This window comes from Triturus cristatus, chromosome 11, assembly GCF_964204655.1.
Source record: "Triturus cristatus chromosome 11, aTriCri1.1, whole genome shotgun sequence".
Classification (NCBI taxonomy): Eukaryota; Metazoa; Chordata; class Amphibia; order Caudata; family Salamandridae; genus Triturus; species Triturus cristatus.
In genome coordinates, this window is record NC_140594.1 from 385,308,481 (window position 1) to 385,452,659 (window position 144,179).

At 49.4% G+C, this 144,179-nt stretch overlaps 1 protein-coding gene across 1 annotated transcript; it reads right to left on the reverse strand.

The window, feature by feature from the left end:
* Positions 1-36,035: 36,035 nt before the first annotated feature.
* On the reverse strand, positions 36,036-100,176 carry SEMA4C (semaphorin 4C). The gene is made up of 15 exons (XM_085634606.1): positions 99,678-100,176; positions 83,062-83,690; positions 66,421-66,575; positions 66,044-66,106; positions 65,098-65,196; positions 63,602-63,698; positions 63,348-63,464; positions 62,114-62,265; positions 60,762-60,946; positions 52,468-52,612; positions 52,144-52,366; positions 42,484-42,599; positions 41,386-41,543; positions 40,051-40,118; positions 36,036-39,784 (listed from the first exon to the last, which is right to left on the reverse strand). The coding sequence occupies exons 2-15, from the start codon at positions 83,174-83,176 to the stop codon at positions 38,946-38,948; spliced, it is 2,532 nt and encodes an 843-aa protein (XP_085490732.1). The 5' UTR covers positions 83,177-83,690; positions 99,678-100,176; the 3' UTR covers positions 36,036-38,945.
* Between the last annotated feature and the right edge of the window lie 44,003 nt (positions 100,177-144,179).

Here is a 144,179-nt window from a genome sequence, read left to right on the forward strand (position 1 = left end):
GTTTACCTTGCTTTAAAATCTTTCTTTCCAGTGATAACAACCAATTCCACCCTTGTTCAGACTAACAAGACACCTATGCATTACCCGAACAAACAAGGAGGAACCTATTCTCGTTCTTGGTCCATTTGGAAATGGTTACTAGCCAGGACCTTAACAATAACAGACAATCACCTACCAGGCATTCAAAATATATACGCAGATTCTTTCAGTCACTCTTTCCAAGAAAATCACGATTGGTTGTTAAACTACATTATTTTGCAAGACATTTTTGACAATTGGGGATTTCCTCTAATAGACCTGTTCACAGACGCAAATAACAGAAAACGCCACAAATACATGTGCAGATTTGACCAACCAGGGTCATAGGGAAATGCACTTTTGATAAGTTGGTTAGGGAAATTTCTTTACGCATTTCCACCAACTCCTCTCATTCCAATGGTAATTCTCAAACTACACCAATCCAAGACCAGAATGATACTAATAGCACCAGAATGGCCTCGCCAAAGGTGGTTCACGGACCTTCTACATCTGTTAAAAAGGCCTCACAAGAGGTGCCGGGCAGACAAGATCTGCTCAAGTTCAGATTGCAGATACTACATCCCAACCTTCCATAACTGAACTTGACAGCGTGGCCCCTGAATTCCTCCAATATGGACATTTAGGCCTTTCTAAAGAATGGAGGGACCTTCTAAGAGAGACTAAAAGACCTTCCACTAGAAGATCATATGCTTTCAAATGGGAAAGGTTTTATTTATAGTGTGCACAAAATGATCACAGTCCTATCTTGTGCCAAGAAGATGTAGTCATCTCGTATCTTCTCCATTTGGCTAAATCAGGGCTGCAATTTTCTTCCATTAAGGTACACATTGCGGCCGGCACGGTCTATTGGAAATCTTCTTCACACACATGTCTTTAGAATTCCAGAGGTGAAAGATTTTTTTAGAAGGACTGAGAAAGATGAACCCTCCAGTTAGGGCACGCTCTACTCCATGGGAACTTAATATTGTCTTTTCGAAATTGATGGGCTCCCAATTGAACCAATACATAAAGCCTCGTGGCAACATCTTGAATGGAAAGCGGCTTTTCTTGTTGCCATCACTTCAGCTCGTAGGGTAAGTGAAATTCAAGCTCTATGTTCTGAAGAATGGTAGTATGTTTTTCATGCCAATAGAGTGGTGATGAGAACTCATTCAAGTTTTCTCACAGAGGTAGTTTCAGACTTCCATTTTAGAATATTTCACTACCCACCTATTTTCCAAATCCTTACAACCCAACTGAAGGGTTGTTACAATCGCTTTATAATAAAAGAGTGCTAAAGTTCTATTTGGATCAAACCAAATTTATTAGACAATTGGATCACTTTTTTGGTAATTATGGTCCAGTGAGAACAGGTTTCGCATCTTCTAAAGAAACTATTTCTAGATGTATTGTGTTGTGCATACTCCTTTCTTACCAGCGATCTAAAAAATCCTTGCCAGCTAGGTGTAAGGCACACTCCACAAGGGGAAAAGCTGAGTTACAGTTATGTTAAAAAATTTACCTGTTTCGGAAATTTGTAAAGCTGCTATATAGAAATCTGCTCATACCTTTACTAGGCATTATTGTCTGGATTCAGATGCTAAAGCAGATATGCAAGTAGGACAGGCTTCTTTGAGGAATCTTTTTGGTTAAGTGTTGGAGCTGCTCTTGTTTACAAGTCAATGCTTTGTGGGATGAGCTTGCTATTCTATTCAGTGCTTAGGACTATTGATGAGGATCCACTTAAAGAGAAGGATACATTGCTTACCTGTAATCCTGGTTCTCTTCCAGGGGATCCTCATCAGTCATTAGCAGTCCCCCCACATCACCGACAGAAAGCTCTCAACTAATTCTGTACCCAGGATTCTTTTGATTTCCGTAACAATGACCTGACTTCACTGTCACTTGTGAGGCATGGTGTGATAGAGGGTGTGCTGTGTGTTTCTTAAAGGCTAAGTGAAAGTTTTATGTATTACTATTTTAATGGCAGCCTATTGGTTAACAGTGTCTCATATTCCCTTTCCTTTTAAATAAAGGTTTATGGGAGACTTCCTATAGTCATTTTTTATTATTAAGGACATCAATTTATTGTTTGTGTAACTTTTATAATTAAAAGTAAATGTAATCTGGCCCTTTTTTACCCTCTATATTGGTTGTAGATGTAAAGTACTAAGTATAGGGTTGGTATATACATAGATCTATACAGGAATACACCACATCATGTTAGGCATGTCCGGGATGATTTTTTAATAATTATGCACCGATATCTCAGAGTTGAATGCCTTCTTATGCTTTTGACATTGTCCTTCCTAAAAGATCTTTAGAGTTTGACAACGGTTGATGTATTTTATTGAAGTTTCTTTTTCTGAAGCCAATTTTTGATCTTAATCGATCAAGTGTACCATCTGACTTGCAGTAGAATCTTGTGTCTTTTGCTTTCTCGCCCTAAGTGCAATGGGTATGCGCAAATGTGGGTACATTGCTCACTTTGCCACTAAATTCAAGCTAGCCTGGCTGATGAGTCAAACTCCGAAACTGGTCCCAGGATGCTTGTTTACGGCACAGGGAGGACCTCGCTTGGCAGTTCGGGCTGGACTGTTCCCATGAGGCACAGGGTCAAGACTGATTTGCATATGGCTGGGTCCAAACTGGGGTGGATTAGTGAGCAAAAGAATGATGGATTAAACCTAGATCTGTGACTGGGGGCGAGTGTTTCAGCACTCCGTCCATCATCTTGTTGTGTTTGCTATTCTACCAGAATGCCCATTGATATTAGTACTGGTGTATGGCCCACAACATGGATGATCCCTGTGTTTTTTGCAGAGGTCTGACGCTTAATGCCGTGAATGGGCTCGGGGGCTATACTGTGGGGTGGAGACTTTAATGTGGTGCTGGACGCCAGAGTGGATAGATCTAGCAATACATGCCACCCGCACCTACAAGCCGCTGCGCAATTATATGCCATTATTGCTGACAATAGCCTTACAGATATCCTGCGTGCCCACCACATACGCACCTTTGAGGGAACATGCATAACATCCACTCACAACGCTTGGTCAAGAATCAACTTCTTGCTGGCCACCAGAGACGTCTCCTGGACCACTGATGTTCAGCATCTCCCACGAACACTGTCCTACCATGCCCCAGTCCTTTTGGAACAGCATCTGCTTGACACTGCCTTGCATGAATTCACTTGGACTGGAGACTTCCCTCATCCGTGCACTGGGAGACCAAGTGTTCTGGAGTGTGGTTCGGGAGGCATTATAGAATATTTCTAACGTAATACACAGACTGTAGACTTCCCGTCTACCTGGTGGGAGGCTTTTAAGGTGGTTATACATGTGGTTTGCACTGCCAAACCGGCTGGGGTGCTTACAATGATTCAGGTGGATCTGGCCCAATTAAATACAAATTTTTGATTTATATAGCGCGGCTTAGCACCCAGGCACTGTTTATGGGCCCAGGGAGATGAAGTGATTTGCCCAGATTCACAGGATGTTGAACCGAAGACGAAACTCTAACCTGGATTCCCAGCTCCCTGGTCAGTAGCTTTGACTGCTGCGCCACATCCTCTCCCTAGAGGCAGAAATTCACATTTTAGAATCCGTTATTTCAACTATTGCAGAAGAGGGAGCTGCTTGCGTCCATTTGTAGCAAACTTGTGAAATATGAGAATGAGACGCTTCGAGAGACTCATTCCTGGGAGGGAGGCTCGTACCCTGCATTATGGGGAGGGTGACATGGCCGGTAAAACCTTAGCTGGGCTACTGCGCAAACCCTGGGCAAGTGATTATGTGGTCGGACCGAATGGACGACCACTAAATTAATCAGGCTGGCAGTGGTGCTGTACACCATACAATGGTCAACTTCTACACTAATCTGTACTTCTCCTTCCATCATTCACACCTCCCCCATACCTGGCCTTAGTGCAGCTCCTCTTGCTGGAGGAGAGCCACTGCCTCTTCCTAAACCAGCCTTTCACAGCAGAAGAAATGGTTAATTGTGGGATTGCGTGGGGATAAAGCTCCAGGCCTTGATGGCCTGGCTGCTTCCTTTTACAAGGAATTTGCACCCCTGCCGGCCCTACACCTTCTTGATATGTATGAGGAGTCTGAGTGGACTGATGCCTGTAAGAGACCCTTATCGTAATTATCTTGAAATCTGATAAGCACTCTAGGTGCTGGGATTCATTTAGGCACCTTTGCATGATAAACCTGGATAATAAAATCCTGGCGAAGCTAATTGTGAATTGTGGCTCTTTACCCTCCGGCTGCTTGTGGTCCAACCGGACCAGTCTGGCTTTGTGCCGGATAGCTCATAACCTGTGTAAGTTCTTTGCCCACCTTCACACGATTGATGCCCCGATTACTTACCGGTAATCTTCATTACTCCGAGTTAGTCTTCCTCGCCACATGACTAACGAAGTGAGCTTCAGCTCCAACACAGAACCCTCCAAAGCAAAAGTTAGCCTCCCATGCCTCCCATCCCTTCCCAATATGGCCGACCCCTACCCCTATGACACTATAAGAGAAGGGCCAGCCCAACCCCAAAGCCTGAAACTACCAAGCAAAACATGAAGCCGATAGCCAGACAGGGAGGGAGGGACGGGAACTCATGTGGCGAGGAAGACTAACTCGGAGTAATGAAGATTACCGGTAAGTAATCAGGGCATTACCTCCTCGTTAGTCATCCTCGCCACATGACTAACGAAGTGAGCACATACCCAAGCCAAACGGCTTCATGGTACACACAAAACACCACCAAGGCGATAAAAGGTTGACAAAACAACTTTAATACAACGTGTAATGAAAACCACACCATAAAAACAGTCCAACAAGGACAAATCAAGAAGGGGAAGAACCCGCTGACAGGACCGCCCCCGCAAAATCCCCAGGAACCGAGCCCCCCAGGACCACCCGGTAATGCTCCATGAACATGTGGGGAGAGGACCACGTGGCCGCCCGACAAATCTCCTCAGTGGACACACCCCTGAACGAGGCCCAAGACACCGATACACCCCGGGTGGAACGCCCCTGGATAGACCCCGGGAGGTCAGACCCCTGGGCCCCGTAAGCCAGCACGATAGCCTGCTTCAGCCAGCGACTGAGAGTGGAAACAGAAGGCTTGTGCCCCAACCGAACCGGGCCAAAGGTCACAAACAAGCTATCACACTGACACACGGAGGCGGTGCGCTCCAAGTAGATCTCCACCGCCCGCCGGACATCCAACAATGACAGGGGAACGCCCACCGAGGGGGAGAAGGAAGGCAAGGAAACCTCACGCGAGCGGTTAGCCAAGGAAGGAATCTTTGGCAGAAACCGGGGATCATGGCGCAGGACCAGCCGGTCCGGCAGGATCCTCAAGAAGGGGGGAGACCGAAGAAAGGACCCCAGTTCGCCCATGCGTCCGGCCAAGACAATGGCGACCAAAAAAACCACCTTGAAGGTGAGGAATTTCGGGTCCACCGACAGCAGAGGCTCAAACGGAGGACCTTGCAGAGCCCGCAGGACCAAGGGAAGGTCCCAGGGAGGAGAAAGGCAAACAGCCACAGGACGACGCAGAGAAAAGCTGCGCAGCAAGCGGGCCACCAAGGCCTCTAGGAGGTCCAGATCCGGACTGCGGAAGACTGCGGAAGACTCGCAACGCAGCCCACTGAGCCCTAAGAGTGGAGGTAGCCAACCCCAGGGAAAAACCCTCCGCCAAGAAATCCAGAACCCTCATGGGATCCACCGAAACCGGGTCAGAACCCAGCAACCCGCACCAACGGGAGAAAGAGGACCAGTGCCGGGAATAGGACAACAAGGTAGAAGACCGCCTGGACCCCTGCAAGAAAGCAACCACCCCCGGGGAGCACCCCTGGGCCAACAAGGTCACCCTCTCAACAGCCAAGCCTGCAGATGGAGCCGGCGCAACACCTCCCCGGGCAGAGGAGGGCCCCTCAAGGGGAACGGGTGATCCGGAATCGGCCAGCAAGCCCGAACCGCCAGCTCGCCCAGGAGAGGATACCAGGCGCGGCGCACCCAACCGGGAACCACCAAGAGCACCAGAGCACGGTCCAAACGGATCTTGCAAAGGACCCGAGGAATCAAGGGGAACGGAGGGAAGGCATAAAGAAGACCCCGAGGCCACCGGAAGGACAGAGCCTCAACCCTCCACACCCCCGGACACGGATGGAGAGCGCAGAAGCAGGGCAGGAGGGCATTCCCCGACTCCGCGAACAAGTCCACCCGAGGAAGACCAAACAGGCCCACCAGGAGGCGAAAGACCGACGGCGACAGGGAGAGGGCACTCAAGGGCGTGAAGACCCGACTGAGGTGGTCCGCCACCACATTCTCCAACCCCGGGAGATAGACCGCCCTGATTGACAAGACCGCACCCTCCGCCCAGGACAGCAGTTCCCGGGACAGCAACCACAGGGAGCGCACCCGGCAACCCCCCTGGTGGTTGATGTAACACCGAACCACCTGGTTGTCGGTCCGCACCAAAACATGATGACCCTGGAGAGAGGGAGCAAAGTCCCGGCAAGCCAACCGAACCGCCATCAACTCGCAGTAGTTGGAGGAGCAGCGCGACAGCAGAGGACCCCACTGACCCTGCACCGACCGGGACCCCAAGGTCGCCCCCCAGCCCAGGTGGCTGGCATCGGTCGTGACAATCCGGGACGGGGAGACCAGAAAAGGAAGACCCTCCGACAGATGGGAAGCCACAAGCCACCAGCCCAGGTCGGACCGGATCAGGGGAGACACCGGAACCAGAGCCACGTAGTCCTCTGAGCGAGGGTCCCAATGAGAAAGGAGGTGATTCACCAAGGGGTACAGGTGAAGGCGAGCCCAGGGGAGGAGATTGATGGTAGCAGACATCAACCCCTGAACCCGCAACCACAGACACACAGGAGCACAATCCCTCCCCAGAAGAGCCCCCAGATCCCTACACAAGACATCGCGGCGAGCCAGTGGCAAGAACACCTTGCCCTGAAGCATGTCCAAACGGCCCCCAATGAAGATCAAGTCCTGGGCAGGTTCGAGGTGGGATTTCCGGTGATTGATCAGGAAGCCGTGGGCAGACAGGACCTCGCAGACCCTCCGGACGTGAAGCCTCCCCTTCGAAAAAGAAGAAGCAGAGATTAGCCAGTGATCCAAGTAGGGAAAGACCCTGATCCCCTCCCGGTGAAGAATGCCTTCCAAGGGCGCCAGGACCTTGGTGAATACCCTCGGGGCCGAAGACAACCCAAAAGGAAGTACCTGGAATTGGAAGTGGCAAGAACCCACACAGAACCGGAGGAAGGGCTGAGAAGACAGGTGGACCGGCACATGGAGGTAGGCATCCAAAAGATCCAGGGACGCCACCACCTCCCCCTGGACCAGCAGCGGCAGGATCTCCTGCAGAGAAATCATTTTGAACTTAGTGTGTGGAATGAAAGAATTCACCTGCTTCAAGTCCAAAACCGGCCGAAAATCCCCAGACACCTTTCTTACCAGGAACAGAATGGAGTAAACGCCGAGGCCCCGCTGAGACGGTGGAACAGGCCGGATGGCCCCCTTCACGAGTAGGTCCTGGATGCCAGCGAGCAACGCCGCCCTCTTGACCGGCGAAGAAGGCAGAGGGGTAGCGCGGAAGGCGCCCGGAGGAGGGGAACTGAAGGAGATGGTGAGACCCTCCCTCACGATCCGAACAACCCAAAGGTCCGAGACTGAGGACTCCCAAGCCGGAAGGAAGTGGCGAAGACGGCCGCCCACTGGAGGGCCACCCGGCGGGGCCAGGAGATAGTCAGGACTTGGGAGTGGAGGTGGAAGCAGCAGGCTGAGACCGGGACTTGGAGAAGAAGGGGGCGCCCCGGCCGCGACCCCGAAAGGGCACACCCCACCTGGGCGTGGAAGATGTGGAGAACGCCCTCTTGGGACCCGGAAAGCGGGCCCTGGAAGAACGAAGAGGAGCCAGCAGTTTTCTGTCCTCAGCCGACTTTTTGACCAAATCCTCCAGAGGAGCACCGAAGAGCTTCGGGCCGGAGAAGGGAATTCTCATCAATAAGGCCTTTTGGGCAGCCTCCGCCCTCCAATTGCGCAACCAAATCTGCCGCCTGGCCTGAATGGTAGCACCTCCAGCCGCAGCAGAAGCCCCCAATGTGTCAAAGGAAATGTCTGACAGCAGCCGTGTTTGCTGCTCCATAAGCGCCAGGGTAGGAACCACATCCGCCCCCTGATCAAGCAACTCCGCCAAGGACTGAACTGTGTAGGACAGGTAGGCCGAGGCGCGAATGGAGAAGTTGGCCGCCGAGTAAGCCCGTTTGGCCGCAGCCTCCACCCGCCTGTCAACAGGGTCCGAGGGAGAGGCGTCCTCGGAAATGATGGAACCCTGCGAGGCCAGCCCCGCCAGCAGAGAGTCAACCTTGACAGAAGAAGGGAAATCCTTGGCAACGTCCTGGATGGAATAGCGTTTCGCCAGGTATCGCGGAAAGGCCTGCTTGTCGATGTCCAACCACTCCCCTTCCAACACCCTCCTGACGGAGGAATGAAGAGGCAGCGACTCCGGCTCCTTACGCTGATATTGTAAGAAGAAGTCTTCAGACAGGTCCGAAGCCGTCGGATCAGTGAATGCCATGTTCTGCTTAATGTGAAGCAGGACCTCCCGCAACTCTTGACCCTGCACATAGCGCCCCCGTAGATCCTCCTCCTCCCCCTCAGTGTCAGAGACCAAGGAGGGATCCAAGCGTGGACGCTTCGGGGAGGAGGGTCCTGGCAACGAGCGTTGCGCAAAAGCAGCAGAAACAGCGGACTGAATCATGTCCTGGATGGACTGCAGGGTAATCGCCCCCGAAGGAGCCTGGGAGGGCAGGACATCCCCCACAGGGACATCCTCACCGTCCATCCTGGAGGAAGCGCAAGAATCAGCAAGGCAAACACACGTATCAGGGTAGAGAGACACGGAAGGAACACGAAAAACCCAGCACCTAAAAGGAAATGAAGGCGGGAAAAACACGGAACGCAGCCCCGCCCCCTGGCAGTGAGCCGGCCCACAGCCGCGAGCATCAAACAGCGCTCCGTAACGCCGCCGACCCCGTAGGGCACCCAAACCGGAAGAGAACAACCGGACGCAGGGAAACAAGCGCTGACCCTTCCCACACCATGGCCGCTCCGGCGCCGAATCGCCGCGCCGGAGCTGAAGAGGCCGGACCAAACTCCGCAGAGCCGTTGCGTCCCCCAACGCCCGAGGGGCAGGAGGGCAGTGAAGGGAAACCTGCAAAATGAAGGACGAGGCGGAAACGAAGATGCACCCGTCCGTAACAGGTGAGAGCCAAGGCGCACAGCAGCCGCCCGCCAAATACAAATAAAGGCGGGCGGCGAAGGGGAACGAAAATAGCATAACAAGGCCATACACATTGAAAGACTGGTCCCCACGCATTCCCCCCCCCCTCCCTGAACACCCACGGCTCGCTGAAGCAGAGCCTGACCGGAACAAGAAAGCAGCAACCGCCACAGACACCGGGGGCAACAGGCAGGGGGAATAAACAAAGTCCAAGCCCCAAGGGTCCGCTATAGCAGGACCTCCAACCCTGGACCCACGCACCTGCTACAGCAGGCACCACTCACCTGAAGCGCTCCGGAGAGAGTGCAGAACAAAAAAAACAGGCTTTGGGGTTGGGCCGGCCCTTCTCTTATAGTGTCATAGGGGTAGGGGTCGGCCATATTAGGAAGGGATGGGAGGCATGGGAGGCTAACTTTTGCTTTGGAGGGTTCTGTGTTGGAGCTGAAGCTCACTTCGTTAGTCATGTGGCGAGGATGACTAACGAGGAGGTAATGCGAACCTGCGGGCTGCAGTCTGCTTCATTTCTGGATGTCACTAATGACTTGACGGAAAACATGGTTTACAACGCTGTCTCCACAACGCAGTAACTTTACAACACGGTTGTTACAATGACCGCGTGGTTACCACGCGTGCCATTACATCGCAAGTCGCCTCAACAATTTGCTGTAGGGGGCGTGCAATACCGGGGAATGTATTGGATCTTAGATCCAACACCTTCCCTGCTGCTGCACAAACTGAAGTAGGAATAGTAATTAATACTATTTCCAAGTCCAGCGCGCCCCCTACCGCAAGTCGTTGATATGACTTGTGACGGCATCTTCTAGAATGTCTCTGGGCCGGTACTTTATTCATACATCTGATCCGCATGCTTTACACCCAGCCCATTGCACGGCTGCAGATTACTGGAACAAATTCAGCCCCTTATAATATCTCGTGGCACGCACCCAAGGTGCCCGCTATCGCCTATTTTATTTGCCAGCGCAATCGATCCTCTTGCGGCTTGGTTGCGACAAAAACATTCGCACCTGGCCCAGACAGATACTGGTCTCCATGTACAGGAATGTTACTCTGTATGTCAGAAACCCTTTCTGATCATCTGGACCCTCTTCTCTGGTAGTTCATTCACTTCTGTGGAATGGCGGGTATTACTATTAAGTGGCTGAAGCCTATCTTATTCCCGCTTAAAGCGGGCACCCAGACCTTCAACTCAGACTTTCCACTGACGTGGACCCAGGACCCTGTCCAGTATTTCGGCATTTGGCTCAGCTGGGATATAAAAGAACTGTGATGGGAAAACTACGGCAGACTGAGGACGTGGCTTTAAGACCGGGAGGCCATCTGATCAAAACTATCACTATCCCTCAATGGGAAATTAGTTTAAGCAAAACTGTTCATATGCCTCAAATTTTTATACTTATCAATCTGTCTCTACCAGTCTGCTTTTGACAGAAATTCGATCCCACCTGGTCTAATTGGCATGGGCCATAAAACAATCATGTGTGGTGTGGAAGATCCTGAAGCTCCCTTTTGAGCAGGGTGGCTGGGGCACCAGACATGGACTTGTACTTTCTCACTACTAGCTACACCCTACACAATTTCAGCCGCATACTGCACCTGAAGCTGATCATGTGGCCCCATGCCCGCTTCAGACTGTTTATATGGCCCTTCCCATCATTTGCGACACCAGGTGCATACCGTGGCATGCACCTTATGGGCGTGGAAAGAACTGCGGGACTATAGGTTTGCCCCCTCTGTTCCTTTCTCGGGACACCCGCAACTCACCATGGCTGCTGATGCTGGGTCACGAGTGCATCTGCTCCATGACTTAGTATCAACTCCGGGCATTATTGCAAGGTCTCCATGACACATTTCTGGCAGCAGCCCCACACGAGTGCCCATGGCTGCTGATGCTGGGTCACGAGTGCATCTGCTCCATGACTTAGTATCAACTCCGGGCATTATTGCAAGGTCTCCATGACACATTTCTGGCAGCAGCCCCACACGAGTGCATCTGCTCCAGATGCAGCGGACCTCCTTTGGGGCGGTGTACCGAGATGGTAGCTTTGCTGCCCATCAGCAGGTGTTTCAGAATCCTGCTGCTTCCTTTCTGGACACCATGACTTAGCATCAGCACCGGGCATCATTGTAAGGTCTCCATGACACATTTCCTGCAATCACCCCCCCGGTTCATAGTACTAGAGGAGATGCTTACCAACCCTTCACCCCGTAAGCTGATCCCACAAATCTATACTTTGAGGAGTTGCCTGCCTGATCTATCTTGTTGACAATATAATGCCTGTGTGCTGTCCTTATTTTGTAGTGATATGCACCTAGTATTAATTTATATGTTTGTTTGTAGGAGCTATTTTTGGCACCCTCTATTTACGCTCTAGTCTTTTACAACTTGACAGTTTTCAAGTCAGCGGTATGCCATGGAGCATTAGGTCTGCAAATTTTAGATGGAAGTGGTTTGTGGTGGACAACAATATCAAGTGCATGGGAGAAGGTGTCGTGGAACACAGCTAAAGTGGAGCTCATGTCCTACGAGTGGTTAAGAGAGCGGATTAGAAGGACTCCAGAGTAATCGTTTTCCATTGCCCTGATACAGGGCGCTTCTGGGCTACAGGTTTTTCAGAGATCGTCAAGATGGGAATCTGAAAGCAGATCAGAAAATCATCAGTCCAGGTTGTGGGATGTGAACTTGAAACCTGGAGGTGGAAACAATGAAGTCTTGTGTGGCCTGTGGAATGTGTGGGGCCGGTCTTGGTCTAGCATTTCGAAAAACAGGATAGGTAGGTCAGGATCAGTGCCTTTTCAATGTGATAATTGAAGTCCTCTAACAGGAGGACATTTTGAGTGGATACTATATGAGGTGCTAGCCCTTCTACTAGTTTGTGACTAAACTCTTTTTTGGCCTGGAGGGCAGTAGATTAGAGCACATTTCCAGGTGTCGCCGTGAGGAGTTCCTATTTTGAATATTATTATCTCTGCCCAGACAGTGAGTAGAGTGTCAAGGATTTCTACACTGAAGGAGCCCTGGAAGGCAACAGGTACTCTGCCACCTATGTTTGATTGCCTGTCCTGCCTAGCAAGTTTATAATTACCAGGAACTGCAATGTGGATGCAAGACAACGTTAAAGCATGTAGCTAGGTTTCTGTGATAAAGCAAAGATCCGGTTGTACAGAAGTAAGTCCCAGATTTCTATTGTGTGCTTGATGATTGATCAGGGTGAGCCTTAGCGAGCTCATACCGCCAAGGTGTTGTTTTTTTTATCTAAGGTCCTGAAGAAAGCTTTGTTAATAAACAGTTATAAGCTGAAACATGTCGACCAAATATTAAATAGGATGTACCTTTTATTCAGTGCCTGATCCGTCACCATTAAAATTGTTTTGTGGACGAATCATTCGCATTTTTTAATCTTCACTATTTTTTCTCTTTTCATTCACGAGAATCTCGTTGATTCGACACTTACGCTCCGCCTTAAACAAAGCGTTGAAGCATACCAGAGGCGCAGTAGGCACCCCTGGTAGAACCCTATGATGAAGCATGTCACCGACTAGGTCGGTGAGTGAGGGTTCTATATACCCATCTGATTGATCGGTCTTGTGACATTTTTATTGATACGTCTTGGTATCAATATAACCCTTTTTTCTTTCCTTTATTGCTATTGGGATTTGAGATTCCCTTTTCACACTTTTGTTGTTTAAATCTATGAATCAGGGGGAATAAGAGTATGACTTAACCCTCTCTCTCGTTGTTTTGTTACTTGATGATTGATCTACCATTGAAATAAAGGTATTTGAGCGTGTGTGTGTGTGGGGGGGGGGGGGGGGGGGGTTGGTGAATTGCAGTTTGATGGGTAGGTCAAGAATGTTTGAGGTAGAAGTTGTAAAGGTATTTGGCTGGAGTTGACCTGGGGAACGGCTCTCCCAATTGTCATTCAGTGAAGTGGTTTCGGCAATTGAGCAGGAGAACCTACATGTGTAGCATGAGAAAGGTCTTCAGGACATACTGGGAGGTGGGGAGCACATAGTAAGCAACCCTAAGGTCATTGCTATTAAGCACTTTCTAAGTTAGGGAGCTGCTGCTGAGGGGAGTACATGCAGCGTTCCTGGGGCCTGGCAGCCTGGCGATGTTCGGGTGTTGACGGGCGCTGACAGGCCAAGTTCTTGTCCTTTGTGAGTTTTTTATTTGGCTTTAGTTCTGGTGGTGTGTCCTCTACTTCTCTGCAATATCCATGTTTGACTAGGTTTAGCACTTATTTGTCAGAGGATATCCTCTATGTTTTTATAGGAAACCTCACAGTCTGCCCCCTGCAAGTGTCTAGTGTTGAGGGCATCCTTGTGCATGGTCACTTTGTTGAGGAGACTGTCCCTTTGCCTGTAGCTCTGCCATGAATGGGCTGTGTTTGGTACTGCTGTGGATGCCACTGTATACCTGTGGTCTGGGGGATGCTTGAATGTGGAGCTTGGATTTATTGTGCAGCTGTTTGAATACTTCCTCTGTTCACAGATTTCGCTGTCGATGTCTTGCACCTCCTGAATATGCCACTGTACTATTACAGCCTTATTGTCTTAACGGTTTCATTCTTTTTCTTCATCTGCTGCAAGGACTCATCCACAACAGTTCAAAATAGGCTCTACTTTGTGAGTGGCATGTTGATAATCGACACCTGGATGTCTTGTTTAAAGCCTCAGACTCCCTGTCATGAGTGCCTTCTGACCTGTCAGCTGGCTGTGTCTAGGACTGACTTTAAAGCATGTGCTTGCTATTGTTTTATCTTATATTACTCTTTTTGCATTCTGCTTATATTGGTCAGGGAGGTGTTGCATCAGATCCTCCATCATTCCCATTGTTTGCGTCCATACCTGTTCAGGATAGTATTCAAATTGGCTACATGCCATTCTGCATCAGCAGATGTTTCCATCTTCCTTCAAACCATCTCAATTTTCTTGCGGCAAATCTGTTGATGTTTCAAGGATGGACAACTCCATATGCTCCTTCTCCAAACGTAGTCCATAAGTAGCTGCTACTCTTTTGATGACCGCATTGTACATCAATTTGGTAGGAATGATCTTGGTGGACACGAGTCTATGCCTTCTTCTGGGAAGTAGGCAGCCAGGATTTGCCAACAATTCGGCAGCGCTGTCCAACTGCACCAGTTGTTCATACTGCTCGTCCTGGTCACAAAAGTGCTCTTGTTCGTTTTGAGATTCTGTAGTAGTGAGTGGTTCTAAGTCCACAGGATTGTCCTCCAGTGTTCCACTTTCCTGTGGTTTGAAAGGATCCTAAAAATGTTATGGAGAGGAGGGAGATAGGGCTCTGCTGCAAAAGAAGTTTGACCTATTTTAGCTTCAAGTTACTGCTTCTTGTTTTCAACTTAAAACACTTGTTTAGCGTCGAAGGATGTTTCTTTTCGGAGATAACTGTACTTCCTCCTCGCCGATCTGATCCCTAAGAATAGGAATAGAGTTGGGCTTCAAAGCTTGTCCCCAGAAGTGTCTTTATATTTTGACCCATTCTGTTCTTTGGACATGTGAATCCCTTCAGCTGCCGGTTGTTTGTGTCATGGGTAACTTTGTAGACACCAAAGGTTTCAAACGAGTCCAAGTGTTTCAGAACTGTGCCTGATCGGCCCAGTGACATTGAATTGAGAGGTTCTTAGTGTGTTATGTCCTTCAATGCCCTTTTTAGTTTTTACCCGTCTTCAAGGTCAATGTAGGTTTTGTCAACATAATTCGCCTCTCCCTTTTACCACCATCTCCTTGTTGCTAGACAGTCCAAACTCTTTATAGGAGAATTACTTGGTCTGTGAGGCAACTTCCTGCACAAAAACAATCCTGAGCCATATTACTCTCTTTCTGTGATGCAGAAAGGCTAGTGAGAACAAAGTTCTTAACACAGTTTGGCTAGCCTGTTGACAGGCTTAGATGTCCGCACAGTACTGTTTTGTGTACATGTCTAAAGATGACCAAGTGGCAGCTTTGTAGATGTCTGCTAAATAGAGGTTACTTAGACATTCCATCTTGGCTACTTTTATGTGTGTGGAATGTCCTCTAGGAGGCACAGCGATTATGCACTTGGCCTTGGCATAACAGTTTCTATGCATTTAACGACCGAGTGTCCCATGTGAAGCTATGCCAAAGCTACAAAGAGTTAAGTTTTACATAAGACTTGGTCTTGTCAATGTAACACAAGAGTGCCCTTTTAAAATCTAATGTGGGTAACGCCATTTTCACCTCATAGACAGAGTGCGAGAAGAAGACTGATAACTCTTTGAGTTTGATGACTTTAAAAAGGTGAGACTTCCTTTGGCAGGAATTTGGGAGTCACTTGACAAAAGCCTGTAACTTCGATATATATGAGGGAGGGGATTGCTATTAGGAAGGCCATTCTTCTGGACAAAAAGAACAAGTTACTTTTATTCGGTAACAATGTATCTGTAAGAAACATTAGTTAGTTAGATTCCTCACCTTAGAATATCCCCAGGCGTCAGTCTGGATCCGGAAAGATTTTTGTAGCAATACCCCTTGCGCGTCGCTAGGCGTCATCTGCGGCTCCGCGTCCGTCGTCGGCATGACGTCGGTGTACTTAGACGCCACCCTCGCGCGCTGACATCAGTTCTTATACATCGCTTTCCGCGCCAGGGACGCTGAGCCATGCAAGAGACCGACACTGGTGCCAAAAAAATCTAGGGCCCTGAAAGGGATAACCTTCACCCTAGATGTCGGTTCGCAGAACGGGGAGGCTGGGTGGGTCGCTGAGGAATCTAACTAACTAATGTTTCTTACAGATACATAGTTACCGAAGGTAAGTAACTTGTTCATCTGAAAGAAACACGTTAGTTAGATTCCTCACCTTAGAATAGATACCCCAGCAATACCAACCCCGGAGGTGGGCCTGCGAACCAAGATCACACCAGAAAGTCCTGGAGAACAGAACGGCCAAAGTGGCCATCTCTCCGGACTTGGCTGTCCAGGCAATAGTGCTTGGCGAACGTGTGCAGTGAAGCCCACGTCGCCACCCGACAGATGTCCTGCAAGGAGACTCCCCGTCCCAGGGCAGTTGTCGCCGCTTTGGCCCAGGTGGAATGGGCTCTCAGCCCAACAGGAGGGACCTTTTTTGCCAAGAAATAGCAGAGTTTAATACACAACACGACCCATCGCGAGATGGTCCGCTTGTGCACAGCTTTACCCTTCTTCGCACCTACATATCCAACAAAGAGTTGGTCGTCCACCCGGAACGGTTTTGTGCGGTCCAAATAAAATGACAGCGCACCTTTTGGGTCCAGACGGTGGAGCCTCTCTTCATCTTTTGAAGGATGCGGAAAGAAGGTGGGCAGCGTGACAGATTGCCCGATGTGAAAGGGAGTCACGACTTTAGGAAGAAAAGGACGTGTCCGGAGGACAACCGTATCCGGATGAACCGAAAGGAAGGGAGGCTTAGCTGACAGAGCCTGGAGCTCACTCACGGAGGTGATAGCCACCAGGAAGGCAGTTTTCAGAGTCAGTAGAAAAATGGGACAGTTGTGAAGGGGCTCAAAGGGAGCGCACATCAGAAAAGTGATAACAAGGTTCAAGTCCCACTGAGGCATTACGAATGGAACAGGAGGGAACATATAGAGTAATGCCCTTGAGAAAACGTGAGACAACAGGGGACTTGAAAAGAGAAGGCTGATCAGGAAGCCATAAGAAAGAAGAGATTGCAGCAAGACACCCTTTCAAGGTGCCCAAAGCAGAGCCCTGCTGGGCCAAAGAAAGAAGAAAGAGGAGAACATCAGAAAGAGGGGCAGAAAGGGGATCCACAGCCTTTGCTGTGCACCATGCCACAAATTTGTTCCACCGGCAGGCGTATACCGTCTTTGTGGAGGGACGCCTGGCTGCCAGAATGACATCACAGACTTCAGGAGGAAAGTCAAATGGCATCAACTGTCACCGCTCAATCTCCACACATGGAGGTGGAGGCTGGACAGGTTTGGGTGGAGGACCGTCCCCTGCTGCTGCGACAGAAGGTCCTCCTGAACAGGCAGTCGTATCGGGGGATCGATGGACATACTGAGTAGCTCGGGATACCAGTACCTTCGTGCCCAATCCGGAGCCACCCAGATGACTTGGGCCCGGTCACGCCTGATCTTCTTCAGCACTCTGGGCAGAAGTGGTATAGGCGGAAAGGCGTAAAACAGACCGCAACTCCACCCGCGACGAAAAGCGTCTCCGAGCAAGTGCCGCCTTGGAAATTCCAACGCGCAGAACTGCTGACATTGCGCGTTCTCTTTGGTGGCGAATAGATCTAACCAAGGCTCTCCCCACTGAAGAAAGAGACCTTGCGCCACGTCCGAGTTCAGACGCCATTCGTGATCCATCATGCACCGGCGGCCGAGTTCGTTTGCTCTGGCATCCAGAGAGCCCGCCAGATGTTGAACCACCAGGGTGATGCCCTGATGTTCCAGCCATGTCCAGAGGCACAGAGCCTTGTGACAAAGGGTCCACGACCCCACCAAGCACAACACTTCCCCGGACAGAGGGAAGGAAGGCTTTTAGTGCAAGACGGATCGCCCTCAGCTCCAATGGGTTGATATGGAGCCGAGTCTCAGCCGGAGACCAGAGTCCTCTGATCTCCGCCTCTCCCATATGGCCCCCCCCCATCCAAGGAGGGACGCATCCGTCACTACGACATGCTCCGGTTGGGGTAGGGAGAGGGATCTGCCGCTGACCCAATCGCGATTCGTGAGCCACCACTTCAGCTGGTTCGCAGTGCCCTCCGAGATCAAGACTTGGTCGGACAGGTTGCCTCGATGCTGGGCCCACTGAAACTTCAGGTCCCACTGCAGAGCCCGCATCCGCCACCTGGCGTGAGGTACCAACAGGATGCAGGAGGCCATCAGCCCCAGAAGCCGCAGCACCAACCTGACCGAAACCCAGGACAGAGGCCGGAAGATGGAAATCCGGGCCTGAATGTCCCAGACCCGCTGTTCCGGCAGATTGACCCGGAACTGCGCCGAATCGAGAACCGCCCCAATGAAAAGGAGCTTCTGGGAGGGACTCGGGTGCGACTTCGGCACATTGATGGAGAACCTCAGCGAGTGCAGGAGGTCGGCCGTAGTCTGGAGGTGGGAGACGACTTGCTGGGGCAAGCCCGCCTTCAACAGCCAGTCGTCGAGATAGGGGAAGACTGGAACCCCTGATCGGCGCAGATGAGCTGCGACCACCGCCATCACTTTCGTGAACACCCGAGGGGCACTGGTGAGGCCGAAGGGGAGCACGGTGAACTGAAAATGCTCCTGAGCCACCGTGAACTGCAGGTAACGCCGGTGGGCTGGCAGGACGGGGATGTGGAAATAAGCGTCCTGCAAGTCCAACGCTACCATCAAGTCTCCAGGGTCTAGGGCAGCCAGAACCTGAGCATCTTGAAACGGTCCTTCTGGAGGAAGGAGTTCACGCTCCTGAGGTCCAAGATCGGGCGTAGGCCCCCTTTGCCCTTCTTGGGAACCAGAAAGTAGTGGGAATAACAACCACGAACTACTTCTGGACCAGGAACGCGCTCGACGGCCTCTTTGGCCAAGAGGGCCGAAATTTCCTCACGTAGAAGATGCAAATGATCCCCCGACATACGGTGGTTCAGCGGTGGCATGGCTGGAGGGGTCGTCTCGAAGGGGAGGGAGTAGCCCCTTCGGACTATTTGCAGCACCCACCTGTCCGACGTGATGGATCGCCAGTGGAGCAGGTGATGGCGAACCCTGCCGCCCACTGGCGTGGAATGGGCCTGAAAGCTCGGACTAAGAAGGCTCTGAGGCGGATGCTGCCGGGGTGGATGTGGACTAACCGGCACATTGACCTCCAGTACCGCCTCGGCGCAATCCACATTGGCGACCGCATGCAGGTTGGTTCTGCGGCCGGTGGCTGGGCGGACGTGAGGAGGCTCCCCTTCCTTGGCCACGAAAGGCGGAAGTTTGCGGCCACAAAAGGGACGAAAGACCCAAGGACTTGGCCGTGGCCCGGGAGTCCTTAAACCGAGCCAGCGCACTGTCCGCCTTCTCACCAAAAAGGCGAGTGCCATCAAAGGGCATGTCCATGAGGGAACTCTGGACATCCCCCAAAAATCACGTGGGCCTCAGCCAGGCGTGACGCCGAAGCGCCACCGTGGTCGAAATCGCCCGACCCAGCGAGTCCATGGTGTCAAGTCCACACCGTATGGCGTGCCGTGCTGCATCTCGACCGTCAGTAAGTGCTTGAGTGAGTCGTGTCCGGGCCTCCACCGGACACAAGAGCAGCACGTCCTCCACCGTATCCCACAGAGTTGGAATAACGGTCCAAAAGGCAAGCGGTATTTAAAGACCGCAGCCCCACACTCAGGGACGAGAACAGTTTCTTGCCAAACTGTTCCAACCTCTTGGATTCCCGATCCGGAGGAGCAGACAGGAAGGAGGATTGGGAGGTTGAGGCCTGGATAACCAGACTCTCAGGGGTGGGGTGTTGGGAGAGGAAACTGGGGTCACCCGGAGCAGGGCGGTGGCACCGGGCAACGTTCCGGTCCACAGGAGGGACTGTGGAGGGCTTGGACCAAGTGCCCTGCAGAACGTCAATGAGGGCCTCATTAAACTGCAGCAGAGGCTCAGTGGAGCTTGCTGTCGGTTGAAGGACCTCTGTGAGGACGTTAGTCCACACGGCCACAGCAGGCAACTCCAGCCCTAGGGCTTCGGCCGCCTTGCGCAGCACCACTGAAAAGGCTGCACCCTCCTCCGAGGCCACAGTCGGAGGAGAGATGAAACCAGCGTCCGGGGAGGTATCCAGACCGCTGGCATCCCCCAATTCCTCTGCCCAGTCCTGAGAAAGTTGGACCTGAGCGGCCATAGGGTCTTCAGACCCCTCCCAGTCACCCTCGTCATCAGATTCCCGATAAACAGGAGGAATGATCGGAGCCGGGCAGTAGATGAAGTGTTCACCAATCGGCGCCGCGCCGGCGTCGGGCCCGGACTAAACTGGGGAACGACGTCGTCCGGGGACGGCGTCGGGGGTGGAACCGGTGTCGGCGGAGGAGGCGTCGTGAGGTCGACCGGCACCGACTGAGATCCAGGCCTGGATCCCTCGGGGACCTGCGGCGTCGGGGCCGGAGCCGTCGATAGCACCGGAGCCGCCGGCACGCGAGGTCACCCAGTCGAACCTGCGGGGCCCGAAGGCGCGCCTACAGGTGTCTACGGCGGAGCCAGGCCCCTCATGGCTGAGAAGAAGGCACTGACTGCCGCCGGAGTCACGCCAGTCCCAGGGACCGGCGGGTATGGGGACGGACGCGGCTCCTGCGGCTCAGACGGAGCCGCGGGGGTGGGACCACCCTGACCCTCAGCCGAGTCACGCGACCGGCAAGGGGAGTCCTAAGAGCGATGTCGTCTCTTGGACTTCTTGGAGTGCTTCGACTTACCCGAAGACCCCGACGAGCGATGACGATGGCTGCGGGCCCGGGACCGAGAGCGGCGCGGAGCAGAGTGCCGAAGCTCACGGGACCGCTCCCGCCTAGCTTTCGACATCAAGGCCTGGCAATCGAGGCACGACTCCGCGTCATTGTCGGCCCCCAGGCAATAAAGGCATCGGCGATGGTGATCCGTCACCGACATCAGGCGATGACAGGCGTCACAGGCTTTGAAACCAGGCATCCTACCGGCACCAGAGTCGAGTCGATAGACCAAAAAAGTAATAAAAGTTAGTCAAAAAATGACTAGGGGTAAGCTCTTCCTGGATCGGCGCTTACTGGCACGGAAAAAAAGAAAAACTGACGTCGGCGCGCGAGGGCGTCGTCTAAGTACTCAGACGACGTCATTCCGGTGCACGACGCCGATGACGGACGCGGAGCCGCAGACGACGCCTAGCGGCACGCAAGGGGTATTGCTACAAAAATCTTTCCGGATCCAGCCGGACGCCTGGGGATATTCTAAGGTGAGGAATCTAACTAACGCGTTTCTTTCAGATATGTAGACCACTAGAGTGGAGTGGTTCAAAGGATGCACCCATGAGCTGTGTGAGAATTCCTTTCAGGTTCCAAACTAGGTCTGCAGGAATTTTGGGAGGTATAACCCTTTAACTACAGGGATTTTGAAAAGCGATGTATGTTCCCTGTTCTGTATGTTGTAACCGCAGTCAAATTTAGACAGAAAGAAGCATATCCTATCCTAGCTTTTAGCAGATTGCAAATTAGATCCTATACTGATACCTGATGGGGGTCTATGTATATACTGATATAGTGGACAAACCTTTTCAATTTTGCCACATAACAGGCACGTGTCACGGGCTTGCACGCCTCCTGCAGAATAACCTTGCACTCCTCTGGAAGTTTGAGGTACACGAACTCAAGGTATTGTAGATTAAGCTATTTGTGGTCTGGGTATTTGAGCTGGCCTGGGTGCTGAGTGAGAAGGTCCGGCTTTAGGGTGGAGTCCGTGTGGGCAGGCCCATCACCACCAGGACCATTGAATACCAAGGTTATCTAGTCCAGAATGGCATCACTGGGATGAGAGTCATGGATGCCAATTTCGTTTTCCTGACAATGTATGGCACTAGTGGGAGGAGAGGAAAAACAATATCCCGGACCAATACATCCGTAGTGCATTGCCCTTGAGCTATGGGGCACCTGCAAGGTGAAACCTTGACATTTTGCATTTTTGCCGATGGTAGGTGTGCCATACTGATAGAAGTACTTGTGGGTTCAGTTCCCATTCATGGACTTGTGGTGGAGTCCTGCTTAGGTCTGCAAAGTTGTTGTCCGCCCCTGCTCCTCCAACAGTTGTTATTGTAAATTGGTCAATGCCAGATGTCCTGTGTTAGTGCAAACAGATGGGGCCAGTGGGTGCCCATTCCATCTGGATGTAATACATGGTTGTCATTTTATCAGTCTTTATGATAACTGTTTTGCCCTGTATCTGCTTGAAGAATGTGATTAGGGTTAGATGGATGGCCAAGCATTGTGAGGTCCAGGTTCCCTGAACAGTCAATTTGGTGCAGTTGAGCTCTACAACCCATGAGTGAGATTTCAGTGGTAATGGTCACTTGTGGAAGGAGGGCGATGTACCGCCCTAAGTCGAAAATGTATGCTTGGACATGGCCCCATGCTCACTATGCCACTGGAACTAAGCTACACTAGGCTGGGTGCCTGTACCTGCTCTCTCCAGCCCCAGCAATGCAGCTGGGGCTGGAGAGAGCTTAACCGCGTTTGAGGGTTTGGCCGGCCAAACCTTCAGGCGCAGTGAAGGCAGTGCACTACCACTCCCTCACCAGCAGTGTCATCCCCTGGTCCCACCCCCAAGACTCATCAGTCCTGGGCGCGGATCCAGGGGATTAAAACAAATTTAAAAGGGTTAAAACCAGTTTTATTATCATTTTGAGGTTGGTGGTGGCGCTCCTCCGCACTAACGGAGGGGCCGCCGCTGAGCCATTGTCCTGGTATTGTTATGTTAAATTAATTTATAGAGCACAACAGTTACCTGAAGGTAACTTAACAACAATGGACAGAAAGAAGACTAAGACAATGCTGGGCCTAACTGTTAAACAGCCATGTTTTCAAATCCTTCCTAAAAGTCATCAGGTTGGGGGAGGAACAGATATAAAAGGAGAGCAGATTCCAGGCTTGGATGTGTAGGTAATGAAGCTTCTGCCACCTCAGTTGGTTCTCTTAAATTTGTGACCACCAAACCCTTGTGTACCAAGGGATGGATCAGAAGTGACTCAAAAGTGCTTAAAAGAAAAACAAATTGCAAACATCCGGGTCCAACACTAAATGGCATAAATATGCAGAGCAGGTGTATCTACAACTGTATGCTAGGAACACTTGCTATTTGGTGGTGTTTCCAAGTATTTTTTTGGTCTCTCTCAATGTCCACTGTTGACATTGAAGTAGAACCTCTCAAATTTGCTCTTCAAGATTTTTGGACAATGCGAAGAAGGGGGGGGGGGGGGGGGGTGGAAGCAAGAGTTAATTCTGGACCACAATAGCCTGTGGATAGGCTAAGATGACCACACATTAGTGCTTAGTAAAGGTATGTGTTGATCAGGTGGCTGCCTTCCAAATATCTGATACATGCCATGGATGCCCCTTTCTTGCGGTGGATAGTGCCCTACGTGGAGCAGGGAGGACTCCATTTGCTTTATGATGGCAGATTTTAATAAGTTCTCTACTTACCTACCTAGCTATACTTGCCTTGGAGCTGGGATGCCCTCTGAGGCTTTATAAAGCAGCCAAAAAGCAGGGCCGATTTACCCTGTCAGTGTAGTACAAGAGACTTGATGACACCCACTGTGTACTGTGCTCCATCTGCAACAGAATCTGGCAATGTGAAAAACTGAACTCTATATTGAGATTTAAATGGAAGGGAGATACTACTTAGGAGAGGAACTTGGGGTTGGTTTTAAGAAAAACCCTTTCATTCTGGAACTGGATGAGGGGCTGCAGAGTAAGCACCTGGAGTTCACTAATGCGTCTAAGAGAGCTAATGAGTGTAGAGATTCAAATTATGGTCCAATGACTCTAGTGAGGACTACTTCAAGATTCCACACAGTAGAGGGTAGTGCCATTGAGGCGATTATATCTTGAGGCCCAACGAGACTGCCTTAATCACTGGAAATCCAAAGTGGGATAATTGTTCCCTATTCTGCATGTAGTTTGCAAATTCAACTAAGTGTAAGCAGCTTAAGGTGTAGTGGAGATCTGCTTTTTGCCAATGCTGTACTGTAGGCTTTAAATAGTCCAGGTTATGAGAGATGCTGTAGTGACTAAACATTTTCTATTTTGCTGCGTAAGGAAGAAGTTGGTGTTGTGGGCCATCATGCTTCTCTTAAGATGGACATACATTCCTGGGGAAGGTTGAGGTACCTGAATTCCATGACCTCTGGTGCCAAATTGCAATGTTGAGCTGTCTAGATCCGGATACCTCACTCATTTCTTGCTTCTGTGGGAGAAAGCCCAGCCTAAGTAGGTGTCTCTCATTATGGCTAATGGACATCTCTAACAGTGTGGAGTACCTGGGTTAGCTGACCCAGGTTGGGGAAACCAGAATGAGCATAAAGAGGTTTACCTGCGTTTTCTTACCATGTAGGGAGGCAGTGGGAGAGGTGGAAAAGCATAAGTAAATATTAAGGACCTATTCACCCATAGTGAATTGCTCCTACTATGTGGGTAGCTGCAGACAAATTTAGGAAAGAAATTTTTCTGGGGTCGCGAACCGGTCTTTCCATTTGGTGCCTCAGCCTTCGAAGTACCTGTGTAGGACCTAAAGGTGGAGTTTCCACTCATGAGCGTGTTGAAGCATTCTGCTGAGCAGGCCAGCAAAGTCATTGTCCACTTCTGGAGAAACTCCGCCATGAGGTGGAATGTTGCAGGGGGGGGGGGGGGGGTGCCCAATGCCAAATTGCCTTGGGCTAACAGACAGATGAGGGGAGTGTGTGCTGTTCTGACGTTGTATATAGTACTTGGCAGTCATGTCCATCTTAAAGAGGACTGCTTTTTCCAGAGCAACTTTTAAGAAAGCTTTGAGAGGTAAGTGAAGGGCTAGCAACTACAGGCAGTTGATGTGGCAATGGACAGCCATGTTGTTGAGAAGGGAGGAGTCTGTGGTGATGGTCGTTTGCAGTACTGAGTCTCTAAAAGGCCTGCCTTACAACAAGTTGTCGCTGTTCCATCACTGCAGATAGAGATGCACCTTGGGTTGTACCAATACTAGCTCTTCGCAACAACTCTCCGCTTGGAACCAGTGAACCACAAGGAACTCTTGGAGGGTGTGGATACGTGTGGAACAATGGTGAAACAGGAGGATGTTATCCCTAGAAAGTGTACGACAAAGCAGTGAGCCGACGAGTTGGCTGAAAAAAGAGGTATCAGGTGCTAAAAGGCTGCGAGTCTCTGCTGGTTGGGGTGGGTTTTACCCATGGCTGCAACCAGTGATGACCCTAGGATAGGTTGGACCTGTACAGGCTGTAGGAGGGACTTCATGGTATTTCTTGTAAGCCCTATGCTGTGGAGCAGGGACAACAATGTATGTGTGCATTATACACTTCAGCTTGTTGCTGCGGTTGATCAGCCATTAGCCTAAGTAGGGAAAGTTGTGAAAGTTTTCCTTACACAAACATGCAGCAACCATTGCTAGGCACTTTGCAAACAGCCTCAGAGCTGTGGTGACCCCCCCCCAAAAAAAACCCAGAAGTACTTTGAATTAGTAGTGTTGACTACTTACCACAAGGTAAAGAAAGTCTAGGATGTAGGGACCTCAAGTCAAGAATGGCACTGCCTGGATCCGCAATGATGTTGCCATTCGTGGACTGCAATGGGCACCGGGATGGGAAGACAGGATATTCTTGTACGCGGATGACGTTCTTCCCTACCTCGCCTCCCCTAAGAGATCCCTTACTGTCCTACTTGATATCCTGGACATCTTTGGGAGATACTCAAGCTTCCGAGTTACCTGGCAGAAGTCACTCATATGTCCTCAGCGGTGACAACCCGCAACTACCCCGAAACTGCCCAATAATCGATAGCCTCAGACGGCTTCAAATACCTAGGCATTTTTATCTCTAGGGATCAGACCCTTCGATATGCGCGCAACTTAACCTCACCCCTGCAACGCCTCAAAAGCGACATTCTGCACTGGCAATCGCTCCCCATCTCCTTACTGGGTAGAGCGGCATTATTCAAAATGATGTCACTGCCGCGCTTCCTCTATGCATTGCAAAATGCCGCAGATCCCGTTCCTAACTCATACTTTGGGGAGATAGAGAGCCTTCAGAGGGCTCTCCTCTGGGGAGGCAGGCCTCGCATAGCACTATCGAAGCTCACGCTTGGCTGGTATGATGGCGGAATTGGACTGCCTGACATTAAAAGATATTATTGGGCAGCTCATCTAATCGCGATCAATCATGGCACCTATGGACCCCCCGATGCCCCGGGATTCCGCATGGACCGCTGGCTCCTCCCCAACGGGGGGTACGGTCAAGCGTTGTACTCCACTCCTGGTAAGCTCCCCCTGACAGGACCTACCAAACACACGACCAAGATATGGCACACTGCTACACAGTCACTGGGTTGGGCCAACAGATTAACGCTTGCTACCCCGCTTTGGGATTCACAAAAACTAGGGTACCTGGGAGACTCAAAGGGGTTTGACAAGTGGGATTTGATCGGTATCTCCACCATTGGTGACCTTTGGGAGGCGGGGGGAATAAAACCGTTTAGTGCTTTGCAGACCCAATACTCACTTGCCGACACCGAGCTATTCCGATACCTCCAGGTCCGACACGCACTGCAGACCGCACTGCCAAGGGACGTCCCACCACCTGCTAGCACCCCCCTGGAAGATAGACTCCTGGATGGATACCTGCCCGAGCGGGCCATATCTCTGACTTACAAAAAGCTGATCAACAACATGCATGACCCCCTAACCCTACTGAGAGAACGATGGACGGGGGACGGTATAGAACTAGATGAGGGGTGGCAGACAGCGATCTCATCCCCTAAAACAGTCGCAATATCAGCAAGGCTCCGCCTAGTGCAACTTAAAATATTGCACAGAATATATCTTACTGGGCCGCAACTGGTACACATGGGGACACAAACTGATGGGTCCTGCAGACGGGGGTGCACCCAACCGGGTATTTTTATACACCACATATGGCACTGTGGGATAATTCAGGAGTACTGGCATAAGATACATTCGATTCTTAGTGAAGTCCTGGAGGTTGAACTCCGACCTGAGGCTCCCAGGTGTCTCCTTAATATCTGGGAGCCCACGGACCTAAACGCCTATGCCATACAATGGGTCACGCTTGCCTGTATGATCGCTAAAGGCAATATTGCACAGCACTGGGGGGCCCCGCAGGCACCCAAAATCGCAGAATGGAAAAAGGACCTTGATTGGTGCATGCAACAAGAAAAATCTGTTTACATTGCGAGGGGATGCCCCCGGAAGTGGTCTAAGGTATGGACCCCTTGGAACTTGTACCGAGGCGAAATTTGTGCCCCCCCCAGACTGAGTGATCCGGATATCTCCCCTTCCCCGTAACTCCAACGACAAAAGTATATTGTGTTCTGATGCCACCTTGTGTATGCCACTACCTATTTTGTATCTCTGTGAACCTATGCCTTGTTGTCGGAAGTTTTTATAATAAAAAGTTTAAAAAAAAAAAAAAAAGAATGGGCCGAAGAGATCCATCCATTTTGAGGGCGAGAAAGCACAGAGAAAGACACTGCTCCATTGGTTTTATGGGGCAGGCACGTCTTACTGAAGGAGGACGAGGTGTTCTTGCTGGTTTCGGATAGGACCAGTGAGGCTCAGCACCCTTGGATCTGCTCAGACTTAATGGCTAATGCGAGGTTGACTCTTTTCGGTAGAGGCTTGCTCCGTTCTAAAGCTTTGTGCCGGCACAGACTGGAGTCCAGAGGCAGCAAGGGATCTTGCCATACCTCTTCTTGGCATCCATGCTCAGGGTCTAACTACCTCAGGAATGGTACTTAACTTTGGGAATGGGACTTCTTTTAGAGCCTTGACTTAGTAATATGAACCTCAGTCATGCTTCTGACCTGGGGTGCTGACTTCGTGCAAGGGCCCGTCCTCAGCGTCGGATTGATGTCCTCCAGCTCCTTGTGGTCTCACTCAAGGAAACTGTCTCTGGGTGGTCAGGCTAGATGGGCCAGCCTCTTCCAGCTCTTCGAGACCTAGAGAATCTTCTTCCCTATAGACATCCAGGATATCAAAGGTTCGCTGCTGGTATATCCTCTAGTGTGCTCAGTGCTGTTCCCTTCAAAATCAGAGGGTCTTTTGGGATCTAAAGGAGAGGCATGACGGGCAAGAGGCATCCTCATGGTTGGGCACAAGTTGCACACCTTTTGGTGGTCTGCCCCAAGATATTTCAGAATGGTAAAAAGGGCAATTTTGAAAGAATGTCTGTTACATCACCCAATCAGCATTCTCCAGTGAAGGACTAAAGGCCCTTGTGAGGAGCTTGGTGATGATTTTCGGTGTTGGCAAAGGTGTTCACGCTTCTGGTAGACGAAAGTACCTGGGCTTGCTTAAATAAGTTCGCAACAGGGTTGAAAAGTCACTAAATGAGGCAGACTAAAACATTTTCATGACTTGACAAAGCTAGAGCACATTCTATGCACTTCTGAACCCAATCAAGGAAAAAACAATCTAACATTGAGTTGGTGTCATTCCAGTGTACACCGAGAGGAAGAGTCAAACCATATCTTTTGACATGGGAGACTGCTTAGAGGAAAACTAGCTTCCAAACAGCTGATCCAACATTAGATGGCAGGAGTATGCTAACAAAATGGTTACTTACCAGTAGTAGTAGTTTTGCAGCTTCAAGAATTTTCTGGATTCCCATGCTGTGCATTATTCTGCCATCTGGTGGTTGGGTCCGGAATTGTCTTTTTCTTTCTCGTTTTGGTCGCTGTTGACCACCATTTGGTACCAGGTACGTCCCCTGAGTGACGTCAGACGGTATCCTGGAGGTAGACGTGCGTGGTGGCCATCTTCGGATACTTTTTTCTGCGCTTATTCTTGAGATGGTTATTAAATAACTGCTGTCATCCTTTGCTTCCCCACCTGTTTGTTTTCCTTATGGGGGGCCGGGGTGGTGGGGGGGCGCATATAAATCAAAAAAATTCTTGAAGCGGCAAAACTACTCCTACTGGTAAGTAACCATTTCATTTTGCAGCGTGAATCCTTTTCGGGACTCACATGCTGTACATTAGATTATGTTGTGGCTTCTCTCGTGGCTGGGAGTCTGTGGTTAAAGGAAGACCTTTCAAACAGGTGTTGAAGCACTTTGTCCAATTTGAGCTTCCTTGTTCATTTGTATAGCCACACAGTAATGTTTTGTAAAAATGTGGGGAGATGGCCATGTTGCTGCTGCACAAATTGCATCAATGGGTACATTGGCCATAAAAGCTAGAGTTGCTTCTTTCTTTCTAGTGGAGTGAGCAGTTGGTTGAATTGTTAGTTCTTTTCTGGCATTAGCATAACATGATTGGATGGCTTGTACTATCCATCTTGCAATAGTTGCCTTTGTGACAGGTGATCCTGTGTTGGTATGTGCATAGGCGATAACATTTCTAATCTGTTCTGTTTCCTGTAAATAATACAATAATGCCCTCTTACATCCAGGGTATGGAGGTTTCTCTCTCTCTCCTTTGGGGTTTTAAAGAAAAGTGGCAGGAAAAGGTTTTGATTTAAGTGATATTTAGATATCAATTTTAGTAAGAAATGTGGGTTTGTCTTTTAAATGACTTTATCCTTGTGGATTTGTAAGTATGGTTCTTGTATTGTTAACAACCGCAACTCACTTACTCTTCATAGTGATGTTATAACAGTGAGAAAGGCTGTCTTTAGAGTAATGTGTTTGAGGTCCGCTGTATGCATGGGCTCAAAGGGTTTTGCCATTAGTTGAGAATGTACTGTATTTAATCTCCATGCGGGAACTGGAGCTGCTCTTGGAGGGGCAATTATTTTTGCTCCTAAAAACCTTTTGATTACAGGTCTTGTAAAAAAAAAAAAACTTTGAATGATTTTCCTCTTATGTATGCTACTATGGCAGCAAGGTGCGCCTTTATGCCCGAGTAGTTGATGTTGCTGTCTAAGAGGCAAGTAAGGTATGTAATAACTGTGTGTTGATTAAACTGCTTTTGTTAGCGGTGCACCATGTGGATATATCGCTTCCATTTTGCTGTATAGCATCTTCTTGTTGACTGTTTTCTTGCCTCTTTTAGAATCTCCATTGTTCGCAGAGGCAGATTGAGGAGGCCAAATTCTATGTACTCCGGCGCCTATCTGCCAGATGTAGCGTTGCTGGTTCTGGGTGAAAGATTTGGCCCTGTTGCATTGTTAACAGGTCCTTCCCCGATTTGATTCTAATAATTTCCCACCTGGATAGTTCTTGGGAGGGTTGAGTACCATGTTTGCCTTGGCCATTGAGGGGCAATGAGGATCATTTGTTCTTGGTTTTTTTTCTTTTTGTAACACTCTTTGCAACAGGGGTATGGGTGGAAAGGCGTAAGCAAATGTCTGTGACCAGTTGAGTGAAAGTACATTCCCCTTTGACAGGTGATGTGGGCACCGAGGCAAAGGACTGGCATTTTATGTTCTGAATTTTTGCAAACAGGTCTAGCACTGGTGTTCCCCAGATGTTGAATAGGTAAAGTACTGTTTGTTGTTTCAACTCCTATTTGTGTGAGACGTTCTGTCTGCTCAACCGGTCCGCTGTAATGTTGTCTACTCCTGGTAGATGTACTGACTGTGTGTTGATTCTGTGAGCTATTGCCCATTGCCAGATTTCCTGTGCAAGTTTGCTCAGGGGAAAGGACTTTGTCCCTCTGTTTGTTTAGATAGAACATTGTTGTTGTATTGTCTGTATTAGGATAGTCTTCCCCTGAATGTGTTTTTAGAATGCCTTTATTGCCAGAAAGAGTTTAAATTTCCAAGAAGTTGGTATGCTTTGTTGAATCCCGTTTGTTCCACTGACCATGTACTTTCAGCTGGTTGAAGTGTGCTTCCCAACCGTTGAGGGATGCGTCCGTGGTGACTGTCACAGAAGGAGTTGAGTTCCTGAAAGGTCTCCCCTGTGCTATGTTGCTGGATGCCCACCATTGTATCTCTACTTGAACCCTTTGTGTCACAACCACTAGATCCTCCAAACTTCCTGTGGCTTGAGACCAGCTGTTGGTAAGCCATTCTTGGAATGGGCACATGTAGTCGGGCGTGAGGGAGGAGTGGAATGCATTATGCCATCATGCCTATTAGTTTCATGACCTTCCTCACGGTCAGAGATTGACCCCTCTGGTAAAGGGTCGTTTCATAATGGATCGCATGTAACCTGTTTAGTGTGGGGTGTGCTTTTGCTCTCGTATTGAACATTACTCCCAGGAAGGTTTTTTTTAATTCTGGTGTTGAAGATTTTTTGTGGTTTATTGAGAATCCCAGCATCTGGATAGCTGTTTGAACAGGATTGTGGCATGTATGTTTTGAATGTCCCCTTATGAGCCAGTAGTCCAAATAGGGGTAGACGTGGATTCCTTCTCTTCTCAGGTGTGCGCAACTGCAGCTAGACACTTTGTGAACACACGTGGAGCTGATTTAATTCCGAAAAAAAAAGTACTTTGAATCGGCAATGTGTTCCGTTGTGCCGGAATCTTAGGTACTTTCTGTGTCACTTGTTCATAGGGATATGTAAGTAGGCGTCTTTGAGGTCTATTGTTGCCATGTAATCTTCCTTATGAATTTGGGGGGGGGGGATTATCTCTTGGAGGGTACACATTTTGAAGCGTTGTGTTAGTATGAATCGGTTTATGAACCTTAAATCCATGATTGGTCCAAGTACCCGATTCGGTTTGGGTATTAAGCAATATGGTGAGTAGTTTCCTTTGAACCACTCTTGTCTTGGTACTTTTTCTATTGCCTGCTTTAGGCTGAGTTTAACAGAGTGTGTTCTGCTTTCAAGAATGTTCTAGTTTTTGGTGGGTTTGCAGGTGGGATTTTTGTTAGCTCTTTGCAATACTCATACTTTCCCAAATGTAATATCCAATTGTCTGTTGTGATTTTTTTTTCCATTCTTTGTGGAAAAAAAGAAATCCCCCCCCCCCCCCCCCTGGTGTTTTGTGTGGGTCCTTCTTTGTGACTGAGTCAGTTGGATCCATTTCCTCTCCCTCGAAATGGCTGCTTCTGTTGTTGTTACCAAATTTGAGAGCTTGACTGTTCACCCATTTGTTGAGTTGGGTTCTGCCCTTGAGTTTGCTGTGACATTTGTTGTCCTTGTCCAAAGGTTCCTCTGCCTGTGGGCTTTTGTTTATTGAATCCCCCCCTCTTTTAAAGGAACCTCTCTGCTGCAGGGACCCCATTGCCCTTGCTGTTTCATTGCCATTTTTTATCTGTTGAAGGGATTCATCTACCTCTTTACCAAACCGTGCTTCTCCATTAAATGGTCGATTAATGATGGAGGTTTGAACTTCCTGCTTAAATCCCGAGAATCTGAGCCAGCCATGTCTTCTCAGGATGGTTCCTATGCACAACTGCCTACAAGCAGTATCTGCTGCATCCAACGCCGACTTCAAACAAGTGTTTGCCGTGTTTTTACCCTCTTGGACAATAGCTTTTGCCCTCTTTTTATCCTCCTCAGGGAGGATGTTCAAAATCTCCTCTAGCTCATCCCGCGGTTGGTGTCCATATCTATTTAGTAGGGCATTTGAGTTAGCAATACGCCACTGCATTGCTGCCTCTTTTTCTATTCTTCTCCCAACTATATCCATCCTCTTATTTTCTTTCTCTGGTGGAGGTCCAGTGTTGGAGACTGCATTCGCTCTCCTTCTGTCTGTGGTGACAATAATTGTGTCAGGTACTGTATTTCGCTGAATATATTTAGGGTCTTTTAAAGGAAGCTTTATACTTCTTTTTCACTCTGGGGGTTATCCCCTTGTTTGAGGCTGGTTCCTTGAAGGCTTATTTGCCTTTGTCCAGAATACCGGACAGCATAGTAAGGTATTGTGTTCATTTTGTAGTTGGTGCCATGGTTTCTAGTAAGAAACGTGTCCCCTTTTTCTTCCTCTAAGAGTACTCCAAATTGATTTGCTGCCCTTTTTGCTCATTGTAGAAAGCAATGTCATCTGGAGGCGAAGCTTTTGAAGGGTAATGGCAAATCTCTTCTTCCGGGTTCTGGGTGTCGAGATCGTTCCACACATCTTTGAAAGTTTCAGAGTTTTCCTCTTCTTAAGGTACGTCTCTGTATTCCTCTGGTTCTTCGCTCGAGGTTCAGGAATTAGAGGGGAGTCAAAGATACCTGCTTCTCCCTCGGCGTCTTCTGTCTCTTAGGTGTCGACGTTCTCCTGTTCGGCAACCGGTGTCGAAGTCCTTTTTCTTCTGTAGGAGCGTCACCATCTCTTCCCCGCGTCTTCTCCTTCATCTTTCGACTTTGAGGGCCCTCTCGGTGTCGGAGACCGGAGATTTTCGCTTCTTCCCGACGTCGACGTTAGTCTTTGATGGTGTTGTGCTCTTTTTCGCGGGTTCGATGTCGACCCTTGTTTTCTGCGTTTTTCCCTCCTCAGTAAACTTGAGTTGGGTTCCGTGGGGTTCTTTTTAATCGTGGCTGACCCTCAGTCGCCTTCTTGCTTGGCGTGGTGGCTGCCTTGGGCACCCTATGTTCGTGGCCCTTCTGTGCCGACAGATTTTTATGGTGACTTACCTTCTCCGTCTTTGGCTCACTTGCCTTTTTCTCAGCGTGGATTTTCTCGGAGTCCTGTTCTGGGATCTCGACGTCCTATCCCTCGTGCATCTATTCCACTGGTGCTCCATGTTCTTCCTCATTGTTAGAGAAACCCAGATCTCAGAGAAGTTTTTTGTTGTCTGTGACATTGTGGCGTAGTGGGCTTGTCTTTGCTTTCGGCGTGTTCAGTGTCTTCGACAGGAACGCCACGCAGGACTCACAGTCCTTGTCCTGATGATCTTAGGGCAGGCAGAGCTTGCAGAGGTTGTGTGGGTCGCATTGAGCATACTTGTGGTGGCAGTGGGGGAAGAACTTGAAGGGGGTATTCTCCATGACCCCTACCTCACCATTTGTAGACCGAAGTGGTCCTCTTGTGGTGTTAACACCGAAGCTCTGCTCAGGTCTCAGGTTACGACGTTGATGATCGATATCACTGCAATCTTCATCTTTTCAAAGTTTTAGGGGAAAAACGAAAAATTTCTTTGGAGCTTCCCGTCTTGCTTCCAGACCCAACTGTGGAAAAAAGAATCTGAAAATGGCCACCACGCACGTCGACCTCCAGGATACCACCTGACGTCACACAGGGGACGTACCTGGCACAAAATGGTGGTCGATAGCGACCAAAACAAGAGAAAAAAAAAAAAAAAAAAAAAGTAATTTCCAGACCTAACCACTAGATGGCAGAATAATGTACACCATGTGAATCCAGAAAAGGATTCACGCTGCAAAACAATGTGTATCTACAGTCACACATCCTACGAAATGTGCTTTTCTCCATTCATATTTTCAATATAGTACTCTTCTGGTGCATTTTACTATTCCTTTTCCTTGTTCAGCTGTATAAATAATGACCAATGTTAGTTATTTAACTTCATTCCAAGCACCACGTTGCTTTATAACACTTGAAACAAAGTTGTTTTTGCGATTTAGGTGTATTACAATTGAGTAGCTTGCTATGGTATGTAGTGTTTACACTTTGATTTCTGTTAGTGATAAACCGCAGACAGAGTAATCGTTTTGAGAACATTTGGGAAACAAGCATAGACAAAAGCAATAGGTGTCAAAGTTGTGACCTACTGGCTTTGTGAATGGTTTTTCGACATGCACAGTATCCTCAATGCTGTGCCGCATGGCTAAAGTAAAAAAACAACAAAACAAAAAAAACAAAAAATTGAACGACCACCTGCGTCATTTTGTAGGCACACATGCATGCGCCTACAAATAGACGCACTCTTTTTCCCCCAGTAATTGATACGGGTTAAATCAGTAACAAAAACAAAACATAAAAAAGTGCGATTTCTTTTTTTTTTTTTAATTGAGGAGGGGTGTGGAAGCAAACAGGGTGAGGAAATGGATGTGGGTTGAAGCAATACGGGGGGAGGATGGGAGACACTGAAGCAACACAGTGAGGGCAGGGGGACAAGGAAACTACATGGAGGGCACTGGGACACAGCAGCAGCATGGGAGGGCTGAGGTGAATGCAATACAGAGGCACATGGTAAGTACAACAGGGAGGGGGATGGGGAGAACCATACAGGGTCAGGCAGCAGCAAGTGGGAGTGGGGGAAATAAGTATGAGAGATACAGCTCTAAACCACACGCACTCTATGATTGCTTTCACAAAAAGAAAAAAGTCATTCTTTTTAAGCCACAAAATACCTCGCAACAGCAGTGGCGGCCGGCACCGAACGGGGCGTGGTTGAGAAGGTGATTGCCGCGTCTCTCCTACGCCGTCTCTCCCAGCCAGAACAGGCAGCACCAAGCTCTCCGTAGCCATTGTGATTGGTAGGAGTGCCCTGGTTCGGCGCCGAGACAGGCATCTGGAGCCTAGGCATGTTCTCCACCCAGGCTGTATTGCAGACTGGGTTGGGAACATGCAAAGTGCGCATGACTGTTTGGCCAGCCCAATGCTGCCGGCCAAACATTAATGCGCACTTGGAGTAGACAAACCACCCCTCGTGTGTGAGCAACCCCGCCCGCAAAGCTGCAACAGCAGGAAAACATAAAATGATAGTAACATCAAGTTATCATTTTATGTTTCCTGTATTTCACTGTTGCAAAGCAGTGGGGCGATGCTACTCTGCCTTAGCGGAGCCACCACTGCGCAACAGACAGTGCATATATCTAATAGGCATGAGCGAATAAATCATCAAACCAATTTGTACATCACTGAAGAGAGTCTGTGATTGCTAAACATGCCTCAGTGTTGAAAAGAGTCAAGAGTCTTATTGCTGGAGAATTTTTTCTTCAGGCATTGGCAACATTACAAGGTACTAAGGAGTTTAGAGACTAATGGTCCTGTTGAAGAGATGGTACTAATCCATGAAAAATGACGTGTGCTTATGTGGCATTGCAGTATTCATTTGGGACTCATATCTGTAGGTTGTTCCCGACAGGGATTTGAAACTTCACAAGTAACAATTCCTTGATTATGTTTTTTTAGCCGTTCACCAATATTTCAACCTTTAAGTATCATATGTCGTAGAAAGGATCAAACTGCAACTTTCAAATTCATTCTTTTTATTTTCTTAATATAAAAATATTCAAAATATTTACAGCAAATAAATATTATTTCCACAAAGACAAATAAATTACACTCAATGTTTGAAAAACGGGACCCGGAAGAGGCTTGCAACAGCACAAAAGCTGTTAGTGTTATACACTGTGGAAAAAAAGGTGAGAACACTGACGCGGCATGTGAAACCAGGCTGCGCATTTTGGCTAGAAAGATGCACCTGTGGGAAATATATACTACAAGTCCTCTCACGGAGGTCTTTGTCCTCAGAAAAATATCAATAATTTCATAAAAAGCTGAAACATTCAGAGCGCTGCCTGAAGGCGGCCTCCTCGTGTGAAAGTCTATGGCGATCTGCTTCCAAAGAAGATATGGGGATGCGCACTTTAAAGTGAGGCGATTGAGAGTTAAAACAAATGAATTGGATGTATAGGGTTGGGTCGGAAGAGTGTTAACAATTCCTTTGTTACAAAATAGATACACGTGTTCTTAAAAACAATACATGAGGTGCACACACTGCAGATGTTCATACATTCGTGATCTGAAGAAAAGGACTCCCTTTGTCACAGATACCACAGTTGTACTTTAGGTCACCAATGTATCTCTAGGCTGTTAAATGTAGAGTTGGATAAAGGAGCAAAGCAGCACAGCTGCTGCGTAGAAAGTGGCAATGCACGAATTTCACTCAAGTGTAAGCTGAAGACACTACAGGACCGTGGGACAGTGGAGCTTCCCACTACCTCATTACACCCCTTTACACATAGGCACTTAGTTTCAACGTAAAAGCTGGGTCACAGGAAGAAAAAAAAAAAACTTTTTTTTACATTATAGCAAATTGATAACAGAGCCATATACCACCACCAGCACTTTGCCCATAACCTGTGCCAGTACGAGCCAATCCAAGCGTTTAGCGATGTAACCCAGCAAAACCTTAAAGATTGGCCCCTTTTTCTAAAAATCTAATTATATCTCAGGGAAAATTTAACATTTTAAAGGACCGGTCTAGTGCGATCCCGAGTATTCACCATTTAAAGAACATCCCCTTTATAACTGCATTTGTGGTTATCGCTGCTCAACATTCTCTTGAATCATCCCGTATATTGGCATGTAAGTGGGGATTTCAGCACTGCACAGATTATTCTGCCTGTCTGAGGAGGTCAGGCAAGGAATCCCTTTTCACTTTTTGACCCGTCTCACGTTTAGCCCTTCTTATTATTACAGATACTACAAATAAAGAGGTGGGATCGGAACGCTTGGAAAACTGTCTAAAAACATTCTGCGTAAATCAGGTAAAGTTGGCTGAAGAACCCTTGAGGATTAGCAGATTAAAAACCAAAGGGCCCAAAGGAAATACCTGATAAATGACTAAAGACCATTTACAGAACAAAGAAGGCTTGACAAACACATCAGGAAGAACCGTGGAATACAAGAGGAACCCACCAGGAATGCCTTGGATATGGCCAGTTAACACGATCATAGCCACAGAAACTTTAGAGAAAGCCGCACTAACATTAAGGGAGTGCCAGAGGAACACGCGTGCAACACTTAAAGAGCTCCAGTGGCAAGCCTTAAGATCTGCTAGTAAAACACCCATGGCACCAAAGAAAGCAAGCCTGAGGTACGCCAAATGGGTGCAGGAGGAATACCTGCACTTGCAGTCTGCAAACACTGGCTCTGTGAAGAACATTGCAAAAAACGGGAAAAAAGGACCCATGCCATTAGCATAGAAGGCAGGAGCATTTCATGATTGAACTCTTTCCAGCAGTGGAACTTCTGGAAGGTGCTACTATTTTTAGTTTGCCTCCATTAGTTTCCAACAACAAAAATCTACACCCTTCCGAAAACCACCAAACCATACTCAAGACACTGTTGTTGGAAGTCATTGTGAAGGTAGAGAATCAGGTGTCCGTGTGAAAGTCTAGGAATATCAGTCCCATCCCCCAAATATTCATGGAGGTGCCTGCATCAGCACCATTGATACACGCTGGGGTGACAACCACCAGGCTCAGAGATAATCAGACGCACCCTGTTAAATAACTGATCACGTCTGCCCCCCTCACCTACCTGCCGCGCCCAGCCCTGACGGGGAAGGAGGGGCAGGCCCCCAGCTTGGAGCTCCAGGAACAGGAGCACAAATAATGGAAGCCGAAGAGCCAGCCAGCACAGCAGATGGATTACTCGGTCTCCGTCTCTGCAGAGCCACACCCATATTCATACCTTTGGAAGGTGCTATGTGGGAAAAGGAACTGCTGTCTTTCGGCCTCCTTCCCAGAATATTCCAAGATGCACACTAATCGCAAAGCTGATTCGCAGGCTGCCCAGCCGTGGTCAGTTGAGGATGGCCACGGTGCTGAGATGGCAAACCGCAGCAAAGCATCCAAGGGTTATGCAGTGGCCTCAGGAGCAAAAGGCAAGGCAGCCATGCGCGAGCTCACTCAAGTGCGCAGCACAGCAGGGGAGCAGGCCCTCCCTGCTGCATCTCTCCACCCCAGCAAAACACTAGTCACACCCGTTTGGTCACGAGGCCCCACAGCCCACCTCTTCACTAAGAATGCATCAAACAAAGGTCCACGTAGCCTCTCTACTTAAATCTCCAAGATCCCATGTGTCCCGTCCAACCAGACAAAAGCAATGCCGCAGCACAGGCTCACTGGATTGTTCACTGGCTCGAACCGAGCGCTGCAGAGTCTGGAAATGTACATATAAAAAGGCGGGGTTTCATGTCCCGCCTGCTTTGGCCCTCGGGTAGCCCCTCCAACAAGCCCTCGAGGGGGCGCGGGAGTAGCGGTGTCTTCGCAAGAGTCCAACACTGCTGCAAACGCCTGAGGTAGCTGTATTCGTGCACGTCTCCGGTACCACGCCACCGGAAGCTGTCTGCGTGAGGGTGTCAGACGGAGGACTCTTCCGGGTTGGAATCCGGCAGCGCCTGGCGCTGTTTGAGCTTCCACCGCAGCTCCTCTGCCAGGTCGGTGTAGTCAGGGCGCTCCTCGGGGGCGCCCAGATTCAGCCGAATGTACCCGTTGCTGGAGGAACCTCGGATGTGGCCCAGGCTCATGCGGTTGGGGGAGGGAAGGGCCGCCGTGGGCATGGGTTGGTTAGGGATGCCGTTGGCAGTTGGAGAGGGGGAGCCACCCCCGTTCTGGCACACCGCGTGCCCAGGCACAATCTTCAGAGAGCCATCCGAGTAGTAGTAGCTGGCTGGATCCCAGAGCTTCTCATCAGAGTCGGATGTGGTGCTGGGGATGAACTTTGGGCTCTTTGGTTCCTTGGGTAGCTCGATGGGATACACCAGAGTACTCTCCATGGCCTTGGGGCCTCTGGACATCTCAGCCTTCAGCCTGTGCCGTAGGTATACCACAAGCAGAAGCAGCAGCAGGCAGAGGGCTCCCAGGGCGATCACGAGCATCCAGACGAAGCCCATGCTGTCCAGAGGTGCCCTAGCAGGAAGAGTTAGAGCGGGCCCAGCCACCACATGCAGGTCGTAACTTCCGCCCGGTAGCCGCGTGTTCTGCTCCTCAGAAATACACCAGTACAAGCCACTGTGCATGGTGTCGGCACTGCGGATAACCAAAGCGTGCAGTGTGGCATCATACCACATCACCTCGGGGTCCAGCACCAGCTCCTTGCCGTTGAAGGTCCACTGTGCATGTGCCAGATTGGAAGTGAGCTCGCATGGCATGGCTACGATGCTGCCGCTCATCGCAGTCAGGTTCTTGGTGAGTTTAGCTGTTGGATTGGAAAGAAAAGCACAGAGTGAGAACAGCTAGTTGTAATGCCCAGCTCCCAAACACAGTAAAACACGATGCCAGCTAGTACACCCAGTAAGCTTGGTATCAACTACACCACCTGGCCTACTACAGAATGGGACCTATTGCTGCTATACATTGGTGCAGTAGACCTTCCAAACGAGTGCAGCACCTCACCTACTGCCTTACTGTCTGTCACTCATGGTGCATACTAGTGCCTAATCAGACATGCCATAGCATACTCACCTGGTTTGGTGGAGTGTATGTTGCAACGTGCAGTGTCAGAATTATGGATATCTTGGACCAGCCGAATCCTACAGTAGAAATGAAGAGACAAAGATGAGGATGTGAGCTTGGCAAAATACCTTCCATAACACACAAACTCGCAGCACTGGCAATGGAAACATTAGCCTCTCACTGCAGCCAGGTCAACCCCAGTTAACAGTGCAGGAAAAGGACAACAAGGAGTTACACTGCAACCAAAGGCTACCTTCCCAGCCAATGAAATTCATCTTCACACCAGCCACAGTGCATCCAAAAACGAATGTTGTACACCCTCATCCCATTAACAGTGCATCTGAAGACCAAACCCCATCCCCACCTCCATGCCTACTGCAGCCAGACAGCCCACTGAGACTAGTGACAGAGCAGCCACGAAAGCCACACAGCTAGCTTACCCTTTAAACCAGATCCTCCCTCCCTCTTTGCCTAGTCACACGGCAACAAATCCCTCTAACTGGTTAGTCAGTGCTTAATCTGTAAAAAACGTAAGTGCCAGGGCCCTCACCAGGAGCCCACTGCAACTTGCACAACCCACTACCCCTGCCAGCACTGCCAATGACAGTACCAACACAACTACAAAGCATCATAGTCCTACAAGTGTGACAATTCAGACTATTCCAGGCCCCCAAAGCTACAAGAATGGGTTGGATGGCAGGTATTAGCCATTTAGAATGTATACTGAATTAATATACAACGGTTGTTGTGCTCTTTTGTAAATTAGACAGACCGCGCCACCATGTGGCTGACTGTTATAAGCGCCGGTGTTAACAATTAAGTTCAGTGCCGAGCACCGGAAACCAGCTAAAATTAAGCACTGAATTATAGTATCTGACCCTCTTTCACCGAGCTACACTGCAGCCAGAGACAGACCCGCAGCCCCATTACCTGAGCCAGAAACCCTCCTGTTTACAATGCAAGTGTCCCCTGTATCAAGAGAACACCCAGAAGCAACTGTCGTCAAATTTGCAGCCAGAGGACCTCTTCTCCACTGGTATTTATAAGCGCTCTTCTTCACCAAGTCATACTCCAGCCAGAAAGCATTTCATCATCATCATGGCCCATTGCAGCCATTTAACAGCATCTACCCTTCTACTGACCACGTCAACCTGCAGCCAGTCTCTCACCGTTACACTGCAGCCAGACTCCCTTCTGTCCAGCCTACTGTAGCAAGATGAGCAATCTCCATCTGACCACACAGCAGTTCGACCCGGAGCCCAGCTTGTAACTTGCCCAGGATCGGAGTTTGCCCCCAGCAACCATTTAAATGTCAGTCGTACCCCACAAGTAATCTCGACTTACCCATCATGCTCCTGGACCCGCAGGCAACCGCTGAGGTCCTGGTTCCATCCGCAGTATGGGTCTTTGGATAGGATGCAGTCAGTGCATGTACGGTACTTACTGCAGTCAGCAAGAGGCATCTGGACCACCTCAGAGTGAGAGCCCGCAAAGAGCAGCTTCTGCGGAATGAGGAAGAGACCATGAGCAAAATGAAGGTGTGCACGCCAATAGGGAGGGTGAGCCAATCAATACAAGAAGGGTGGCATGGGGGAGAGCAGGAAACTGACAACAGAAGAATGAGCATGGGACCATAAATACATGAGAGAGCAAGAGGGAAAACCTATGGGAGAGAAGGCGATCCACTAGACCAAGGGGAGGAATTATCACAGACCTGGGAGAAGAGCAAACTCTCAGTATAGGACCAGAAGGAAACTTAATGGAGGCGTAAGAGGGGAGAAAGCAGTGAAAGGGTAAGGTTAGAGCGCCAAACCATCAACAAGGAGTAAAGGGAGAGGAGGGGATAGGAGGAGGAGACCACAGAAATCAGTTCAAGAGGTGAAACCCATTAATACAAGTAATACTGGACCCAGATATACCTCAGTTAAAAAAATATGTTATCCAGAGATTTCCATTTTTGATTTGTGTTTTTGGATCATTAGAGAAGTAATTTAGCTTGGGTAGACATCACTGATCCGGGGAAAGTTTTCTGGATGACATTTTTAAAAATGACAGCTGTGTTGCAGTGATGATATAATATTTCAGGAACCACAAGACCTATATATGGAGTACATTCTTAATACCAGGGTACAACCCAAGAATTTCATTAAATCGCCTGATAAAATTCCTTCGGGCATCTCAAGAACTCTGAGGCTTACATAAGAATTCAATCACAGTATGCCAAGAATTCTTCAAGGATCCCATAAAATGCAATCAGGGCACATCACATATTCCACCAGAACAGCATTATTTAGACTAGGGAACTCCCATTAATGCAATCAAATGCCACTGAATTTCCTCACGTCACCCAATTAATTCTATCTGGTTACCCTATTAATTCCATTGACACAGCACAAACTTTAAACAGGAATCCACGCCACACGGCTCTCATAAATCCAATACCTTAGAGTGGGAGATGACAAGACTCTGCACAGGCTGTGATCGGTCAAACACCTGTACATCCTCAATTACGTGAACATGCGTGCCCAGATTCACCGCCTTGCTCACCCAGCCATTGTCTGCAAGAAAAAGTGAAGAGGTTCAGCAACCAAAACAAGGAGTAGAAAATAGAGAACTAACTGCAGATGAAAGACAGAACATATCTTTGATAAGCAAAGTACAGAACATCCAGACTGCAGAAGAGGCACAGATAACAATGACAACAGATGAGGCAAAGAAACTATAGAAAGTCAGGCACACAGCACTTAAATGTGGAAAGCAAAACACGTCTGTCAGACCTCATTTGGCCCCGGGATAAGGAGGGGCTACTTGTCCTAAAACGTGCGGGTTCAGGTGGTTTGCTCTTGATGTCCTGGGGACTACAAAGGCTCTGCAAAATTAGCCAAATACAAACCCTTCTGCACTCAACTCTCAGGGTAGCAAGGGCTAGCAGTCACAGACTGCTCAGTGAGAGAGAGAGGGGGGTATGTGTGTGTGTGTGTCTGTGTGGGTGCTAAAGCAACAGAGCCAATAATGGGAATGTCTCGTCAAATGCTTATCTTTGCAAGAAAGTACTAAAACCACACAATTTCACTCACTACTACTATACTTAAAACAGGTTAGAGTCTGAGCACTAGTGTGGTAGGTGCTGTGTTCGCCCGCTCACTCTCTGGCCCTAGTGTCCCCAGGTTCGCTCCCCAACTGCTAGATAACCCCCTCTTTCTCTAGATGTAAACAGGAGTAACGTGAATATAGTACAGATGAAGTTCAATCATCTGCAACGCGTAGGTGTGCTCCTCAAGTCTTTTACTCCTTTCATGGGATCAGCCAGTACTCTCAAATTTGCTTTCAGACCCCCATGAAAGTGGGTTAGGGTCTGGGACAAGTGGAATGTTCAAAGAGGAAGCCCCTGTAATGCCCCCACTGCAGTCGCTACTGAAGCCACTATTCCATGGGCGGCACCCCTGAAACATGGAGGGTTGGGGGAGGGGGGGGGGAGCAGGAGGTGGGAAGGGAGATCATTAACGGCAGGACTGCAATTTGTTCACTCTTTATCTGCATGCACGACTATTTGTGGTGTACTTATTCACTTATTGCTTGCTGTAAGCGTAATAAAAAAAAAGAGGCTTAAAAAAAAAAAACAGGAAAAAAAAAAAAGTTTGCTTTCAGACCGCCTGGTGCTCAGAAGGCATGTCTGCTCACTTGTAAGAACAACGGCACACTGGCCAGCTTTTATGGAGTTGCTTTGACCAGGACGCAGGGATGCATACTCCGGCGCACCCACTCTGCTTCTTTGCAGTTCCACAAGATCAGCAGTCCTGAGATGTGTCAGTCCTGCCTGGTATATGTAGATCCTTAGGGCCCTCACAGGTGCAACTGAAGCCACTGCTTTCAGGACCACGTGTCGACCCCGACAAGGCATTTAACACTTGGATAGTTGAAGCCCTGCACACGCCAGTCATGCATTCAGAAGATGTAGCCCAACACTGATGGATCGGAAATTTGGTAGGTGCAACCCCGCAAGGGCAGGTCAGAGTTCATAGATGTAGCCCCACACAGGCACCTCAGGAATTCAGCAGATGTAGCCCTACATGGGCTGATAAGCCACACGGAATCACAGCCACGACTAGGCCTCAGGAGTCACATTGTTGCAGTCACAGTTCTTGACTGGAATCACTGTAAGAATCATAAGGGGCCCTCAGACACCTGGGCCCTCCTGGATCACCCATCGGCAGTCTGCTTCGTGTCTGCGCGACCCCAAAGTTACCAGGGACACATTGGACCTCACTCAATCCTAGAGAAGATCTCTTGGAGGGTGGGCAGCATCCTTCCTTCTCTACGCAGGCAGGCATCTATGCAGGTCAGGACTTATATACAGCTTCTCCAGCAAGAGATCTAGACTGGAGGTGGAATCCCCTTAGGGAGGATGGCTGTCAGCCAGACACCACCACTAGCTGCTCAGCAGCCCTCAGAATACTCTGCGGAGCACTCCCTTCTTTATTCATGCAGGACTTGGAACTGGAACAAAGGTGGTAGCTGGAATCCCACTTTTATACACAACTGGCAGACAGAATATGTAGGTCCCACGTTTCAACCTTTTAAAAATGGTTTGAGGTGGTTCTTCTTTCAAGTGTTCTTTCCAGGCACATATACAGACAGCCTTTGTGCAGACTGATGCTGGTCTGCTTCTCACAGCAGGATCATCTTAATTCTGGAGCACCCACATCAGAGGCACTAGGAGGTGTTGGGTTTCTGCACCTTGATGGTGACATACCAGCCCAACTGAATCTGGGGAGATTCAAAAGGGCAGGCCTCACCTAAAGCTACCCTCACATTTCACATCAGTCTGCAGTCCCACCCTCCCACCTTTCCTCCCTACCATCAACCAAATTGCAGTGTTCAGGAAGACTAACCAGCAGCTCCTTGCTAACCAAAAGGCCTCAAAGAATATCTATAGGAACAATGAGTTGGCTTGGTGTGCCCCTTCAGGTCACAGGACCGGCTACGGACCTCTCATAGACAGAGACAGGACTAGGCCTCTGTAAAAACTAGCGTGACATTATTGTAAAAAAATAAGAAGTAAAGATACCAGATACAAGGGGTCGGGCAGTTGAGGCAGGGGAATACACCCTTTTACCATGCATGAGATATTCCTGTCCCAGCAACATCAACAGATGAAGACTGAAAACTGGAGGAAAAATGCAAAAAGTGACCTTGTTACTCAGCTTGATATATGAAACCAGTTACCAGCAATAATGATTTTTCAGATTGAAGATATTCTAGTTTCACATGCTGTGCACAATTCTATCTAGTGGCGGTCTTCCAAGTGTATGGAGTACAAAACATTTTCTTCTTTTTGAGTGTTCACATTAGTAGATCAAGTGTAAGACGTTTAGACTAAGCCCACAATGCCCACTCACAAGACCACTATTTTAGAATTTTTTGTCTCTTAACCAGGAGGATCGTATGCGGCTCTACACCATCAAAATGCAAAGCCATTATTACAGGTAGATAACCAGTCTCTTTTGCAGCGCATTACCTCCCCAGTGGCGGGAGGTTTGCAGAAGTGGATGATAAGAAAGGTTGTACTCTTGATTACTCTACCTCCAGCTCTTTACGGGTGTGGATATCTACACAATGGTGTATTCTGAAAGTGTGTAGCTCCTTTCGTCCTAGTGGAGTGAGCTTTTGGTAATATTTCTAATATTTTGTTAATCCCTGCATTACAGTATTCAACTGTTTTCACTATCCATCTTTCAATTGTAGCACTGTGGTGCTAATGCTTGTGATGAATGTGCCACAAGGAACAGTGCAGGCTTTCTAATATTTTGTGTTTGAAGCACGTAATACATCACTGGCCTCCCAACATCTAATGTGTGTGTAATGCACTTTCTGCTTATTTGTAGCGTTATGGTTTGAATGAAAAGGTAACACGACTTTAGGTAAGAAATTTGGATGTGTTCTCATAATAACCATGTCCTTGCAGATAATAAACTATGGTTCTTGTACTGATTGTGCTTGTAACTCGCTCTGAGAGATGAGATTTTGACAAGGAATGCTTTCTACAAAATATGATACTTAAGTAGAGCTTTATGCACGCGTTCAAAGGGTGACCTCACCAGTCCTGCTAGTGCTAAAGTTAAGTTCCGTTGCAGTGCTGGAGCGGTCTTTGACGGGTAAAGCCTTAAGTTCCGCTCATTAAAATGGAAAGAGCGCCAAAAATCTGTTTTGAAAGTATGCTACAACTGCTGACAGATGAACCCTTTGAGGGCTATGATAATTTGCAGTCCATTAAATGTGTGAAGTATCGAACTATCACGGTTAGCTTAGAAGAGCAAGATAAGAGAATAGTTCTTCTTGCACCATATTACGCCATCTCATCCATTTTGCAGTGTCGCACTGCCTTGTGGGTGCTCTCTGGGCATCTGTAATGATTAAGTGTTCTTTCGGGTAACCGGAGATCAAATTCGACCATCTCATGAGCCAGGATGTCAATTGTAGTCGTTCTGGATTTGTGTGTAACACGTCCTCCTCCCTTTCATTGCAAGTGTCTGTGTATTGGAACCTTTGTGGTAAAAAGAGCTGGACTCTCTGATTAAATAAAAGAAACATGGTTTACGTGACCACAAGAATGAGATCATGTGGGATGACCTGAAATTTCACCTTTCAGTTGTAGCTCAAAGACCACCCGGAGTATAGAAGGAAAGAGCAGTGCCCCTTCCCAGAGCTGCTGCCGTACGAGACGGGTTTGACCAGTAAATCATCCACGCAATCAGTAGGATTACTAGTGTTGTATTAGTGTTTATTTTTCTTGGGTGTATTATTTGTCACTTTCACATTTTGTTAAGCAGTAGCAAAACTAGGTCCCGACGCAAGTTGCAATACTGTTCTCTGTCTAATAGGCTGAAACATGTAGACCTGCCTTCGTCCCTTACCTGCAGTTATAAATTGCCACTGCTGGTGCTAGGTTTTTAATCCTGGCCTCAGGAACTTGTCAATAAAGTAATTTCTTTCGCAACTGGTATCTAGTTTTCAACACCCCTATCCCAACATTTTATATATTTTTTTGCACTGCACCCTCTACCCAACTGACATCTTTCTTCTCAATGCAGGATTTAGTATATCCTGGAAACTAGGAACAAGAAACCCCTGAGCTCCTCCATCTCAGAGGGGGTTATAGCCCGTGGGAGGGCTAGGTTCTCATAACGAGGAGAATCCCAATGATGAAGCATGCCACCTATGGTGGGTGAGGGATTTTGTCCTAATAAAGGGATCTCCCCACAAGCGTCTTGAGATAATCTGTTTTCTTCCTTTGTTTGGTAATTTAGACCCAAGTGGTTTTCAGTGTTTATTAGTAATTGTTTGGGGAACCAACCCTTGCCGGTCTTTAAATTTCCATTGGACCCCCCCCCCCCCTCATATTTCTTTGTGTGTACAAGGTAGGGTGACCAGACGTCCCGGTTTTGCCCGGACGGTCCCTGTTTTTTGTGAAATGTCCCCGTGTCCCGACACTGTACTCCAATGGAGTCAAATGTCCCTGTTTTAGAACAGTGTCCGGGTTGAACAAAGAAATGTCCCGGTTTTTCACTGTTCCGGTTGCGCGCATGCTCTGTGTGCACAGCTTGGTGACGTCACTGAGGTGAGCGCTGTAGCAGGAAGGGAAATCCTTTGAAGAGAGACATGTTCTCTCGGGATTTCCCTTCTCTTTGTCTACACAGCGCCACCTACGTCATCATGCAGCTGGTTAGAACCACCTGTGACCGGCATGACCCTGATTTTACAGCCTGCAGCAATCCACCATGACCCTGCTCTGCCTTAAAGCGAGCGAGGGTCGGACAGTCTCAAACTAGAGCAGAATCCAGCAGCAGCTTCGTGACGCCTTCGTGACGCCTCCCCAGCCCTACCAGCACCGTCGGGACACTGCCTTGCATCAGATCTGCATCATCCAGGAATCCTTGCCCTCCCATCCTGCAAGCCCGCAACGTAAGTATTTTAACCCTGAGAGTTTTAGATCTTATATCAGGGCCGGCTTTAGGGCAGTGCGACCGGTGCCACCACACCAGTGCTGGCTTCCTGGGGGCGCCGTGTTTGAAAGTTTATTAAGCTTTTGAAGCACCTGCTGCAGCGTTTCTTTCCCCAGCAATTACCAGGCCTCACATAAATGTCAAGAGTGTGATTAATTATCTTTCTGGAGAGAGATCAGCATTTTGTATAGTTGAGGTTTTGACTTGGCTGAAGTTAGTGCAGAGGGTTAATATGCCTGCTGCAAAGAACGTGTACCAAGTAGATTACAGAGTACGTATGATGTAAACAGATCAGCAGGGTTACTGCTTTCAAAAGAGACATTTTTTTGCTACTTGCAATTTATAACTTAAAGTCCTAATATAGAATAGTGAGCTATTAACTTTCATCCTAGAACTGCATACACACTGCAAAGTATACATTATTAGAACATTGATTAATGTTTCAAAAAGGGTTAATCTGGCTAGAAATCGATTCTTAATATTAAAGAAAACTCCCAACTATGCTGTTTCTTTTTCGACTCTGCGTTTGTGCTTCTCCACACCAAGCACTCTTAAACTATACTGCCTACCAGTATGGATGACATGTGACTCCTACACTTTCAGTCCTTTGGCTTATGTAACATTTCCTATACACTGATTTACACACGTATGATGGATTGTCTCTGTGTAATGTGTGTGTGATGCAAAGTGCTTGGACACCCTACGCTGGTATGAGTGGCGCTATATAACTAATTCAATGCACCTGATAGAGTGTGGTTATGGTGACTTGGTCACTGTTAAAGGGTGCTAGTGAGAGAATCCGTGGTGGAGGTGGTCATGGGGGGGGGGCGCCAACAAACATTGTCGCACAGGGCGCCACCAGCACTAAAGCCAGCCCTGTCTTATATGTTCTAAACTATTTACTATGCTAATGTGCGTAAATGTTTCCACGTAAACGTGAGCCCCATTGACAATATCGTTTTAAACGTTGCATTTCTGATTCGGATACACTGCATATATTTTTGTACACTATGTAAGTATAAACCCTCGAGCCAGAAGCAAAGCAAACAGCAAAAAATAACGGAAAATAACTTCTTTATATATATATCTCTATCAAACTCGCTAGCGATGCACTCGTTCACTTCCTCGTGGCAAAAACAAGAGCACAAACTCCTCTTCGATTGTGCAATTTTCTTTATTGTTCAGTTAACAATCCCAATATATATACTTATCTAATAAGAAAACAAACTTGGACTAAAGCAAATGTTGAGGCAAAGTCTGTTTAAATGGAATTAATGGTTACTGCCGATAAAAGACCTCTGATTTGTCATCTGTAATGCTTCATCTCGGTCTTGGAGGGAGCTGTCGTAGTCCTTTTTCTATGTTTATCACAGCTGTCAAATAGTCCTACTTTTATGTCGATGGTTACTGCAACCCTTAGTCCTACTTCTATGTCTATGACCTGTCCCCGTTTTTTGTTTTGAGAATCTGGTCACCCTAGTACAAGGACCCTACATTTTCCAAGACTATGGGAATCAATTGTACTAGTGGAAAAGCAATTGGTGATGGTAGTACCTAGATGTGAAAGACTGACACCTCATGTTTTCTGCTGTTGCAAATTGGTCTACTTGTGGTGCTCCCCACTGCTGGTATATTTAGTTTGCCAGGTCTTATTTTAGTTCTCAATCATGGGAAGTGTTTGCCCGTTTGCTGAGCTGATCCGCTCAGGTGGTTTCTACTCCTGAAAGGTGATTTACTATCAGCTTTATGTTTCTTGCAATTGCCCACTTGCAAATTGACTGTGCTGGAATTTATATTGGGTAGAAGATTGTCCCCTTCTAATTCATTTAAACATGGCAGTCATGTTGTGTGCTGAAAATCAACACTTCTGTACTCTCTTCCCTTAAATTTGGCTCTAGGACTCTTTCTGTGCTACAAAAATGGTTTTCAACTCCAAGTAATTAATGTGCCTTCTGAGCAGACCACGGTCCTTCAGTTGTTCTCCCAAGCCCACATGTAAAGTGTCTGTTATGATGGCCTTGGGTAAAGGAGTAGTTAAATTCCCCTTAAACCCATTCAGCATATTCTCCCTCTTGCACGATTTCATCTTCTTGTTGAACTGGCTTGTACCACAGCCTAGATCCTCCCATTTTCCAATGTTTGTGAAGACTTGCTGTTCATCTATTACTAAATAGGTCTCATGTATAAACTTTTCTTTGCAATCAAATGAATCCAAGATACCACCAGACCCCATAGTGTCATCACTGTCCTCACTCTCGGAGATTGAAACTGAACTGCCTTTAAAGTAAAGTATGCCTCTGCTTTCCAGGTATCTAGATCTGCCCCCAGGAGAGTCGTTTCTGGAGTAGGGGAATTTTTTTTTAATTTTATGGTTAGCCCAAGTTGGTGAAAAAAAACTCACCACAATCTGGATATCAACTTTGCATGGTTTGAAATTGCTTGCCTTTACCAGCCAGTCACCCTTGTAAGGATACACATAAATCGACTGTCTTCTGAAGTGACCTACTACCACAGTCAATGTTTTGGTGAACACTCTTGGCAAAGACTGTATGCTTTAAAGCAACACTTTTAATTGATAAGGTATTCCCATAATCATATACCAGAGGTATCTTCTGTGCAAAGGGTGTTTCTAGACACGCCCCTGCTAGTGCATGCACAAGCAGTAAGAGAATCGAGTTGTTTTTAGTCCTATTCTTATTTGGCCACTAGATGGCAGGGCTTGCAAAGCATATGAACACCGAACAGCTGGCGGCAAAAACATTAACTGTGATGGTAATAAGTAGAGGATGAGGGTTCGGCAGTGCTTTCGAGGTATCCGAGAGGGAGGGGAAGAAAAAGCGAGGGAAGGAGAGAAAAAGAGGGAGAGGGAAACACGCACATAATTCTCTCTCGCAACACGCCCTTTCAACTCCCACCCAGATATTATTACAAGGTTACATTCCTCCAATATCTGTGCAGACACAAATGGCCTGATTTAAATACCCAAACACTCATGTCCTCCAAGAGATCTGAGCTGCCAGAATCCTGCTCAGACATTGCATGCTTCCGGCTAAGCCAGACTAGCTGTACCGGGCATCGGGCGTTTCCCCAGGAGGCTGGAAGGGTGGGGGACGGTTTTGTAGCAGTGCAGCAGATTTAAAAGCACTGCAAATGTCTTCCTATATTCAGCAGTTTTCAGGCAATAATGAAAGTGTCAAGTTAACTCCGCTGATTAACGTACCTGCTGGAGAGAGATGGGAGTGCTGTCTAGTGGCAGTTTTTCCTCCTCTAAGGTAGTGCAGTGGGTTAAAATGCAGCGGGTTACTGCTCCTGTCACAGGTATTCTTTTGTTACTGTGCAGTTCATAAGTTACAATCATAATCTAGCAGAGCGAGATATGAACCGCCGTCAAAGAGCTGCATACAAGCAGTACAGGCTATTAAGTTGTGTTTTTTACAGCCATTCATGATCGCGATGGTGCTAAAAATAAAGGTTTTATATGGGTAGAAATAAATTCTTATTATTAAAGTCGACCCTAACCACTGTTATGTTCTGAATCCTGAGTTTGTGCTTCCCCAGGCCAAACAATGTCAAAAAAATGACTACTACTATGGATGGCATGTGAATCCTTCCCCTTCTAGACCCCTTTACCTTATGTAACCTTTTCTATACACCGATTTACACATGCATGATTCATTGTCCGTGATGTAGTGCTCAGACACCCTACACTGGTAAGAGATGCTATAAAACAAATAAAATACATGTGACAGAGGGCTATGGAGAGATGAGAGGCACTGTTGAAGAGTGATGGCAAGGAAATCATGAAAGAGCCCCAACAAAGATGGTCATATCCTGGTATAAGTAAGGTCGTCATATTATGCTTTAAAAGCATACACAACTGAATATACAATGACAAATGTGTTATAGAATGCGCCATCTTTTCCCAAATTTTCTTGGGGATAAAACCCTCAAACCCTGCCTTGTAGAGGTCAGGCACGCTTACTGTGCTTGCTTGCTATGCACCGTATGTTGCTGGTCTGACAACATTTGCCAGGGCTACTTTGGGTTCCCAGACAGACCCTGGCTACCAGACCCCCCCCTTGTGAAGAGGCAACCTTACCTGAGCCAATGAACAGGACCTCGAAGAGCTCGCCATCCTGCGCCCGCACGCGCTGCACAGCCAGCTGGGTGAAGTTGGCCTCCTTGCGCACCAACAGGGGTCGGTTGTGCTGTGGCAGCACAAGGCCGTCCATCAGAGGGTGCTTCTTGACGAAGTTCAGGGTGACGTCGGGCAGGTCCTGCGAACTGTTCATCAGGTTTCGCCGGTGCTCGGCCGTTATGCACTGCCAAGGCAAAAGGTAGGCAATCAGTTGGCGCCGAGCAGCTAGAGAAGCTTTTTTTGCACAAGCCACCCTTCAGTGCTGGGCGCAGGATCTAGACTTACCGCTCCGGGCCGGGGATTGGGCACCTGGTCGGAATAGCGCAGCCACTTCTGGGCCTGCTCCCTGTACTCCTTGTACGGGCCGTCGAAGACCTTATGTACATCCTCCAGCCGGTAGCGGCACACTGCCGACACGCTGACACCGCCCCTGAGGGAGAGAGAGAGAGGGAAGGATTAGAGGGCGAGGGGAACGAGTGGCTGCTGTGGAGGATCCCTGCAGAAGGAAGGTGGGCAACAGGGGGGGGGGGGGGGCATGCCCACCCAAACATGAGCCTTGTCCCTTGCAGTGAGGACATGAAGGCCAGTGGAAAATGGGCAGTGATGTAAAACGGTCCTCCAAGCGTTGTTTTCCTTTCAATTCTGGGAGTTGCGTGACATGCGCTGTATACACACAGAATCGATCCGTTGTTATGGTGACTATTTGCAAATAGATATGATGTAATCTAGGGTTTGTAGGCTACCAGAAGAAGCGACAAAATGGGCCCGCAGCGGCCCACCCAAATACAAATTCCTGGAACCGGTCCTGGTGGGCACACCCCAGGAAATCAGCCCTTTCCTTGACATTAGGCAAAATGGGCCTTGGGGGTACACACTCATCTACCAACGGATAAACACAAACCTTACTCAATGCATACTGTTAGAAGGAAGAAAAAAAAAAAAACATGTTCATGTGCTGCAGGCTATTTAAATGAAGTGACAGGATGCAAAACGAGGTTTCAGTTTTCCACATAAATACAGATGGAAAGTGGTGTTTCCAGAGTCCTGATTATGTAAATGAAAAAAACGTAGAAAGTAGGTGGTCTTCTGAGTGACATTCCCTTCCGTCTGAAATTAAGTGCCTGTCCAACAATTCTAAAGGCTGAATGATTAAATTAAAAAAAAAAAAAAAAAATTATAAAGCACTGGCAAAACCAATATGTTCGACGTTCCCACCATTAACCCCATTGCACTAACGCAGATACGAAAGCATCTGAATAATAGAGCCTTTTTTCATATGGTTTGGTTAGAAGTGCTCCCCATTGCTACCAGGCCTCGTCAATACCGGGTAACTTTTCTCAGATGGAGAATAGTCCATCACAATGGAGGCAGAAGGACACATCCAAACAGCCAACAGAAAACAGTAAGAACAAAATACTCCTGTGAGCAGATCCAAGATGTGATTGACAACATCTCATGCCAATGGCTAAAGGTTCTTGACCAAAATAAGCCAGTGGCAGAAGGAGCCCCTTAACGAAAGTACAAAATACAATATGTTCGCCATCAGTGGTAAAAGCAACAAACGTCATAGCTATAAAAAAAAACCCGAGACAAGATTTCCTTCAACAGCTACAAAGCCGCACGTCATTGTAATACAATGATAACGTTTTCAGGCAAGTGCATAACATGCCTCCCTGTAATGTGCGGTTTGACAGATGTTCGTGCACTTATGCAGTCATTTGCTTCAGGGAGCTCCTTATGACCCGCTTTTTAAATTCAGTTTTAAAGGATATTGTTTAAGTTGGTAACCGCTGATCCGTGAGCAAGCCTGTACTATAATGCCAGAGTGAATATGCTACTTACCAGTATGCATCTGTTCTTGGCATGTAGGGCTGCTGACATTCATATCTGTGCATAGATCGCCGCCTAGTGTTGGGTCCGGATGTTTGCACGTTGTTGTCCTGGAAGAGTCTTCGAAGTATCCTTGGATAGGTGACTCCTCCCCTGGACTACAGTGCGCATGGGCATCCTCTCCATCCTCAGATTGTTTTTCGCCATTGTGGCAGTGATGGAGTAGATACAGAAAGTGATGACCATGCTTGCAGTAATTCTGAGAGCTGCAGCTGCGACAGGCGCCGGGGAGGAGGGAGGGCGATATGAATGTCAGCAGCCCTACATGCCAAGAACAGATGCATACTGGTAAGTAGCATATTCAGTTCGAGGCATGTGGGCTGCTGAATTCATATCTGTGCATAGAATACATAGCAGTGCCCTCTATTAGCGGCGGCTACCCGTGCCAGCTGCAGCGGTCTGAAAAAGTGTTTTGAGAACAGCCTGTCCTACAGCTGCCTGCTGTTTTGACTGCACATCTACGCAATAGTGTTTTGTAAATGTGTGTGTAGTGGACCATGTGGCTGCTCTGCATATATCATGCAGGGGAATATTTCCTAGGAAGGCCATGGAAGCCCCCAACTTACGTGTTGAGTGGGCTCGTGGTGGAATAGTTAATGTGCGTTTTGCCTTTTGATAACAGATTTGAATACACTTAACTATCCATCTGGCTATCCCTGCTTTGGAGATGGCGTTACCTTTGTGGTGTGGGGCAAAGGCAACGAACAGTTGTTTTGTCTTCCTGAATGGTTTAGTCCTGTCGATGTAGTACATGAGGGCCCTCCGTACATCTAGTGTATGTAGTGCCCTTTCTGCAACAGTTCGTGGGTTTTGGAAGGAAACGGGCAGTTCAATAGTCTGGTTCATGTGGAACTGCGATATTACCTTGGGCATGAACTTGGGGTTGGTACGTAGTACGACCCTGTTAGCGTGAACCTGAATGAATGGCTCTTGAACGGTTAGTGCCTGGAGTTCACTAACTCTTCTGAGGGAAGTGATCGCCACTAGGAAGGCCACTTTCCAGGTAAGGAATTGAATCTCGCATGAGTGTAGAGGTTCAAAGGGTGGACCCATCAGGCGTGTGAGGACCAAGTTGAGGTTCCACATTGGAGCCGGTGGGTGACTAGGTGGAATGACTCGTTTGAGCCCTTCCAAGAATGCTTTGATGGCAGGCACTCTGAATAGAGAGAGGTGCTGCCTGGTTTGCAGATAGGCTGATATTGCGGTCAAATGGACACGTATAGAGGTGTACGCCAGATTGCATCTATATAGGTGTAAGAGATAACAGATGATGTTTTGGATGGATGCGTCCAGCGGGTTGATGTCATTATTACCGCAATAAATGACGAACCTTTTCCATTTGGCTGCATAGCAAGCTCTGGTAGTGGGTCTCCTGGCCTCCTTGATGATGTCCATACAGTCAGGTGGCAGGTTGAGATAGCCAAACTCTAGGACTTCAGGAGCCAGATCGCCAGATTCAGCTGTTGCGGATCTGGGTGCTGAACCTCTCCATGGTTCTGCGTCAAATGCGCGGGTTTGATCCGCAGCCTTTGATGCGGCACCACGGAAAGTTCGAGGAAGGTGGTGTACCACGGCTGGCGTGCCCACGTGGGAGCAACTAGGACGAGTGTCAGGGAGTGTTGTCGGAGTTTGCGGGCCACTAGCGGTATCAATGGCGCTGGGGGAAAAGCGTACGCAAATCTGCCGGACCAGTTCATCCATATCGCATTGCCCTGCGACTGCGGATGTGGGAATCTGGCGGCGAAGCTTGGGCATTTTGCGTTTTCGCTTGTCGCGAATAGGTCTATCTCCGGATGACCCCACTGCTGAAAGTACGGTTGGAGTACTGATGGGTGTAACTCCCACTCGTGCATTTGGTGGCTGTGTCTGCTGAGCAGATCCGCCATCTGGTTGTCCTTGCCAGGGAGGTGTTCCGCCATGAGGAACATGTTCCTTTGAATGGCCCACTTCCACATGCTCTGAGCCAGATGAGACAACTGTGGAGAGTGTGTGCCTCCCTGTTTCTGTATGTAGTACATTGCGGTCATGTTGTCCGTCCGGATCAACACGACCTTGTTGCATAGATGTACTTTGAATGCCTTCATGGCTAGGAAGATTGCCATCAATTCCAGAAGGTTGATGTGCAACTTCTTTTGTTGTGTTGTCCATAGTCCTTGCACTGTGTAGTGGAGTACATGAGCTCCCCATCCCTGGAGAGACGCGTCCGCTGTCAGTACTATTTGTGGGACAGGCTCTTGGAACGGTCGGCCCTTGCAAAGGTTTTGTGGATTCCACCAATGCAGAGAGTTGTATGCCCGACCGCTCACCAACACTAGGTCCTTTAACTGTCCTTGAGCCTGATTCCACTGACGTGCTAGGCACTCCTGAAGTGGGCGCATATGTAATCTCGCGTGCGGGACTATGAAGATGCAGGAGGCCATCATGCCTATCAACTGCATGAACACTCGCGCTGGAAGTGAGTGATTGGGTTTGAATTTGGAGATCAGCAGTTGTATGCTGTCGATCCTCACTAAATTTGGCTGAGCTGTGGCCGCCAGAGTGTCTATAGTCGCACCTAGGTACTGTTGTACGTGTGCGGGCTGGAGATGGGACTTTGGATAATTCAGTGAGAATCCCAGACTGTGAAGAAGGTGAATGGTGCGGGACATGTGGCTTGCACATTGCTGGGCTGACTTCGCTTGAACGAGCCAGTCGTCTAGGTAGGGGTAGACGTGTATATGCTGCCTCCGTAGATGTGCTGCCACCGTAGCTAGGCACTTCGTGAAAACCCTGGGCGCTGTTGTCACGCCGAAGGGAAGGACTTTGAACTGATAGTGCTGCCCCTGAACAGTGAACCTGAGGTATTTTTTGTGTGAGGGGTGGATGGGTATGTGAAAGTACGCATCCTTGAGGTCCAGTGTGGCTAGAAGTCTCCCTGCTTGAGAAGCGGAAGGACTTGCTGTAGAGTGAGCATATGAAAGTGCTCTGAAAGAATGTACTGGTTCAGGGGTCTCAGGTCCAATATAGGTCTGAGCGACCCGTCCTTTTTTTGGAATTAAGAAGTAGAGGGAGTACACTCCCGCACCCTGCTCGTGGATGGGTACGACCTCTATAGCGCCTTTTAGAAGCATACTTTGCACTTCTTGCTGTAAGAGCGTTAAGTGCTCTGAGGACATAGGACGGCTTCTTGGTGGTATTGTGGGTGGAGTGGAGGTTAACTCCAGACAGTAACCGTATTTTATAATATCTTTGACCCACCTGTCCGTGGTGATGGAATTCCACGTGGACAGGAACCTTTGTAGCCTTCCCCCGACAGGTGTTATGTGGTCGGGAGGAAGGGAGAGGGCGTCACTGCTTGTTCTTGGGGGAGGACCTGGTGTTGCCGTAGCCGCGTCCTCTGCCCTTTGTGCTGGAGCCACGATATCCACCTCGGGTGTTTTTATCATAGGTGGTCTGTGTATTGCCTTTGTTATATGTTTGTTGTGACCCCTGTCCTCTACCTGCTCCCTTGTTTCCGGGGCGACGAAAGGAGCCGCTCCGAAAGGACTGAGTTTGTAGTGCGCCCATGGACTTTGCAGTGTCCGTATCCTTTTTTATCTTTTCGAGGGTGGTGTCAACCTCTGGCCCGAATAAATAGTCGGGGTTGACGGGCTGGTTCAGTATATTGTTTTGTACCTCAGGCTTGAATCCTGAGATCCGTAGCCAGGCATGTCGTCGCAACATGACGCTTGTGTTTATGGCTCTGGCAGCCGTGTCTGCAACATCTAGTGCGCATTTGATGGAAGCGTTCGTTAGTAGCTGTCCTTCTCTGATGAGCATTTCTGCGCCTTCCTTGAACTGGTCAGGGAGATGTTGGAATATTTGCTCAAGTGTGTCATAGTGCGCTCTATCATAGCGAGCAAGGAGCGCCTGAGTGTTGGCTATGCGCCATATGTTGGCAGCTTGGGCGGCAACTCGCTTGCCAGAGGTTTCTAACACCTTGGACTCTTTGTCCGGGGGAGGAGCGTCACCTGTTGTTTGCGAGTGTGCCCTCTTGCGTGCATTCGCTACGACGATGGAGTCGAGTGGTAATTGTCCTCTGATGTAAGTAGGATCCCCAGGTGCTGATCTGTATTTTTTATCAATCCTGGGGTTTATCACTCGTGCCCTGGTGGGTTCTTTGAAAATGTCCTTGGCTGGTTTGAGGACCCCCTTCAACATTGGCAGAGTCTTTACATGTCTTTCTGAGGATGCAAAGGTGTCCATTAGAAAGTCATCTTCGATGGTATCAGAGTGAAGCTGCACCCCATGGTTATTGGCAGCACGTTCGATAAGAGCATTGAACGCTGCAGTATCCTCCGTAGGAGATGTCTTTGCCCCATAGAGTTGTGGATCCTGTGCATCGAGAGGTGCACTGGGGTCTGCAGGGTCGCCCCAAGTTTGATCAGGGTCCTGCTGGTCATCAGGGTCCGTGTCTACATGGTAGGGGACTTGGTCAGCCATGTAGTCCTCCAATGCGTCTGTATCGGAGCGTGTGGGGGAGAACCGGTGTGGATCCTGGTAGGATGAATGGAAGGGTTCATAAAGGAGAGGTTCCGATTCTGCAGGCAACTTCCTTTTTAGTGGGATCCTGAAAGGGTCCAATGGCGGCTCCGAAGTTATCCTTCGGTCCTGGAGAATCATTCTGCCAGTGCCGGCGTCGATGATACGTGCTGGAGACGTCTCAGCAGGTGTGACCGTAGGTTGGGTGACCCGTGTCCTGAGTTGGAACATTTTTGGGATTGTTGACGGAGGCAAGCCGAAGGTAATGTTGGTCGGCACCGAAGAGGCTGCGGGAGCTCCGACCGAACCGGAGCCCGATGTGTCCTGGAGGACAGGTGTGGTTTTGCTGCCTTGCGTCACACCAGGTCGTACTTGGGGCGCCTTCGAGGCTTTGGCACCGGCCAGGCTCGTAGAGGCGGCCGTAGATTTTTTCGGTGCCGGCTGGTCATCGAGTCGGGGTGAAGAGATCACCGTCGAAGTCTTCGATGCCTGAGGCTTAGGTGTCGTCGAGGGAGCGATGTGAGACACAGCAGGCGGTACGGCCCTTGGTGTCGTCGGTGCCGGTAGCCGAGCAGGTTTGTCGGTGCCGATGGCTTTTTTCCGTTTGTCGACTCCAACGTCGCCCGCCTCAAGTTCGGCACCGAAGTCCCTCTTGGTGCGGTCGGTGCCGACGCGGTGCGCTGGCGTCGAAGGCCTCGATCCGACCAGCGCTACTTTCAGTTTCGGTTTCGGTGGAACCTGAGCAGCTTTCGGTTTCGGTTTTGTGATAGGGAAACCAGCCTGTTTATGTAGTAATGGCTGCCGCTGAACGTCCGAGGCCGGGCCCGAGGGCGGGGCCGAAGAACTGCGGGATGGGTCTCGGGTAAGGCCCGAAGGCGATCCCTCGACCGGAGCCATAGGCTGTGGCACTGGTGTTTGAACGGTTTGAACAGGTAGGCCTTGTTCATCATTGGAGCTACTTTCTTCGGCCCCGAAGGCCTCCTCGTCGTCTCCTACCTCGGTGTCGTCTTCACCTCTGTGGAAGAGTGACTCGTCTTCCTCGTCCGATCCGGGTTCGTGTTCGGAAACGGGACTGGAGGGCAAGACTTCCAATTCCTCGACGTCCTCGGCCTCGCCGAAGATGTCTGTCGGGGCCGGTGCCGCGTGCTGCGCCTCGAGTCTCGCCGCTCGTCGATTCCGCAGAGTCTTCTTCGAGCGGAACCGGGCACAGGCCATGCATGTTGATTCGTCGTGGTCCGGCGAAAGGCATTTGTTGCACACCGGATGGACGTCGATGTGTGGGTACTTCGCATTGCATACCGGACACCTTTTGAATGGCGTCCTGGATTCCATCGTCGAAGTAGTCGATGGACAGGTAAATGCGAAAGCAGTCGGTGCTGAAAGTTAGTAAACTAACAAATTCTATCGAAACCCGATCGATAAACAGTACCGACGCGAACTAAAGGCCTTTTGGCCTTGAAAAAATATTTTCCTAACTTGAGCTAAGATAGCACATCCGAACCCAATGGCGGAAAAAAACAATCTGAGGATGGAGAGGATGCCCATGCGCACTGTAGTCCAGGGGAGGAGACACCTATCCAAGGATACTTCGAAGACTCTTCCAGGACAACAACGTGCAAACATCCGGACCCAACACTAGGCGGCGATCTATGCACAGATATGAATTCAGCAGCCCACATGCCTCGAACTTTCCAAGTTACGCCTTTAAGTTGTTCAAGTGTCAGTGCAAATCGCTGTCTTCATGCCTGCACTGGGCAGCATCCTGCATTTCAGAGTCTTCTCCCTGACGGTCAGTGCTCTGGCAGTGTTTGGCCTTTGTAGTGTTTTGGGGACAAGATAGAACAGCTTTGTTTCGCTTTTAGACTACACGTTAAATTGTTCAAGGCACCCAACAAAATAAAGACATGCAGAACGAATTCTGAAACCTTACAAATGGAAAAAACAAAGCATAGCATCAACATTTTACACTCCAGGCAGTTTTGACCTCAAGCCAATTGCCATGTCCATGATGTACTCATTATGTAAAGGTAGGAGTAGGTCTGAAAACACAGGCAGGGAATCTCGAGCCTCTTGGAGAAGCAGAGTACGGTCTGAGGAAGGGGTGGCGTGGTACTCATTAGGTCTGAAAATGGCACGAAGGTGTAGGCGACAGCCGCTTCACTCCGGGGCGAGGATGGTGTATGCCTTACCAACGAGCCTGGAAGGCTCCGTAGAAGCTAGTGCCGTTGGCGCCACTGCCGCCATCCTCGCTTAGGGTGAACACCGCCTGGATCTGGTTGAAGTGAAGTAGCAGCTCTGGGTCCGCGCAGACGAGGCGGGCCTTCAGGAAGGTGGTCCACTTCTTCTGCAGAATGCGGGCGCCACCCACATCACCCTGTGAGGAGACATAGGGAGAGAGATAGGCAGTGAGACCCAGGGAACATGGAGAGAGCGACAGTGAGACACATGGAATAAAATTAAAAATAGAAGAACAGACAATGATGTACAAGGAGAAACGCTCCTTTCACAATTTCTTCAAGGCCGATATTTTACACTGATGAATGTCATTTAATTCCCCTTTCATTTATTTAGCTTTCTTAGGTCTCGCCTAGGCAGAGCTTGAGAGGTCTCTTTGAGGAATGCTTTATTCAGGATATGGGCATGAAGCTCTGCCCACTTTTCACCCATTTTTTTTTTATTGGCTCCCGTCATTGTCCTATGTAAATGGTGGCTTTTCATTGGTCAATCGGCTTATTAGTACCTACTTAGTACCGCCTTTTCTCTTCTTGTAACCTCCCATGAGGACACTCCCTGTTACATGTGGTGTTCCTCTAAATGTTTTAAATTACAGCCTCAAGCACTCTTTTCTTAAATGGTTTGGGAAAATAGTAGTCAAGGCAGTAATTAATTTACAAGCGTGGCACGCCTCGGCTCCAATAATGGCACCCGTGCTTTTATTTTGTTGCTCCGAACGCTCATGCCTTTTTTTTCGGTTTATGCGCTTTGATTATAATGGTGGCACCTGCGCTTTAGCTTTAAACATCTCCAGCTAAAGTGCAGGTGCCACGATTGCTTAAAAAAGTAAAGCACTAGAAAAGCATTTTTTTTTCTATTTCTATACATTTGAAGCAATCGCGGCACCCGCACTTTAGCTTAAAATGTTTAAAGCGCGAGTGCCCAGATTGCTTTGTAATGTAATAGCTCTCGCATTACTGCAAGTGTGAGCTATTGGCGTTGCATTATTATTGAAAGCCAATAGTACAAAGTTTCAGTAATGCGAGATCTATTGTATTGCAAAGGCTTGTTCTTGGTTGCTACTAGCAGCTTTACAGCAACTTGAAAGCCACAACAATATAGTCCTAAATTGTTACAAATCAGGATGCCATAACTGAACTTGTCAACTGTGCACGATTACACCGATTGGCTAGAAGGAGTTCCAAAATACCCTACTATATTCCCAAGGTGGACCCCAAAAACTCCAATATGACTCCCAGCTCCAAGATGCCCACCCACTCAACCGAGGCCACAAAAAAGACCAAGGCCAACAGCATTCCTGCATTACCTTGCAAACTCGGGCCACACGGGCTACCACTTTTTCAGAGTAGCAGTCATACTCCACAGCTCTCTCACTGAAGAAGAAATAAACCTTATCGTCATCGCCGGTCCAGCTGCCCACGCTCTCCGAAACATAAGCAGAACCCACAAAGTTTGGCTCTGGAAAGAAAGAGGAAGAAAAGACTATGACATTCCAATAGGCAGACCATAAAAACAACTCTGTCCATGTCAAGAAGTGCTTTGAACAGTGGCAGCCGCTGCATGTCAGGCCAGACGTTCACTGGTTGAACTGTGTGAGGTATCTCTACACATAAGCAAGGGGTGCTGCAAGTCAGTACGGAGGTGCTTTGACTGACGTGTTTAGACCCGGTCATGGAACTGCCGATGCTTTGTGGGTAAATCTGGAGGTGCATTGGCAGAACGGTGTCTCGAGTCAAAGGCAGTGGCCTAATTTAGGACCGAAGCATACTGGGAGAAGTGTATCCTGGGTCTCAGTTCTGGAATAGCTAGGGTGCTGCATGTCAGCTCTGTAGTGGACTGGGATAACTGTATCCTGGATCTTAGTCCTGGAATACCTAGGTGCTGCAAGGCAGATCCAGTGTGGATCCTCTATCCTAGTTCCAGTGCAGCGGGTTGGGATCTAGGGTGGGATTATGGCACTCTGGAAGGCCTGTTTCCTGCCTGAATATCAGTCCTGGAATAGGGAGGGTGCTGCTTATCATCTCTGTAGTACATTGAGAGATGTGTATCCTGGATCTTAATCCTAGAGTAGCAGTTTGTGCTCCAGGGTAAGATTTAGGAACAGTGGGAAAGCTCTATCCTGGATCTCAGTCCTGGAGTAGCAAGGGTACTGCATGTCTGGATTGTAATGGATTGAAAGAACTGTATTCTGATCTTGCTCTTGCAGTAGCAGAATGTGCTCCAGGTAGGATTGAGGCACACAGGGAGAGCGGTGTCCTGGATTTCACTGTTGGAATAATGAGGGTGCACGAGGTTGGGATTATTGTGGATAAGGACAGCTATAAGCCGGATCTCAGTGCTGGAATAAGCGTGGGCTGCATGTCAGGACTGTAATAAACCTGGAGCTGAAGGGGATGCTAAACAACTGGATAGGCTCTGGTGGCCTGCATATATCCCAATTATGCAATGCACAAACTATTCGACACAGAGCAAGTGTTGAGGGGGCATGGAATCCAACATTCCTAGTTCCGTGGCCTCTTTCGGAGGACAGTCACACTCACCGTTGAGCCAGGAGGTCAGGTGTTCGGTCTTCATGGAATGGCGCTGGCCGAGGTTCCGCAGAATGACTGGCTCCGTTCCCAAGAAGTTATTGAGTGTTGCTGAATATAGAGCTCCGTCTACAAAGCACAAGAAAGAGGAGAGGTTGAGCCAGGACCAAAAAGGGAGCACTAAAACAAAGCTGTCCCTGACCCAGTTACCCCACCGACCAAACCCATGCATTCCATACCCAGCACCAAGGACACTCGATACATACCCACAATCAGTCCAGTGTGGCCTTTTGAGGGATCATAAGGACACTTCCCCTTCCCATCCTCCAAACCAGACCGATCCAGTGAGAACCCGGGGATCTCCTGCAAAGTAACACAGCAGAAATGGACCAGGTTCAGAACACAGAGCACCAGGCGGGATATTCAACAGTGCAAGGAATGTAACGGGAGCCGGAATGCCAGAAATGCTCATGAGGAGGACATGGAAGAGAGCGAGTGAATTTGCACCAGAAAGGAGATGTGCAGGAGATGCTGGAAGGGAGCAGATGCAAGAGTGCCAGGAACTGAACGAACAAGAGCACTGGGAAGGGAGCAGGACAGGTGCAGCAGGGCCAGGAAACAAACATGCACAAGTGCCTGGAAGGGGACACGCAGGGGCATGGGTGCCAGGTAGAGAACAAGCAGGAGCAAAGGGAACGGGAATGGTCCAGGAGTACTGGGAAGGCAGCAGGAGCGCCAGGAAGGGAACATACCAGAGTAGCAGGAACAGAACAAGCAGAAGCAGCAAGAAGGGGTCATAGAGGTGCACTGGAAATAGCAGGTACAAAAGCCCCAGGAAGGGAATGTGCAGGTTGAGCACTAAGAAAACATGTGGGTACAGGCATGCCAAGGGGCCCTGGGAAGGGAGCAGGTGCATGGGCACCAGGAAGGAACATGCAGGGGCACCGGTCAGGGCACGAGCCCTGTATAGCCAGGAAGGGGACGTGCTGGAGCACCGGGAAGGGAACATGTGCAGCACAGGAGTCTGGATGGGGGATGGTACTGGAGAGCCAGCTGCACTGGGGGTACATGAGCATCGAATGGTGCTCGAGCAGGAAATGGTACTTGAGAGCTGGCTGCACAGGGTGAGGGGTACAGGAGCAGAAAATGGTACTGGAGAGCCACATGCACTGAGTGGTGCAGGAGCACCCCCTCAAGTGATGAATGCTACCAGGAGTGATGGTTGTAGGCCCTGATAAAGACAGGTTAGCTGTTAATACAAACAGTAGAAACCTTTACTGCAGATATTTGTGTGTGGAGATGGTCATGGGTGCTGGGGTGGGGGGGGGGGGGGGGGAGCTCAGCTCAGATTGCTGAGTTAGGTCATCCGCGCAAGGTGACGAATGCCAGGGTACAGGGCATGTTTACAGAGAACCGATTAGGAGTGCAGAGGGACTGATTCACAAGTTTGGACTTAGAGAACGGGCTACTTACCTTGGATAAGCCTAAATCTGGGGCACTGGGCCAATGAGTGGGAGTTGTGGGATGAACGAGCCCCAGGGTGTAGGTCACAAGTTAGTGAAGAGGTCACGGGCTTGGAAGAAGGGTCATGAAGTTGGTATAGGGGCCAATGAGTGCGACAGCATAGCTCGTGGGTCTGGATGAGGAGGACGGACGATGAGTGGCGCGGAATCGGTCGTGAATTGGTCCAGGAATTGATTGCGAGTGCCGGTGATAGGATAGCTAGGCGCTGACACTACAGGGAGGATGTATCCATACTCACAATGTAGGCACACTTCGGCTGGAAGGCATATGTCCCACAGGTGTACAGATGTGACGAGTTGTAGGGTTGTAGGAAGCGGATGTAGTTGAAACAGTCAGTCTGCAAAGAGGGACATGAAGAGTTAATGCAACAGGAATTGAGCCAAGCTCCCTTACCGCCTCCCGTCTCCACTCCACCCTATACTTATTTCTCACGCCATCAGTTCAGAAGAGCCAGTCTTCTGCATCAGTAAATGGGAAAATCACAAAACATTTAACAATGAACTTTCCAAAAAGTTGAAGCGAAAACAAACAACTAGGCCGCCCTCATCCCCACCTTGCCAATTCCTCAATGTATACAAGGACCCGGGATCAAACATTATCGATATGTTCTGACTTCGTGAGGGGAAAGGGAATAAATGATTCAGTGCACTCCCTTGATTGCTAATGCATACAAGAAAACTTGGATGCAATCGATACAAGTAGAATATAGCGTGGTTCTAAATGCTTGGTGGGTTTCCATCCCATTACTGTTATGCTTTTGTTAACGTTTCCTTCCGGAAGTGGCAAGTTCATCTGGAGGGCTGACTACATCAGCGCTTCAAGTCCATTTGGTATTTCCCATCTCGGATGAGTCACATCGGGCTGTGAGCCCAGGAGCCTACTGGTAAAAATCAGCCTCAGTTCTCAAGTCAACACACACCTACTCCTAAAGCACTGAAGGCCGTGGGTGAATAGCGCCCCCAGGTGGAACCAGGGCAAATCTCTGCTATGGTTTAAAGAGGCATTTCGGCTATAACAGTGAGCGAACAGGGCATGGTAACAAAATGGTCGTTACCCATGAGGGAAGCATCTCTCTTTTGTAGGTGAAAAGGGCTCCGTTTACTACAGGGTATTTACGGTTCAACAACTTAAAGAATAAAAATAAAGGGCGACATGCTCAACCATCACCCCACCTTCAGTCGTACCTGGTTATTTTTTCCCTTTTGGACACACTGCTCTTTCTTGTCCTGCGGCGCTTCCCAGAGGATCTAGAGGGAAAAAACAGATGGATCAGAATCGATCACGCCACTCCCCTTCCATGCCTATCCAACCTCATGAGGCAACTCAGATCCAGGATTAAACACTTCCTCTACTCCTTTCTGAATGATAATTCATTAACACCAATGTAAGGACAACGAATTCGAAAATCTAGGTCCCTTTTCCTACCATGCAAACACCAAGTAAAATACATTGAACTTTGCTAATGAAACCCGGAGCACAAGGCTTTGCTTGCTCACACCGCATATTTTTTTTACATCACAGCTACAACACCCAGTGCTCCCGTCTGTTTACTAATCGTTACCGTTGGCTTCAGCTCCTTGACAATGTCATTTGCGCTCAGAGCGAATATGGCCTCGCGGGCCCCGACGTACAGTACGTCCCCGCTCTCATTCAACGTCAGCGTCGAGTAGTTGGAGATGCCAGGCTTCGAAAACCGCCGCACTTCATACGTTAACTCTGAAATGTAAAATTCAAGACGTCACACACGATTACATACCATGCGAATTAACTTTCATGTGGCATGATTCTACCAAAACAATGCCTTGAAAAAGCACCCAGCATACTGGGAGTCCAAGCAAAACATGTGTCAGCTAATATCCGCCATGAAATAAAAGGATACATCAGTTACCTATTCACCCTCGATCAGTATACCTCGGAAAGTGCTGCAAACAACCGATCAACGGAAGAATGCCTGTCAACTCACCAACATTTAAAGGCTGTCGCACTCTTTTCAATAATATACACTCCCTCACAAGTAAAATGCATCCATATGCTTCCATAGGGCCATGTTCTGCAAACCACCACTCCTACAAAAACCTTTTCCTCAAATTACTTTATGGTTACCACTCATACACGCGAGACGTCTCACGCATTAGTTAATATGTTGACATGTACGACAGGGACCTTGGTCAATGCACGCCCTCCTTGGTTGACAATTGTTGCAGGCAGTAATCCTCGTTGGTTCTGTGAAATTCTTAAATGCAATCCTATTGGGAGCGGTTGTCCTGTGGGTCCTTAGCTCTCGTGGAGGCTGCTTATAAACCCTCTGGCCCCAGTATCGGTATCCCATTTAGAGTCTTTGACCCCATTGGACATGGCTGCCTACTGCCTCTCGATAAAAACTTTACTATTCCCCGAAACCCCCACACCGGAGATACCCTCGAAATTAAACATCCACCTCGCTTAAATAAGCCGCTGTGCTGGCCTCAGGGTCCTGGGATTTCCCCATCTCGTCTATTTGTGGGGTGGGGGTTGTCGTTGGGCTAATGGAATCGTTTAAGCCTCCTTCCTTCTTCGTCCACTACACCAGTGCCCGCGATGCACATGCCCTGATCCCGTCCCTGTAGCAGGTCGATTGAGGGACGTGCCATCTCAAACATCTGGAAAGCATCAGAGCCCTCTTACCCCCTCCCTTCAACGCCACATGAAATGGCGGGGAGGGGCCTCGCAGGCAGAGCTAGCCAAGCCTCCGGCCGCAACCACATGAAGGGCAAGGAGGGGTCTGACAGAGGTGCCTGTCAGAGGAGCGCTTCGGGTTACAAACAAGAAGGAGCTCATATGTGCACGTCGAAGGGCAGAGACAGTAACACAACACCAACTGCCACACAATTCCTGAGAGCGAGGACATTTTACACCACGGGGACTGATCATACAACAGCACCCCCTCTCACCCCGATGAGGGCTTGCAAGTCACTGCTCAGTCATCAAGGAACAGAACCATGGTGAAAAGAATAACTTAACCCCCCCCCCCCCCCAAAAAAAAGCGTGCAAGCCTGTGTCACAACAGCAGCATCATCAATGAACTTAAACCCTTCAGTACAAATACATAAAAAAAAAAAATATATATATATATATATATATATATATATATAACACGTTAGCAATGCCAGCATCTACATATGGCCAGGTATCGCCGAGGGCCAGCCCTTCCCATGGAGTGACTCGGACCCCCCTCCCCGCCACCTGCCCTCCATCATCCCCCTACTGCGACAGACAGCACAAAACATCGCTTTGAACTTTTGGGTTAGGGGTCGTAAACCCCGGCTGTATTTACTATAACAAACTACAAACAAAATTTAAAAAATTCACTCAAATCATTTCACAAAATTATATGCACAAACACCATAAACCAGGAAACCTGTTTATTTACACTTTTGATTGACGGCTAACCTGATCGTAGACTCCCAATACACAGCCCTTCCTAACCATTTCTAATATTGTCCCTGCGTATCCAGCGTTGCGCCTACGAGTGAGATCATGATTGGTCAACCTGTGAGGGCCCCACCATAAAGAAGGGGGGGAGGGGGGGGGGGGGGGGGGAGGAGAGAAAGAGTTCCACCCCTGCGAATACCTCCATAGTGCAGGAGGCCCGTCTGCCTGCCAGGTTACCTACCTCGAGCACCCCCATACACTAATTATTCCTCCAAGGGCCTGTACTAGCTTGGCACCCGTGCAGGCCGGTTGGCAGCGTGCACTCTCACACCCATGCACCCTCTAGCCGACTTGCTGCAATCACACCTTGAAGGCCCGCTTAAGACCGCTGCCCCACCTATCCCAAGTAAAAGGATGCCTTCCATGGACCTGAAGTGCCCCACCAATTATGACCTCACCCGCGACCAGCAGCGTCCTCTCGGCGGAACGGGAGTGTAAAAGAGACTGCGCCACCGATCTGACATCTGACACCCCCATTTATGTACGGGACCCGGCGCAGACTGGATCGGCAGGGACCCGAAGTGTTAAACCGCGTCTGGGTTTAGTGGCGGCTGCTATTTACCAGGGGTGGGGGGTGGTTTATAATGAAGATAAATAATCAAATAAAATACCTTCAGACCAGCACCCGCCTCTCAGTCCGCTCTCCACCGCCTCTCGCTCCACAGAAGGAGGAACCAGGACCCAGGCTCCCGACTCCCACCAATCAGCGTTTTGATTGGTCTGAGCACTGTGGTTCAGCGCTCAGACGTGGAATGGGCGACTGGGCATGTTCTGCACCCAGGCTGTAATGCAAAGTGCGCATGACTGTTTGGTCGGTCCAAGAGGACCGACAAAAACAGTTATGCACACTTTAGAATGGAGCAACCACTCCTCCTCCAGGCCCCTGCTCTGGCAGTCCAGCCCCACCCTGCACCAGGAAACGGAAAACTAAAATGATAATAACCAGCGTTTTCATTTTAGTTTTTCTACTGCTAGTGGAGCGATGCTCCTCTGCCTTAGAGGAAGAGCAGCCACTGCCTGCCTGGGGGCCTATACTGCTTGGCGGCGATTTCACCCACCGTCGCCCTTAACACAATGGGCTGGCCCCGGCACATCCAGCATAGGTGTGGCACCCTTGCATTTGGTTCGCCTTGGCAAAAGCAATGCTTCTCCCCCACCCACTACAATATCCTACCTTTGAAATGCAGATGTTCATCTAACAATGACAGAGCCACCCACCATCCACATCTTCTGTCATAGTCTGGGGAAGGACGTCTTCTGCCCCAACCACAGCAATGCATCAGCTCCAAACAATGGCAATGCCACGTGTACCTCTCCAGGACAATGCCATTTGCCCTGTAGAACTTCCACTGGCACCTGTTCCCTCACCTTGGCAGTGCCACCACCAGCCTATACATCACCAACACTCTCAGCCCCCTACAGAACTCCACCAGGCGATAACGCGAAAGCCCCCTGGTTCGCCACGGACCTCCGAGAATCCAAGCGATCTTGCCGACGACTGGAGAAAATGTGGATAGGCAACAAACCCCCGGAAGTATGCTCCACCTACAAGGCCGCCACCACGGCACACCACCGACTCATCAAATCAACAAAGAGAAACTTCATCCAAGGTAGAATCCTCTCAAACTCCAAGGAACTCTTTGCCCTCATCATACAAGAATTCATTAGACCCACCAGTGAAACTACTGCCATCCCTCCCTCCCAAGACCTCTGCAACAAACTCCGATCCTTCTCCCACCACAAGATCCTCTATGAAAACTTCGACGACCAAGACCACAGCGACCCAACATCCCCAACCAGCTATGCCATTCAGCAGACCCTCCTCACCTGGACCCCTCTCACCACAGAAGACCCCACAAAGACTATGAAAAGCATCCACTCCGGAGCACCTACTGACCCCTGCCCGCCCGACATCTTCCACAGGGCTGCCATCGCACCCGAACTACGACGAACGATCAACTGCTCTCTCGAGACCACCACATTCTCAGACGTCTGGAAACGCTCCAAAGTCAAACCCCTCCTCACGAAGCCCCCGCAGACCCAACAGATCTCAGGCTCTTCAGGCCCATCTCTCTTCTCCCCATCGCCACCAAAGTCAGAGAAAATCGTCAACACCCAGCTAGTGCACTTCATAGAAACCAACAACATCCTCAGCACTTCTCGATCCGGATTCCGCAGCAGCCACAGCAGCGAGACCACCCTCATAGCTGCCACAGATGACATCCTCTCCCTCCTCAACCAAGGCCACACACTAGTCCTCATACTCCTGGACCTCACAGCAGCCTTCAACACCGTGTCTCACCGCACACTAGCCACCAGACTCCATGAAGCCGGCATCCTGGGATGAAGGACGTCGCAACCTGGATGAGCAGCAGCTGCCTGAAGCTCAATTCGGAGAAAACAGAAGTCCTCATCCTCAGCTCCACCCCCTCTGCATGGGACAACACCTGGTGGCCCCCCACCCTCAGAAACCCACCCACCTCTACGGACCAAACTCGCAACCTCAGCATCATAAACGACTCTTCACTGATCATGAACTGCCAGATCAACGCCATGTCCTCCGCATGTTTCAACACCCTCCGCATACTACTCCAGAAGACCATCACCCACGCACTAATCACCAGCAGACTGGACTACGGAAAAGCTCTACGCCGGGATCAACAAAAATAACTCCTGCGCAAACTCCAAACCATCCAGAACACCGCAGCAGACTTATCCTCGGCATCCCACGACATGACTGCATCACTCAACATCTCCGCGACCTCCACTGGCTCCTGGTCGAAAAAAGAATAACCTTCAAACTGCTCTCACACACCAACAAAGCCCTCCATAACAACCGACCTTAATACCTCAACAACGAATCTCCTTCCACGCCTCCAAGGGGAAACCTCCGCTCTGCCGCCCTAGCCACGGTCACCGCATCCACAGGGCCAGAGTGGGGGTCAGATCCTTCTCCTACATTGTGGACAAGACCTGGAACGAACTCCCCCTCTGCATCAGACAAAGCCTGACACTGCACCAATTCATAAAGGATCTCAAGACCGGATACATCAGATGACCTACAGAGCTGCTCATACACGGGTGAGTAGCGCTTAAATAACCCCCGATAGTCTGATTGATTGAGAGCCCAGCCAATGCCATTAGCTCCCTCTTGAATTCAGATGCTACCCACTTAAAATATGGACAAGCCTACCATTATCAACTGCCCAAGCCATTTTATATGTGTATATATTTTATCAATATTTCTCTCAATGCAAAGCTTTCAGAATTGGCTGTTCACGTTCTCCTCGATAGAGGGTGAGCCCACTGGACCAGGCACTGCCAGAGCCTCCATGCGAACGTCGCAATGGTGCATCCTGCAATGTTGTTTGGTGTGGAAGCAGTCTGAGCCAGGGCCTGGGTTTTGGGTGGTTGGTGAGGAGGGAAAAGCCAAAGAAGATGGTAGTTAAGCTAAGTAAACCCTATGAGATTACCTTCTGGCAAGTACAGCGGCCCTTTGGTAAAGGTGAATTGTTAGTCCTTTTCTGAAACGCACAAGTTAGTTGTCTAAGGGACACCTCCTCAGAATGGACAGCAAGTAGAATCGGAGATGTTGCTCTCATTTAAATGCAATAACTAGATGTGAAACTCTTCGATAGCCTAACACCAGAAATGGCATCTCACAATGTGATAAATTCTCGAAACGTTTCTGCGAGACAAACACCCACAGCAACTCTTTAAAACCACTGACCACCCCCAACACACCACGCGCGCGCGCACACACACACACACATTTGAGGCAGGGTTTGCCTTTACAGAGTTTCAAGGAGAAGATAAAACAGCTTTGTTTCGATTTTAGACTGAGCTGCTAAAATGTTCAATACACCCGACAAAATAAATACCCGCAGAAACACTTTTTCGACCTTCCAAACAAACACACGACCCTCAGTATAGACAGTTTAAACTGGATTCACTTTTGACCTGGAGCACATCGATGTATCCTTGATGCAGTCAAGAGGCGATGACGAGGGGCCGAGCTGCTGACTATGGATGCTACGGACCTTGGTCCCGTCTCTGGCACATGACTGCGAATTGCCTGACCCTGCGCAAAACACAACCTGCCATTGTCTAATAATGCGTGAACTCAAACGCAGTTGTAAATGTGAACCGGAATGTCACTGTAATGCATCTCCCCAATAGAAGTACAGCTTTCCATTGCAACCTTGCTACGTCCATGCTATACAAATAGCGATTAATTTAGACCTACGTTTTTTTTAGACTGGATGTGGTTTTCAGTGCGGGCATCGCACTGGCAAAGAGGATGCACAGGTTTCATTTGGCTCTCTAGACAGTTTGTCAAGGAATGTATGGAGGCCTCCTATACATAGGATGTTAAACTAGCCCAGGTATGGCATCAACACTGAAGATCAACACGATTATCCGGGTTTTTCGCAGGAGTGGAACAGCCCGTTAGCAGACAAAGAAAAGAAACCATGTTGATTGCTTGGGATAACAAAAACACAAAAGACAGATTAGTTGCCTTACACAGTACCCCCTGACTTTACGTCTTTTGTAAGGTATTGGCAGAATCCCCATGGCAGTGGCCAAATTGTAGATGGGGTGTAGCTTTGAATAGGGCCAATTGTGAGACTTTCAGTAGAGGATTGGCAGCAGGCAAGCTCCCACCTGCTGCCAGTCTCCAGAGTACCCATTATTGGTTTAGATGGAGTTGTGCGTCATCTGCAACACTATGTTAGAAGTCTGAAAGGCTGGGCCAGTGTGTCTGTCATTGTTGTGGTGGGTGGGTCAGATGGGCGATACTTGAGAAACTCCACAGGTAGTTTAGTTGTTGGACAAAAGGGACCCAACTCCACCCAAACCGGTTTTGAAATAACAAAGCAAGCCACATTAGAGAGGTCCCTACTGATTGCCGCCAACCTAGCTTAGCACGCTATTGGTTAATCATGGTCGATAAGAAGGTCAATAAGAAATCCAACAAAATGGCTGTGCATGCGTCTCACTGCAAGCATTTACAATATCTCTCAGATATTTAAGAGTTACCTGCAGAGGCTGGGAGCCGTACCACATATTGCTACACTGACAGCTGCCTAAGTAATATCACTTAGTCATAACACGGCTGCCGGCTGCCCAACTAAAAAATGCCACATGCTACCCCAACCGTGGCAATGACACCTAATCATAGCAATGCAACCACTTCCCCCTTTCATTATAAGGATCCTGAACTGCAACCATGGCGGCAATATTAACCACCACCCACAATCTAGCAATGTCCATATCCCAAGTCATAGCAAATTTCATTCGATCCCCTCCTATTTGGTGACATCATCTACCAGCCCTCCACCGAACGTCAAATGCCTACCCTACCACAGCTATGCCACATGTCTGCAACAATCACACCCCTCTACCCCGTGCTGCACATGCAGCACTTGTTCCCACAAATATGCAGTTCCAACCATCTAACCCTCCCAACCATGCTTGGCAATAACACTTACTAAACAGATGCAAAATAATTTGCTTCAGACATCAGCAAACACCATCTGCCCACTCAAAACTAGGAAAAAACACCTGGTGATATAAATTGTGCAAAACTGTTCTGCCACTTGTCTAACCAGGCACCCACCAGGTCTAAACTACCCATTCACAATACTAGCTCAATGAACAGCGATTCTTAAAAGATCAAGAACCAGAATACATAAACTCTTGTACAAACCTCACTTGAGTCAGGCTTTTTGGTGGGGGGGCAATGGAATTCTCAGTACGAGGTTCTTTGCAGCCCAGCAGCAAAGAGGAGGGGCCCTGCATCTCCGAAAGCTTGTGTGGTACTGCTCCTCTCTGGCCATGCCAAGAGAACTGGGGCAGCGAGTGTACTGCTCTGCCCGTGTACATTTGTAAAGCAGTCAGTCCTACATTTTCTCATTGATGTCGGGAATTTGGGAGTCTCCAATGTCACAACCCAGATGCCATCAAAGCTCAAACAGCTGGAGGCTAAATCCCAGTTGATAGTCATAGATGGGAATATCTCAGCCTACATTATTATAGGATGCAAGCATCCAACCTCAAATGACGGCTGGCCCGGTACTCCATGTGCCACTCACTAGATCTTCTCATGGACGTAGCCATTCTGGTGCCAACAATTCCCGCTTTGGCTCCAAGACCCATGCCAGCTGGGTTTGGCGTCTGTATTGCCAAGTCCCTGAATGGGGTTTAATTGTTCAAATTCTAGTACCTCTGGTCTCCCTGCTTCCAAAATCCTGGTCTGAATTTTTTTGTCTGGCATCGACTTCTCCTTGTCCGAGTTTCCTGGTCTTGTACACGGTCTCTTTTCCCTTATCCAAGCCTCCTTCAACCTGGTCTGTCTCCTTTATTGTGTGTCCAGGTCCCTTGCTGTCTTGAGTCGCCATTTCCAGGTATTTATATTCCTCGTCTCTGTCCCCATCAGTACGATTTGTGTCTTTTACTTTGCAAGCCTGGGTCTCCTCCCTTATGTGTCAATGTTTCCCTGAGCCACCATCCTAGAGTGTGTCCTAATGTCACTGTGTTTGTACCTCCTGCACCTTTCCCAAATATCTGTCCGCTGTGTGTGTATTTTCCTTCAGGATCCGTGTCCCCGCCCCAGATTTGGTCTGCGGGTTCCTGTCTGAATCACCCATGAATACTTTACACTGTACTATGGGTATGTCCAGCATCACCCTGTTCTCTTCCGATTGTTTGTGCCAGTATCGAATTCCGTTTCCCCAGCCTTGAGTCCACTAACCAGAATGTGCCCCTTTTTGTGTGTGCCCCATCCCGTCACTGTGCCCTCTTTTCACGGTCTGCGTTGCGGTCACAATTACTGCAACAGCAGATAAAGGTTTCCTAAGAAAACTTTCAAACATACAGCTTGGCAACAAGAATTGTTCAGGACATGAAGGGGAGAGGAGTTGGCCTAAAGGTTAGGGCGCTCGACCTTAGACCTGAGGAGAACTGGGTTCGAGTCTCGGTAATGACCCTAAACATCCTGTGATTCTGGGCAAATCAATCGCCCTGTGCCTAACAAAACAAAACCAAAAAAATGAATGTGTGTCCTCATGTAATGTAACTGGTGCTATGTAAAGCGCTCTAAGGCTAGTAGCATTAAACAGTGTATGAAGCAGGTGGGATTCGCTTTTTTGTTGTTGATTGGATTCGGGTCAAGTTTGCGCTATATAAAACTGCAAAAAAAAAAAAAAAAAATAGCGAATCCCACCTGCTCTCCATGCCCTAACAAGTTTTATGGATCAGGGACAGGAAGCAGGAAAGAGAGAAGACATGGTGCGTTTGGTTCAGGAGAGCTGAATAGCCCGTTGAATCCCCGGGGTAGTAGCATCCTTTTGCATGCGTTGTGGCGCTAGGGCTTGTGCAGCTCTCATTGGGGAACCAAAGAGTTTGAAAGCAAAACGTGACTCGGGCTCACTCCTTCACAACTTCTTCTGAGGTGGAGCTGAAGGTTACGGTCTCCTGGTTAGATCTGGTATACTGTTGTAAGCGCCAGATGAGCCATCATCTGGCAGCGGTTGTGAAGGGTTCTGGGACATTGAAATGACCATGACTTAGCTCATGCCCCGGAGACTCGTGGGACGCGCTCTCCGGGCTGGTTATGCTGGACGTTTTGAATGATGCACGTTGTTAATGGCTTGTGGGGCTAGTGTTCCTTCGATGGCCGCTGGAGCAGGTTCAGCATTAGGTGACTTGTTCCAAGGAATGCTCTATTATCTACTGTCTAAACCAGTTAGAGGTTTTATCAAAGCACCATGAAATGTTATGTGCCTATTCATTTTCATGTGGTCCTTTAACGCCCACCCCCAGCCCCCAACGCCCCACCCAATCTGCGAGGTGTGGGGAACTGCGCCAATGGATGGGTGGCTATGGCATTCTGCAGCAGGCCCGAGACACCTGATGCCCGGCTGTTTGGGACTAGGAACCGAGCATTCGTTGTTCATAGCGAGAGACACAGAAAAGCTCCCCACAGGGGAAGGAAGGGGTAAACTGGAGGCCGACCAGGCCGCAGCGCGCGAGAAGCTCCAGTTTTCCTGCTGACGTGGGTTTAAAATCTGAATATTCAGCAGAAGGCGCCTGGTGTGGGATAAATACCAGCTCTGGGGAGAAGCGGCATTATCTGCTGACATGAGCCTGCAGCAGGATTAACCAGAGCTCTCAGCGCCCACCCCACCAGGCAGACAGGGTGCAGCGCACGGCATTGCCAACCACCACGGCCGCGAGCAGCCATATCAAAGATTTTCCCCGCAGGAGAGCACCACTGACCGCGTGACCAGCGGCAGCGAGGACACCACCGCTGTAAGAAACTGACAAGCACGCAAAGCGTCATCTGAGAAGTGAACTGCCCTCGTGCCGCTGCGTAAACTAAAGCATCTCCAGGCATCTGCACTCGATCTCACTCACTGGATTACTGCAAGGACCGAACAGTTTACCCGTGCTACACTGCATGGACTAAGATCACTCTGAAATATATACTCCGTCACTGGAAGCACTGAAGATCATACCTGTGCTACATTCCGTCAGTGCTTCGTCACTCCCCTGCTATAGCAGTTCGTCACTGCATGGACTGAGGTCTCACTCCTGCTATACACCATCTTTGCATGGACTGAACACCGAATCGGCGACGATTAATTTGTCAATTAATGGAATAAGGGGCATACTCGGGCAGGTGTATCCCTCATAATCATAATAATTGAAAAAATAATAATAATAACACAATTGTTGCACTCAACGGTCGCCTCTGTGTCCCTGCACACAGGATGCTGTGCGTGCATCACTGCTTGGGAATAAACACATCAACAGGCAAGAGGTCTGCAGGGTATGAAATGTAGACGAGATAGAGGGTAGGAAGCGTCCTGCGACAGACCTCCATGGGTGATGTGCCCAGCGAGGGAGTCTGCAGGAGCGAGATCTACTAGGGAGACGGATCAGAGGGTGAGATCTACTGGTAAAGAGGGGGCAGGTGGCACCCAGAGGAGATGTGCAGACCAGCAGAGGTGACGCTCTGATAATGCCTCAGATGTACAATGGGGGGAGGGGTGCTCAAGATCCGCAGAGGTCGGCAGAAGGGACGTGCACTGGGACAGAGTGCGGGGTGGGTGGGGGGGGGGGGGGGTCAGAGATGTGCCCGAGGGAGATCACGGGGCCGCTGCGGTGAGGGGAGGGGAGGGCTCGCTGGAGGCTATCCTCGCTGCAGGTGTCACAGCGGGGATGCTCCGTGTATTGCTGGGGTGGGAGTAGCGTAGAAAACAGTCTCGTCTCTCTCCGCAGTGACCAAAACTCTCAAGTGCGGTGTCACTGGCGTGAGAGGGCATCAGTTCACTGCAGGGTGGGCAGCAAAGGGTAATTACAGTGCAGTGAAAACAGCTCGCAGTGTGGCACTGATGCAACGGTAGGTGCGCCCAGTGTGATGCAGTAAGAGACCGCATCCTGTGGGCAGTGACTGCAGTAATAGCACACATGAAGCCGTCACTGCAGTAAAGACCGCTGCCACTGTCCGGAGGGAGACTACAGCAGGGGCTCTCAGTGTGATAGACTGGAGTAAGTGCAGCTCTCGGTGTGATGTCACTGCAGTAAGGTGCAACATCATGTGCGCAGTGACTGCAGCAGGGCTAGCTCCCAATGTGATGGGCTCGGAGTGAGCGCAGCTGGCAGTGTGCTCCTGTTGCAGTGAAAGCTAGCTTCCAGTATAATATTGCCAGGGTAAGACTAGCTCCCAGTGTGGGTTACTAGCACCCGGTGTGACGTCACTGCATTAAAGGCTAGCTCCCTTGCGCGGTCACTGCAGTATGGACACACTCTGGTGCAGGTCACATTGTAAAGAAACAGTGCAGTCAAAGAGGTAGGAGACACTAACGTGCCGTCACTGCACGGGGGGAGGTTGGGGGGGCGGGGGGGGGGGGGGGAGGGGGGGGTGGGTGGTCTGCTTCCAACCTAATGTTACAGTCATGATACAAGCTTCACGTGTAATATCAGAAGCGTGCCCCGATGCTAATCTGGTTTGACTAATAATTACAGCTAGCAGTGTGCTGCCACTGCAGTAAGGGCAGTCGGTTTCCAGTGTGTGTCAATGTAGCAGGGCCGGCTCCCAGAGCACTTAGCTGCACCAGACAGGCATTTGAGATCTCTCCTCGTACGGGTTCATTTCTGTGTGATGTGCAAGCACTATGTGCAACGAGCACACTGCCTGGTAGTGCACACAGCCTGAGGACACATAATACACCTCTGAGCGTGCTTGCACTCGCAGCGGTTTTCGGAAACGGGATTTCATTACAGCCAATCACATTGCCGTGTGCCTTGCATTTTATAAAGTCGTCCCCAACTACAACGATGGAGATATCGGCTGTAAAACAGCATGGGAGCACAGAGTGTAAATAGACACAGAAATACAGTAACCTCTTAGCAAACAGTGCACAGCGGAAACCAGTGCACAGCTGAAACCGCCTCTTCCAAGGCGGGCCCACGCATGCGCGTTGCCAAGAGGTGTCTGCGTGGAGAGTGAACTGGGCGCCGTGGGGAAATGCGGATACGGAGGAGGGGGTGTCAGCATGAAGCACCATGACAGCTGAACAAATACATGGATGCAGTTAACGAGAAGCCCCGGTATTATAAAGGACGGGTCATCCTTGTGGCCCATCGTAGTCCTTCCCCAATCATTCAATCACAGTTCAACAATCGTTTGCATAAAAGATCACTGAGCCGTATGCAGGGTGGCATGATGCACGCACCTGGACACACGCTTCAGCGGAGGTCAAACGTGAGCCAGTTTGTCAGTCTGTGGCTTGCTGGACACCAGAGCCATCTGTGGCAGTCACCAAGCCCTTCACCCACGACCTACCCGGAAGTGAACAGATAGAAAAACACGGACAGCGGAAACGTGCAGATCTTTATTACTGAACAGGGAGAGAAAGCCTGAAGTAGACGGCAAGTACTGGGGCCAGAGTGGGTACTGGAAGACTTTATCTTTACTTCTCTTGGAGGTTTAACTTGGTGAGCCAGAAAGGGTAATTTAAGGTTATCGCAGGCCCAGAAAGACAAGAATGATGGCAGGAGGCAGCCATCTTCAAAAATCGTGCAATGGTGAAATATGTAACTAACTGACCGAAATATTTTTAGAGGCTTTGTGAGAAAGGGCAGCCATAATTTGGCTGGCGAGATGAGACGAGGTGTACATTGAAGTTGGATTAAAAGCTGCTGTTGGAAAGGGCCTGGTAAATCTCGACCAGAAATGCTTGCACAAGATGTCCACCTCGGGTTACAAGGAAGCACCTCGAACACTAGATAGATTTACTTGCTTTTTCACTCGCCAGAAATCGCAACTGAAACAAATGGTTAGTGGGGGCTGCGTCTGGGGTCTGTCTCGATGGCTAGACGAAATGCTACAGCACTTCAGTGAGCAGTTACACAAGTCTGGGATCTTTGAAAGGGTGGGTGGAAAGCTGGTTACGCAATTCAGTAAAAGGGCTTTGACAGGAGTGGGGTTTTCGATTGGCTTCTGTAATAAACTTATTACAACTTCCATCTGTGCCTCTTGTCTTTCCTAAGCGCAAAACTGTGAACATGTACCACCAATGAATCCAGCAGTGGGTCCTTGGGGAAATACCGGTCATAGACTGGAGGTCCTTTAAAGATTTCACTGTTGTAGGGATAGACAAATGGACAGGTGCACGCTATATAGACAATTCATATATTGATGGTAATGGGGATTTTTGAGGTGCTTGCTAAATAGGGGTTGGAAAGTGAGATGGTGGCCTCAAATTGGACCGGTTCTACACAAAGTGATATTGGCTCAGCAACTAAAAGGAGGTCCGTGCCCACTCCTTATAGGGCAACCCGCTATTCTATAAGAAGCAACACCCAGCCGAATGGCTTCAGGTGGGACCCCTGTCATTGGCTTATGACAATAGTGATTGCCAATTGGAAAACGGAGGGATAAAAAGACATCAGTAGCGTCTGGGGAGAGGAACGTCTGATAAACAGCAAAGTAAGAACAAGTTTCACAAGGATACGAACAGAGTGGCGGAGCGCACATTGAAACTGGTGACTGTGCAATTACGCCGAGATGTGGCTCGAGGCCAGCTATGCTGATCAGAAGCACAGCGGCTAATTACGATGTGGAGAAATTCAGTGACATTGCACGAGGTAAAATTAAACCAGAAAAAGGCACAGGCTTGCTTGCAATGCAGCCGCGGGTAACTCGGGAGATGGGGAGGGAAGGAAGGAAGATATTCTGCAAGCACCTCTCACCTCAGCTAAACGCCACCACAAAAAAAGGTTAATGCCGGTGGCTTCTGAGGAAGGGATTTCGCAACTCCGATTGACACCGCCTGTTATTCTCACCTACTTGGCAGGAAGGGTGCTGTGGTGAGATTCCCTGCATGGCTAATTGCGCAAAGAGGCAAGCCATTAGACAGCCATTTGAATTCAGGAAGTTCAGCTGCAAACCTGTCACCGAGAAAGCGGATTAGGTGTTGGGCCTGGGCAGCGGAACTGACAAAGGTTTGTCAAACAGACACCAGCTGAATGGCAGCACACATTAATGATTTAACCCAAACCTAGGCGGCAAATAAAATGCGGCAAACTCGCAACCCATTCAAGCAAGAGGAAACTGCAGTGCGCCTGCGCGGCTCTGGAGCAAACCACGGGGTTCGAAGACGTGTTCCGTTTAGTAGGAAACAAACAGGGGGAAAACTGCGTTCGTGAAACAAATGCAAAGAGCTCTTCTTCTAATTGAAGCATCCCTAGTCCCAACAGCACAGGCTGAGAGTCGTAGACGGCACAAGTTGTGCCCGGGAGGGAAGTACACCAACCATCCTAAGATGATCGATTCCCAGTACCACCCCATGTGCCCCACACCCCCTGACCCCAAGCCCAGGACTATAGCCACATCAGCCCAACATTTACTGCCCCCAACTTCAGCCCGCCACAATGTCACACCCTCAATGGCTTCACTCGCAGAACCAAAGCCTTACGAGCCCCCACATTCACTGAAACCAACCAGAAGCCTCCCAGGCCTCAGCCCCACCACTGCATGTCATTGGCTACACACTAACACACAAGGCTGAACCTTTTCATTACCGAAGCCTCATGGGGACCACACACTCACTAACATGCCGAGATCTCCCAGTACTCCAGCAACGTGGGCCCTCATTCACCAATATTAACAGGAGCTCTCCCAGAGCTATAGTTTCAGGGGCACATGACAGCGGTCTCAGCAGGCGGTGCTCTCCCAGAAGCACAGCCCATGCACCGTCCACTCACACCAACCCAAGCTATCCCAGATTCCGCCACTCCCCGAGCATCCACACTCGCCGACGCAAGGCTGAGCTCTCCCAGTACGACCTCCTCATCAGCACCTTAACAAAGACACACGGTTAGACTCAATAACACAGTCCCAACACATCCTAGGGGCCCCATGCTCGCTCACAGCAGGCTAAGCTCCCCCAGTACTAAAACCTAGCCAGTGTCTGGCTTCTAAAAGAAGCCTGAACTTCCCAGCATTGAAACTTACATGATCTACAGTCGCTGACACCAAGCAGAGCTCTCCCTGTAGTAGAGGCTAGGGGGGTGGGGGGAGGCAATCTCACACTCGACGCAAAATTAAAGCTTCCTGTACGACATCCCCACAGGCCTCCCTCTAGGTGAAACCAAGAAGAGCTCTCACCACTATTCCCGTGGACCCTTACACTATGTTACACAATACAATTTCTCCCCAATACTGATGTAAAAGCGAATCTTGGACCAGTCCCATTCACGTTCTCAGATATTGCTGCCAACTCTAGCTCTCTGTAGTGGGCAGAGTTGCCAGGGGGTGTGGGACTGACTCCAGATGCACACTCGCCTAATTAATTCCATCACACAGCAAAGCTGTGGCATAGTGCCAGCGGCACAGATCATCTTGGCCTTTCCAGACTTTTCTTCCTCTGCCTCAAAGATGGTTGCTCCTGGCTAGCCCTGCCAAGCTGTTTTCTGGAGGGTAGGGGTGTGGTGAGGGAATGAGTGGGGCTTGGGGGGGGGGGGGGGGGGGGGAGAATCAGCAGTAACTTGGAGTCTCAGATGAGAGAATGGGAGACATTAAGGAGGCAGGTTAGAGTCTGCATCACGAGCAGCAGACTGCACCGGTCCCCAGGAGGCATCACTCCACGTCAGATGCCAAATTAAGCCGCATAGCCCAGGTACAGGCTGACGGGATCTCTGGGGACTTCTGGCAACTTGAAGTCTAGGATATGGCTGGCGCACAGATCCCAGGGACATGAAAGGGTAGGGAGGAGGTTCTCCGAGAGGTGGATGAAGTCAGTGTGTGAGATCACTTGGCTGGGCATCGAGGGACTGTGCTTGGCTGGCACAAACAGCTTACATCACCTCTAGTGGCACAGCTGCTCTCTACCATGACAAGTGTGCCAGAAGCAGAGAGAGGAAGATGTTGAGGTATTCGTAGTGTGACCGTCGTTCCTAAGACCACCAAGGCCAACACAAGCAGCTGCAGCACCACAGGAGCCCATTAACTGGGCCGACTTCGCCCAGTTGTGTCAGCTGCAAGAAAAGGCATACTGCTCATAACACAAATATCACACACAAAGTTGCCACACTTTACTATTCCGCCCACTATCCGTGCCCTGGTACCCCTGCAACCACCCTGGCATGCAAAACACTATTTGCAGAAGCATGAACCTCGAATTGAAAGGCGGCACCGACCGCCTGGTGTGCTATAACTCACCGTGGTAACGAACTGTCTTCCTCGCCAGCGAGTCCCACCATGTGGCTTCCGTCCACCTCACAAGCCCCAGAAGCACTGGCACCAGAACACAGAGGTCAAGCAGACCCAGGGTCATCTTCGGGAGCCGCCTTCCTCTGGAGGGCCGAACGTCTGGTAATCACCACGGCAAAGGATGGAAACTGGCAGGGCCAATGAACAACAACCTCCAAGGACCAATCAACTGTGCGTTCCAAGGAAATGGAATTAACGAGGCTCGCCCTACGGCAATCCCCGAAGGCCAAACATTGGCGAGTTTTAACTGTCAAGCCCTCTGCAATATCGGAATAGTTAAACGCCAGTTGTTTATAGGCCGAACGGAGGCAGCTGTCGAGATGTCAACTTTAGAAATCTTCACGTTCCAAACGCGGTTAATCCCTCAGGCCCAAAAGTGAACAAAGTTCAGAGGCCAAGCTTCGGTAATCCGTGAGCACAAAAGAGCGGCAGGCCATACAAAGAGGTCAAAGAACGGAAACCCGCGTGGGCCAAACTTGAGTAACTTTGGGGGGACACGCTCCGAGACCCCAGTCCAGTCGCGGTGCCTCGTCCCAGACCTGCGCACCTGAATTCAATGTGGAGAGAGGCAGGTACACCTGTGGAGAGAGAGAAAGAAGGTTTAATGTTACGCCACTTGAGACGAAAGAGGTTCTGAAAGGGGATCTGCCTGGCCTCCGGCATCTAAGTACCAGCAACCGATGGGGATGGGGGCAGGGGAGGGAGGAGCTTCGTTGCTTGTTCCTGTCTTGTGCAACAGCACACTGTAACCAGCATGCCACCCCCCCCATCGCCAACTAGCTCAGTGACAATGCGGGTTTTAGTCCAAATTATCCTTCCCGTCTTTTTTTGCGGGGCATCTTAAATCCCCTCATCGGATTTTTGTTTTTTAAATGAGTGTTAACACCGGGTTTGAGGCCTTCATCCACCCCAGTATTAAAATAAATCAGCTTTTTAACCTCTAGCACGTCCCTCTTTCCTTTGTGTGGCCAACGTTGACGTCCTTCTGGGTACACTTGCCAGGAGCCTCTCTCCTTGGCATCTAAATTACCCAGGGCCGGCTTTAGCGCTGGTGGTGCCCGGTGCGACAATTGCTTTTAGCGCTCACACATCCCATGACCGCCTCCTCAGATTCTCTCACTACCACCTGCAAAAGTGCCCCTCATTTCTTCTATCATAAGATATTGCGGAACACAGCGCCCCCCTAAGGTCACAGCACCCCCTCCACAGGTCAGCGCCCAGTGCGGCCGCACCAGTCGCACTGTCCTTAAGCCGGCCTTGAAGTTACCCTTCCCACCCCACCTGACACTGCAGTTGCTCCGCTCTCCCCTGGCATCTCAGTGTCCTTTCTCCCCTGTGCTGGTAGGTCTCCGCTCCCCACAACCTCTAGATGAGCCTGACTGGGGCCTCCCACCTGCCAGCTCCTATATCAGAAGCACAGACCACAGCGTGGTGCCCTCTAACACAGTTAAAGCAGTGGCATTGAAATATACTTGGTGTGGACGGACTGCAGGGGTGCAGGAGGCACCGTACACCCTCGCTTAACTGAATCACACCGCTTTCAGGGTTCAAATTCGAAAAGGAGAGTCTCCTGGGGTTTGACCCATCGCATCCGTTCCTGCTGAATAGCAGACATGTCAACCCCATGCAGACACGCAGAATCTGTAAGACACAGCCTAGCCACTAAATGCTTTCTGTCATGGCTCTGTCTTCCTCCCACCCAAATGGATCCCAGCCCCTTGAAAAACATGGCACAGTCCACATCCATTTCTAAGCTGCCAGCTTCACACACTGACACCCGGCACAGCGGTAACCACAATCATCAGAGAACCACACCCCACAATCATTGGTGGTCCACCCGCTCCCACACACCTTGTCCGTGATGCGGCTAACTCACTCAATTAACCAACACTATCTTTCATGCCAAGATGCTATATTTCAGGCCAAGATTGTGCTGCCCATTTTCGGTGGTGGTGAAATCCCCCTCTATACTATCTCCTTATAAGCTCACCTAGTTGTGCTCACCCCATCATAAGATGCAGTACCCATCTCTAAACTGGAAACCCACGAGCTAGGGGCCATTATGGCTCCAACGCAGCTGGGCCACTTCGGCTAGGCATACTTCTAAACTCACTGAAACTCATTTGGGAACTGGTACCTACTGGCTGGTACCAGGAACAAGACTTATATCCAAGTCACCGTAGCCTAACAGCCACTCCATGGTACTTAAAGATGCCCAGCTCTCCATGAGCTCACTGGCACCAATAGCAGATGCCTGTCAAGCTTCCTTCTTGTAATTTAGGGAGCTCCGATATTCCAACTCACCAGCGGATAGCTTCATCAGATCTTGACCAACGACATAAAGGCGATCCACCCACCTGACCGCCATTACCAGGTTATGTCTAGGAATCCACCGATTCCTAAGCTTACCAAGACAATGCTTGGCATTTACAGGAACCCTGGCACAATAGAGAAGTGCTGGGCTGAGCCAATAAATTGTGGCTCACCCAACCAAGGCTTGCCAACCCATCAGATAACCATGCCATGGCTTAGTGTCTAGGACATCCTTGGCTTGCCAGTCCACAATGGAATCGCAGATGACCAGACTTGCCAGTGTCTAGAAAATACCAGACATAGCGCAGTGGGTTGAATCCTAATCTTCACTCACACACTGTAACCATCCCTCTTTCCTTTAAGCCAAGGTGGAGCAAACTGTGTTGGGAGGAATAGGTGTCTGTGCTGTAGGATATCCCCCTCGTATCACTGGAGGGCAGGACCACCTTCCCCATTTGAGCCAGGAGCACTCCACTCCTCATGGAATGGGTGGTATCAAACTCTGGCCTGCACACTCAAATCTATTTGAAGAGGGGGTGATTCAAAGTATCAAAGATGCATGTGGGAACCCACTTGGAGCAGATGCAACTTCCAGCTCAGACTTGGTACACCAGCTAAATCCCTGCAAATAAACCTTCACCACCTTGGCATTCTATGGCATCAATGGGTGTCATAACGGGCAGTACACCACACATTTCCTTCCTTGCAGAACAAGCAAGGAAACACATACACTGATCAAACGGAACAATAACAAATAAACCACACAAAACATCCAATCCTACACAGCTCAAGATCAAATGAGACATTTACAAATAAGACTGCCACAATAACCATTGCAAACACCCACACTTCTAACTAGATCAGGCAAACTCTACCCAAGAAACACCACTCATATTCCTTTCTCAACCACTAATCCTAAATGGAACTAAACCACAAATTGAAAAACACAAAGTACCCAAATCATCATTACCTGAGTGCATAAGCAGAAAATACGATGACAGTGCCACAACTTTCCAGAAACATGTGGGTGCATCTCAACGAACTCGTAATTGTAGTCTATGATGACATTATATAAATACCTAAGGGCGACTTTTAACCTGCAAATTATTAAACTAGCAATACTGTAAATGTTTTCCCTTCAAACTACAGTCACCCACACAGAATATTTTGCATACGTCACTGGGTTTCTTTTAACCTGTCTTCACACACTCAGGGCACACTTCCCACCCGTGCTCATCCACTCAGGGTAACTTTTATGCTGTACAATTAACGTCAAAGGGTGCCTTTTAACCCACGCCCACCCACTTGTGTGCTACGCAAGACATCAAAAGGGTGTCTTAACCTGTACTCAACCACTCCGGTATCCTGCACACTTAACAATAAATGTCACCAGTCATATTCCAACCTGTACTCACTCAGGGTATGTTACATGCTTCACAATAAAAAGAAAGTGAGTGTTTTTCAGTACCAATGTGACATACCAAAAGAGGAGTATCTTTCAGCCTTCGGCTCAGCCCTGAGGACACTGGCTAACTGAATGCCAAGGAACCCTCTTCACCGTGGCATTTCATGACATCACGAGGTGCCCTGACAGACAGGTCACCACAGTAAGTTGCATTTTTAGTTTGAGCCTACTAGACAAAAACACACAGTGGCAGCCACAAGACTTATGTGGGCTTACCAAAAACATACAAGGGCTTTGAGTCTGCCCATTGGTTGGCTTTCCTGTCACTCGTGTTCTTGGCTGTTGGCTTGCTTCTTATTCGATGGGCAGCCTTGTCCATCTTGTGTCTGCCCCTCCCTTGGAGTGTAGTCCCTTTCCTTGTGTCCTTCCACTGCTCACTTTTGAGAACCTACATTTTTCTTTTGAGTTAATCAATCCACAAAGGTGCATGTGTTTTCCAGCTGTCTTCCTCGTGTACTTCTCTTGAACAATGCCTCCTCCCACCCGGTTGCTGTTATGCTTATTCCACCCTCCCGATGTGTGCGCCATTGTCCGCTTCTTCACACTGGCTTCTCTTCAGCCTGCTCCACCTTTTTCTCTGCCTTTGTGCTCGACTCATGCTCTTGCCAGTTGCTTCTCCTACTCACCCCTGTCCTCCTTGTTGCTTTCTCCCCAGCACAGCTCTACCCCAAACCTGCCCTCATCGCTTATCCATTGAGTCTGACCACCCACACCCTCACCCAGCTGTGTTGCTTTACCCACCATCCTCAATGTTGCTTGCCCCCCCATTGACGCCAAAATAAAAAAAAAATAGCTGGGATCATTTTGTAGACGCATGCATGTGTGGTGTCGTGTCTACAAAATGATGCAACTTCCGTGCCACATCACTTTTTCAAAACAGGTTATTGCCTTTAGCCATGCTGCATTGTGGATGCTGTGCAGCATGGTTAAAAATGATTGGCAAGCCAACAGGTCCAGAAGGTGAGAACTACGGGCTTTGCCAATGCCGGTTTTCTTTTCCTCTTCCTTTCATTTCTCTCTACTCAAGAGAGCACCCAAAGAATTATGAGCTGAAATCTTTGGATTAAGGTACGAAACATTTTGGGGACAGGGTTGCTATGAACTCTGAGGCCCTAAATCCCCCAAGACATCTCTTCAATACTATCTTTATCAGGATCTCGAAGGCAGGCAAAAAAAAACAAAAAAAAAAAAAACACACACAAACATGTACTTTTGGAGGAGCAAATAGGAGCACCAGAGGTGAAATTACTTGCTCTGTGCACTGATGCAGGCTACCAGATACTAGGACTGCAGGTCAGGACCCCTAGTGTTCTAGTAACTTACGTTGTAGATGGAGAGATAGTGTGGAATTTAGACAACACAAGGAGACCCAAAAGTTATCACAATCAACAAAGACCATGGTCTATCAAAAGAGATTGCAGATTCTAAAAAGACTTCATCCCTGGCAATTACAAGGCTGGTCCATAAAAGCATAATAATCAATGAGAGCGTTAACCCACTAGTTTGTCACACTGAGGACTCCCAAAATCTACCTAAAGGGGGATATTTCTTGTTTTTTATAAACTAACTCACCTACTGGTCAATACAGTGGCATGCTTCATCACAGAGTTCTCAACGATACAAAGTGTATCAGGCATGCTGACAACCTCCACCCTTGAGGGAGTACTAAGTATATTGGGAGGAACCTTGCAAGAATAAAATGGTCTACACGTAACCCTAGATTTGTATTTTAATATAGGTTAGTGCGGAAAAGACTAAAAGACTAGAAGTGATGCATTCGTAGGTTTTATTACTCGAGCATCTATTGCCATCTGCATGTTTCGGTCACCTTTTTCACCAGTTTGTCATGTGGCTTTCTTCAGGACATAAACAGGTCCCTGCATTACCGAGAGTCCTTATGTAATTTCTTTCTTCACAAGCAAACTGTGCACTGTCGCCCTAAGGGACGAACAAGCGATAATGATCATAATACGCTGCAGTCCTCCTGGATCGCTTTGTAGGAGTGTTTTTGAGTGCTTGGGACTGAATCTGCAGGAAGACCAGTATCTACCAGAAAACATGTCTCAGAAAAATTCTCATACTTTTCCAGCAGATTCTTAATCTTATAAGACTTCCAGTATAGCTTAGGAGGAAGAGGACCTGAGACTAGTGGATTTATTGTTAGACCACAAAATGTTGCAGAGCTGCTCTGCCAAACAGCCTCACTGCTTGCATCAGCGTGAAGACAGTAATGTTCTGTGAATTAAGTAACAATAACCAAGTTACAGGTTAGACCAGACCATGATCCATTTGGAAATATTTGAGACTACTTTAAAATGTTTCAGTATGTGTTGGCTACTTTGGGAAATATATCAGGTATCCTTAAAAACAATTAATAAAAGGAATATACCTATTTAGTGTAAAGGTGGCTAGGAAATACAAGTTTTGTGGCAAATGATAAAGCGAGCGACAAAGACGTCCATGTCAAAAGTGGGTGGTGAATAACCTGTGGAGGAGAGAACAGAAAATATTTTCAAATGAGAAGCAGAGAGCTGACAAACTTAAGAATCAGAGGTATAATTAAAACCATTGGAAGGTATAAACCCTGTTGATCTTTCGTCAAGTAGGTCAAGAAATTGGAGCAGGTGCCACATGGCCTAAAGTGTGTCTTTTTAGACGATTCATTAATTGTGAGAAGTTTATTTTATACCCTTGTCAAACAGAAAAAAAACACAGCTTCTCGCTGAAGGGGGTTCTAGAGGAGTTGGGGGAAAGAAAAATGGAAGATAAAGCTGGAAAATGTAAAAGGAAATTAAGAGTTGAAGAAATCTGAACTATTGTAGCCTCTTCTAGGGCGTGGACTTCAGAACATACTGTCCCCATTGGCTGAAGTCTGAATGCTTTTCAATGAGGTAAATGTTCTACTAAGTAGACACTCACTGTTTTATGAGCATTCAGGATCATCGATGGTATTAAAAGCTGGAGAAATTTCAGCAAGGGATGCTCTTTTTAAAAGCAATAAAGGTAGCTGGTCTACATCTTGCAGAATGAGCAATTATCACTTCTGGTGTTTTTTTTGGTGCAATTTCTAACAGAAATGTCAGTCTTAGTACAGCATTCCCATTTGTTGTAGCATCATAAACAACAAAGAAATGACTCTCAATCTTGTGATCTCTAGACCTAGAAACTTAGAACTCTCTTGGGTTCCTGAAGTTGGAAACACTCCTCCACCTGAAATTGATGCGCTGGTAGATCGAATGAGGGTGGGGATGTTTCTTGCGTAAGATGGAACAAAGACAAAACCTATAGAAGAGAAGAAGGATGGACACTTAAAATGGCCATGTTAGAATAAGAGGATGTATATGGAGTTTCCTTGAAATATCTAGCCAATCTAGGACTGTCCTAACTAATGCAATGTCAACAAGAACACTTTTCAGGTTAAAACAATAAATAAATAAATAAATAAATAAACAGGATAGAGGATGCATCCATTTGGGAAGAAAACTGTTGCAAAACTGGATACATGAAGACTCAAGGATCCACTTACACTGACCTCGCATGAAATCCGGCCAGAACAATAAGAAAGATGCAATAAACTGGGGAAGGCGGGGTTATGGTTTTAATCCTGAAAATCTTTAGTCCACTTCAATCCATAATTATATTTACAATTCTTTTGAATTTAAGATCTTGCTAACACGTTTCTTTCCACTGTATAATATGCTGGGCTTTCTCAACGCATAAGCTGTGGACCAATTGAATAGGAATAATTTTGTAGGTTCCGGTAAGTAACTCACAATGCAGGCTATTTGAGAAAAGGAAATGGTGCTCCTTGAAGCAAAAAAGTTAGACATTTGCAATTTGGGCCATGTAAATTTGCGTTGTTGAGTGAATATTCGGGAGATGCATTGGGGATAGTGTACACAAAGCATCTTAAATAGGAGCAGAGGCTCCCAAGTTTGCAATTTTCCAGACAGAATAAACGAATTGGATGGATTGAGATTCTATGAAGGACAAAATGCACACCTAAAGTTGCTGCCTTTTCACTCTAGAGTCAAATGACCTTTCCTCAGAGGGAGACCGGATCTAGTCAGAAGCTCACTTTCAGGAGAGACGTTTATCAGGCTCTCTTTCATTGCTGCCCACCCTTTGAAGTACTTTAAGTACATCTGGTTCAGAAACAATATGGCAGGCAAAGGCTTGTGATCTAGTCACACTTCTCACTGAGCCCTCAAGATCAGTACTCTCCTGGTGCTTTCTTCCTAGCAGCCTCACTGATCATAATAGTCCACGACTGGCTGAAGCCAGATCTTCTTGCAATGACCTCAACAATGCTGGGCACAAACCACTAGCACCATTGCGCTCAAGACTCCAACTGCAGTGTGATTACATTCTGCGCTAAAATTAAGAAAAGAGCAGGACCTGCGGTGGAAGCAACTGACGCCACCATAAGGCACCACTGGTGCAGAAGATAAAGTAGCAGCTCCAGAAAAGCAGCAGCCGTTCCTGGCTTACATTGTAAATTAAAGGATGACTTTCTGAACGCATTTTTTTTTTTAGGCCTGAGGACAGGTATAGATGTTTTTTGAGGGAGGGGGGGATTGCGGAGTCATCATTGTTGCACCGTCTCTACGAGAAGGGTTTTCAGGATTGAGTTTATGCCTCCAGTGGTACAGGGACTCTTACTTTAAGGTGTATTGCTAAAAATAAAAATAAAAAGTTACATGTGCGGTATCTAGGATCTCTCATTATTATAATCAAGCTGCCCACCTTACAGCCAAAAAGACTTAATTCAGAAGTTGTATTTTTTTTTAATCATAAAATGTGACTGTAATGTTGATTATTAATCCTTGCTTAGTTGCTGGCCTTACTTCTGGCTTTCATGAAGATTAGTTCCTGGAGTATAGACTCAGTTCTTTTGTCAAGACATCGGAGTCATTTATGTTATATCACACCTGGTGACAGGTTTAATTTTATATTTGTAGCTAGTATTTATATGAATAGGAGATGTGCATTAATAAATACTGTACCATTATGCTAGCTGTTACACTTCTAATCTTTGTAAACGACTACAACACTGTTATATTTCTTGAACCAATCAAATCAGCATGGAACTCCCCTGCATTCTCAGCACCTTCATCTATGTGGTGGCCTTTCCGGATGGACGGAAAGACGCAGAGATCAGACACCTCCTAAAGAAACCCTCCTTCGATCCTAGAAAACTCAAAAATTAATCGACCAATCTCTGTGCTCCCTTACCCTGCCAAAGTACTTGAGAAGGCCATCAACCAACAGCTCACAGAATACCTGGAACAAAACAACCTGCTTGACGTCTCCCAATCCGGATTCTGAGCCAATCCCAGCACAGAGACCGCACTGATAGCACCCACAGATGACTTCAGAACCCTCCTCAACCACAGCGAGACTGCAGCCCTGATCCTCCTCGACCTCAGTTGCATCCGACACTGTATCCCACCATACCCTCATCAACAGATTCTACAACATCGGCATACAGCAAAATGCCCTCATGTGGATCGCCTTCTTTCTTACAGGATGTATGTAGAGCATACAGCTGCCTCCCTTCACCTCCGAACCCAAGATCATCATATGCAGCATACGCTAAAGATCATCCCCAACCGCACATTGTTCAACATCTACATGTCCCCCCCACGTGCATCGTCGGATCCCACGGTCTCAACAACATATCCTACACAGACGACAAACAACTTATCTTCTCGCTCACCGAAGACCCCACCACCAGAACTAACTTCGACGCCATGACCAATGTAGCCAACTGACGGAGACTCAATAGCCTTAAACTCAACTCCGACAAGACTGAAGTACTGATCTTCGGGAAAAAAGCGTCCATATGAGACTACGGCTGGTGGCCAGCTGAACTCTGACCCACACCAACACACCACGCATGCAACCTAGTCATCATCCTCGACAGCGAACGGACCATGAAGCGACAAGTGAACGCAACCGCCTCCTCCTGCTCCGCAGAATCTTCAAATCGATATCAGTCAACACCAGAAAGACAGTCACCTGTGCCCCTCACCAGCCACTTGGACTACAGTAATGCACGATATTTGGCATCTCCACCCAGCTCCTCAAGCCTCAAGACCATAGAGAACCCTGCAGCCAGAGTCATCCTTGATCTCCCCAAATGGACCCATATCTCTCCCTACCAACATCTACTGGCTTCCCATCCAGAAGAGATGCCAGTTCAAGATCCTCCCACACGCCTACATGATCATGGACTCAATTACATCAACCACCAACTGAACTTCCATCAACCCATCAGACACCTGTGTTCCACCTCACTAGCCCTCATGCACAACCCCACATCCGCAGCAGTGGCCACTCCTCCTAATTCGCCGCTAAGACCTGGAACAACTTACCCCTCCACCTTCGAACAGCACCCTCCCTTGCGGACTCCAGAATTAAACTCAAACCTGACTATTCAACAGGGACCTTGCACCCCAGAGCCCAGATATCCCAGGGGTGACAGTGCTGTGCTCTACAAATGCTGATTGATTCAACAGGAACTCAGTATTCTAGAATGCATTGGGGCTAATTAGCTTGTTTTTTTTAAATACACTTAATTATCATTGATGGCACACAACGTGAATTGATATGTCCAAATACAAATGCTTGTATGAGCTGAGAGTGCATTGAAAAGGTAAAAAGTGGGAGCAAGATCGGCAGCGAGTTGTTGCCACCTATTATATTTTCATTTTCTGAGCACATTCTTGTAATAGATAAAGAGCAGAGACTAACAAAGAATATTGTACTTTTGCACCCACGAGTATTGGAGTTGATGTTTTAAGCAGAGTGACCATTGCGAATGTCACAACAAATTAATGCGGAGTTGGCAATTCATGTAAACAAAAATTCAAAAATAGTCTGAAATTCAGGTTCCTCCCTCCTGCATCACCGTGAAGAGCTTTGTTTCCCTTCAATTGATATGCCTGGGAAAATATTTAGATTACATCACTGTCTTTTGCTTAGTTTCGGGAATTTCGTATAAAGATCCTGGTCTCAAATTCTTGAAATGAAGCCACTTTGCATAATTATATGCCATTTACAATTAAAATAAATCACTGCAAACGCACAGGGAAACCAGCACACAGCAGCTGCTGTTCACCGTGCTGTTTCGATGCATCCTTGTGCCAAAATTGGCACAAGGACGCAGTTTGCGGTAAAACATAGCGTGAATTTGCAGATTTGCATTTTCACGTAGTTACGAGTAGCTTTGCCGTAATTTCACGAAATTACACCAATTTTGCGACCCCTACCTAGTAAGGATGCACAGGTTACAAAGACATCTGATGGTCGGTGCCACAGCGGCTACAAAAGTGTCTCATTTCTGTCTGCTTTGGGGGATACTTCATAAGACTGCCAGTGAAGAAGTATCAAAGGATACGCTAATTAGGGGTGGGCGGAATTTGCGTAGTCGCGCTACCTAAAGCTCTGCGAAACGGTAAAAAATCTCTGCGAGCACGCAAAAGTTCCGCCAACATGCGGAATTGCTTGTTCTGCCCGTTCTCAATGCTTTTTTCTTGTTCGCGAACGATGTTTGCGTGCTCGGGGAGAAATATCTTGTGAACACGCATTTTGAAAGCGCAAACAAGCAAAAAATTCCGTGAAGCGCAGAATTTGGCAATTCCGCGTTCTCCATGGAACACTAAATTACCCAAATTCTGCAAGCAGAACGGAATTTACCGCCCAGGCCCAACGCTAATGGGAGCTGGAGTGCGGTATAACTGCACATTACATCATTTTGTGATTTGCCTACCTCACATATGGAGTTATTAGGTGAAAACTAGTAGTTATATAAGTAAAACTTCAAAACAGACTTCACAAAGCATGTCACCTAACCAAGATGGCGGTTATCAGCTGTTAAATGGAGGTATGTTAACCAAAGGTTGCAGGCTTTGTGAACCAAAATCTAATTATTTCGACGTCCTGGGAGACTAGAAAACTTATATGGTTGGTTTCCTGTCTCACGAGCAGGTAGCAGGTCAGTGTTATTGCGGGAGACACAAAGTAGCAAGAGCTGATGGACAGGTTTTGCAAAATGTGAAATTACAGTGTCCGAATTACAGTTGTTAATTCTGTAGTGATTTCATGTTGCAGTTGTATCAAGTAACAATTATCTTGCGGCAAGAGATTTTCTCGATGGCCCTTCCATGCCTATTACAGGAGAAAACAGGAAGTTAGCTCAAGAAATAATCAGTAAATTGTAGTCTGGTTGGTAGGGGCACAAAAAGGGTTCACTGGTCTGGATTTCAAACTCACTAGTCATGGTCAATATGTTCAGCTGCCCTCAGGACATTTGACCTGCCACATAAAAACCCTGCAAAGAGAACAGCATCAACATTATCAATAGGGCTCCCAGTTTTATGGGTTTTTTTTTTAACATTGGTCTGTATTTATCCATATTTATTTTATGGTAATCTTATTGCTATTTGTCCCTATTTATTTTGCATTTTAAGAATAAATAGGAGTGGTAGAATGGTATATTTCCATGTTCATTTAACAGATAAAAACGCAACAATACTTTGATGCCTGTTGCATTTTAGCAGATTAAGCAGCCAATATAGGAAAACATTACACCCAAGTGTAAATATTAGCATTTTATACAAATATATGTTAACATATGCCTGTGTTTAAGGAAATCTCATCCTGGTTTTTAACTCTCCATGCTGTCTACCTGCTCAGATGTTGCCTCTGAATTCATGAAGGGCGGCTTTGAAAGTCCCTCACAAAAAGCACTATTTTTTTTTTTTAAATAAATACAGACAGGAAACATGTTTTGTTTGTATTAATCTGTAAAAATCAGTAAAAACAGAAAACTGAGCCTTGACGTAGCCAATATTGTCAGTGAGGCGAGGTGGTTTTCCAAACTGGATTAGAAGACACCCACCAGCAACGCCAACCACCAGACTCCCCACAAACGACTTACTACCTTCCTCACAGATGTGGTTTGCTTGAGATATAAAAAGGTTCAGTGTAGGTAGTGGCAGCTGAAATGTTCCCTAAAGCAGCCTGGGAAGCCAAAGCTCTGCTACAATTAGTTCTGATAGTCCGAACAACAATCAACATCTGACGAGTTCTGAAGGGCGTCAACAATGAAAATCAACACGAGGAAGGACTAAAGACTGCACTGCAGTAGCTGAAAACCAGTGGTCCATCTCTGCAGAACCAGAAATCCAAATCTACGTGGACAGGAGTGGGTGTCTCCCATTACAAATACACATATGTGGTGTGTTTTGGCCAATCCAAAAAGGATGAAGCAGTACAAAACCTAGCCACCATCAGCAAACCAATCTGCACTGTTCTATGCACCAAACCAGAGACGGTATAGAGCTCCAGGAACCAACATATATTTGAAGTCTGCCAAGATGAATGCTTGGTTGAGCATCCAACAAGACCTGCTTTGACCGGGAAAATCCACTCAGCTGTTTTTGGATGCCAGCCTTTGTAGGCTGAATGCTACACGAATACGATTACAGGTGCAAACGTCACATAGCCTAGGCTAGTCGAGCCCTGGCCCCAAAAGAACCGAGATGTTGTCAAACAGAGCAAAAGACAATGAATATCTTCTCGAGTGTGCTGGCAATTCCATGTGTATGCAAATCAACTGATGGTATACAACACATATCCATTTTTCGGGGTTCAATCCTCACCCCCCCCCCCCCCTTCTAAAAATGAATGCTACAGTTGCAATGCAACCAGGTTAAGATAGTGGTTTACTCAGACACCAACATCCCTTAACACTGGCTGAGTATATCGGACCGCCCACCTCTTTGAAGCACCCTGAAGCCCAAATAGCAGAGGAACACATGAAATGGTAATACTGTCTGCAACCCCATAACATACGAAACTGTATACAATATTCAAGAGGACCAGTGCCCACATGCAGCCATCGAGGTGCATCAATCCAAAAGGTGTAACACCGACTACAGAGACCATTAAAGCAAGACAAGTAAAACATCTTTGTCATCATGAATGTTAGTAGCTTCCTTCTGAGAGAGACCTGTGCTTTAGTGTAAAGCGTACTGTAGCCTAGAGACCACTCAACTGGCTAACGAAGACTCATGAGGAGGTAAAAACCAAAACTAGCCGTTTGGTTTCTACCGTGAAGTGCAGGCCTTAGTCCCCTAGTCACAGCTGTCGATGTGGGACAGAAGACAATAGACAGGTGTGGAGCTCGTGCCCAACCATCAACAACCAATGGGAGAAAGATACACCGGGATCCAGGAAGGAGAAACTACAACCGTCAAAAGTGAGAGGCTGAGACGGTATGAGAAGTGTGACCATAACCACATTGTCCGTAGAGGAGTTGGGGCAGAAATACAGACACTCCGAAGGCAGAGATACAATGACAAGAGATGCACAGGCATTACTAGACCAGGGACGGGGTCAGACATGCAAGAAATATACCATCAACCCATGTCAACCTATGAAATGCCATGTGTCATGCAAATATTATATCACGAAAAACGATATATGTAGTGACAAATCACCACTAGAATCCTGGTCTCTATGACTATTTAACCCATGCATGCCCCGATTCTACCGATACCTAACCTCTTGCCATTACATTTACTGAGGAATTTGTTGACCCAACAAACTAAAGATTCCATTCAAGAGCCTGGATACCCCTTCGGGCGACGAGTGCGCTATACAAATCAATATTGCATAATGTGGTGTACATAGCTTCAGTAGAACATAACACTGATCTGTTTGTTGTATGACGGTAGATTAATAATACATAATGATTTAAGTAGTAAAGCGTGGACAAGAATATAACATGTCACTGGTATAGTGTACGGCTAGTTGCCGAGGAAAAAAAAAAAAGAAAAAGATCTCTACGTGTTTGGTGTATCCAGGGCCGCTAAATAATACCCATCAGACAAAACAGGGAGCGGCGCAGACTGAGAGGCCGCAGGCGCGATATGGCATCCATTACAACAAAAGGGAAAGAAACATTTATCAAATCAGACTAAATTAGGCTTACAGAAACAGCCCCGGGTGCCACTCCTTATCGCCGCGGCATTAGGACTCGCCGCCGCCCCCCTGCTGCACACAAGTCCCAGGAGGCCATGCCTGGTTTAACTGTTTGTGCTCTCAAGAGCAAGACCCGCTCCCCAGAGTGCGAGCTTTGCCATGCCTCAGCACTAGCGCCCCACAGCCCCCCAAAAATACCTCACAATGGATAGGTCTGGTCTCAGGGGTCTTTGGTGGCACAGTGAGCGAACGAAATACACTAACGCATGCAGTCCACAGATATTATTATCAAGGCTGGTATCAATTCAGGCATTGCACGACCACCTTTTATGTTTCTCTCGATTCCACAATGAAGCTCCGCCGCCCCATCCCCGGTGCTACTATTTGTCTGGCTTGGTGGTGCAAACCACCCACAGCAGTGGCAATCGTGCATCACCCCCAAATAAGCGTGGCCGTGGGGCATAGCACAGCCCATGGGGGTCACCCCATGTGGAGGACCGACTTCAAGTGTACACCTGACTGCCCGGGCCCCACCCACATCCCTTGAGCAGACGTTTATCTATCTGCGCCCCAGCCTGACCAACGCAAGCAGGCTGTACAAACAGCAGAAGTCATCTCTCAGACCAACACTATCTGCTAACAATGCAGGACTGGCTCTCAGCCATGTGCCCCTCCCCCAGTCAGGGGCCGAGAGCCAAGTCTACTGATAAGAGCGAGACAGAGAGAGGCCTCAGCCACACACTCTGGGCTGCCAGTGCCGATTAATCCACAGGTCCGCCGAGGCACCTCAGATGGGCAACGACACAGCCTGCTGCTGCTATCCCAGGTTTGAGACACACACGGTTGTTACAGTAGTGGGACGCACTCAGATGTCAGTGCAGCTCAATCCTGAAGTGTAGCATCTTCTGCCACGGCAGTACTTCAATCCACTCAACTCTAACGATGCACCTCATTCCCCACTTGAAGTCTCTCTACCATTCCAGGAATTGATCCCACGCACATCTTTTCGGAACTGTAACACTTTCCACTGGAAGCTGGCAAAAAGACACCGATCCGCCAGTGTGCATCAGCAGCGACTTCGCTATTACTTCAGATCTGACCTGCAGACCTCCAAAAATTAATTTCAGTACTGAACTCTTTTTTTATGTGAAAGGTATAATAAAACGCGGACATGCAATATGAACGGGGATACACTGCACACCTTACTATAACCAATACAATCGCAACAACTTTACCATTTCGTTACTTGCACCCCCATGCAAGTCCCACCTTAAATACCTAGCACCTGTCACAATAGTAAGGCTCACAGCCGTCTCTGCCAATGCACATCGGCCATAACTAGAGTACCCCAAGTATCTCAGACCTGGGACCCACAAGCTGCTCGAACCAAGGATCCCAATTCCTGCCCTGCAGCATCTCACCTGGCATGCCGAGTCTGCCAATGCACCTCAAACGTAATCTGCAGCGACCCCCACCACTCCCGTCTTGTTGTCCACACAAGATTCCACGAACGTGCACACGGCCTCCCAAATGGCACTGTATGCCAACCCCCTTGGCAGCGCGCACGCCTGGTCTAGTCAAGCTCTGCTCTCTGCATCCATCGCAGTCCAATCAATTCATAAAGTAAGTCCCTGGCAAGAGTCGCAGGTCAATGTAAGGACGGAAGCGCAGAAGGTTGAAAAAAAAACACACGAACGGATCAAAATACAACAGGGAGGGAGGGAGTGACTGACTCTACCCCATTTCGCACCGCACACGGGTCCTCCTTCCCCTGTAACCCCCTGCCCAAACATACCTTTTGGCGATGCCACTGGGTACGGCTGGTGTGCCTCCGAGCCCCTGTGGCGCGCGCTGCTCTTCGCCCGTGCGCTTCCTGCGTGGAGCTCCTCCGCGCGCCGTGTTGACACTCCGCGAGCCGGGCGATGCTCCCTCCTCCTGCGCGGCGGTGATGGCGCCGAGCCTCGGTGTTTCTCCCGTCAGGGCGCTGCTCGCTGCGCAGTTCCTCGCTATCCGAGCAACTAATCCATGAACCCTAGCTCCGCTCTCCTCCTCTTCCTCCCTGGGCTCCCAGAGTGGGAGGGTTCAGCTCCAGGCTTGGCTGCCAGCCAGTGGGGGAGGGGGATGGACTGGCACCTCGCCAAGCCGAGAGGGAGTGAGAGCGACCTCTCCCTGCAGGAAAGTTGAGATTCCTACAGACAAGAAGCTCTCAAAAACAAAGCTAGGAGCGGAGCTTGCACACAACAGCTCTTCCCGATCTACACAGAACCTCTCCCGCTGCTGAGCCACCAAAATCTGAAAGCTCCCCAGCAGCACCTCTTCTCGACCCCTCCCTTTCCTCGCTGCCTCTCCAACACCACACTGATTTGTGCATTCACTCTTTTCAAGTGGTCTTCCCTCCCCCTTGACGTCAGGAAGGGATGGAGGAGGGGGGCAGAGTCGTGTGCTGTGTGAGGCCGGGGAGGGGGCAAGGATGGGATTTACCAGTTGGTGGAGCAGATGAGCTTTAAAGCGCCGGAGCTTGCTCTGCGGATACAGGCAGACAGGCACGCGCGAACGAACGCACGCAATTGTGTGCACACGTACGTTTGCTAAATTCACACGTTGGCACTTGCACACATACGCACTTTCTCATATAAATCCACACATGTACCCACCTGTGCTGACTAGTCATGCCAATAAATGTACTCGGATTACAGGGTGCTGCACTCATGCGCGAACACCCCAATTTGGTAAATGCAAGGCTCCAGGTCAGCCGGTCTGTTCGTTTCCGACCAATCCGTAACACGCAGACTTTTCCTGGGACTCCACCTTCACCCTGTAGCAAGAGTCTGTGTTATTCTTACATCATTAGTAATTATTATATAATTGTTAATTGTGTAGCATTTCACTGTAATATATTTATGGTATGTAATGCTTCTCTGTCACGTACCTTCTTTTTGTTATTATTTATAATTAGGGTTCCTGGTATTTATTTTTTTAACAATTCCGTCTGTATATATCCATATTTCTTTTTGGGCCATCTCATTGGTATTTATCCATATTTATTTTGAGTTTTCTGAACAAATGAAGTTGTAACTTGTAAATTTCCATGTTTATTTAACTGATAAATCTACGCATATACTTTGACGCCTCAATTGTCTTAGTGCATTACTATATAATAAAAACAATGCACCCACATGAAAATATTAGCATTACAACACAAACAAATGTTGACATATGGAGTTGTTTAAGGAACTCGCACCCTGTTATTAGACTCTCTATGCTGTCAATCTGCATAGCTATTGGCCTGGAAATCATGAGTGATAGCATAGAGAGACACTCAAAAGAAGCCAAATTATCTGTATTTTTCCACTTTTAAAAATAAATACAGACAAAAGACTCTATTTCTTCTGTCTGTATTTATCTGTAAAAATCAGTAAAAATGGTGAACCGGCAGCCCTATTTATAATATGCTCACGATCTGCACTCTGGAACTTCTCTCTGTGTGGGTGTTCAAGGCAACGGCTCTTTGTGGCAGTTGTTGCGGGTCTCATGGAGGGGATTCCTGTCATCTGGGCTCTTTTTTATTTGGAGAATGACCCTCATTCTTGAACCAACGTTTAGTGCAGGAAATTTCCCTTCAACATTCGGCAAAGACCTTGGTCTGAAGTTTTCCAATTAGCTCACAGCTGAGTCTCTTGTTTTTTTCCCCCAAATAATTTTTATTGAACATTTTATAGGACAAGAAGATATAGACATAGTACAGAGCAGAGTGGAACAGACGCGTAATGGGGTGTGAGGGTTGAGGTGGGAAGATCATCAAATTCTTTGAAGTAATAACATCTTGGGAAGTTGTAAATGATGTGATGTGATACCGCAGAAAAGATCAACAGTGTTAAAGCATAGCACCTTGTGTCTTATACGTTGGAGAGGCGAAAGAGATGATATGGGGTATATTACTGATCTTTTGTATAACCCCAGGGTAGTGTCGAGATGTAGGGGGGGGGGAATGAGAAGGTGACGTGACAGGAAAGAGAGAGTTAGCTCGAAGAAAAGAAGAGAGGGAGGAAGATAGAATAAACAGGAGGGGGTGGTGGGAGGTGAAAAGGTGTGGGTAGCTGGAGAGGGCAGTGTGGAGAGGATGGGAATTGGAAGACACCTCCCAGGAAGATAAGTTGGAGATGTAAGCGTCCAAATTAGACCACATTTTGTTTTTTTTCTTCAATGGGATTTTTAGGTAGGAGTTTTGTGAGTTGTCCGCTCCCCTGGTAAATTGGACCCATTCCCACCATGTATGGACCGAAAGTTTTGGCGAGGTCTTCCCACTCTGATAGGATGGCTTTAAGACCAGTGGAGACAATGGTTTCCCACAGTAAGTTTTCCACTTTGTCTAGCCGAGACTCAGTGTCAAAGGGAAAGATACCCAGATAAGTCGAGGCTAGGTCAAGGGACCATTTCATATGCAGAATTTGTGAAACATCCGGACATTTATTTTTAGAGGAGGTACATTCGAGTAACACACGTTGTAGGTTACCCACCTGTTTTTTGCAGCATCTACAGATATCAGATTCGCTGAGACCCAGTTTAAAATGTTTAGCGGAAGTCCGATGGGCCATATAAGCAGTCCAGAGTCTACATTATGCTAACATTCTCCTGTTTTTTATCTGCTTTTCTTGCTGCAAGCAGTGCCGGTGCAGTCCTGTAGTTGCAGTCATTCTCAACGCTCTTTCGGCTTTCCTGCTGCATACTGTTGTAACTCGTTTAATTTGGAGCACACTGTCGGGTGTGTATTGGTGGCCAAATTCAAAGCCCGGCACGTGAAGGAGCTCACTCGCCTAGCCCAGTATGTGAAGGAGCCCGCACGAATCCTGTCGCAGAGCCTACTCAGCATCGGCAGACGGGTGAGATCGCGTCATCACGTTTGTGACACATTTGCTCAATCTACCTGGATTAGCCAAAGCCTGCAAGCATCGGCAGTCAGGAGGAACTGGGTCCTTTCGCTGGTGACACTTTCGCACAGCCATCTTGGATTGGGCATACACAAACAAGTTACTTACCTTCGGTAACGATGTATCTGTAAGAGACATATATTAGTTTTAGATTCCTTACTTAGAATTACCCCTAGGCGTCAGACTAGATCTGGAGATTTTTCTTTAGCAGTACCCCTGCACGTCAATAGGTGGCATATTTGTCACCGGAATGATGTTGTGGTGTCTACTTAGACGCCGCGCCTGCGCACTGATGTCAGTTCTGACACGATTTTCCACGCCAGAAGCGCAGAGCCATGCTAGACACTGACAAATGGTGCACATAACTAGGGCCCTGTAAGGGAGTCCCTAGAAGTCAGTTCGCAGAATGGGGAGGATGGGTGGGGCCATAAGGAATCTATAACTAATATATGTCTCTTACAGATACATCGTTACAGAAGGTAAGTAACTTGTTCATCTGAAAGAGACCATTAGTTATAGATTCCTTACCTTAAAATAGATACCTTAGCAATGCCAACCCCAGGGGTGGGTCTGCGAACTAAGTTCACACCAGAAAGTCCTGGAGAACAGAGCGGCCAAAAGAGCAGCATCTCTGGACTTGGCAATAATGTTTTGTGAACGTGTGTAAGGATGCTCACGTGGCTGCCAAGGCCGGACTGGCCGCAGCGGGCACCGGATGTTTCCCTGGTGGGCCGCCAGGGTGGGGTCTCGTTTTTGGCTCCTGGGGGCCGTTTTTGTTACCAGGGGTTGGCAATATAGGCCCTCTGTAACAAAACCCGCCGAAACCAGCTCTAGCAAACAGCTCGGCCGCACCCCCACTCCCCTCCCAGGGGGGCCGGCCGAGCAGTTTGCCAGAGCCGGTTTCTGTTCCCAGTCCAGCCCGGGTGGCTGCCTGGCAGATGTCAATGAGCGGAACTCCACGCCCCAAAGCAGTTGAGGCTGCCATCGCCCTGGTAGAATGGGCGCGCAGTCGCACTGGAGGTTCCTTTTTCACCAATGAATTGGAAATTTTATTGCATACAACAAACCATCGAAAGATGGTGCGTTTTTGGCGCCCACATAACCAATGAAGAGTTGATCGTCTACCCGGAACTCTTTAGTCTGGTCATGGTAGAAGGACAACGCACGTTTTGGGTCCAGGTGGTGGATTCTCTCCTCCTCTTCGGAAGGGTGCGGAGGCGGGAAGAAGGTGGGCAAAGTGATGGTCTGACCAATGCGCAAAGACATAACCACTTTGGGTAGAAAAGATGCCTAGTGCGAAGGACCACTTTGTCCGGATGGACTGCAAGAAAAGGAGGTTTTGAGGATACAGCCTGAAGCTCACTCACCCTACGAGCAGAGGTGATGGCAAGCAGGAAGGCAGTCTTCAAAGTAAGAAGTCTAAGAGGGCAGTTATGTAATGGCTCAAAGGGAGCACATATAAGGCAAGTAAGGACCAGTTTCAAGTGCTATTGTGGCATTACAAAAGGAGAAGGAGGAAAGAGATGAATAATGCCCTTTTGGAATTTATTTACAATAAGGGACTTGAAAAGAGAAGGCTGATCAGGAAGGCGAAGAAAGGCAGATATGGCAGAGAGGTAGTCTTTAAGAGTGCCCAAGGCAGAGCCCTGCTGGGCTAAAGAAAGGATGAACAAGAGGACCTCAGAAAGAGGGGCAGAGAGGGGATCCACAGCCTTTGCTGTGCACCATGCCACAAATTTGTTCCATCTATAGGCGTATACCATTTTAGTCGAGGGATGCCTGGCTGCCAAGATGACATTACACACTTTGGGTGGAAGGTCAAAAGCTGGCAACTGTTGCCGCTCAATCTCCACGCAAGGAAGTGGAGGCTGGACAGGTTCGGGTGAAGGACCGTCCCCTGCTGCTGTGATAGAAGATCCTCCCGAAAAGGCAGTCTGATCGGAGGATCGATGGCCGTGCTCAAGGGCTCGGGGTACCAGACTATTCGTGCCCAGTCCTGAGCCAAAAGAACGACTTGGGCCAGATTGCGCTCGATCTTCTTCTCCGAGTGAAGACGCCATTCATGATTCATCATGCATCGACGGCTGAGTTAGTCCGCCCTGGCGTTCAGAGAACCTGCCAGATGTTGAACCGCCAGGGATATGCCCTGATGTTCCAGCCATGTCCAAAGGCAAAGAGCCTTCTGAAATAGGGTCCACAACCCCACCCTGCCCTGCTTGTTGCAGTACCACATGGTGGTGGTGTTGTCTGTGAACACCTGCACTACTCTTCCTTTGGCAGAAGGAAGGGATGCCTTCAGTGCGAGATGGATCCCCCGGAGCTCCAAAAGATTGCTGTGGAGACCGGACTCCGCTGGAGACCAGAGACCCCTGATCTCCGCCTCTCCCGGGTGACCGCCCCTTCCCAGAAGTGACGCATCCGTCACTACTGTCAACTCTGGTTGGGGAAGGGAGAGGGATCTGCCGCTGACCCAATCCTGGTTCTTGAGCCACCACTGCAATTGAAGTGCAGTCCCCTCCGAGATCTGGATGACATTGGAAAGATTCCTCTGATGCTGCGCCCACTGGAACTTCAGGTCCCACTGCAAAGCATATGCCACCTGGCATGATCCACCAGCAGGAGGCAATGAGGCCCAGCAGCCTCAGAGTCAATCTCACCAAAATCCAGGATAGAGGCTGAAACATCGGTATCAATGCCCAAATATCGCAGAGTAGCTGCTCGGGAGGATAAGCCCAAAACCGCGCTGTATCCAGAACTGCTCAATTAGAAAGGAGCATCTGAGAGGGAATCAGGTGTGACTTTGGCACATTGATAGTGAACCCCAGCGAATGCAGGAGGTCCGCCGTAGTCTGGAGGTGGGAGACAACAGCCTGGGGCGAGCCCGACTTCAACAGCAAGTCGTCGAGATAGGGGAAGACTGGAACCGCTAATCTGCACAGATGAGCTGCGACCGCTACAATAATTTTCGTGAACACCCGAGGGGCGCTGGTAAGGCCAAAGGGGAGAATGGTAAACGTAAAATGCTCGTGGCCTACCTTGAACCGTGGGTAACGCCTGTGGGCCGGCAGGACGGGGAGATGAAAATATGCGTCCTACAAGTCCAACACTACCATTCAGTCTCCGGGGTCGAGGGCAAACAGGACCTGAGCCAACGTGAGCAACTTGAACTTCTCCTTCGGGAGGAAGCGGTTCAGGGCCCAGAGGTCTAAGATAGGACGCAGGACCTTGTCCTTCTTGGGGACCAGAAAGTAGTGGGAATAGCAACCACAACCTACTTCTGGCGCAGGGACCCTTTCGATAGCTCCCGTGCCAAGAGAGCTGTAACTTCCTGGCGGAGAAGGGGCAAGTGATCCTCGACATGTGATGGAAGGATCGTGGCATGGATGGAGGGGTGAACTTTAAATGTTTAAAGATATTTATGTGCAGGGAGTGCGAGTGAGTAGAAAGAGAGAGAACATTAGAGCAGTACTAGCTGTAAATTTCACAAAGCTGGGGAGGTAATAAGTACGAAAGAATCAGGCAGAGGGTTGTGTGTTTAACAAACAAGTATTCCAAGTGTAGCCAATGGTAGAATAATGTGGTGGTCTTTAAATTTAGAACTGAAAGGATTAGTCTGAATGTTGCCAGAGGCTTAGCAATATAAGTCGGGGAACGTAAGTTTCAGTGTATGGACAGAGTTAGCACAGCAAGCAGGGAGTGATCAGCTTGGGTTAAGTTCATTCGTATTTAGTTTAATTAATATAAGTAGAATTTTGTGTATCAGAAAATGATTGTGCAATTAATATGTGTGTTTATTATTACTTGTGGTGACCCCTGACGAAGGGCCCCAGTAGCCCGAAATGCATTGGGTATTTTAATAAGAGCTGCCTTTGGATGAATAAAATGCGTCACTACGTGTTATTGCAAAGAGGCCCGGCTGGACACATCAATGGCATTGGAAATCTGGAAAATTGGCATGATACTGCGCCTGTGGATTAAACGGGAGTTAAGAGATAAAATTATGCAAGCAAGTGATTACATGTCATAGTATATGATTAATTGGTTTCAACATTAACTGAGGATTCGAGGACCAGAGTGCTGTGCCTTTGGATTGGGGCGTATGTCGCCCCAAATTGTTATTCATGGACGGAGGGGTAGCCTTGAAGGACAGGGAGTAGCCCCTTCGGACTGCCTGCAAAACCCACCTGTCCAACGTGATGTCCTGCCAGTGGGGGAGGTGGTGTCGAATCTTGCCGTCCACTGGCCTCTGGTGGCCCTGATAGGTCAGACTAGGAGGGTTTGGAGGCTGTTGCAGGGGGTTATGGGTGGACTGGCCGACCCGCTGGTCCCCAGACCCACAACATTGGGTCCCACGTCGGCGGTCACGTACAGGCTGGGCAGCTTGCGTGAACTGGTGGCTAGCCTGGGACAAACTTGGTGGGGCACCCCTTCCGTAGCCATGAAAGGGGCGAAAAGCAGACTGCGTGGGGCGAGAGGTTGCAGCAAGTCCAAGGATCTGGCCCTAGCCCCAGAATCCTTGAAGCGCTGGAGCGCCGAGGCTGCCTTGTCACCAAAAAGGCGACAGCCATTAAAGGGCATGTCCAGTAAGGTGGATTGGGCATCCCCAGAAAAAACAGATGTCTTCAACCAGGAGTAGCACCTCAGGGCTACTGACGTGGAAAACGTCTTCCCAGTGATTCAGCGTTATCCAGCCCACGTCTGATGGTGAATTTAGTTGTGTCTCTACCCTCTGCCACTGTGCGGGTGAGAATGGCCCGGGCCTCCTCCGGGCACTGTGGCAGCACTTGCGCAACCATATCCCACACTGTATGGGTATAACGGCCCAAGAGGCATGTGGTATTCACCGACCGCAGCGCTAAGCTGATGGAAGAAAACATCTTCTTCGCAACGTGGTCCAGCTTTTTGGATTCCCTATCTGGGGGAGCAGTAGGGAATGCGCACTCAGAGGATGAGACTTAGACCACCAAGCTCTCGGGAGTCGGGTGTTAAGAGAGAAAAAGTGGGTCGCCCGGGGCCGGTCGATGGCGTCGGGGAATAATCCTTTCCACAGTAGCCCCTGTGCTTGGGCCAAGTCGCCCAGAAGGATGTCGGTGAGGGCTTCATTGAAAGGCAGAAGGGGCTCTGAAGAGGCCGCCGCATGTTGAAGCACCTCTGTCAGGTTAGTCCTGACTGCCACTGAATGAAGCTCCAGGCCCAAGGCCTCAGCCGCCCTACGCAACACCACTGCGTATGAGGCTCACTCCTCCATAGCCACGGTAGGGGGGAGAGCATGCCAAGGTCTGGGGCTCCCTCCTCCATAGCCATAGTAGGGGGGAGAGCATGCCATGGTCTGGGGAGGTATCTAAACCACTGGCGTCACCCAGGTCCTCTCGCCAGTCCGGCTCTTTAAGTTGATCAGCCAAAGGGTCCACAGACTCCTCCCAATCCTCCTCACCCTCCTCTGGTTGCCATTCTGGCCTGAAAGGAACACCAGGAATGAACAGAGTCACATACGTACATTCCGGCGCCGGTATCGACGTCGAGAGCCGTCAGTCTGACGCCGTGTCCAAGTCGGGGGTGAGGCTGGGGTCAGTACCGTTCGGGGTCATGACCGGCGCCGTCGTCACCGGGATCGGCACCGGGGAAGGTACCGTGAGGTCGACCGGTATTGATCCAGGCCTGCATCTTTGGGGGCCCTCTGGCGCTGGGCCCGGAGCCACCGGCATCGAAGGTCCAGGGCCCCTAGCCAAGTACGCTGGGCCTGAATGTGCGCTGGCGGAGTCGGGCTGCCCAAAGATGCTATGAAGCGCTTCGTAGAAAGCTCGAAGCTGGACAGGGGACGCTCTGGCACTGGGAAAATGAGGGAAATTCGGAGCCGTCCCTGGAACAGGCTTGACGACGCTCCAGGTCCCGCGTCGCCTCAGTCGACCTAGGGAGAGAAGACAAAGAGCGACGCTGTTTCTTCGCCTTCTTCTTGTGCTTTGACTTACCCGAAGATCTCGAAGATTTGGATGACGAATGGGGATGGTAGCTCCGCGACCGGTCCTGAGACCTTCCTCTTTACCAGGACCTCGAGCGACAGGAAGCCAACTGCTGCACCTCCAAGAGCTTTTGGGACCACTTCCGCAAAGACTTTGGAATCATGGCCCGGCAGTCGGAGCACGACTTCTGGTCGTGGTAGTGCTTATGACTCAGAACCTATCTTTTGACGTGCCTTGAAAACCTGGCTGTTCACCAACCTCTAGTTCTTCTGCACTTATCTCCGGCCGTCTTCTTCAGCGCCGGGACACCCCTGTTGGGGGTAGCTGTGCGCTCTATAAACTCCTTAAATAAATAAATAAATAAATAAAGGCACACGAGGTGGGGGTCCGTAACCGACATCAGGCGGATACAGGCCTCGTACGGTTTGAACCTGGTCCGACAATGGGACATCCCTCATGCACCATGAGTTAAAGACTCAAAAAGAAGTTGACAAAAAGTTGTGAAAAAGTTAGTCAAAAAGTGACTATGGGGTAGCTCTCTCCACATCTGCGCTAAGGCTGGCGCGAAAAAAGAATGATCTTACTTCTGCGCATAGGGTCAGCGTCTAAGTAAACACCACAACGTAATTCCGGCGACCACGACGCCAACGATGGACGTGGAGTTGACTGACGCCACCTATTGACGCGCAGGGGTACTGCTAAAGAAAAATCTCAGGATCCAGTCTGATGCCTGGGGATAATTCTAAGGTAAGGAATCTATAACCAATGGTCTCTTTCAGATATATACTGCAAGCCAATCGGCCACCAAAACACACATCAAAATGCATGTGTGACACCACAACAGCCATGTTTATTGCTGTCAGAGGTTTCCTCCTGGCTTGCACTCTCGGTGACAGGTACACCTGATATTCTTCCCTAAGGTACAGATTTAATTTATGTTTTAAACTGGCATAAACACTTCGTGAAATTTTTACTTTAGCAAGCTGGATTTTAAGTGCCATACATGTTATGGGGAATATCTTTACTTTAGCCAGCTAGATTGCTTGAATTATTTAATTCCATTGACAAATACCTTGCCAATTTTCTTATTGTATCGTTTTGCCTCTGGAAAACCTATTTGTTGTGAAAGGTTTTATTGAAAATTTCAGGAAAACCAATATTTAACCCCTTCCATGCTGCGCAAATTCCGCCGCTGTGCTGACGGAATCTTGCGCGGGCGTGGTCATGACGGAACGGTTCCGTCATGAGCACAGCTCAACCGTGGCTCATGACGGAACCGTTCCGTCATGAGCACCGAAGGGGTTAAGAACTTGCTTATTTTCCAGTGCATCCCTTGTCTCTCATGGTGGCTGCAAATCAGTATTTGATTCACATTCCAGCCTTTTTACAATAGCCAGGAAAGCCTCCAATGAAATGGAAAACACGGGTTACGCTGCTTTGAAAACTGCTTAGCAGTAGATACAACCAAATTTGACCCTACTAGGTGGGGATACGCCCGGAGGCCAAGAGGTGCCTCCTCAACATATGGGAACCAACTGACCTGTCGCCAAAAGGGAGGATCTGGGTTACACTTGGGCAAATGATAGCAAAACGGAATATTGCCAGGCTCTGGGGTAGTGCTGTTCCACCGAAACTTTCCGACTGGGCCAGCGACATGGACTGGTGCATGCTGCACGAAAAGACAGTGTATGTGGCTAGGGGGTGCCCGCGCAAGTGGATCGAGGTATGGTCCAAGTGGAATGACTTTAGGGGAGGAATCTGCGAGCCTCCCTCCACTGTGCAGGATGATCCGGGAGACGTTTAGACCCGTCTCACCGCAACTTATGGAGCTGGAGAGGGGATGGAGAGCGCTGGCTCGCCAAGGGCGCATATAAAAACGCAGTGCTGATCGACGTTTTGGGGGGGGGGGGGAGGGGGAGTCGGTAAATCCCTGCACTGTATACCTCCTGGCAATCTGCCTTCTGCCGTGATTGTTTGCTAAGTATGAGACGAATAACACTCTTTCTTACCTCACGGTACCTGTGCATTCCGTAACGCCGCCGTACCTCCGGGTTGACGGCATAGGGCTGTGTGATCAGATATTCATCCAAATGTGTTTTTCGCGGCCGGCCCGATGGGTTGTTGGCTCTTTGCTGTGTATCGTAAAAGCTCAATAAAGGTTTTCAAAACTTAAAAAAAAAAAAAAAAAAAAAAAAAAAAAATTGACCCTACCAGGAAAGTGGCTTTGCTTTCAAGCCATCTAGGTCAGGAAGGGAAACAAATATTTGGCAAAAAGCCTAAGCTGGAAGCCACACCTGATCAATTTGGTCGCTGGGATGAATATACGGAAGCGGTGGCAAGGCTCTCAAAGAAATGATGTGAATAGCCCAGTGTTTTATTCGAGAGATTTCATTTCTTTAGGAGGTAACAAACTGCTGATCAGACTGAAGAGGAATTTGTGTCTGGTCTAAGGTAAGGTTGTTAGCCTCAACATGCATCTTTGGTGCCACGTTGAATATGCACATAAGAAGACCAGTTTGCATAGTTGTTTTTCGAAATAAATCCAGGAACATCTTCTAATTTGTAGGGACCCCACTTTATTGGAAGTCGTGGACATTGCAAAAGGAATACAGTGTTCATTAGTTTCAAGAAAACTTGAGGAGATCAGTCTATTCAGCAGAGTGTTGGGGTAAATATTCTGTCTGAGGTTGAGCCTCTAGGTTTTGTCTTTATAAAGGAAAAAAGAACAGGGTCAACACAAAAGAGAATTAAATCAGCATGTTTTCGCTGTGGTTTCAAATCCCACTTGGGAAATAATGAGAATTGCCCTGCCATTGGGTAAATCTGTAACAAATGTAAAAAAAATTGACATTTTCAGGGAGTTTGCAGAGGTGTAAAAAACAAGTTAGGGTGAACATTGTGGATCTTAATGTAGATGATTCACTGGATGACATTTTAAAAAATTGTTTTAACTGTAGAGTTGCAACTCAACAAAACTTCTACTTAAAGAACCTTTGTATGATTGTGTTGTTGGGTGACTTTCCACTTAATATGATGGCGGATTCGGGAGTCCTGCTCACTATTTTATCTGACCTCTGTTTTTATTTTTTATTATGGGGATCTGATATTGTTTTGAAGGATCCTGATGTCAACCCTAAATCCTTTGGAGAACAGGACATAGACATGCTAGGCTACTTTTTTGAGACATTGACATGTCTTGGCAAAAAAGCTGTAACAAAAATGTATGTGGCAAGTAAAGGAAAGAATCTAATGGGGTGGGAAAACTTGGGGAACCTGGGTCTGATGTTAGTTCAGGGCTCAGATGCACTGGTTGTACTAGCACCCACTCATACTTCTTTGGTCAAAAACTCTTCAGAAGAAGAGGTGAAAATGTTTGTTACAGAATTTCCAGAAGTTTTTGCAGAAAAAATCAATAACATCAAAAAATTAGAACATAACATCAGACTCAAAAATGATGCAGTACTAGTGGCATACAAGATGAGACTAGTACTCTTAAGTGTGAGAAATGATCTCAAAGTTGTATTAAAAAATGTAGTTACTGAAGGTATAATTCGGGAGACAATTTCAGCTGAATGGTTTAGTCCCGTTGTGAGTCTGAGAAAAAGGCCAGATGAGATCTGCTTATGTGCAGATTTGCGCACCCTCGATAAAAATATAATAGTGGATTGTAATCCATTACCAAAAATTCACAAATTGTTAGCGAATTTAGGTCAAGCTAATTTTTTTAGCATACTTGGCTTAAGGTCAGCTTGTCACCAAATTCCTTTTGACACAGTATCACAGGAATTAACAACTTTCATAGCTCCTTTTGGTGATTTAAAATTTATGAGAATGCTGTTTGGATTAGCTTTGGATGCCAGTGTTTTCCAGAAATTGATGGACACTATTTTGGCTGGTATTGATCAGGTAAAAGCATTTCAAGGCAATGTTTTAGTATTTGCAGAAAACATGCATTAACACAATGGCATATTGAGAAATGTTTTGTCTGTGTTTAAGGAGATCAGTATTATGTTGAGAACAGACAAGTGTAAATTTTTGGCCAGGGAATTAGATTATTTGGGACACATAATTACATGTGAGGGTATTAAACCTAAATTCTCATTGATACAAGCCATCACGGATGCACTTCCACCCAATGACAAGGATGTGCTCAGGTCTTTTCTTGGGTTGGGTGAGTATTATTCCAGATTCATTGATGGATATGCTTTTGTTGTGCAACCCCTCAGGTCATTGCACAAGAAAGGTGTGAAATTTGTGTAGAGCACTGAAGAGAATGAGGCCTTCGAGAAATTGAGAGAATTTATTTTGTCTGTGCTAGCACTGTCTCCGTTCATTTCTGGAAAAAAATGTTTTCTAACGGTGGGCACCAGTCAAATTGGTTTGGGTGCTCTCTTGTCCAAGTGGGTGAATGACAAAGAAGTGATTGTGGCTTTTTCATCACGTTGTTTAAGAGTGACAGAACTTGTTAGACCTGTCAGCCCTTTGGGTGGTCCCTCCTCATCATTATTTATTTTGTCCCACTTTTGCCTCAAACCCTGTTTGAATTTTTACTTTTTGGGAACCACCAGACTTTTTCGTGTTGCTGCAGATTCAGGGAGCCATTTTAGCTACCCCTGAAACTTCTGTCTGAGGGCCTGGAGCACAAAATGGTGGCCACCTGTGACATCACCAGCATCCACTGGAACCTACCAGCACCTTCCAGAACATTCCAGAACCCTGTGACAGTTGGAGGCGGTTTAGAATGTTGGGAAGCTAAGACAGAGAGTTGGCAGTTGGAGCTGGCAGTTGGCACCTGACTGGTGAGGAGTGAGCAGCAGAAACTTGAAGGAGGAAGGAGTGAAGCAGCAGGGGTGGAAACTTGTGCCTGGAGTGGGGTCCATAAACCCACCCTTGATACTAGTCCCTACTGACTGAGCCCAGCCTGGAGCCCTGTGTGGGAAGAAGCAAGAAAAACCATCCTAAGGACCTGGACAGCAGGAACAGGCCTTAGAAACAGAGAACAGCAAGATCCTGACCTGGAAACTGGTTTCCCTGGAGTCCGACGTCGAGTAGCCTGAGACCTGGAGCCCGAGGTGGAGAAGCGGCGCCGACTGGAAAGCGGACGTCATACCCGGAGCCGCCAGAGGTCGAGAGAGGGCGCCGTCAGAGGTCGTGAGGAGTACCAGAGGTCGAGGAGGAAGTCACCCGAGGTCGAGTGAGCGGCGTCGACGGGGGAGTGAAGTCCGCCCTCCGGAGTCGCCGGAGACCGAGGTGAAGCGTGCCGGAGGTCGGGAGTGGAGATCGCACTCCGGAGTCGCCGGAAACCTGAGGAGAGGGGCACCGGAGGTCGGGAGTGGAGATCGCACTCCGGAGCCGCCGGAAGTCGACATCGAGCCAAGGCCGGCCGACGTCATCGAATCCGAGGTCGCCATCGGACCGGAGCCGCCCGACGTCGACACCGAACCAAGACTGCCCGACGTCATCGAATCGGAGGTCGAGATCGAACCGAGGCCGCCGACATCGAACCGGAACCGCCTACCGGTGTCGTCAAGAACTGACATTGCGCCGAGGCCGCCGACATCGAATCGGAACCGCCTCACGGCGTCGACACGACTCCAGCGGTGTCGGAGCATCAGAAAAAGGGCAGTAAGTGGAGTAGAGGGCGCCTAAGGCCCTGTGGAGACCTGAGAGACTGCTCTAAGGGGCTAGGGAGGTGCTGGAACCAACCTGACTGTGCCAGGGGGTGAGCTGAGACTAATTTAGAGGGGTTGTGTGGAGTGAGAGAGCCAGGTCTCTGGTATTCCCCCCTTGATCTACCTCAGTTTAGGCCTCAGCCTTGTCCAAGCCAGGGAGTAGACACCCTCAAGCCTTCCACATCCCCACAAGCTGTGCCTGGGCCAAATTAGCCCTTAGGAATTCAAATGTGATCTGATTCTATGAGTGTCACTGTCAGCTTTTAATTATTTATTAGGGGCACTGTATTTATTGTATTTAACCTATTTATTGCTTCACTGTATTTATTGGTCCACAGTATTTATTGATGCACAATATTTATTGGTTTACAGTATCTATTGCCTCAAAATATTTAATTGCCTGTATGTACTGCACTTATATTTATACCTTCCTTATTTATGATCACCCCTATTTATTGAATCATTAAGCCAGTATTTATTTGACCTGCACTATTTAAAAAGTTTGTGATTGTGTTATTATTTATCTAATCAGCAACTGAGAGAAAAAGAAGATAAAGAAAGATATTTTCATAATTTTTACGGTGTAGAGTCGTTTTTGGAACGGATGCACGCATGGTTATTGTATGGGTATGTCGTATGCTTAGCACGGTGCCTGATTCCTGACCACTCGAGCCAAGCTACCACAGTGTATGTCTGGGAGAACACCACCACCCTTCCAGTGTGGGAGTGTTTTTCCAACATCATTGGTGTTCAGTGGTGGGATAGAGCTGTGCCTACGTATACTCAACAATAACTGTGGGTAGTCCATAGGCCTACACCGGGAGTTTTCTCAAAGCGGCCTTCCTAATTGTGGGTTTTTGTTTTTTCCAAATTTACTCTGGTGGTGGGAGGAGGTATTATTAAAGGTACCCCCCTGCATTGTTACTGCAAATAACTGTCCTCTGACCTGAGTGGGCAAGATGGAGTTTGTACTGGAGAATTTAGAAACGTACACTGTGGCCCAACTCAGGGAGTTTTGCCAGCGGGAGGGGGTGTATTGTCCCCCAGGAGCAAAGAAGGGTGCACTCCAAACCAGCTTAAGGGCTTGGGGGGAGGCACGCCGAGAAAGCAAGGCTGAGGAGGAGGACAGGGATAGAGAGCCCGACAGTGAGGGAGCTGGTTTGTACCAACCGGAGGTGGGGAACCTGTCAGCGGGACCCAGGACACTTTCCAGGAAGGGCAGCAGTGCCTCTAGCGGTGGCTTGTCTGAAGTGGAGTTAACAGACCGGAGGGAGAAAAGACAGCTCACATGGGACTTAGCAAGGCTGGAGAAAGAGAAAGAGGAACAGAGGATGGCTCATGAGATAAGGCTGAAAGAGATAGATCTTCAGATCCTGAGAATCGGGGCACACCCTGTACCTAACGGTGGCAGCAAAGAACGAGAGTACACCAGGGAACCCAAACCCTACCTGCCAAAGGACATAGTAGCTAGCTATGGGGCGGGTGACGATATCGCCAAGTGGCTAGCGGCCTATGAGGTCTCGTTAAGGGCCCATGGGGTTCCAGAGAAGTACTGGGGAGGGGGATTGTACAAGTACATGCCTCCAGCTGGTAGGGATGCTTTATTGGCCCTCGAAGAGGATGAGCAGACCCACTACCCCACCATGAAACTGGCGCTCATAAGAAAGTTTGGACTAACACCCGAAAAGTACAGACAGAAGTTCAGGGGTAGTCACAAACTGGGCACACAGAATTGGGTGGACTTCCTGGACTATGCAAAGAAGGCACTAGAGGGTTGGATTCAGGGCAGTGAAGTGAGGAACTACGAGGGGTTGTTTGACCTAGTACTGAAGGAACACCTGCTTGAGAAATGTTTCCCTGAACTGCGGCAACACCTGGTGGATAGCAAGCTGACCAGTCCCCGGAAGCTTGCTGAGGAGGCGGACATTTGGGCTAGTACCCGGGTGTCCACAAGGGGGACTGGAGGGGATACTCAAAAGGCCGGACAGGGCGCCCCCCAGAAGAAAGAGGGAGGGGAAAAGAAAAAGGAGTTCTCCAAAGGCCCCCAAAATAACTTCCAAGGAAAGGGAACAGGATTCACCCCTAGGGCTAACCCACCCAGAAACCCTAATCCTGGCCAGAGTCAGCAGCCAAGGGTTGTCCATTGCTACGAGTGCGGTGGCGTTGGACACTATAAAGGAGATCCGAAGTGCCTGAAACGACCACCCCCTCCCACTGGAGGAAAGACCCCCGGAGTAGCTAGTGCAGTGCTCGGGGAGGAGATGCCTTTAATTAAGGGAAGGGAGTGGGCGGGTGTCACTTTAGTGTCCCTGGGAGAACGGGAGATGGTTCCTAAGATCCAGGTGCCCGCAAATACCGTAAAGTATGGGCAGTGGGTCACCATCAACGGCCAAAGAGGGGAGGCTCTGAGAGACACAGGAGCCAGTATGACTATGGTACGTAGTCAACTGGTGTCTCCAGAGCAGGTAATTCCCGATGTACTCCACCCAGCCGCGATGGCTGACGGCAGAACAGGCCACTATCCAGTGGCCGAGGTTCCCTTTGAATGGGGGGGGGGTTGCAGGTTCACTTCGAGTTGCCGTAAGCCCTGCCGTGCCAGTCGACTGTCTGCTGGGGAATGACATGGAGCACAACGCTTGGAAAGAGGTGGAATACCGGACTCACACTGAGATGCTGGGTACACCTGACTGGGCCTGTGTTAGCACAAGGTCCGCGACTACCCGAAGAGGGAGTTCATTTCGGCTGGAGCCTGGAACAAAGGCCCAGCCAGCTGCCAGTCAAGGGAAGAACCGAGGACAGGAGGAGCCTGCCTCGGCGTCCCCACCCCGTAGGACGGATAGGCCACCGGAGGTGGTGGACCAGGAGTCTGCGGTGGGGGACGTTACCAAACTGGAGGACCTACCCATCCCGGCCGAGTGGCACGTGGAGGGAGGCCCGTCCAGGGAGGAATTCTGCCAGGGCCAGAGGGAGTGCCCTACCCTTGAGGGGCTGAGGCGACAGGCCGAAGCCCAGGCAGCAGGGAACGTTGAAGGGAACTACAGTGTTTACTGGGAGGATGGCCTCCTCTACAGTGAACCCAAGGCACCCCTACACGGATCGTCACGAGCCTTGGTAGTCCCTCAACGTTATCGAGCCTTCCTTCTGGAGTTGGCTCACGAGATACCATTGGCAGGACACTTGGGGCAAGACAAGACCTTCGCCCGTCTTGTCCCACACTTTTATTGGCCTCAGATGAAAGTGTCGTCCGATACCTACTGCCGGACATGTGTGTCTTGCCAAGCCAGTGGGAAAACAGGGGTGAAGCTGAAAGCTCCCCTGGAACCACTTCCTGTCGTTAGCACCCCCTTTGAAAGGGTGGGCATCGACATTGTGGGTCCGTTAGATCCGCCAACGTCAGCTGGTCACAGGTTTATCCTGGTCCTGGTGGATCATGCCACACGGTACCCAGAGGCAATACCTCTGAGGACCATAACAGCACCTGTTGTGGCTAGGGCCCTGATGGGAATCTTTACCCGAGTGGGTTTTCCCAAGGAAGTTGTGTCCGACAGGGGGACCAACTTCATGTCAGCGTACATGCGGGCAATGTGGAAGGAGTGTGGAGTGACATACCGGTTCACCACTCCTTACCACCCCCAGACCAATGGTCTGGTGGAGAGGTTTAACAAAACCTTGAAAGGCATGATCAGAAGTCTGCCTGAAAGCCTGCGGAGGAAATGGGACGTCCTCCTACCCTGTTTACTTTTTTCCTACAGGGAAGTGCCACAGAAGGGAGTGGGCTTCAGCCCCTTCGAGCTTCTGTATGGGCACCCTGTACGTGGACCTCTCAACCTGGTGAGAGACGGATGGGAAAGAACTCCCAGAAAGCTTCCCCAGGATGTGGTGAGCTACATGCTGGCCTTCCGGAGCCAAATGGCTAAGTTGTGGAAGCAAGCTTCTGACAACTTGGAAGCCAGCCAAGCAGTGATGAAGGCGTGGTATGACCACAACGCTCACCCGGTGGAGTTGGAGCCTGGCCAGAAGGTGTGGGTGATCGAACCGGGAGAGCTTAGTGCCCTCCAGGATCGCTGGTCAGGACCCTTTGAGGTGTTGGAGAAGAAGGGTAAGGCTACCTACTTGGTGGACCTGAAGACCCCTCGTCAGCCCCTGCGGGTGCTGCATGCCAACCGCCTCAAACCCCACCACGAGAGGCCCGAAGTCATCTTGATGATGGTGACTGACGGAGGAGAGGACGTGGAAAGCGAGCCTCTCCCTGATCTGTTTGCGTCTCAAGAGAAGGATGGGTCGGTGGAGGGAGTGATTCTCTCCCCATCTCTAACTCCTGAACAGCAGGAGGACTGTCGCCAGGTCCTGGGGCAGTACTCTTCGTTGTTCTCCCTTGTCCCGGGTAGGACTCACCTGTGCGTCCATGACGTGGACACAGGAGACAGCCCACCTGTGAAGTCCAAGATCTACCGGATGTCAGACAAGGTGAAGGCCAGCATTCATAGTGAAGTCACTAAGATGCTGGAGCTAGGAGTGATCGAACCTTCTAGCAGCCCCTGGTCCAGTCCGGTGGTGTTAGTACCAAAAGCTGCACCACCGGGTGCCCAACCAGAACTGAGGTTCTGTGTGGACTATCGGGGACTGAATTCAGTGACCAAAACTGATGCTCATCCGATCCCTAGGGCGGATGAATTGATTGACCGGCTGGGAGCTGCCCAATATCTAAGTACCTTTGACCTTACTTCAGGGTACTGGCAGATCTCTTTGACTGATGGAGCAAGGGAAAGGTCAGCCTTCTCCACGCCCAATGGCCGCTACCAGTTCTGTGTGATGCCCTTTGGGCTCAAGAACGCACCTGCCACGTTTCAGGGCCTGGTAAACCAGATCCTCACCGGAATGGAGAGTTTCTCTGCTGCTTATCTGGATGACATAGCCGTCTTCAGTAACAGCTGGGAGGATCACTTGCGTCACCTGCAAGCTGTTCTCCAGGCCCTGAGACAAGCTGGATTGACGATCAAGGCCAGCAAGTGCCAGATCGGGCAGGGGTCGGTAGTGTACCTTGGACACTTGGTGGGTAGGGGAGCGGTGCAACCCCTCCAGGCGAAGATCGAGGCCATCATGGCCTGGGAACCCCCCAAGACACAGACTGAGGTCCGAGCATTTTTGGGCCTCACGGGATACTACCGCCGCTTCGTGAAGGGGTACGGTACCATCGTAGCCCCCCTCACGGAGCTCACGTCCAAGAAACAACCTCGACGGGTAGTCTGGACGGAGGCTTGTCAGCAAGCCTTTGTGAGATTGAAGAAAGCCATGTGCGAGGCCCCGGTCTTAAGGGCCCCAGACTTTTCCAAGGAGTTCATTGTCCAGACAGATGCATCAGAACATGGCATTGGGGCAGTGTTATCGCAACTCAACGAAGAGGGTCTGGATCAACCCGTGGTCTTCCTATCCCGGAGACTACTTCCCAGGGAACAGAAGTGGAGTGCAATAGAGCGTGAAGCCTTTGCAGTGGTATGGGCTCTGAAGAAGTTGCGGCCATACCTGTTTGGCTCGCACTTCCTGGTTCAGACCGACCACAGACCCCTTCGTTGGCTGATGCAAATGAAGGGGGAGAATCCCAAGTTGTTGAGGTGGTCTATTTCCCTACAGGGAATGGACTTTCAGGTGGAACATCGGCCTGGAGTGGACCACGCCAATGCAGACGGTCTCTCAAGGTATTTCCGCCTTAGTGATGAGAACTCCCAAGGGGTTGGGTAGCTCTCCCCACTTTCAGCTGGGGGGGACGCGTGTTAGACCTGTCAGCCCTTTGGGTGGTCCCTCCTCATCATTATTTATTTTGTCCCACTTTTGCCTCAAACCCTGTTTGAATTTTTCCTTTTTGGGAACCACCAGACTTTTTCGTGTTGCTGCAGATTCAGGGAGCCATTTTAGCTACCCCTGAAACTTCTGTCTGAGGGCCTGGAGCACAAAATGGTGGCCACCTGTGACATCACCAGCATCCACTGGAACCTACCAGCACCTTCCAGAACATTCCAGAACCCTGTGACAGTTGGAGGCGGTTTAGAATGTTGGGAAGCTAAGACAGAGAGTTGGCAGTTGGAGCTGGCAGTTGGCACCTGACTGGTGAGGAGTGAGCAGCAGAAACTTGAAGGAGGAAGGAGTGAAGCAGCAGGGGTGGAAACTTGTGCCTGGAGTGGGGTCCATAAACCCACCCTTGATACTAGTCCCTACTGACTGAGCCCAGCCTGGAGCCCTGTGTGGGAAGAAGCAAGAAAAACCATCCTAAGGACCTGGACAGCAGGAACAGGCCTTAGAAACAGAGAACAGCAAGATCCTGACCTGGAAACTGGTTTCCCTGGAGTCCGACGTCGAGTAGCCTGAGACCTGGAGCCCGAGGTGGAGAAGCGGCGCCGACTGGAAAGCGGACGTCATACCCGGAGCCGCCAGAGGTCGAGAGAGGGCGCCGTCAGAGGTCGTGAGGAGTACCAGAGGTCGAGGAGGAAGTCACCCGAGGTCGAGTGAGCGGCGTCGACGGGGGAGTGAAGTCCGCCCTCCGGAGTCGCCGGAGACCGAGGTGAAGCGTGCCGGAGGTCGGGAGTGGAGATCGCACTCCGGAGTCGCCGGAACCTGAAGGGAATCGTGCCGGAGGTCGGGAGTGGAGATCGCACTCCGGAGTCGCCGGAAACCTGAGGAGAGGGGCACCGGAGGTCGGGAGTGGAGATCGCACTCCGGAGCCGCCGGAAGTCGACATCGAGCCAAGGCCGGCCGACGTCATCGAATCCGAGGTCGCCATCGGACCGGAGCCGCCCGACGTCGACACCGAACCAAGACTGCCCGACGTCATCGAATCGGAGGTCGAGATCGAACCGAGGCCGCCGACATCGAACCGGAACCGCCTACCGTCGTCGTCAAGAACTGACATTGCGCCGAGGCCGCCGACATCGAATCGGAACCGCCTCACGGCGTCGACACGACTCCAGCGGCGTCGGAGCATCAGAAAAAGGGCAGTAAGTGGAGTAGAGGGCGCCTAAGGCCCTGTGGAGACCTGAGAGACTGCTCTAAGGGGCTAGGGAGGTGCTGGAACCAACCTGACTGTGCCAGGGGGTGAGCTGAGACTAATTTAGAGGGGTTGTGTGGAGTGAGAGAGCCAGGTCTCTGGTATTCCCCCTTGATCTACCTCAGTTTAGGCCTCAGCCTTGTCCAAGCCAGGGAGTAGACACCCTCAAGCCTTCCACATTCCCACAAGCTGTGCCTGGGCCAAATTAGCCCTTAGGAATTCAAATGTGATCTGATTCTATGAGTGTCACTGTCAGCTTTTAATTATTTATTAGGGGCACTGTATTTATTGTATTTAACCTATTTATTGCTTCACTGTATTTATTGGTCCACAGTATTTATTGATGCACAATATTTATTGGTTTACAGTATCTATTGCCTCAAAATATTTAATTGCCTGTATGTACTGCACTTATATTTATACCTTCCTTATTTATGATCACCCCTATTTATTGAATCATTAAGCCAGTATTTATTTGACCTGCACTATTTAAAAAGTTTGTGATTGTGTTATTATTTATCTAATCAGCAACTGAGAGAAAAAGAAGATAAAGAAAGATATTTTCATAATTTTTACGGTGTAGAGTCGTTTTTGGAACGGATGCACGCATGGTTATTGTATGGGTATGTCGTATGCTTAGCACGGTGCCTGATTCCTGACCACTCGAGCCAAGCTACCACAGTGTATGTCTGGGAGAACACCACCACCCTTCCAGTGTGGGAGTGTTTTTCCAACAGAAATTAATTATAATACGATCAAAAGGGAATCATTGGCCTGTACGCGGGTGGTGGAAAAGTTCAAAACCTTTATATGGGGTGCAAATTTCACAATTTATACTCATCACAAGCTCCTTGTATATCTACTTAATAGAAATGGTACAGGTAAAGCTTCTGCCTGCCCGGTAAGGTTCTAATCCCATCTTCAGGAATACACCCTTGACATCAAGTATACCCCAGGAGGGAAGAATGCCTGTAAGTAAGAATAATGATGGGGATATCCAAGAGGATGCTGAATGTGTAGTTGCCACGGTTCAAGATCTGTTGAATGGCAAAGGTGCTATCACCACTCATGAGTGGTTGGACGCTTTAAAAGGTGATGACGTTCTCCAGAAAGTGTTGCATTTTATGGAGGTAGGCTGACCCTTGGAGAGAAACTTGAATAGTCCCTTGAAAGCTGATGCTCAGGTCTCACAAGAATTTTCAGTGCTCAAGGGAGTGCTCATGTGTAGCGATAGATGCGTTCCACCTACATCTATATGTGAGGCACTTATTAAGCTAGCTCGTGAAGGCCACTTGTGTGCAAATAGCACATCCAAAAACCTGAAACACTTTTTATTGGTGGCCATCCATGGAGTCTCAGGTGGTTAATGGGTCAATGAAGGTACAACCTATTTGCTTTCTGACAAGCATTGGAACGTTCATGAAACACCATTGCACATGGTGCCCATGCCATAGAATGTTTGAGACAAGGTTTCCCTAGATTTCACAGGTCACTTTGAACTATTGTCATCTGAAAAAAGAGATATGATTGTTTTAATAGAGTGTTTTCAAGGTGGGTGTACTTTGACTTTGTGCCAGCTCCGAATACAGGTTCGGTGATCAAGTTCTTGGAGAACATTTTTATTATTGAGGATCCTCCCAAGGAGTGGGTCACCGACAATGGTACACATTTTACGTCATCTTGCTTGACACACTTTATCGATTCTCTACATATCAAACATCTTCAGGTGGCATTGTATTCTCCTACCTCAAATGGTTTGGTGGAAAGAATTAACAGATTGTTGAAAGAAGGGGTACAATCTGCTTTGGCAGTGAGGATTGATGTGGAGGAATTTTTAAAACAAAGGTTGTGGTCTTATTTAATCACACCACATAGCACTACAGGAGCATCCCCTTTTGAACTTCTTCGCAAGAGAGCACCAAGATCTATTTCATGTCTTGAGAGGGTGAAATATCTAACATCTGGTGAAAAAATTGTGGTCAGGGTCTTAAAGTAGTTTTGAACATAGTATCTGAACAGCAAGATTTGTGCATGGCAAGGTCTGACAAAAACATAATGTGAGAGACATTGAGCTTAAAATGGGAGATTGGGTTTTTTGGTTAGGAAACCTTACAAAGTCAACTAAGGTGAAAATGAAATACATGTCTCCTGACCACGTTTACAAGCTATCTAAAGGTTCAGCATTACTTTCTGGAAAGGCTTGGTGGAGTAAAAGAAGTTTAATAAGATTGACTGAAGAACAAGCATAGAAGATTCTTGAAGCTAAGGGTGTTTTCACCACTGGAACCTCTTCTGTTTCCGACACTGCTTGGTAGCTGGATTGCAATGATGAAAATGCCACCTAAGCACTTTGCAACAATACATTGCATGACATGTCGCCTGCTCTTTCTGTTTCAGGTTCCCCCATATCTACTGGGACTCCTACTACAGGTTCAGTTGTCTCGGTTTCTCGATCTCTTTGATTCTCATGCACTTGAAAATGTAAATCCTCTAGAACAAAGTCCTAATGATAATTTTTGTAATGAGTCTGGTAGTTACAGACCAGTTCGGAATGTTTCTATACCTACTAGGTTTGGAGATTTTTATTTGCAACTAACCAGTTTTGTTTCTTTTTATTCTGTTGTTTTTGTTTGTGTCGTTTTTCATAAGGGGCGGTGATGTTGTGCTTACATGATTAGTATCAAGTATATATTTGTGTAGCATTTCACTGTAATACATTTATGGTATGTAATGCTTCTCTGTCACGTACCTGCTTTTTGTTATTATTTATAATATGCTCATGATCTGCACTCTGGAACTTCTCTTTGTGTGGGTGTTTCAGGCAACGGCTCTTTGTGGCAGGTGTTGCGGGTCTCATGGAGGAGATTGCTGTCTTGTGGGCTCCTTTTAATTAGGAAAATAAACTTAATTCTTGACCTAACGTTTTGTGCAGGAAGTTTTCTTTCAACAGTCTGCCTCACGCATCTTTAATATTTTTATCGTTTTGCCTCTTACACTTGGATGGTGTTTCATGCTTTCACATGTGTGTGAAACACATTGTAATGTTTTTCCGGGGCCGCACCCGCCCTCCTTCCTGCGGGAGCTCTCCAGTAGCTCCGGAAGGGCTGCTGACCGGCCACGCCAAAGCAGGGGGTTATGGGTTTGCACACATTTCACCCCAAAACCAAGAGGCTAGGGCGTTTAAAACGTATCAGGCGCAGGTTTGTTTTCAAAGGTCTAACGGCGAAGCTCACAACAGACATCCACAGATAATACAGTCGAAGGCTGGGCGATTACAGAGACGCGGCGGGGTGCTGGGCCCACCTTTGTCGCAGAGATAAACGACGGGAGACAAAACCCTCCCAGCAAGTTAGTAAATTAACAAAACAATGTGGCAAAAAGAACGGCTCACACACCGGGAATGCAGAGAACTCTATTGCAAAGCGTTATGCTGATGGCTTTAAGAGGGCAAAACCCGCTCTTCTCCCCTTATTAACAGTGGGGGTGGGGTTGTGAGAATTTTCTGGAGCTCTGTGATTCCTCTTAGAAGACGGCTCTGTTTATTATTTGGCGCTACACAGCAAGACCTCCTTTGCACACACTAGTGTCACTCACAGCCTCGTGCAATTCTAGGGTTTGAAAGTAACTAGACCCCGAAGATTTTGGAGCGCTTTACCTGACTACAATTACATTACCCACGCCATTTATTCATTTTTTGTAGGGAATGGGAGATTAATTTTCTTGCCCAGAACAAAGGATGTTGAGCCGGCGCGGAGACTCGAACCTCGTTCTCAAGTTCCAAAGTAGGCAGCTGTGGCAGTTATACAACATCCCCGCCCCGATATTCATACAGGCTTTTTGCACAAACTGCGAGACACTTCACTCTAAATATAATTTTACAAAGTCTTGCACAATCTGATTGCTCCCTCCTCAACATATCGCTTCTTGTCCTTTATTCGGCCTGGTCTTCCTTCCACAAGCATTCTGGTATTTGTAGTGTTTAATGTGCTCCGTGTCCTACCGGCCAAGTGGGCCCGCCGGAAATAGCCATTCGAAAAGCCTCGAGCTAGTTAGCAATTATAATTTGAAATCACGTTCACGTTCATCATGCTTTTTGGCAATCATCAGAGGGGAGTATTGCTATATTTTTGGAGGGAAGATATGTTGTGCCAAGTGGTCAAAGTGGGGAACAAAAAGTAGGGGAACTGTGGGAGGAGAATCAGACGGCGGGAATTTCCCGAGCATTGAGTCAGAGGGCAGAGTCAGAGGTGTGGCCAGAAAGAGCAAAACATCCCAATTGTTAGTATTTGTTTGGCATTTTAATGACCAATTACAACTTATTACGTTATTTATTTCAAACAATGGATACACATATTTAAGGTTTAATATGAGTTATTGGCATTAAAATACATTCACAAAGTGGGATAGGTTTCCAATCACAGAATGTCCCAAATAGGCTTAAAAGTGGAATCACAAGCCATATGTCTCTGAGCCTTGCGGTTTCTGTCATCAGCATTTCTCCTCCCATTTTCCACAAAAGCAGTTCAAACATGAATGGCACAATATCCTAGTTTGCAAATGTTTTCCATATAATTATGGCTCTGCCATATTTGCCACATAATATATAATTTGCTGCTTAATCTGACGGTTTTAACAAAAAAATTGTTTGTAGCTCAAACAGATCAAAAGTTTCTAAAAATGTGACTTGTGTTGCTTCGAAGTGGAGAGCCCTTTGCAAAGATTGACTGGTGACCTTTCTCACTGCTGCGTTTGTATGTTACACTGGTACTAATGAGGCAACATCTTTGCAGAGACTGTTAATATGTGTAAAGATGTCAAAATAATAATGTATCTCCTGCATTGAGCGTGGGAGCGGCGGAACTCTCCCGAGCCCCGGCTGGGGCTGTGTCTCCCTTTGGGAAGCTGACCTTCATACGCCACGAGAGGAAAACGTCACCCGCGGTGGGGGGCGTTACCGCATCCAGACACTGGCAACCTAGGCTTTGTCCACCGCGTGAGCTGCTGCAGGAGACGGACACTGTGGGCATCTGGGAGTGACGCGACCACCGCTGACTGTGATCGCTGGTCGCGCGCCCCGTTAGGAATTAGGCCCCCTGGTGCGGCTGGCCTTTCATCGCGGGGTCTGCCGCGGCGTGTTTGACCGGGACACTGTTGATGCGGTGCATGGACCGTAGGCGCTTGTGGCAATATAAATACCAGCGATAACACACCTGGAAGACGGCACAGTGTGCGACGCCCAGCCTCCCTGACATAGCGGTGTAGACATTGCGGGGTGCAGCCCGAAGGAAAAACCGTAGTAGTGGATTGAGCCCTGAGTGACCCGCTAGGGAGCTGCTGCACGGCCCGAGTGCTGTGGAGACTCCATAGTAGGTGCTTTCACACCCCAGGGAGATACATCTAGACGGCATACCAGTGCCTCAGGAGCAAGCGGCGACATCTCCTGGCCCACCCCGCACGCGTGTCGGACGCTCCCTGGGGCCTAGACAGACCGGGAGCGGGCACAGCGGGTGCCTGACAACATGGGGGGGAAGGGCCACCGCGGAGGAGCACAGGCGAAGCTGGAAAAGTTTGCATTCCTCAAGGATCGGAATGCGTCCCCCCCCCCCCGGACAAGACTACGGAGTTTACGCTGGCAGATGTCATGGCCACGCTGACCCAGATGCAGGCCTCAATCGGCACAATCTCCACGGAGGTTGCGCTTCTCAGGGCGGATGTCGCAAAAATTAACTCTAGACTGACGGAAGTCGAGGCCACCACAGCAACCCTCACCCACGACACGGCCGACCATCAAAAACGCATACAAACTCTTGAACAGGTGCAAAAACAGCTGCTGGTCAAGTTAGATGACCAGGAAGGCAGGTCCAGAAGAAACAACGTTCGGGTCGTTGGGGTGCCGGAGAGTGAACGCGGCCCGGCATTGGACCTCTTTGTGGAAAAACTAATCACCGAACAGCTGCAGCCTCGTGGGCTCTCAAAATTTTTCTCGGTGGAAAGGGCGCACCGAGTACCGGGTGGAAGGCCTCGACCCGGAGCCTCCCCACGCCCGATCCTGGCCCGCATTTTCAACTTTCGCGACCGAGATGCAATCCTCCAGGCAGCGCGTGGCGCCCCCCCACTGCGGGTGGACAACAGCACAGTCACCCTCTATCCGGACTACACTGCGACAGTGATGCGGCAACGGAGAGACTTCACGGCGGTCAAGGCGGAACTCCGCACTCGAGAACTTAAATATTCGATGTTATACCCGGCGAAGCTGCGAGTAGAGGCGGAGGGGCGCACATGGTTCTTCACATCGCCTGCGGAGGTCTCGGAGTGGCTAGAGGGGTGGCGTCCAGCGAGAACGAAGGGTCGAATGGAGCATGCCCCGGGCAGCCATTCCACCTCCCCTCAGAACTTGGATGTCGAGGAGTCGGTAGCGGAGGGTGGCGGGCCTCGAAGTCGAGGCTTTACAGGAACAACCGGACTTGGGGATGGTGAACGGGCCGGGGCGCGCCTGGCGGCCGGGTGGGGCCCTGAAACGAAAAGGGGCTGATGATTCTAGGCCTTTTTCTCTCTTTATACAGTCGGATACATGAAGGGACAAGCATATGGTGTGGGGATCGGCGGCGCAATAGTGAGCGGCTTCCCCCCATACGCAAGTAACAAGTTAATGGGAACTAAGCACTCTGCTGAGTTGGGGTGGCGGGTAGTTCTAAATCCGCTGGGCAGGGAGGCAGGGAGGGGGGTGGGGGGACCGGGGAGCGTTCTTGGAATGTTGGTTTGTGTTTTCTTTTAGGTTCACCAACTACTCATTGGTCTATTAGGCTTGCTAGGCTTGTACAGGCACACAAGGGCGACACACGATCGTGCGCACTTCGCACATCCCTCCACGAAGACGGCGTCACCTAATATGACTCAAGAGACCACTGCTAGAATACTAGACGTCCATACACAGCAGCGCTGTCCTTCTTTCAGTATTCTGTCCTGGAACGTTAATGGATTAAGGGACAAGATCAAACGGGGGCTAGTGCTGCAGTATCTCAAGCGTAGAGGGCCGGCGGTGGCACTCTTGCAAGAAACGCATTTAGTGGGCACTACCACCAAAGCCCTAGATAGATGGGGATTTAAGATGGCGATACATTCGGAGTTCACGACGGGGTCCAGAGGGGTGGGCATATTGATCAACAAACGATCCCCCCCGATTCTTCTTGACTCTCGTCGGGAGGAGCATGGTCGCTTTGCGGCACTGACCTGCCAATAGGAGGGGAAAGTGTACAACTTGGTGACCGTCTACATCCCCCCGACACTACACCAGACCTCCTTTAGGGCATTGGGTGAATTCCTGTTGGCGCTACCACAAGGGGAGCTTATCATGGGCGGGGACTTTAACGCGACCATGGACCCGTCACTAGATAGGTCATCATACAGGACACATGGCGGCGACACCTCCATTCTCCAAGAATTTACTGGGGCGCTGGGCCTCATAGACACATGGAGGGCGTATAGGCAAGAGGAGAGACAGTACACCTTTCTTTCCGGGGCACACAACACCCTTTCCGCATAGATTATATCTTCACCTCACCCGCCGGGTTCAAAGGGGTGACCGAAGTATCGCACCTCCCTAGGGGTATTTCGGACCACTCACCAGTGGTCATCTCGTTTGCGACCGTCGACCTGTGTAAACGCACTGTATTCCCGATCCACCCCGGATATCTCAAAATCCCTAAAATCAGTAAGGCCCTTAAAACGGCGACCAAACATTATTTCACTGAAAACACTGATTCCGTCAGGAGCCCGGCAACCCTCTGGGAGGCTTTTAAAACAGTCCTACGCGGTCAGGCCGTCTCCGTCATTACGGCTCACAAGAAAACCCAGCGACTCGCAGTGCTGGAGCTCGAGCGAGGGGTGAGTGAGGCGGAAGCGCTTCATGCAACGCAGGCAGACGAAGATTCGGCACATAAAGTACGCATGGCGCAGCATGAATACAGATCCCATCTCTGGGAGGCAGCACGCGCAAAACAGGTGGCGACCCAACATACGATCTATGAAATAGGGGACAAAGCAGGCAAACTGCTGGCATGGCTGGAAAAAGGGGAACGAGCGGCGCGGTGGGTGGCTCGGATTCGGCTAGGCAACGGGGAATTTACCTCGGAGCCGAGGCAAATAGCGGGGGCTTTCGCGGCCCACTATAAAATGATATACACCCCGGAGGCCTCCTCTACCTTTGCTGATAATGAGCTCTTCCTTCGGGACATCACAATGCCGCGACTGACCCCTTCGGGCGTTGAGGCCCTGGAAGCGGACCTGACGGCTGAGGAGCTTACACTGGCGATTCTGGCCCTCCGCACCGGGAAGGCGATGGGGCCTAATGGAATCCCGATTGAATACTATAAACAAAACTCCTCACTAGTAGTCCCGCACCTACTGGCCATGTATAGGGACGGTCTATCGACCGGGCTCCTCCCCCGCGATCAGAGGATGGCTACGATAGTGGCGATCCCGAAACCTAACAAACCGACGCACGAATGTTCATCTTACCGCCCGATCTCGTTACTGAACGCAGAGGCGAAGATCCTAGCCAAGGTGCTGGCGACACGACTACAGCCATACCTCTCGACCCTAATACACCCGGACCAGTCGGGATTGATGCCCCACCGAAACACTGCTTTAAATATACGACGTCTACATGGAAATGTTGCGTGCCGCTCCTCGATAGAGGAGGACGCGGCCATCCTGTCACTAGATGCGCGGATGGCGTTCGATAGGGTAGAATGGCCTTTCTTGTTTGCCGTTCTTCGTCACATGGGACTGGGCCCCAAGATTTGCGCGTGGATTCAGCTTCTTTACACCCAGCCACTTGCACAGGTGGTAGTAAACGGACACGTTTCGGACGCCTTTCCTTTGGGTCGGGGGACGAGGCAGGGATGCCCCCTTTCCCCGCTCCTTTTTGCTCTGGCTCTGGAGCCTTTGGCGGCGTGGGTGCGACAGGACCCTGTGATCCGGGGCCTCAAATGGATGATGGGGTGGGAGGATCGTATCTCCCTATATGCGGACGATGTCCTGCTGTACCTTGCCTCGCCGGCACGCTCCATTGCCTGCCTCCTCGACATTTGTGCGTCGTACGGGAAGAGGTCCGGCTATGAGATCAATTGGGAGAAATCCATCCTGTATATGCTCCGGGGCTCCCCGCCTCGCCTTCCGAGGAGCTGTAATATTCGAGTGGCCAATGAAGGATTCAAATATCTCGGCATCTATGTAACAGCGGATCGCGACGAATTTATGGCTGAAAATCTAATGAAGCCCCTGCAAAGACTCCGCACTGATGTCAAGCACTGGCGCTCTTTGCCCCTGACATTGCTGGGAAGGGCTTCACTTTTCAAAATGCTGGCCCTCCCTAGATTCCTATACATGCTACAAAATACCCCTTTCCCGGTTGCACCCTCTTACTTCACGGCTATCAACGCAGAGGTCACCGGCCTCCTATGGGAGGACAAGGCGCCACGGATAGCTCTACACAAGCTCACCAGTGGCTGGTACGATTGCGGTATAGCCCTCCCAGATATCAAGACCTATTACTGGGCGTCGCAACTTATGATTATAAACCAATGGCTTCATGCGCCTGGTGATGACCCTGATTACCGTATGGATAGGCAACTGCTAGGGGTAGAAGGTGTGATAGGAGCCCTCTACAACCCCAAAAAAGGTCACGTTCCGGCGGGGCCCGCATCACACACCCTCCGGATATGGTTTGCGGCACAGTGAACAATGGGCTGGGCTGGAAGGATTACCAGGCTACGCCTCTCTGGGACATGAAACAGCTTGGGGTACTACGCACCACCAAGGGATTCCACCAGTGGGATCTAATCGGTATCTCCAGGGTCGGAGACCTCTGGAAGCGAGGAGAGGTGATCACTTTTACCCAATTACAGGCAGACTACGACTTGGAAGATACCGAGCGTTTCCGATACTTACAAATCCACCACGCACTCCGGGCGGCGATTCCACCGGGGACACGGCTCCCGGAGTCGTCGCCCCTAGAGGACCGGCTCCTCACGGAACATCTTACTCAAAGAGCGACGTCCCTAACATACCGGAAAATAATAAATAATCACCCTGATCCCTTCCTGACCCTTAAGAGTAAATGGGAGGCAGAACTCGGAGACTTAGATGAGACGGAGTGGCAGTCCGCGCTGTCGTCCCCCAGAGAGGTGGGCATATCGTCCAAGTTAAGGCTGGTCCAACTTAAAATTTTGCACCGCACCTATTACACCCGTACACTCCTATTTAAATTGCAACGGGCGGAGTCCCCGCAATGTCTCAGGAACTGTGGCCACGAGGGATCTTTCTTTCACACCCTATGGGAATGCCCAGTCAAAGCGCTCTATTGGAAGGGGGTGTTGCACACGCTCTCCCAGGTGACCAGAGTCCTGACGCCCCCGGAGCATCGGAGATGTCTCCTTAACATCTGGGAACAAACGGACCATAAGAGAATGACGCAGCTCTGGGTGACGTTGGGGCTCATGCTGGCAAAACGCAATATAGCCCAGCGATGGGGTTCGGGGCAGGCACCTACCCTGGCGCAGTGGATACGTGACATGGACCACGTAATGGTGGTTGAAAAAACCGTATATATACATAGAGGGTGCCCCAAGAAATGGTCACAGGTGTGGGGTGGGTGGAATGTGTACAGAGGGAATATATGTGAGCCCCCGCCCGATACATCAGACTCTGAACTCAGTGACCAAGAGTAGTTCCCCTTTCGAGAACAGTGGTTGGGGATGGGAACGAATGTATGATACATATGGAATGTCTTTATGTCTCAATTGTAACTGTACTGCACTGTGGAATTCCGTTTGGAGTAATTTCCTGCTAAGCCTGAAACTCGATGAGTGGTGTTTATTCTCTGTTGTGTTTGCAACTTTAATAAAAATATTTAAAAAAAAAATAATAATAATGTATCAGAAAATGTACTGCATTATGCTGCAGCCTTTTTTGCTGTATAATTTAGTCAACACTGCCACATAATGTTGTCCTCCATTGCTGCATGATTCCATTTGCCACAAAGAAGGCAGCACATGTTAAAAGTGCTTGTGCATGAAGCAGAGAGACCGTAAAATTTGTGAACTTAGTTTGGTGTGTTTGCAAATCCTGCATTGCCGATCCCTGGTGAGTTGCACTACTACTGCTGAAACCTGAAACAAGTCCATTGGAGGTACCAATGGATGAGGCATACTGGCCTCAAGTATCCTGAGACCACATTGACAGAGTCGCTGTTGCTCTAGGGTGTGCTGCTTCGTATGCCTGCCCGCAAGACTGAAGATGAACGTCAGTATGGATTGTGGTGGACAGGCCTTTAAGGTTAACTCACACTTGCCACTGCTAGGGCCAACCTGCTTGTGCTAAGACACCAGGGATTCTAAGGTCTAACGTGACCTTCTAAGGTCAAGCATGGGAATGTGCTCCCTCAGGAGAGTTGTCTTTTGGACTGGTCATGAAGGCTGAGCCTGGTTCCCCAGTTCCAAATTCGGCAGCTCTGGCCATAGTGCCACATCCTCTCCCCCACTGAACACCATACGAACCCAATGAGAGAAACTCGCACTGCCTTCAGTTACAACCCAAATGTGCCCCGCTATAAATACCTGGATGTGGCTCAAATCAAATTATGCACTAGACAAGAGTAATATGCTGCCTGGAAAAAAAAAGTAACAACATCCTGGAAAAAGCAAACACTCATAGGAAGTGCAAGATTGAGTAAAGCATGTGAAATGTAAGCAGGAACAACATGGTTACCTTAACGGTTTTACACTCATTATTCAGAAATCAAAGAGTGTTTTTGCCTGAAAAGATAATGACATGACTACAGGGCCCTGAAGGAACCCGTTTCAATTTCCATTGGTTATATACTTACAAAATGGAAGCAGTATAGTTTAAAAAGACCACATTCCTGAACACAGAGCTACCTCACATTTTATACACTAAAATACGGAAAACAGCTGATAAGGATCACATTAAACGTTTTCCACTTCACGCATCAACCAGGTATTGCAGTACCTCAAGGAACAGTGCACTTCCCAGTGCTCTATTTGTGCCGGTGGTTTCCAGTGCTCAGCACCGACACTAAATCAAAGTAGCATAGAGAGTTAATATGTCTCCTGGAAAGCATTTTTATGTAACATGCAGATTGCAGATTTTTATTTCATGTAAATGAGTAAGTGGGTTACTGCTTTAAGACAGAGATCCTTTTGTTACTTGAAGTTTATAAATTGTAATCCTTCTAATATAGCACAGTGAGGTTTGAAGGGCGTGTCTCCTACACCTTGTAACCCTCACTGTCTTATCTAACACATCCTTTAAATTGATGTACACACATAGGATTTATTGTAAATGTATAATCTGTACCTGTGATGTAAGGTACTCTGACACCCTGCATTGGTATGACTTGTGCTAAAGCGCTATAAAATAAATAAAACAAAATAGTGGTATTTAAACTCTTATTTGTGTACATTTTGGGGCGACCAACACACCTGAAATTCTTTCTGTGTATGCTTATCTCTTATATAAAGGGCCTGAACAAAGTCAAGTGAAGTGATAAGGTGTGAGCCTTTGTTTCCTCTCCATTGCATCTAGGTGTGAGGCTCCCGACTGCTCCCAACAAGGATATTCCAACAAAAAGAGGCCTCAACTTTGGCTTTTCTTATGGGCAAAGCAGAAATCTGATAAGCCCCTTACCCGCCTGCACAGTGCTGCATGGAACAAAAGCAGACAACCTACAGGTGCTGCTGAAAGTGTCCTGGTGTCAGAAAATGACACCGGGAAGAGTTCAGCATATTTCTGTGGATTCTGGGAGAAGTAGGAAAGGAATGTGGCCAGCTTTGCAGCAATGTAAAGACAGCATCTACCCGCGTCTACCCTCGACTCGAGCCCTGACCCTGCCTAGTTCTTTTCATCTGACTCAGAGGTCTCTGGAGAAGACAACTGTATGTTAGGCGTTGACAAATGTATTGCCTGACATTAATACTGGGTTCTAAATATCGTTTACTAAAATACCCTATTGTGTGAAGATTTTATATTAACTCAGATTATATTTAGGGCTCAATATTTCTGTCTAACGATACTTAGTCCACAATACTGTGGTATCATACCGCGAATTCAGATGGTACCGCCCATATGAATGCATACCAAAAATTACTGCTTAGAAGGACCTCAGCCTCGTACTGCAACACGCTGATGGATTATGAGGCGACGAAAGTGCATTCAGTGATTTTGCAGTCTCCATCTTTTCTCTACTATTTCTGAGGGTCTGGCTTTGGCAAACATTGCTACAGTTCCTCAAAATTGTGGACATTAACCCTAGGCTGGTGGGACAACAGAGATAGTCTAGTGCAGCAGCACGGTGAATATGAGTGAATGATATATAGAAATGGATAGTCTAGTGCACCAGCATGGTGAATATGAGTGAAATATATATAGAAATAGATAGTCTAGTGCACCAGCATGGTGAATATGAGTGAATGATATATAGAAATGGATAGTCTAGTGCACTAGCATGGTGAATATGAGTGAAATATATATAGCAATAGATAGTCTAGTGCACCAGCATGGTGAATATGAGTGAATGATATATAGAAATAGATAGTCTAGTGCACCAGCATGGTGAATATGAGTGAAAAATATATAGAAATAGTATAGTGCACCAGCATGGTGAATCTGAGTGAAGAATATATAAAAAAGTATAGAGAAAAGATTAGCACAAACACACCAAAATTTTACTTTCAGTTATGCATGTATTATTTACCATCGAGGGCCAAAAGAAGAGTGTTGGAGCCGGCCTCGTGGCGTGGTCCTGTTCCCCCTCGCTAAGCCGCACGAGGTCCCATGCACCTCGGGGCACCTCCATTTTGGATTATACGTCACTCCACGTGACCACCTACATGACCCTGCTCTACCCGGCCTCAGTCCCAGCGAGGCCCGACATCGAGGCGCCAACCCCTGGCCTGGGGGATACCACGTGAGCCCTTCCCACTCCCGGCGGAGGGCAGTATCGATGGGACCCCCAACCGTCCTTCCACACCTAGGTGCGATCGCCCCACAGCTCTCTGGGGCCTGGCGCCTCTCCTGCTGGGCGTCTGGCCGCGCCCTACCCGGCCTCTCCGCCCTCCTGGGCGCAAGGGTCCGGACATCAAAGGGCTCCAGACCTATATCTGGGGCGACCCGGCAACAAGACGACAGTTGTATCCCGGAGTCAAGAGCCCTGCTGATCGGATCGCGGCTGACCCTACGGAGAAAGACTCTTCCTGAACCGACACTCTGAGCCCTGCCGATGACGTCGCGGCTCCATCGTGCTTACAAGACCTTCACGAACCTTTGGGGCCCTGCTGACGCTGGTGCGGCCTGACCTTGTTGAAACGTACCATCAGAGCCCAGCTGACCTCGTCGCGGCTCGACCCAAGCGGACCTACCACCGGAGCCCTGCTGACCGTGTCGCGGCTCGACCCAAGCACCCAAGGTCTGGCGCAGAGCCTTCCCGTACCTGGCTGGTACTAAGACTGTCCCGCTACCCTAACCCTCCAAGAACATTGAGACTCTTACCGGCTCACTCGATCCCATTGTAAATATTGAACCGTGCTCTTTTTTATATAAAGAACCAAGATAAGCAACTAATACGGAGTCCTGTGTGGTGGTGTTACTGGGCCTCGTACGATCATAGGAGAAGGACCTCTCCTAGGAGGCTTCTCAGCCGCGCTCGGCTATAACTTTGCAGTAGGAAGGTGCCCCGGAGTAGTCCCCCCGACTCCCCGGTGGTCCTCCCTCCAACATTTGGTGGCCAGCGACGGGATCCGAGCCAGACGCAATCGTACAGGCAAGTAACGCAACCACTACCTAACCAGACGGAAAAAGAAAAAGGGAACCATGGACGGCCAAGAAGCAACCGTGGCCGCAACCTTCCAGCTGGAAAAACTGGAAGAATACACCCACAAAGAGCTCAAACAATTCTGCAAGGACAAAGGGATCCCAACCACCGGATTGGGCACCAAGGAGGAAATGCAGAAAGCCCTGAAAGCCTGGGCAGAAGCCGAGGTCACTCCACCCCGCACCGAAGGGACCTCGGCCCGGGACGAAAATCTGCCGACCACAACCCCGACAGATGGGGGGCGAGGCATCCCCGACGCAAGCCTATCCCACGAAGAAATGCGAGAACGAGAGAGGGTCCGGGCACACGAAATGGACCTCGCACGACTCCGGCTGGACGGCGAGCTCCAACTGGCGGAGAAGAAAATAGCCCTGGAGCAACTACGGCTGCAAGAGAAGAAAAGAAACGGGAACTCGAAGAGAGACGGCTAACCCTCGAGCACGAGAGGAGCTTCAAAGAACTCGAACTGAAAGCCAAAACGGGGGAGACCAGCGCCCCCGGGAACCGGGACGCTCCGCCACTGACTGAGCCCAAGGTTCATATCCCCAAGGATGTCGTCAAAGAATACTACAAGAACGACGACATCCAGCAATGGTTCCGAGCCTACGAGGTAGCCATGACCTCCCATCGGGTACCCCGGAAGGATTGGGGTGCCGGCCTATGGGGGAGGTTCCTCAGCGAGGGCCGTGATACCCTGCTGCAACTCCCCGACGCAGTGATGACCTCCTACGACCACATGAAAGAAGCCCTACTCACCCGCTACGGACTATCCGCCGAGATGTACCGGCAGCGCTTCCGAGACTGCAAGAAGCTCCCCGGTACCACATGGGTCGAGTACGTGGACTTCTTCAGCCGGGCCTTTGAAGGGCAAGGTCACATCGTACAATGAACTGTTCGACCTCATTGTCTGGGAGCACCTCGCCAACAACTGCTTTGTGGAACTAAGGCAACACCTCCTGGACAGTAAACTGACCGAGCCCCGGAAGCTCGCCGCCGAAGCAGACCGATGGGTCAACACCCGGGTCCCCCGGAACCCCAAGGGGGTCTACCAACGGAGTACCACGGGTCCTCCTCGCCAGCGGGGCGGAGGAGGGGGGTCCCACCGCGGTCGAGAATTCCCGGCCGGACCGCTCAGAAGCCCGCCACGGGGCCAAGCCGCCAACCACACGTCCCCGACCATGGGCCGAAGGGGGACCCCCATCGCCCGGCCTGGACCCCGACCACCAGTGACCTGCTTCGGCTGCCAGCAGACCGGCCACTATGCCAGCGACCCGGCCTGCCCCGTGAACCGGCGGAACGGGACCGCTGGGCCCCCTCCCCGACAAATAGCAGCCGCAGCCCTGGGGGAAGGAGAGGACGAGGAGGAAAACCGCGACGACGGATCCCCCGAGTGGGAACCCGCTGCCATGTCGCTCGTATGCCTGGGCTCCCGAGAAATGGTGCCCCGAGCGGCCATCCCCAGCAACACCCAGAAGTACCAGCAGTGGGTCACCATCAATGGACGACGGGTCGAAGCCCTCCGGGACACTGGGGCCAGCGTGACCGCTGTCCGCTGCCACCTGGTGACCCCCGGACAAATCCTGCCACATGTCCTATGCCCTGTCCGGACCGCGGACAACACCGAGAGCATGTGCCGGATGGCCATGATCCCCTTCGAGTGGGGAGGAGTGTCCGGCACCCTAAAAGTGACTGTCCGCGACGACGCCACCGTGGACTGCCTCCTGGGGAATGACCTAGAGAGCTCCCCCTGGGCCCAGGTGGAGCGCCGCGAGCATCTGGGGATGCTAGGGCTGCCCGAGTGGGCCTGCGCCACCACCCGGTCCATGACCGCCCAACCAGCAGCTGCCGCGGCCACCGACAAGCCCACGGGCCCAGAACTATCACCATCCTCCGGCACGGAGGAACCCGACAATGAGGCCGGGCCATCCGAACTTTCTTCCGACGAGGCCGCCTCCCTCAGCGAGATCCCCGAGCTGGCCCAGTGGCGCCACGATGGGGGCCCCACCCGCGAACAATTCCAGCAAGAACAGAAGGCCTGCCCGTCCCTCGAGGGGACCCGACAGCAAGCGGCCGCCCATGCCTCGGGGAACCCCACGGGAACCCACTGGGTCTATTGGGACAATGACTTACTATACAGCGAACAGAAAATCGCCGAACTGGGAGCCGGCCGGGTGTTGGTGGTTCCCCTCCGGTTCCGGGAGTTCCTCCTGAACCTGGCGCATGACGTGCCCCTCGCTGGACACCTCGGGCGGGACAAGACTTACAGCCGCCTAGTGACCCATTTCTATTGGCCCCGAATGCGTGGACCACCACTGCCGGTCCTGCCAGACCTGCCAGGCTAGCGGAAAGACTGGGGGTCGAGTTAAAGCCCCCCTCCAACCATTTCCAGCCGTCCACACCCTGTTCGAACGAGTGGGGATCGACATCGTGGGGCCCCTCGACCCCCGAACCGCCCTGGGACACCGCTTCATCCTGGTACTGGTCGACCACGCCACCCGATACCCCGAGGCCATCCCACTCCGCACTGTGACAGCTCCAGTGGTGGGCCGGACCCTGATGGGCATCTTCTCCAGGGTGGGGTTCCCCCGAGAAGTGGTGAGCGACAGGGGTACGAACTTTATTTCAAAGTACATGAAATCCCTCTGGCAACAATGTGGGGTCACCTACAGATTCACCACCCCTTACCACTCCCAGGGGAACGGACTGGTCGAGCGGTTCAACCGAACCCTAAAAGGGATGATCCAGGGCCTGGAAGAGCCCCTGAGGAGAAGGTGGGATGTCCTGCTACCCTGCCTCCTGTTCGCCTATCGGGAGGTACCACAGAAATCCCTGGGCTTCAGCCCCTTCGAACTATTGTATGGGCACCCCGTCCGAGGGCCCCTCAGCCTGGTCAAGGAGGGCTGGGAGGCGAACGTCCAAGATGCCCCCCCCGACGTCTACCGGTACCTCCTGACCCTGCGGAACCAGACTCGGAAGTTCCGGGCCCTGGCAGAAGCCAACCTCGAAGCCAGCCAAGAGGACATGAAGCGCTGGTATGACGCAAATGCCTCGACCATCGAGTTCGAGCCGGGCCAGCAAGTCTGGGTCATGTCACCCGTGGACCCCTGCGCCCTGCAGGACAAGTGGACCGGGCCCTTCAAGGTGGTTGAGAAGAAGAGCCCCGTCACCTACCTAGTCGACATGGAGTCCCCGAGGAACCCCCTCCGGGTCCTGCACGCCAACCGGCTCAAGCCCCACTTTGCCCGAACTGAACTAAGCCTGCTGCTGGCTACTGACGATGGGGGCGAAAGCGACTCCGAGCCCCTACCAGACCTCCTGGGGTCCTCGGGCCAAGACGGCTCCTTGGAGGGCGTCCACCTCTCCGCCATACTGACCCCGGAACAGCGCCATGACTGCCGGAGGCTGCTGCAACCCTTCGCTGCCCTCTTCTCTCTCACGCCCGGGGTGACCTCCTGGTGCGTCCACGACGTGGATACCGGGGACAGCCCCCCTGTGCGACACCGCGCCTACAGAGTACCTGACCGAGTCCGAGCCTGCATACAGACCGAGGTCGCCAAGATGCTCGCCCTCGGAGTCATCGAGCCCTCCGACAGCCCGTGGGCCAGCCTGGTGGTCTTGGTGCCGAAGGCCGCCGCCCCCGGCACCTCTCCGGAACTCAGATTTTGTGTAGACTACCGGGGCCTGAACGCATTCACTAAGACCGATGCCCACCCCCTGCCACGGGCAGACGAGCTGATCGACCGCTTAGGGGCCGCCCGCTACCTAAGCACCTTTGATCTCACCGCTGGGTACTGGCAGATCAAGCTCACGCCCGGCGCCCAGGAACGATCCGCCTTTTCTACCTCCGATGGGCACTACCACTTTCGGGTGATGCCCTTCGGTATGAAGAACGCCCCAGCGACCTTTCAGAGGCTGGTGAACAAGGTCCTGGCCGGGCTAGAAACCTTCAGCGCGGCCTACCTCGATGACATTGCAGTCTTCAGCGACCAGTGGGCCGCGCACCTAGGGCACCTCGAAGAAGTCCTGGCCGCTCTCCAAAGGGCCGGGCTCACAATTAAGGCCAGCAAGTGCCAGATCGGTCAAGGATCTGTGACCTATCTGGGCCACCAGGTGGGGAGTGGCTAGGTAGCGCCCCTCCAGTTGAAGGTCGATGCCATCCAGGCGTGGGAGCCCCCCGCAACCCAAACCGCTGTCCGGGCCTTCTTAGGCCTCACAGGCTACTACCGGCGCTTTATTAAAGATTATGGCAGCATTGTGGGCCCCCTTACGGAGCTCACTTCGAAGAAACAGCCCAAAGTGGTGCACTGGACGCCCCGCTGTCAGACCGCTTTCGAAGCCCTCAAGGCGGCCATGTGTGCTGCCCCGGTGCTACAGGCCCCTGACTACAGCAAGGAATTTGTGGTGCAGACCGACGCATCAGAGTACGGGGTCGGGGCGGTCCTCTCCCAGATGGACGCCGAGGGCCACGACCGACCTGTGGCCTTTATCAGCCGCCGACTGCTGCCCCGAGAACAGAGGTGGAGCACCATCGAGCGGGAGGCTTTCGCTGTGGTATGGGCTCTCAAGAAGCTCCGGCCCTACCTTTTCGGCACCCACTTCAGGGTCCAGACTGACCACCGGCCCTTGCGGTGGCTCATGCAAATGCGGGGCGAGAACCCCAAGTTGTTGCGATGGTCCATCTCGCTGCAAGGGATGGACTTCACCGTGGAACACCGGCCCGGCAACGACCACGCCAATGCTGACGGCCTGTCCAGATTCTTCCTCCTCGGCGAGGAGAACCCCCAAGGAGATGGGTGACTCTCCCAGCCTTCAGCTGGGGGGGACGCGTGTTGGAGCCGGCCTCGTGGCGTGGTCCTGTTCCCCCTCGCTAAGCCGCACGAGGTCCCATGCACCTCGGGGCACCTCCATTTTGGATTATACGTCACTCCACGTGACCACTTACATGACCCTGCTCTACCCGGCCTCAGTCCCAGCGAGGCCCGACATCGAGGCGCCAACCCCTGGCCTGGGGGATACCACGTGAGCCCTTCCCACTCCCGGCGGAGGGCAGTATCGATGGGACCCCCAACCGTCCTTCCACACCTAGGTGCGATCGCCCCACAGCTCTCTGGGGCCTGGCGCCTCTCCTGCTGGGCGTCTGGCCGCGCCCTACCCGGCCTCTCCGCCCTCCTGAGCGCAAGGGTCCGGACATCAAAGGGCTTCAGACCTATATCTGGGGCGACCCGGCAACAAGACGACAGTTGTATCCCGGAGTCAAGAGCCCTGCTGATCGGATCGCGGCTGACCCTACGAAGAAAGACTCTTCCTGAACCGACACTCTGAGCCCTGCTGACGACGTCGCGGCTCCATCGTGCTTACAAGACCTTCACGAACCTTTGGGGCCCTGCTGACGCTGTCGCGGCCCGACCTTGTTGAAACGTACCATCAGAGCCCAGCTGACCTCGTCGCGGCTCGACCCAAGCGGACCTACCACCGGAGCCCTGCTGACCGTGTCGCGGCTCGACCCAAGCGGAACTACCACCTGAGCCCTGCAGACGCCGTCGCGGCTCTCCACGTCCGAGCCGCTCTGAGACCAGCACCCAAGGTCTGGCGCAGAGCCTTCCCGTACCTGACTGGTACTAAGACTGTCCCGCTACCCTAACCCTCCAAGAACATTGAGACTCTTACCGGCTCACTCGATCCCATTGTAAATATTGAATCGTGCTCCTTTTTATATAAAGAACCAAGATAAGCAACTAATACGGAGTCCTGTGTGGTGGTGTTACTGGGCCTCGTACGATCATAAGAGAAGGACCTCTCCTAGGAGGCTTCTCAGCGGCGCTCGGCTATAACTTTGCGGTAGGAAGGTGCCCCGGAGTAGTCCCCCCGACTCCCCGGTGGTCCTCCCTCCAACAAAGAGTGAATCATACTCAGGCTTTGAGCTTCTGCTGTATGGAAACCCATTAAAAGCCTAGCAGCCATGAGACTCTACCAAAAGCGGCCATTGGATCCTGGACTCGGTACACTATGTCAGTTGTGGCCCAGAACACTAGGCACCAAAGCTCTAGATGTGGGCTCCAGGACTAAACACAGTAGCCCAGCTGTGCTCTCCAGACCTGGATACAATACTCCAGATGTAGCCTTCACAATAGTATCAAGAGTATGCTGTTATAGTCCACGAATGGACAAAAGCATTGAAGTGTAGCTCCTTGAACCTGACATTACTCCAGATGTGTCTCCTAAAATTGGGCATTAATCATCCAGATATGTCTCTTAGAACCGGATACCAATGATGCTAATGTGGTCCAGTAACTGAGCACCAGTGTCCTAGATGTGGCTATCTGAATGGACACATTACGCAAAGATTGGCTTTAACAGTAATGTGGGCAGTTGTAATACATCCACTCTCCTGCAGCTGGGCATACATATTCTTGTGCACCCCAGCATTCCTTTTGCTCTCCATATTTCCTTCTCATGTTGTTGAGATTCATCTACTACAGTAAACCCAAGACCCTCTTGAGCGTGGTGATCTTTTACTCCTTCACCTACCACCATGTAGTGATTCTTCGTTTCTTGGTGCTCATATGCAAGCACACCCTAAACTGCTCTTCTGGCTTCTCCTATTCACATTTCATTGTTCAACCGCCTCTAGACTATGAACTCGAGAACAAATCTTTGCGTAATCTCTAAATAGACAGACCCTACATACCTGCCTGCTTCTCTGCTATGTCACGTATGGATGCTCTGGACAAGAAGCAATCCATGCTTCCTACAGCACCTATCACCCCTATTTCAACAAGATGTGCTCCTCTGATCGCTCTCTGCCACCCATTGCCTGGCCAGTTCTTAACCCAGTTGGCCAACATGGCTCCCATGTTTGCAGCAATTGACTAACCAGAGTGGTTAGTGATGCTGTGGCTACCATGCCATGCCCCTTTTCATCAAAGGGATGGTTCTGTTTGTTTATTGTATTGTTGCATCTATATAGTGCTTCATACCCAATTGGATGCACCAAAGTGTGTTTCCAAACGTGTAGCACACTACATCTTGGAGTAGTATAGACACTCTAAGATGGCGTTCGCTAAAATACGGCTTAGGGGAACGTACGTGGTGATTGGATACAGGTGGATGAGACTAGAGGGATATTTAAATGTGGCTGCATCAATGCCACAGGTTGCACAATCTACTGAGACTACGTTTGTCAACCGCTGCCAAAAATCGGAAGTAAGTAATGGATTATGTGTGGGGGGTTGTAACATAGGCTAAGGTACCAGGACATTGGGGAGCCTGTATGTTTAATGGGCAGAGGAGTGTAATGATTTCCTCGCCACTGGAATGCATCACTTGTTTTAAGGCAGCGGATAGATTCGGGGTTGCCAAATATGCTTTAATGATGGTGTGCTGGTATTAACCATTTACGACGGCGTTTGTTCCACACAATGGCTCACGCTAAAGAGTAATGCTGTTGAACTATAAATGGCTATTCTCAGTTGTCCTGTTCGATACATTGCTACTTGCCAAATGCGGTCACAGTGTAACTGTAGCACAATCACCGGGGTTGGATATCTTTTCTCCCAGGGTGTCATGTTGCCGCCAGATATTTATTAAATTATGTATGCTGGCGGGTGAATTATCAACAGCATAATATGGTCCTGGGTACAACTAACTGTAACTTAGAAAGGATGTTAAAAGAGCTGATTTATGATATTATTGGTGATCCTTACACGCTGAGGGCTTACCGGCGTTTCTTTGGAGTTGCTGGACCTTCGCTGACAACTCGCCGCACCCGCTCCGCGGGTGCCGCGTCGCAGTTCTGGGTTTGTGCTGCT

Excerpts from the sequence above, each read along its gene's own strand:
- SEMA4C (XM_085634606.1), bottom strand. The coding sequence starts at position 83,176 with ATGACCCTGGGTCTGCTTGACCTCTGTGTTCTGGTGCCAGTGCTTCTG. Across the intron at positions 60,947-62,113 it reads GTGTGGCCCGAGTTTGCAAG|GGTGATGTGGGTGGCGCCCG; the intron begins GTAATGCAGGAA and ends GTCTCCTCACAG. Across the intron at positions 52,613-60,761 it reads GGAGCCTTCCAGGCTCGTTG|GGGCGGTGTCAGCGTGTCGG; the intron begins GTAAGGCATACA and ends TCTCTCCCTCAG.